This window comes from Capsicum annuum, chromosome 6 (assembly GCF_002878395.1).
Source record: "Capsicum annuum cultivar UCD-10X-F1 chromosome 6, UCD10Xv1.1, whole genome shotgun sequence".
Taxonomy (NCBI): Eukaryota; Viridiplantae; Streptophyta; class Magnoliopsida; order Solanales; family Solanaceae; genus Capsicum; species Capsicum annuum.
In genome coordinates this window covers 35,839,362-35,983,540 of record NC_061116.1, presented here as the reverse complement: position 1 = coordinate 35,983,540, position 144,179 = coordinate 35,839,362, and positions in this window count along the sequence as shown.

The following is a 144,179-nucleotide window of genomic DNA, read 5'->3' as shown; positions in this document are numbered from 1 at the left end:
AATATGGGCTGAGTATCTGGAAGAAGGTCTATTTCGTAGACAATTTTCTTTATGGAAGGAACTCCAAGAAGATCTTCAGGAAATAAATCTGGGAATTCATTTACTACTAAATCCGACTCAAGACTAGGAGTCTCTGAACTAGAATCTATGAATCATACAAGATGATAGATACATCACTTGATATCAGTTTTCTCGCTCTAAGGTATGAAATCCATTGACCCTTAAGCGCTGTAGTACTACTCCTCTATTCAAGGACTAGTTCATTTGGAAACATAAAATGAACAATTTTATTTCTATAATCAACTAAAGCATGTCTTGAATAGAGCTAATCAATGTCGAGAATGATGTCGAAATCAATCATCTCTAACTCTACTAAGTTTATAGAAGTGATTTCTAAGATATGATAACCGGACAGTTTCTATATACCCACCGGGCTATGATAGACTGACCCATTGGGGAAGAGACTGAGAAGAGTTCTATTAATATTTTTTGTTTGACCTTAAAGTTAAATGTTATGTTAGGAGTTACAAAAGATAGAGAAGTTCCTAGAACTAATAAGGTATAAACATGTAAATAGAAGATTTGTAACGTACTAGTGACCACATCAGGAGAACTTTCTTGATTTTTTTCGGACTTAAGTGTATAAAGACTATTTGGGCATTGCCTACTGGTGGCACTGGAGGTGGCACCCTGCTCATTCGAGCGATCGGACTGAGTTGGGGACAATTATATTGATCCTGAGAACCTGACTAAGGCTAATCTCTAATTCGATGGCCTGGCTTGCCATCACCAAAACAAATATCACTGCCAACCCTGTAGACACCCTGGTGGTTTCTGCCATACTTCTGGGAAAGAGAATTTTTTCGAGCACTGCTGACACTACCCTGAGATGTAGAGCCTGGCAGCCTATCTTTGTTACCATTTCTTAAATTAGGTACTGGAGCACTAGCTGAGGACGGAGCTGTAACTGAAGATTTTGGATAAAATTAGGAAAGGTTACCATCTTCTGACTTAGGTTGAGTGAAATTAATGCTACCTATTATAGCTCTCTTGCTTTTCCTCTCTCTCTTTATTCTCAGCCTTTTTTATCTCCTGAGCATTGACCACGATCCTGGATATGCCCATCTTCTTAATTAATATTGTAGTTCTACACTCTTTAACCATACTTTCTGACACCTCCAAATCAAACTTGCTCATCCCAAACCTATTGTTTTCTACTACATGGGGAGCATACCTGACTAACTGAGTAAACTTGAGGGAATACTCTTTTACTGTCATGTTTTCTTTCCTAAGATTGATGAACTCTAACACCTTGGCTTCTCTCAGCTCTAAGGGAAAGAATCTATCAAGAAAAGTAGTAGCAAACTCTTCCCATTCTATGGGCTCTACTTTTGTGCCCTATTCTACCTTCCACTGCTTAAACCATATAAGAGCTACATCTTGTAGCTGATAGGCAGCTAACTCATCACCCTCATTAAAAGTCACTCCCATAATATCTATGACTTTCTAAGCCTGATTGAGGAACTCTTCTGGATCCTCTTCAAACTTAGATCCTAAGAATGGGGAAGGATTCATTCGAGTACATTCCCAAATCCTTGCTGCAGTGGTATTGGCCACTGGGTTAGCCTGAATAGAAGCTGGCTGCTTATTCTGAGTAGCTACAGAATAGACTAGAGTTGTGAATGCAGCTTTGAATTCTGCATGGGAGACATGATCATCCAGGGGATCTGCCTGAATGGGCTGAGGTGCCGGCTGGTTTTTTATTCTTCTTCCATTGGTCTTTTTGGGTGGCATGTTCTGTAAATAGAAAGAATAAAAAGATTTGATTGAAAGTTTAAATTGAGCTCATTCTCACTTGCACGACATGAATACTAAAAGAAGGGAAACTTTCCTAAAAATATCTTATAGCCTCTTGCCCATAAGTATGGAACGCTACACACCTATGCACAACACTCTACTTGATGTGGCTTTCATACTCCCTAGGACTCTATAGAACCTTACGCTCTAATACCAAGTTTGTAATACCTCAATTCTGCACCCCGGATATCACATGGTGCTTAAGACCCAAAAGGACCACAAGCTAATACATGGCGGGTACCTTCTGTGAATATGAAATAATAATACTAAAATAATATGGAAAATAGGCTGAATTTCCATAAGGTTCATAATCTTAATACTGATAAATAGAAACTAATGATATCATCTAAAAACTGAATACTGCCTAAACTAGTCTAGTCTAAAAAGCCTCTATCTGAATATTCTAAAAGTGAAGTTGATCAGATAAGCCCCCCAACTAACTCTGACTAATAAGATACTGAATCTACTGTAGTACTGAACTAAAAGGATAGCCTCAATAGATGAGGACTCACTACTAAATTAGCTACTGATATCGAAATCAGTCTAAGCACGGCCAGGAACCCGAGATCCAAACCTATGATAGGAGATTTCATAGTACAAAGAAAAAGTATGCATTAGTACATGGAATGTACTGGTATACAAGATGAGGTAAGGCTGAATGCAAGGGTTCATATGCATGAATTTTAAGTGTATGAATTATATGAAGTAACTGAATAAGAGCACATAGATACCTAGAACTATTGGAAAATACTTAGTATGCAATACTATGCATATACATGTATATTATATCTGAGCTTTTTCTAAAGCTAAGTAATGATTTTTGGTACCGAGTAACTGATATCTGAGATTACTGATAACTGAATTACTGATATTGAGTGACTGTATCTGACAGTCCATACTCTGTTGAACTGAACTAAGTTCTATACTAAGACTGAAACTAAAACTGTGGAAGGTAATCATCTAACCAATATGCCCCAAATAAGATAACTGGGGTCAAACCTATAACCCAGTCGTGTGTCAGCACCTTGCCACTGGTAAGGACAAGCTGAAGAGTCACCCTACCAGACCTGAATGAGAATGGTGGTATCCTTAACTGGCAGGTAAAACACCTTGTCAACCCTCAACTGGAAGATTGATATCTCGACCCACGCTGGATATGTAGTTCTGGAATGCAAGGACTGCTTCTAAGGATCACACCCTCTATTGGAAGGTGAGCCTCCATCCTTGGGTTCACTCTGTGCTTCACCCTACTCCAGAGTTAATGGCACTGATGATTATACTAAACTGAATTAGACTGATACTGAGCTTAACTTAGTTTTGTAACTGACTGAGTACTATTGTTCATGACATTACTGAGACTATTCTATAACTACTTTAGCTTTAGGTAAACTGCTAGATTTTTGGGTATGGAATACCCCAGGACTCGATAGCATAGAAAGTAAAGCATGGCATGATCTTGAAAAGCATAATGTAACACATCGATTTTTTTGAACCAGAATGCTACACGATGCTTATGAACCCGAAGGACCACAAGCTAACCCATGACTGATATCTGTACCTGTGCTCTACAATATATAATGTAATAATATGGAAAATATGAACTTGTAGGCCATAAGTTTCAACTGAATAAAGAATCTGTAAAATAGTAACATCCGTGTGGGTGAAAGATACCCAAAATAACTAAAAACAGAATCAAATCTGAACTAAATCTAAAAGACTTTAAATACTGCCTAAATAAGGAGTTGAAGGAACATGTCTCCAATTAACTCCATCTAGCAAAAGTAAGCTCAAATAATAAATAAATAAAATAATATCGTATCATCCTCGAATGAAGAGGACTCACTGTAAATCTGTATACTAGAATGCAGCTGCTATTGTTGGTCTGGAACTCATGTCTCTGAACCTATTGTGTAACATGAAAACAAAGCACCATAGCGGAAATGCATCAGAACAATTGGAGTACTGAGTATACGAGTGAGGCAGGCTAATGAAAAGGGTTTACATGCATGAATAATTCTAACTGGCTGACTAATATAAACATAAGACTACAAACATACATACATAGTAACTAAGATCGTGAGTACATGATATCTAAATCTGTACGCTAATACATGGTTTACTGATAACTGACATGACTGAAACAGTAGTTCTGATAACATGGGCGACTGTGTCTGACAGTCTTGAATCTGATGGAAATTTCTGAGTGCCATGCTATAATGAATTTGACTGCATCTAATAGTCCTAGTATACTAATATTAGAAGAACTTTCTGAGTTCTTTTACTGAGACTGAATCTAAAACTGTGGGAGGTAGTTGTTTAATCGACATGCCCCATGTGTGCCATTATTGCTAAGCTAGGGTCCAATCTCTGCCCCAACTAGAGGGGTGTCAATACTGCACCACTGGTAAGGACTGTTGTGAGTGACCCTTAGCTGGAAGGTACTCGAAACGAGAGCAATGGGAACCCTGAACTGACTGGTTAATCCACCTCATCAACCCTAATCTGACAGGTTAAGATATCTCAACCTATGCTGGCTACATAGTTCTAGAATGCAAGGATGACTGCTAAGAATCACACCCTAAACTGGTAGGTGAGTTCCCATCCTTGGGTTCACTCGGTTCTAACTTCTACTCCCATCTAAAGAGACTGAACATGATTCAATTGACTAAACATGGATTGATTAACTAACTTCCGTTGACTAACAAAATAGTACTACTATCTGAGATTTAACTGAGATCATGAGATTTCTGAGGTTTCCTGAGTCACATAACTGACTGAGTTCTATAGATTATAGCTTCACTAATATTATCATGACAACATGACATGGCTCTAGGCAAATAACTATATTTTGTGGGTACGAATACCCCCAGGACTCGATAGAAAGAAACTGACACACATGACATGACTTGATCATGAGATTGGAGTCCATAATTCATAATATCATAAGTAGGGGATCTTATACTTCATGTAGTTATTCAACATCTTAAACATTGTAGGGATTGCATGGATATATTTTGTGTATATATTATACATATCCATTATCATACATGCTTCTTACCACAACAATAGCAACACATCAATAGCATGGAATTCATATTTAAGTAAATAGCTAACATAGACTTGTCATTTAGATATCATGGAACCATGTAAACATAAATTCCTAGCATCCCAAGCATTTTATCAAACACCTAGCATGCATTCTTTAAGGCATAAGTTTTTTTCATAACTTGTACCATTTTACACCACCTAAAGTTTACAGTTTTCAACTAACAACCATATATATTCCATGAAAACACCTTTAGATATCATCTTAAAACTTAAAAAACAATCATCAACATGTACATGCTCATATCACCATAAAAAGTTCACAAAATAGTATTTAAAACATGGTTCTTGAGCTCTATGAATGGATTGGATCCATAGATGAGCACTACGCATACCTTAGATTAAGAATCCGTGAAGATAGTAGAGAAATAAGCTTGGAATTTGAAACCCCCAATTGAACCCTAGACTTGTTCTTGGTTGTTTTTGAGAGAATTTTGATAAAAAGTAATGTAAAGACCTGATCTGGGGATTCAATCCCGAGTTTGGGACTTATATGGGGGGAATGATGACCCAAATACCCCTCTAGATGCGTCACTTAATTTTTATGAAAATTACCCGATTTGGGCCTTCGGCACGACGTGAAGACATCGAGTTTCCACCCGTTTATTACCTGGAAACTCACCGCGATGCACTGGATTCATGGGGAGACACTGGAAATTAACGAACATCATTTTGTCTTATATCGCGATGTGCCACTGACTGAAATGGTGCTGTTGAGACTTTAAATTTCCATAACTTCTTCATCGAGTGTCCTTTTTAGGCAAATTTTTTATTGACAGAAAGCTTATTGAATTCTATACAATTTGGAGGGTGTAAATCTTCCAAAATACTACCTATAAACCAAGTTATGCTAGTTCAAAGATGAGCTATGTGAAATCACACACAAAAACTTGGTGGATTCAAAAGTTCATAGCTTGACTTACTCTAAGTGACTCTTATAAACATGCTTAACACATCAAAAGATCTATTATCACTAGTATACTCATCCTAATTCATGTAGTCAAATATGAATCATAGGATATGAGGTTTCATGTGTAGGAATAACAGTTCATTTTCTAGCTTAAAAATATATGGGGTAATATAATATCTCCCCCTTGGAAATATTCGTGCTTGAATAAGACAGACTAAAATGACGAGAGACAATAAACTAGAGTACATAAAAGACATAAACTACTGGAACATGGTCTCATGATGGACATGAATGATAAGCTAAACATATCATGCTGGATATGCATATCTGATGCATGAGTAACTGATTCATGAATGCATATCTGAAACTTCTGATAACTGAGTTCTCCTAATGGGAATGCATATTTGATGCATGATTATACACTAGACTAATAAATGAATGCATGAATGAATATGCAATGGTAATAGATACCAAGTTTATGATGGGAACATAAATATGAAACTGAGTAAGCTTAGGAAGAGCTATTACCTTGAGCTTGATCTGAATTGGTGGAGAAGAGGTGAGGATACTTGGTATGCATATCTGCTTCTGCTTCCCAAGTAGCTCCCTCATGAGATTGATTTCACCAAAGAACCTTGACTAGAAGGACTTTTTTGTTCCTCAATCTAAGAGTCTGATGGTCTAAGATTTTGAATGGCATATCTTCATAAGAGAGACTATTCTGAATGTTAATGCTCTGAATAGGGACTACAACTGTAGGGTAACCTACGTATTTCTTGAGCAAAGAGACATGGAAGACTGGGTGAACTGAGGCTAGAACTAAAGGTAATTTGAGCTCATAAGCTACCTCACCGAAGTGACTAAGAATCTTGAATTGACTGACATATCGGGGACTGGCTTCTCTTTATTTCTGAACCTCTTCACTCCCTTCATGGGAGAGATAAGGAGGTAGACATAGTCGTTGAGCTAGAACTCAAGATCCTTTCTACGAACATCTACATAAGACTTTTGTCGGCTCTGAGCAGCCTGGAGTCTCTCTCAGATCAACTGAACTTTCTCTAAGAGATCGAATACTAAGTCAGGACCTATAAATGAGCCCTCACGAACTTTGAACCAACCGATTGGAGATCTACATCCCCTACCATAGAGATCTTCGAATGGAGCCATCTGAATACTAAATGATAGCTATTGTTGTATGCAAACTCAATCAAACGCAAGTGGTCATCCCAACTTCCCTTGAAATCAATTGCACACATCCTTACCATAACTTCAAGAGTCTGAATGGTCCTTTCTGCTCGACCATCTGTCTGAGGATGAAATAATATACTGAGATGAACTTGGGTACCAAGACCCTTTTGGAATGCTTTCCAGAAGTGAGATGTGAACTGGGTACCTCTGTCTGAAATAATAGATAGTCGAATACCATGTAATCTGAACAACTCCCTGATATAGAGTTTGGCATAATCCTCGGCTGAATAAGAAGTACGAATAGGAAGAAAATAAGCTAACTAGGTCATTCTATCTCTAATAATCCAAACTGAATCATGCTGATGATGTGTTTTCGACAAATCCATCACAAAGTACATGTTCACTTCTTCCCACTTCCAAGTAGGAATGGTGAAATATTGCATGAAACCACTAGGTTTCTGATTCTCTATCTTAACCTACTGGCATGTAGAGCACTTTGACATAAACTCTGCAATATCTCTCTTCATCCCATTCCACTAATAGATCTCCCGCAAGTTGTGGTACATCTTAGTGGCCCCTTAATGAATAGATTATCGCGCACCATGCGCTTCTACAAGAATTCGCTACCTCAAGCCATCTATACCTGAAATGGACAAACGACTCTAACAACGAAGAACAACATCTTCTCTTTGGGAGAAAACCTCAACTTTCTGATTCTGAACTAACTCTTTCAGGTTTACATGGCTAGGATCTTTGTATTGCTTTTATTTCTCCTTGGAAACTAGTGATGACTCTGAACTACTCTGAACACATACACCACCCTCGAAAGAGTGGACTAAGAGAACACTTATTCTGGCTAGCTGATGGTTTTCCTGAGCTATTTTTTTCTTGCTATCCTTAATGTGAGAAATACTACCCATAGAGAGCCTACTAAGAGTGTCGGCTACAACATTGGCCTTGCTCGGATGATAAAGAACACTCATTTCATAATCTTTCAAAAGCTCTACATGAACTCCATAAAGATAATGCCTCCAAATCTTCAAGGCAAATACTATGGCTGCTAACTCAAGATCATGAGTAGGATAATTCTTCTCATGGGGCTTTAGCTGTCTGTAGGCGTAGGCTATGATCTTACCATGATACATGAGGACACAACCAAAAATCACTCTGGATGCATCACAATAGACTACAAAACCGTCTGATCTATCTGGAAGAGCTAGAACTGGAGTTGAGGTGAGTCGAGTCTTTAACTTTTGAAAACTCTTCTCGCATGAATCTGACCATTGAAACTTAACCTTCTTCTGAGTCAATCTGGATATAGGAGATGTAATAGAAGAAAATTCCTCGACAAACCATCTGTAATAGCTGGCCAAACCCAAGAAACTCCTTATATCCGATGAAGATATGGGGAGAGGCCAGTTTTTTACTGCTTCAGTCTTTTGAGGATCTACTCTAGTGCTATCACCGAAAATAATATGGCCAAGGAATGCTACTGATCTTAGCCAAAATTTTCACTTACTGAACTTGGCGAATAACTGATGATCCTTGAGAGTCTGAAGAATAATTCTGAGATGGTTTGAATGATCATGCTCTGTAAGAGAATAGACCAGGACATCATCTATGAAGACTATGACAAACATATCCAAGTACTGCTTGAACACATGGTTCATCAAGTCTATGAAAGTTGCAGGGGTATTGGTAACACCAAAGGACATAACTAGAAATTCGAAGTGACCATACCATGTATGGAAAGTTATCTTCGGGATGTCACATTCTCTAACTCTGAGCTGATGATAGCCTGATCTGAGGTCTTTAGGAAAGTAACTGGCATTATGATGTTGGTGAAACAATTCATCTATTCTAGGAAGTGGATAATTGTTCTTGACTGTAACTTTGTTGAGCTGATGGTAATCGATACACATCCTGAGAAATCCATCTTTTATGCGCACGAATAAGATTGGTGCGCCCTACGGGGAAATGTTGGGTCTAATGAATCCCTTATCTAAGAGATCCTTCAGCTGATCCTTTAGTTCCTCGATTACTACTGGTGCTATTTTGTATGGCGAAATAGAAATAGGCTGAGTATCTGGGAGAAGGTCTATACCGAAGTCTATTCCCTTTCGGGAGGAATGCAAGATGATCTTCGGAAATGACATCTAAATATTTATTAACCAGCAGGACTAATTCGAGACTGGGATATTTGGAACTTGAATCCTTAACATGCACGAAATGATACATATACCCCTTAGAAATCATTTTCTTTGCCTGAAGGTAGGAAACAAGCTGACCCCAAATGTTGAGGTACTACCCTTCCACTCTAGAACGGGCTCATTCAGGAACTAAAGCTGAACTATCCTGTTTTTGTAGTCGACTATGGTGTAGAAGGAATAAAGCCAATCTATGCTTAGAATGACATCAAAGTCAGTCATCTCTAACTCGACTAAACCTGCTGACATGGATTTATAAAATATCATAACCAGGCAGTTCTTGCATACCCACTGAGCTATGATAGTTTTACCTACTGGGGTAGAGACTAAAAAGGGCTCTGCTAAAATTTCGATACTGATTTCGAAATCGCTTGCTATGTATGGAGTCACAAAAGACAAGGATGCACCTGGGTCTAGCAAAGAATAAACATGAACATGGAAAATCTATAATGTACCAGTAATGATATCAGGAGAATTTTCCTGATCCTATTAGGTTTGAAGAGCATAAAGTCTGTTTGGGCGTTGCCTACTAGTAGCACTGGAAGTGGCACTCTTCTGGTTCGAGCGACCAGACAGAGATGTGGAACAGTTCTGATGACCCTGAGGACCTGGCTGAGGACACTCTGTAATCCTTTGGCCTGGCTTGCCACAACTAAAATAGACATCACTACCGGCTCTGCAAATACACTTATGGTTCTTACCACAAGTCTGATATAGGGGATTTGTTTGGGCACTTCTAACATGGCTCTGAGATTTAGACCCTGGTTCTCTATCTCTATTTTTGTCTCTGAATTTCAAAACTGGGACACTGGCGGAGGAAGAAGATGGAACACTGGCAGAAGAATGAGCTGGAGCTGATGACTTAGGACAAAACTGTGAACTGTTTCCTCTTTCTGATTTGGGTTGAGCAAAATGGAAACTGCCTGACCTTACTCTCTTGTTCTATCTCTCCCTAGTCCAAACCTTCTACTTTTCTATTTGCTGAGCATGGGTCATGATCCTGGATAAACTCATATCATTGTTCAGCATCGCAGATCTACACTTATTTACCACGCTATCACTCACCCCTGACACGAACTTGCTCATCTTAGCCCTATTATCTACAACCACATGAGGGGTATATCTGGCTAGCTGAGTAAATCTAAGAGACTACTCTCTAACCTTATATTTCCCTAACTGAGGTTTATAAACTCAAGAACTTTGGCCTCTCTCAGCTTTTGGGAAAGAATCTATCTAAGAAAGCCGTGAAAATTTCTCCCACTCAATAGGACATGCATTGTCTACCCTCTCGGACTTCCACTATTTGTACCAAGTATGAGCGACATCCTGTAATTGGTATGTGGCTAACTCAGTACTCTGAACAGAAGTAACTCCCATGATATCAATGACCTTTTGGACTTGGTCAATGAATTCTTGAGTGTTTTCATCTGACATAGACTCAAAGAAAGATGGAGGGTTCATTCGGGGGAAATCCTAAATCCTACCTGCTGTGGAATTGGTCACTGGATTGGCCAGAATAACTGGTGGCTGTTCATTTTGGGTAGCCATAGACTGAGTAAGTGTGGTGAATGCAGCTGTAAATTCTGCATGAGAGACATGATCGCCCAAAGGTTCTTCGGACTAAGGGGCTAACTGATTTCTTCTCTTAGGAGATATGTTCTGAAATTAAGAGAAGAAGCAGATTAGAATGAGAGACTGACTTGTGATTATGCTCATTGGCAAGACATAAATACTGAAAGAAGGGAAACTGCTCCTAAAACATCTCATAGCCTCCTGTACATAAATGTGGCATGCAACACACCCATGCACAAGACTCTACTAGATGCGGCTTTCAGACTTCTTAGGACTCTATTGAACCTTAGGCTCTGATACCAAGTTTGTAACAATTTGATTTTTCTGAACTGGAATGGTACACGGTGCTTATAACCCCGAAGGACCAAAAGCTCACCCATGACTGATATATGTACCTGTGCACTACAATATATAATATAATAATGCGAAAAACATAAACATGTAGGCTATAAGGTTCAACTGAATAAAGAATCTATGAAATAGTAACATCCGGGCAGGTGAAAGATACCCAAAACAACTGAAAAATATATCAAATCTAAAATAAATCTGAAAGCCTCTAAATACTGTCTGAATAAGGAGTTGAAGGAACATGTCTCCAACTATGTCCGTCTAGCAAAACTGAGCTGAAATAACAAATAAAATAAAATAACATCATATCATCCTTGAATGAAGAGGACTCACTGTAACTCTGTACACTGGAATGCAGCTGCTACTACTGGTCTGGAACTCGTGTCTCTGCACCTATGGTGCAACATGAAAAAAAAGCACCATAGTGCAAATACGTCAGTACAACTAGAGTACTATTATACGAGTGAGGTAGGCTAATGCAAAGGGTTTACATGTATGAATAATGCTAACTGACTGATTGATATGAACGTAAGAGCACAAACATACATACATAGTAATTGAGATCGTGAGTACGTAATAGCTAAATCTGTATGCTAATATATGGTTTACTGATCACTGAAATGGCTAAAACTGTAGTTCTGATAACATGGGTGGTAGTGTCTAACAGTCTTTAATCTGATGGAAGTTTCTGAGTCCCGTGCAATAACTGAATTTGACTGTATCTAACTGTCCTAATATACTGATATCTAAATAATTGTCTGAGTTCTTTTACCGATACTGAGTCTAAAACTATGGGAGGTAGTTGTTTAACTGACATGCCCTAAGTGTACCACTATGGCTTAGCTGGGGTCCAATCTCTACCCCGACTAGAGGGGTGTCAAAACCGCGCCACTAGTAAGGACCGTTGTGAGTGACCCTTAGCTGGCAGGTAGTCAGAACGAGTGTGGTGGGAACCCTGAACTGACAGGTTAAGCCACCTTATCAACCCTAATCTGACAGGTTATGATGTCTTAACCTATTCTGGCTACATAGTTCTGGAACGCAAGGATGACTGCTACAAATCACACCCTAAATTGTTAGGTTAGTGCCCATCCTTGGGTTCACTCGGTGATAACTTCTACTCCTATCTGAAGAGACTGAACATGATTCAACTAACGGTACATAGACTGATTAACTGACTTTCATTGACTAACAGAATAGTACTACTAACTGAGATTTCACTGAGATCATGAGATTTCTGAGGTTTCCTGAGTCACATAACTATATTTTTCGGGTACGAATACCCCCAGGACTAGATAGAAGGAAACTGACACACATGACATAACTTGATCACAAGATTGGAGTGCACAATTCATAATATCATAAGTAGGGGATCTTATACTTTATGTAGTTATTCAATATCTTAAGCATTGTAGGAATTGCATGGATATATTTCATGTACATATTATACATATCCATTATCATCCATGCTTAATACCACAACAATAGCAACACATCAATAGCATGGAATTCATATTTATGTATATAGCCAACATAGACTTGTCATTTAGATATCATGGAACCATGTAAACATAAATTCCTAGCATCCCAAGCATTTTATCAAACACCTAGCATGCATTCTTTAAGGCATAAGTGTGTTTCACAATTTGCACCATATTACAAAACCTAAAGTTCATAGTTTTCAACTAACAACCATATATTTTCCATGAATACACCTACAGATATCATCTTAAACTTAATAAACAATCATCAACATGTACATGCTCATATCACCACAAAAAGTTCACAAAATAGTATTTAAAACATGGTTCTTGAGCTCTACGAACGGATTGGATCCATAGATGAACACTACGCATACCTTAGATTAATAATCCGTGGAGATAGTAGTGAAATAAGCTTGGAATTCGAAACCCCCAATTGAACCCTAAACTTGTTCTTGGTTGTTCTTGAGAGAATTTGATAAAAAGTAATGTAAAGAGCTAATTTGGGACCTCAATACCATATTTGGTACTTATATAGGGGGTGAAATATAACCCAAATACCCCTCTAGATGCGTCACTTAATTTCTGTGAAAATTATCCGATTTGGACCCTCGGCGCGATGCGGAGACATCGCGTTTCCACCGTTTGTTTCATAAAAACTCACCACGATGCGCTGGAATCACGGAGAGACACTAGAAATTGACGAGCGTCATTTTGGCTTATGTCGCGACGTGCCACTGACTGAAATGACGCTGCTAAGACTTTAAATTGCCATAAATTCTTCACCGGGTGTCCATTTTAGGCGAATTTCGTATCGATGGAAAGCTTATTAAATTCTATACTATTTGGAGGGTATAAATATTCCAAAATAACACCTATAAACCAAGTTATTCTCGTTCAAAGATGAGCTATGTTAAATCACTCACGAAAACTTGGTGGATTCTAAAGTTCTTAGCTTGGCTTACTCTAAGTGACTCTTATGAACATGCTTAACACATCATAAGCTCTATTACCACTAGAATACTCATCCTAATTCATGTACTAAAATATGAATCATAGGATAGGCGGATTCATGTGTAGGAATGACAGTTCCTTTTCTAGCTTAGAAATATATTAGGTATTTCACATAACAATACATACTTGTTAACAGTACGTTCACCTAGGCATTTTGTCAAAAACTTGAGATACATGAACTTGTACATGAATAGGAACACATAATAACATGTCATGATTTAACTATTCAATTAACATGAGCATTTTATCAAACACTTGGGGATTTCACATAACATTAGTAAACATATGGACATCATGGATATAATAATCAATTTGTAAATTCAAGGGTTTAACATACAAATCGTATAATTCATCATACATACTATTTTAACTTCATGGAACTTATAATTAATCATGGATTTAAACCCAAATAAAATCATGAACATGAATACAATCAAATTTAAGCATGTAAATTATGAATCAATAAGCTTGTACTTTTAAAAAGATATTCTTGGGCTCTATGGGTGAAAGGAACCCATAGATAGACACCTAAAACACCTGAGAAAATGAGTTCTTGAAGGTTCCTGAATGATTCCTTGAGATTTGTTCTTGACTCTTGAAGCTAGGGTTTTGTTATTTTGAGGGAGAATAATTTATCCTTGAGAGAAATTGAGTGAATAATTACATAATAGGTTATTTAGAGGTTAAATTCATCTTTCTTAATGATTATGGTCATGAAAAAAAATACCAAATTACCCTTGGAAAGAAGTTAAAATTCATCACTGATAGTCCTGATTTTGGCCTACACCATGATACGGTGGCATCGCGGTGAGCCACTAGAATTCAAGTGGGAATTGTGTAAAAAGGGTGAGCATAAAATTGACCCTTGTCACGATACCGAACCACCGCGAAGTCTCACTAGATTTTGACAATTAGGAAAATAGCCCTTGGCGCGATGCGGTGGGATCGCAGTCCCTCACTGGAAATTGATAATTGTGAACAAGAACAGTAGCACGATACACCATTATCACGGAGCTTCACTGGAAATAGATAAATTCCATTTGAACTAGCTCCGCGTCGCGGTGCTATACCAGGTGGTACACTATTTTACTAAAATTGCTCTAGCTCTTTGCTCGGGTATCGGATTTGGGAGAATTTTATATCGTTGGAAAGCTGACTGAATTTCCTACATAATGGAAGGTCATAAACTGGAAAATTCTAAGTATTTTAAAAATTTTATATAGGAATACTCATTTACTAAGAGTTAAACTGAGCTAGAGAAAAATGGGGTATTACAATAGTACTCCATAATTTAAGTCCAGCTGTTCAGACTATGTACAGATCAGTCTTACATGACTAGTATTTAGCTATCAGTCATTCAGTAAATTAGATAAGCTTAGTATATTTTATGTTTAGTTTTGTATGTTTATGCATTTGTTCTCAGAATAATTGTATATTCAGATCCTCGAGTTATGTCAGTTTTCATCACATAGTTTTAGACTCAGTATTCATATAGTATCCATGTTCTACCGTATCCCATCTTCTTTTCTACTTATTCTACAAAAGTAATGATTTTTAAGAAACTAAGTCTAGCGATTCACCATCTTATCATATTATGTTTGTTGCTCATGTTTTAAGATATTTCAGCTTTCAGTTTACTTCATCCTCTAGGCGAGTTTATTACATTTAGCATGCATGTTTTAAGATTACGTTAGAAATAAATTTTACTTATTGCATTCACCCCTGCATACTCAATTCATTCCCGAAGTACTGATCCATATATATGTTTGTGTGGCTACATTATTTCATCATGTAGGTACCATTTGAGGCCCACACATCATGATCAGACATTTGTAGTTTCCAGCCTTTAGGTGATGAGTTCTCTTCTTTTAGGAACTCCAGACAATTTTTAGTTCATGTATAATTCATTTATTTTTCATATATATCGATTAGTGGTAGTTGGAGGCATGTCCTAGCTATCTATATTCAGTATAGTAGAGGATTCATAGATGTTATTCAGAGTCAGTCATGTAATTTTAGTTTCTTCCTTCAAATTTATAGGATTGTAAAACTTTATTAGTAACATACTATTTTAGATTCTCAGTATGATTATCTTTCCACACAGAAGAACTTGTTATTTAATGTATTATAATTCAGTTGCTTAACAGTATACAGTTCATGGGTTATCTTGGGACCACTTGTGGTTCCTAGTAGGCATCTAGGGTTTACTCTTAGGGAGTTACAGTACTATGCAACTATTTCAATATATAAGTGAGAACATTATTGAGTTTAAGAAAAAAAATAGGACCCATCTTTGTACCTCAATTGCTAAACTCCTATTGTTCTATAGCTAATGTCACCCTTTTGAGATCATTCTATCGTTCTTATTAATATTAAAATTATCATCCTGGGGTGAGACTAAGTTTTACAGAAGTTTTCATCCAATCTAAGAAAATTTAGATGTTTTTCCAATTCTTAGTCTTTGTGAGTAAGATTGCTCCTATTTATTAAAAAATCTATGAAATAAATGAGTTTAAGCACTATACATTAATACATAAAAAGATGTATACAAAATCAAGTCATTTATTAATTCGAATATTGATGACAACTTTCTTTATTAGAAATATTTGAAAATCTAATCAAAATTAGAAATAAGTAATTTGTAGTGTTTGTTCCCGTAAAATTATTTTTCAATAGAACGACTAAAATAACTTACCCATTTACACTAACATAAATATTTAATACATAACCGCCAATAAAATAATGTCCAGTTCACTGGTATTATAAGAAATAATTAATTATGGAGCATGCATAATCCCTTCTTACATGTCCATGCAATTTCTAATAAGCTAATTTATGGTAAGTGTCAATTTGCAAATTCTTATGGTAGATACTACGGTCATGGTCTTTCTATATACTATATGATGGAAACTACAAGTAACATAAAGGCATTTACATATATTTGTATCTATGAGCAAGGTATATCATAAAATGTAGTCCCAAGAAGGAGTGGTAGCTTGAGCCCGGCCTCAACTTGTCACAAACCAAACCTATCACGAGTGTAACCCACATTATACCTTTGTACGAAGAACCAAATTTCCTCAATTACCTAGTACCAATACTTAACAACTTTTAAGAATGAAATTCCAACTTCATTAATCAACCAAATATCTCTAAAAGTCCTAATAAATGACAAATGCAGAAAATATCAAATGTCTAACACCCCTAAGAACTGAAAGTCATAGCACCAAATCATCTAACAATGCTAAAATACAGGCAAAACCTAAATAACTAATATTGTAAAGAGGTGTATGTCCGTAACATTTTTGACAAGAACTATGAGTGGATAGACTCATGGCTTCCTGAAAGATGTATCCCACCCTTGAATGAGAATGATAACTGGATAAATATAAGGCATAGTTGAAGCTGCTGGAATATGCTCCGCACTCCACAGGAAAACCAGTCCTTGAAATATTAATAGTTGCTAAAACTTTAAACTACATGTGTTTTCTTTTTCTTTTTAAATTTATTATATGCAATGACCCACCAGAACATTACCTGAACCTTCGTGCTTTCTCAATGTTCAGAGCTTTCCTATTGCTTCCCCAAGTAACTAATGACTTGGTGGGACTATGTAACACCCTGAGAGTACAACCTAGACACCACACAGTTCTTGGAGCGACAAGCAATCCAAAGCTAACCCGTGAACTAGCATACTATTAAGAAACTGAATTATAATAAAATAAATAACAATTTCTGCTGTGTGGAAATATAATTATGGCATACTCTGAATAAATACATTACTGATAAAGTTTACAATCTGATAAAACTAAAGAAAGAAACTAAAATTTACATGACTAATTCTAACTGACATCTATAAAGCCTCTACTGTACTGACTATAGATAGTTGGGACATGCCTCCGACTACCACTAATCAATACATATGAACATATATGAACTGTACATGAACTATAACTCTTTAAAGTTCCCGAAACAAGAGAACTCATTGCCTGTTGGCAGAAAATTGCAACTGTCTGGTCCTCTTTGCCGGGATGATAGTTCGGGCTCATGTCATAGTCTTTCAACAGTTCCAACCAATGCCTTTACCTAAGATTAAGCTCTTTCTACAAGAAAACATACCACAAACTTTTGTTGTCAGTAAATATATCAACATGTAAGTTATACAGATAATGCCACCATATTTTTAGTGTGAACACCACAGCCCCTAACTCCAATTCATGGGTGAGGTAGTGTAACTCCCCGAAATTAGATCCCAAGACATCACATGGTGCTTAAGGTCACCAGTGACCCCAAGCTAACCCTTTATCTAGCATAACCCAAAGCAACTGAATAAAATACATAAAATAGAAGGAATAATATGGAAACGACCCATAACTTAGTCTGACCAACATGAAAGTAAATTTACACGGTCACAATTCTGCTCAAATATATACAAATCTAAAACTGAATACACTGACTACTAATGAATGTCTATGAAGCCTCTACTAGCATTGACCAAAGATAGACGGATCATGACTCCCAACTACCCCTACTCAATACGACTGAATATAGAAAATACAATACACCTCAAATCTGAGCAACTCAAGTCCTTGTATCAAAAGGGCTAATCACCTCCCGATCGAGAGCTACGAGCCAGCTGAACATGATATGTGCGCTACAGCTTGTACCAATATTTTGGTAAGAATGTAGCCCATGGAAATATGTGGGTCAGCACTTTGAAATGTATTGAGTATATGGAAGTGCATGCAACAATTTAAATAGTATAATCAATTTCACGAAAACAAGCATACGGACAATGATGAATCACTTGGATTGAGTTATATCAAATCATACTTTTCGTAATTTTATAATAAATAGTTCATATGATAAAATCTTGTAATCCACGTAAATCATTATAAATCATAAATTATGACAAATCATCCTAAATCATCATAAATTTATCATATCGTAAAAAATCATCATAGGTAATTATAAATCATCACAAATAACCATAAAACATCATAAACATTTCAACTCTTTGACTCAAATCTCGGAGTGACTCGGTAATTCAAGAAACTTAATCTTATGGACACAGGAGTTTCCTATACCCGACAAATACACTTGAGCTACGTGGAATACCAACGTTTGAAACCCTCGTTGGCGGGAGCGTCATACTCTTTGCCGGGGAGTATGACCTTAAAACTGCAATAATCACAACCGGGCTCTCTGGCTAATAATATCATCATCAAACAACCCTATGGTGGCACATAAATTTGGGGAAATAAAAAATTTCCCTCTTGGTGCTAAGTACTACTCCCCGACAAGCTCAGAAAGCATTAGGAAATCCACCACAACATCACAAGGGTCTATCATAAAGACCAAATCAAATCTCTTTCTCATTTATCAAATCATATCAATTTGTAGATTCCTAACTCAACACATTTTAGCTTAAAACATTTTAATCTTTCTCAACATCAACAAGGTATCAATGCATTGAACCATAACTGATTCGTCATTTGGACAAGGATATGAAGACTCAATATATTTTCAACAATTTAACTCATCAAAACCATCCAATATATAACAAGACTCATTGCAATTTGATATCAATATACCCAATAACTCAAATCGTCATAAGGAAGCTCAAAATTTGACACATGAGTCGAAAACACTTGAAAATACCAATAATTCATTCTTGAACTTAAAACGTGGATACATGTTCAAAATATATCAATTCTTGATAGAAACACCAATAATCCCAATATTAAATCTCAGTTCATAGAACGAAAATAGTCAAATACTCATGTGATTCAAAACTTACAATTCAAATCATCATAAGTTCATAATCGAATTATTTAGACATAATACAACTTACAGAACCATATGAATCCATCAAATAATCATGATTGGCAAGCTTGAACAATTTACATAAATACATAATTAAAATCTCATGGTAGGATATCTTGGAAATAAATTCATTTGCCAAACTCATAGTAAAAATTAAAGATACGGGCACAAGAACAGAAGAATTATTCTTGTTCAAATCCCACATAACTTAAAATTAAAGATTGGAATGAATTCTTGCTTTGGAACACTATTCACAAAATTAATTGGTGCATCTCGAGAGCTCGGAACGGGGACTTCATTTATCGGATTAATTTGGAATTTCCATAGTGGAATTGGAAGATTTAGGAAGGGGAATTTAGAGGTTTAGGGTTTCTTTCTTGGATTTTTTTTTTAGAAAATAACAGACTTTGATGCCCAAAATCATTTTTATGCTTATTTCCACGAAATGGGGCAAGGGTGAAATTACTGGATTGCCCCTAAGGAAACTAAAAAATGGCAGAAAAATTCTGCGTACCTTGGCCACGAAAAACTGAATAAATCCTCTTTTGGGTATTGGATTTTTGCAAAATTTATGTCGTTGGAAAGCTAAATCAAAGATCTTTAATTTTATATATGGTAGGACACCTAGTTTGTCATATATAAGGAGTTATAATCGACCAAAGTTGACCCAAATCAAATCCGTCCCTCAGTTACTGATTTGACATGCTGAAATAAATTGATGGTAACTTATTACTTTGATGTTGGAATGGGGTAAAACCAATTGCATTGGAAAGAAGACTCAAAGAGATTTGTTTTGATATATAGCAGATCTCCTAGTTCCTTATATTCAGGAAGTGATGATCGTTTGAAGTTGGCCCTGAAATGCTGAAAATTTCTAGAGCATGCTAATCGCATGGTGCCACTGTTTTGGGCACCCAAACATGCCCTCATGCTTCTCCAAAAATTCCAAAACTCACTCGGGATGTATTATGACCTTTCCCCATTTCAACGCAACTTGAAAATCAGAAAACAGATGTCGGAAAGGTCATCAAATAAATACCTGAAGATCAGAGGTCTAAATGAGAAAGTTTCAACACTTAGCAATTTTTTTTTTGAGTGCTAAGCTTCTCTTGGCAAGATAAAAAGGCTTTAACGACTCGACACATTTGGGAGCAAAATATTTAACAGGAAAAACTCGGGGTATCACAGTTAGTTTCGCTCTTGCTCCTTCAACTTCCTAGATACATAAGCTACCACCTTACCATACTGTAAAAGTACACATCCAAGTCCCACTCGAGATGCATCACAGTACATAACAAAACCCTCTATACCCTTGAGAAGGGTCAAAATTAGCGCAGTAGTCAACCTGTCTTTCAACTTCTCAAAACTATTCTTATAAGAGTCAGACCGCACAAATTTCACCTTTTTTTGAGTCAACCTGGTAAGTTGAGCAGCTATCAAAGAAAAACTCTTTATGAACCTTCTATAATATCCCACCAAACCCAAGAAGCTCCGAATATCGATTGGAGTAGTGGGTCTGGGCCATTTTCTCACTGCCTCAATCTTTTGGGAATCAACTTTAATTCCCTCACTAGACAAAATATGCCCCAAGAAAGCAATGACATTTAGAAAAAATTCACACTTGAAAATTTTTCCATACAATCTATGATCTTTGAGGGTCTGAAGGATGATTTGGAGCTGACTACCTTGATCCTTCTCACTTTTAGAATAGACCAGAATGTCATCAATAAAGACTATGACAAACAAATTAAGAAACTGACCAAACACCCTATAATTATATCCATGAAGACTGCAGGGGTGTTAGTTAGTCTGAAGGACATGACTAAGAATTCATAATGACCGTATCAGGTTCGGAAAGCTGTTTTGGGAATATCAGCCTCCATAACCTTCAAATAATGATACCCCAAGCAAAAGTCTATCTTTGAAAAATACTTAACATTCGGAAGTTGGTCAAAGAGATCATCAATTCTAGGAAGGGGATATTTGTTTTTGACAGAGACTTTATTCAGCTGGTGGTAGTCTATACACATACCGAGGGAACCATCTTTCTTATGTACAAAAAGTACCGGTGCACCCCAAGGAGAAATACTAGGATGGATGAAGCGTTTATCAAGAAAGTCTGCTAGCTGCTCTTTCAACTCTTTCAATTCAGTAGGGGCCATTTTGTATGGCAGAATAGAAATAGGATGAGTGTCCGATAATAATTCAATACCAATATCTATCTCCCTATCAGGTGGTACCCCTGGAAGATCTTCGGGAAAGAATTCTGGAAATTTATTTAATATAGGGACGTACTGAAGAGAAAGACTTTTGGTGTTAGCATCTTTAACCCAAAAATAATAATACAAAAAACCCTAGGAAATAAGCTTATGGGCTCTGAGGTATGATATAAATTTACCTTTACGTGCTACAGAATACCCCTCCCACTCTATCACAGGTTCATTCAGTAAAAAGAAAGTAACATTTTGGGTTCTACAGTTTAGAATAGTGTAGCATGAGTGAAGCCAATCAATCCCTAGGATAGCATCAAAATCAATCATATTGAGTTCTACTGAATCAGCCATAGTATCACGATCAGAAACAGATATTACACAATTTTTTCACACTCTCCTAGCCATAAAAGAATCATCTCTAGGAGTGGAAATAGAGAAAGGTTCTACAATAACTTTGGGCTAAAAACCAAAATCAACGGCCACATATAGGGTCACATAAGACAAAGTAGACTCGGGATCAAGCAACACATACACATTATGAGAAATGATTTTTAACATACACATGACTATATCTGGTGAGGCCTTTACCTTCTGGCGATTGGACAAAGCATACCAATCAGTTCCGACCACTCTAGGTGGCTGAAGTAGCATTGTTTGGAGGTGGTGGCCGCACAGATGAATTTGCTTGAGACTTCGTACCCTCTATTTTCTCTCTCGCTATTGGGCAAACCCTTTTTTTATGGCCTAGCTGATCAGAGGAGTAGCAAACAAGATTATTAAGCTGACATGGCCCCAGATGATTCCTTCCATAGTTCCCACAGCATGGGTACAATCGAGGAGTATGAGCTACACTTCCCTGAGAATGAGTTATAGAATTTCCACTCTCGTCCTATGGCTAGACTGGAAATTCTGTAACTGTCAATCCACTAAAGGTTTGGGTGTGAGAGAGTTGGCTGCGGGCTAAACATTACTCCAGGACTTTTTCTTCGGCCACATGTTACCCTAATTACCATCTTGGTGCTGACTATAGTTCTAGTCTGCATGTTTAGCCCTCTTAGCCTACCTATCTTTCTCCCTTGCTTCAACAACCATCTTTTTCTGTTCCTCAACCTTTTGCATGTGAATAGATAATCTGGAGAAGCCCATATCTCATTTCAATATTGCCTTTTGCACTCTAACACCAAGTTATCTAAAATACTGGATGCAAACATCCTTATACGGGCCCTCATGTTTCCTTCTAATTTTGGAGCATAACGGGACAGTTGATTGAATCTCAGGGTGTACTCCTCGACTCTCATCTTTCATTGTTTTAAGTTTATGAAATCTCTAGCCTTGAACTCCATCAACTCCTGAGGGAACAATCGGTCCATAAAGGCTTCCACAAATTTTCCCTACGTAGAAGGCTCAGTATTCTTGCCCCTCGAATATTCCCACTCAACGTACCACTGATTTTCTACCTCCTTTAATTGGTAAGCCGCTAGTTCAACCCCTTTTACCTTATCCATATGCATCACTTGAAAGATTTTCTCCATCTCATCTACGAACTCTTGGGGATCCTCCTACACCTTTATACCAGTAAACTTAGACAGGTTCATCCTTATAAAATGACCCACCCATGTAGCCTCAGATGTGACATATGCAGACCCAACATCTTTCGACCGTCGATCCTCTGAAGCCACCAACTATGTAATCATATGCATTGACTGTCTGAACTCAGTATTTGATATCTCTCTATGGAGAGGTTAGGTGTGATTTATCCCAAATCGGGGAGCCCTAGGTACCTGGGGTGGGCTGGTCTTGATAGAAGGGACTGCCAGAGCAACAAAAAAATTAGGAGTGTAAGCCCTATTATATTTCCTTATCCCGTGGATAGGACAAACATCTTCAGTTTTGGCATTCTGATCATTGGATCAATGTGGAGGCATGATGACTTTCTGAAATATAAGAGACCATTGATTAGAGGGCATTTACACTCTACGACACGAACTAAACCATAAGGAATTGAAACATTCCTAAATGCCTAGTAGCCTCCTACATATAAGTGAGGCACGCTACACACCCATAAACAAGACTCTACCCAACGCGATTTCGCAGATATCCTAGAACCATGAACCATGCTTTGATACCAAGTTTGTCATGACCCATGTCAGGGCCCTAGCCATAATGAGCATTTTAAACTATGAAGGCCCAGGTTCCCTTCTACATCTGATTATCATGCACATTACTCGAATAACAAAGAAAAGGTGTAAAAATGAAACAAACCAAATCATGGTCAAAAATTTGAAATCTGTTTAATAAAATGGAAATAAATTTTCAATATCTAAACATCGTCTCTTTGAATCAGCAAAATCTCTACTTTATACGACATAGTTAAACTGTAGGAACTCTAGGACAACACCCCCAGTCGATCTAAACTAAAATAAATAACAATTAACTTAAAAGTATTAGGCTTTTCGGAATAGAAAAGGCTCACCAACTGCCTTCTTTACTTCTATTTGAAAACTCTACGGCTTAGCAGGACCTCTAGACTGAGCCTGAGACCCTGAAATATATGGGGTCAAACAATTGTACTGGTATGTAGAGCAATCCTGAATAATGAATTTATACATAAAACCATTAGTGAGAGCAATTCATAAAAATATCATGCATACATAGTTCAAAATCTAATGGTCCATCTCAAAAGATCTTAAAATAGTCTTGTCAATGCAACTCTATACTTTGTATTACTTATAAGCTAGGTGGTACACACTATATATTGGCAATCCCACGGGCAGTATGGGTCTACCTTTTACTCAGCGGCCAAGTCCCCAACCCAAGTTTGCCATAAGAGTTGGAGTATCTGAATCTACTATGCCACAGGGCCACCGTCGCCAGCGTACAAGAATAATATACCCATATAGGAAAAACACAATTTCAGGTAACGAGTTTTATGGCTCATGCCATCTTCAGGTAACCACCTAACATATCTTAAGCCCATTTTTATTATATTCTAAACATGCATATTTCTAAAATCAAATTCTGAAATGTTTAAGTGAAAATTTGTAGTTTTAATCTGTTCTAAATCTGGTATGGCATTATCTGAATCTGGTATCATCATACCTAGACTTGCAAGTCATGTTTCTAAGCCATAAAAATGATATCACAGTTTTCTCTTTCAAACATAAAGTTTAGACCACCATACTTCAAAAAATTCAAGAAGATTTGTTCTTCAATACATTTATCAAATTATGCAAAGATCATTCCTTTCAATCATTTCAACAATACTGGGGTGGTCATGTATTTTGGGGAAACCATGCAATTCTTTCATGATATATATTCAGCATTTATCAACATTCAAAACTCCCCTCTCATTAATTTAAATCAAATCTTGAATCATTCAACAATAGTCAAGAACACTTATACCATGTTTCTAAATAACATTCTAAAGTCAAGAGATGTTGCAACATGAGAGGGAGCGTAAAGAATAATGCTCTGAATTCAATTATTAACTTTAACCACATACATATATATATATATAAGATTTCAAATCAATTTGGGAAAAATTCCTAAAGACCAAAACAAAAATATCATTAAACAACTCATAATACAAAATTTCCATGTAAATTCCAAAACCCCTACAAGAATTCATGATTTCATAATCTTAAAATCTGTTGAACAATTTCCTTATGTCCAAGTAGTTTTAGGAAAACCCCACGTACTTTAGATCACAGATAAAGAATTGTGAAATCCAGATCATACTTAAGTTCTTTGAAATTCTTCAACTCAAAGATGAATCCTTTGATCTTATGGGAAGAAGCTAGGTTTTTTTTTCAAAGTAATAGGAGTAGTTTCTGATAATATCAAGCCTAATGTGATTAGATTATCATTAAATCTTATGTCTTGGGTGAATTAGGGTGAAGGAAAAGATTCATTTGCTCTTAAAAATCATGGATAAAATAATACAGAACTGGGCTACCATCGCATCGTGACCCCTACTTGGGTCAACTGGACCTCATGATGTACCCTTAACACCCCCGATCATGAATCAACTTATAAATTAACTTTTCGAGGTCAGGAAGGTCGAAAATAAAAACATCCCAAGTTTAGGAGTTCAAAAGAGTCTAAGTCCCTTTTTTCACTCTTAGAATATTTTAGGATCATTAACCCACTTAACATACTACGAAATGAGGTAGTTGGTTAAGGACATCATGACGTGTTACACTTTCCAAAATGACATAGAATTATATAAGGGCCAATATATCAGGGTCTAATCTTCCCCTTCTTACCAAACCTCTTCACCCCTCTTCATGGGAGAGATTTTAAAATAAACTAAGTCACCAATCTCAAACTCAAGGTCTCTCCTCCTTACATCAGCATAGGATTTCTATCAATTTTAGGGTATCTTAAGCCTTTCCCTAATTAATTGGACTTTTTCTAAAGTATCAAATACTAAATTGGGCCCTATCATCATAGTGTCCCCTACGTCAAACTAACCAATTTGAGATCTACACCTCCTTCTATAAAGAGCCTCTAATAGGGCCATCTGAATAGTAGAATAATAGTTGTTATTATATATGAACTCTATCAAAGGTAAGAGATCATCCCAACTACCTTTAAAATCAAGGACACATGCTCTCAATATGTCTTCTAGGATCTAAATGGTCATATCTTGTCGACCATCTATCTGAGGGTGAAAGGTTATATTAAGGTGAACTTGGGTACCAAGAACCTTCTGGAAGACTTTCCAAAAGTGAGAGGTAAATTGAGTACCTATACTAGAAATGATGGAAAACAAAACACCATGCATCCTAGCCAACTCTTTAAGGTAGATCTTGGCATAATCGTCAGTTGAATAGGAAGTATGGACTGTTAGGAAATAGGCTTCCTTTGTATCTTATCAATACAGACCCAAATCGAATCATGCTGACCTTGAGTATGAGTCAAATCCATCACAAAGTCTATGTTCACCCTTTCCATTTCAAAGTGGGGATACTAAACTCCTGTATAAAATCACTAGGCTTTTGGTGCTCAATCTTAACCTATTGACATATAGGGAACTTAGCTATAAACTCTGCAATGTCCCTCTTCATCCCACTCCACCAATAGATTTCCCTCAAATCACGGTATATCTTTATGGCGCTTGGATGAATAGAGTAACATGCACCATGCGCTTCAGCAAAAATCCACTGCCTCAAGTCATCTACATAAGACACACACAGTCTACCCTAGCAACGCAACACACCATCTCCCCCTTGGGATAAAACCTCTATTTTTTTTATCTCTGACAGACTTTTTCAACCTAACCAAACTAGAATCCATATCCTATTTTTATTTCACTTTGGCAACCAAAGATAATTTTGAACTGTTCTGCACCCACACACTATCCTCAGCTAAATCAATCAAACAGATGCCTAATCTTACGAGTTGATGAACTTTCAGAACTAGCTTTTTTTTTTCCTTAGCAGGAGTCAAACTACCCATAGACAATATACTGACGACATCTTCCACTATATTTAACTTCCTAGAATGATACAAAACACTAATTTCATAGTCTTTCAACAACTCCAATTACCTCCTCCGGTGCAAGTTCAAATCTTTCTGCAAGAATACATACTACAAGCTCTTGTGGTCTGTAAACACATCAACATGCACTCCAAAAAAATAATGCCTCCAAATTTTCAAGATAAACATAACAGTTGCTAACTTAAGATCATGGGTAGGATAATTCTATTTATGAGGAATAAGCTATCTAGAGGAATAAGTTATGACCTTACCTCTCTGCATCAAAACACAACCTAGACCAACCTAGAAGAATCACAATAAACAATAAATCCATTTGAACCATTTGGCAAGGTCAAAACTGGAGTGAGGTGAGTCGAGTATTCAACTCTTAAAACTCTTAACATAAGAATTTGACCACTGAACTTGACTTTTTTATGAGTTAATTTGGACATGGAGGATGCAATAGATGAAAACCTTTCAGTAAATTATTAGTAATAGCCATCCAAACCTAAGAAACTCCTGATATCTGATGGAGAATAAGGTTTAGGTCAGCTTCTTAATACTTTAGTCTTTTGAGGATCAACTCAAATTCTGTCATCGAAAATAATATGACCAACAAAAGATGTTGACCATAGCCAAAATTTGCACTTACTGAATTTGGTGAACAACCGATGGGCTCTAAAAGTCTGTAATACTACAATAAAGTGGTCTACATGATCATTTTTGGTATGGGAATAGACAAAAATGTCATCGATGAAGACTATGATGAACGTGTCTAAGTACTAATTGAACACTCAGTTCATCAAGTCTATAAAGGCTGCTGGGGCATTTTTGAGACCAAAGGACATAACTAGAAACTATAAATGACCATAACAAGTCCAGAAAGCTATATTTGGAATGTAATAATATCTTACTCTGAGCTGATGATAGCTGGATCTGAGGACTATCTTAGAAAAGTATCTGGCACCTTAAAGTTAGTCAAAAAAGTCATCGATTTTAGAAAGCAGGTATTTATTCTTAATTGTGACTTTGTTCAACTTATTGTAGTTAATACACATTCTAAGATAACCATCTTTCTTATGCACGAATAGGACTGGTACACTCCACGAGGAAATACTGGGCCAAATGAATCCCTTATCTAAAAGGTCTTTCAGCTGTTTTTCAACTCTTTGAGTTTGGTTGGAGCCATTCTGTATGGAGAAATAAAAATAGGCTGAGTATCTAGAAGAAGGTCTATTCAAAAGTCAATTTTCCTTTTGGGAGAAATTCCAGGAAGATCTTCAGGGAACACATATGAAAATCCACTTTCTACTAGAACTGACTCAAGATTTCGAGCTTTGGAACTAGAGTCTTTGACTCACATAAGATTATAGAAACATCCCTGGGATATTATTTTTCTCGCTCTAAGGTATAAAACATGTTGACCCCTAGGCATTGTGGCACTACCCCTTCACTCAAGGACTGGTTCATTTGGGAGCTGGCAGTAGATAATTCTATTTCTACAATCAACTAAAGCATAGCATGAATGGATCCAATCTATTTCGAGAATGATGTCAAAATCTGTCATCTCTAGTTCTATAAGGTTTGATGATATGACTTCTTGAGACACTGTAACCGGGTAATTTCTGTATACCCATCGGGCTACAATAAACTTACCACTGAAGTAGACAAGGGGAAAGGCTCTATTATGGTTTTGGGACTAAATCTAAAGTTGAATGTTATATAAGGGTTAATAATAGAAAGAGAAGCTCCAAGGTCGAGCAAAGCATAAACATGTAAATGAAAGACATACAATGTATCAGTAACCATGTTAGGGGAACTTTACTGATCCTATTGGGACTAAAGTACATAGATCCTATTTAGGCGCTGCCCACTGGTAGCTTTGGAAATAACACCCTACTAAGATGGACGACTAAAATAAGCTGGGGGTGATTGTTCTAACTCTTCAGACCGGTCTAAGGACATTCTTTGACTCTATGACCTAGATTTCCACACTTAAAACATACATTGCTTCCAGCTCTACAAATACCCTGATAGTTCCTACCACATTTCTAACAAAGAGGATTTGTTCGAGCACTATTCATGCTTCCTGAGACTTAGAGCCTAGCACCCTTTCCTTGTTGTTATTCCTGAATTTGGGAATTGGTGCACTACACAAAGACGGAGCTAGGACTGAAGATTTTTAGTAGAACTGAGGACGGTTACCTCCTTCTGACTTTAATTGGGTGAAATTAAAGCTACCTGTTCTACCCCTATTGTTCTCCCTCCCTCTCTCCTTAATATTTTGCTCCCCTATATGTTGTGTATAGACCATAAACATTAGCATGTTAATCTCTTTGATCAACATCGTGGTCCTACACTCCTCGACCACACTATCAGATGCCCCAGACACAAACTTTCTCATCCTGGACCAGTTATCAGCTACTACATGATGGGTATATCTATCTAGCTGAGCTAACTTGAGGGAATACTCTTTCACACTTATGTTTCCCTATTTTAGATTGATAAACTCTAACACCTTATCATCCCTCAACTCCAATGGGAAGAATCTATCTAAAAAGGAAGTAGAAAACTCCTCCAACTCTTAGGTCCAGCCTCTGTGCCCCCATCCCCTTTCCAATGCTTAAAACAAGTATGAGCTACATCATGTAACTAGTAAGCAACTAGTTCAACACTTTTACTGGAAGTCACCCCCATACTATTTTTTGCCTTCTGCATTATGTCAAGGAATTCCTATGGATCCTCTTTGCACTTAGATTCCAAAAATAGAGGATTCATTTGGGTAAAGTCCTGAATCCTATGTGCGATAGTATTGGCCACTTGGTAGGCCTAAATAGTAGCTGGACGCATATTTTGGGCTGCTATAGAGTGAGATAGAGTGGTGAATATAGGTCTAAACTCTACATGAGAAACATGCTCATTCAGGGGATATTTCTGAATGGGCAGTGGTGTTGGCTGGTTTCTATTTCTTCTTCCGTTAGTCTTTCTGGGAGGCATATTCTATAAATGGAAGGAAAAGTTAAATTAGATAGAGAGTTTTACTTAATCCCCTGCTCATTCTCATCATATTAACACTAAAAAGGGGGAAGTATTCACTAAAATGTCTTGTATCCTCTTGGCCATAAGTGTGGTACGTTACACACCTATGCACAAGATTCTACTCAATGAGGCTTTCGGACTCCCTAGGACACTTTAAAACTTTAGGCTCTGATACCAAATTTTTAATGACCCAATAGTACACCCTGCATGCTAGGCGATGCTTATGGTCCCATGAGACCATAAGCTAACCCATGAACTGGTACCTGCTGTGAGCACTGAATAAAACTAATAAACAACATACGCAGAATTTCAACTAAATTCCATAAGGGTTGAATAGCTGAAATAAATACTGAATAATGGTTTAAAATTTCAGGGAAACATACTAATAAAACAACTTAAAATCACAACTGAAAAACTATCTAACTGTCTATACTAGTCTAAAAGCCTTTAAACTGTCTGACTGTGGAGTTGATGGGACAAGCCCCCAAATAATTTTAACTGACTGAATAACTAAAATACTAACATTTTTGAACATAAGATATTTCATCCTAGAATGAAGAGGACTCACTAATGCTTTTGGTGCTATGGAATGGAAAATCTAAGTACGATTAAGAATCCAAGCGTCAGAACCTATGATATTGTAACGCGCCGCACATTAGAACTAGAAATAGAATAGTTGTTCATACATGTGGAATCTCTAATAGAAATTATTTTTAAGTGAGAATAAGTTTTATGATATTTATACTCGTGTTTGAAGTGCTCTCGAGGTGAAAAATCTTCATAGGAATCACTTAGATCAAAGTTGAGTTAAGAACCTTTATTTCTGCCAAATCTTTGTATTCAATTTTACAAGGGTATATTTTGAATGTGTATAAATTTTCATACAAGTAGAAATTTACAGCTCAAGACCCACCAAATTATAGATAATTGAGTTAGCTTTCCAATGAAACCAATTTTGCCATAATCTGATACCTGAGCGAAAAGTTATAGCCATTTTCGTGAGGGAGGAAGTAAGGTCGTGTGATTAGCATGCGGCGCATGGTCCAGTATACCCCTATTTTATAGATATTGGTTCTGCATTTTTAAGATCTTTTTAGTCTTTTCTTTCTTTATAACTCCCAGCCCACTCCTGATAACCCTCAAGGGGAGATATTTTCCTCATATTTGATAAATTAAAAATGTCAAATCCTCTCAAAACATAAACCTAGCTCCTCCCCAAAGATAAAGAATCAAGCTTCGAAGTCAAGAATTCCAAGAAACTAGTTAAGATTTGGGTTCTATTATTCGAACTATGTAATCTAAGGTTTGTAGGGTTGTGCTAAACTACATGGACATGATGAAATTGTTTTGATTAAACTTTAAGATTGAGGAAATCATGTACTTATGAAGGGTTTTGAATTTACATTAGTAATTATGCATTGTGAACCCTTTTTGATAATAAAGTTTTGCTCTTAAGGCCTTTCCCCTAAATTTGATTTTCGATAGTATATATGTATGCATGTTTTTAGAGTTTTGAAATATTAATTGAGAGCATGAATTAATAAATTTTCCCCTCTCTCATTGTGGAACTTCTTGATTTACAAGTTATGGTTTCCTAAATTACATAATTTAAAAAATGAGTCAAGGGCCTTGCTATCAAATGCAAAATTTATGTTGGTTGAGATTTGAAGAGTGGGATGGTATCTTGTTTTACATTCTAAATGTGATAATCGAAGGAATTGTAAGATTGTTTTGAGAAATTGACCACCATTTGTTGAAATGTTAAAAAGATGAGAATCCTTGCATGGTTTGACATATGTTTTGAAATATGAATCCTCTTGTACTGTTTGAATGTTTTGGTGGTCTGAATATTCTTTTGAATGAAAGAATTATACATGATATTTTATTGTTTAAAAGATATGACTTGCAAGTCTTGGTATGATGATATTAAGATAGATGATTCGATGATAAACTCTGAACAAAATATATATTTCATTCAGATTTTTAGATTTTGAAGTTTAGAATGATGCATATTTAGAAAGAGTTAAAAATTGGCCTAAAGAGAGTTACTTGGTTACTCAAAAAAGGTATGAGTCAGACACTCATTGCCTAAAATTGTGATTTGCTGATATGGGTTATTATGTCCCTAAAGAGGGATTATACGCTGGCCTAGTGCCCTGTGGTGTATAAGAAACTAAAACTCCAACCCTTGTAGAAAACTTGGGTTGTGGGCTTGGCTGCCAAGTCAAGGGAAAAATCCATATAGACCACGGGGTTGTAGACTTGTATGGTGCACCACCTAGTTCCGAAGGTAATAAAAGATAGAAGTTACATCCACAAAATTGTTTAAAGTCGTTTTAAACTGGCCATGTATTCTTAAATTATTTAATGTATAGTGTTTTATTAAAGTCTCTAACTTATTTTATATAAAAACAAATTATTTTGTATTGCTTTACGTACCAATATATGTATATTGGACCCCTATATTTCAGGATCCAAGGCACAGTCCTGGGATACCATTAAGACATAGAATAATTTGTCAAAGATTTTCCATTAGTGAGACTCCCTTATTCCAAAAGGTCTAACTTATAAGTCATTGTTATTTTATTTTTATTCATGGTCCAACTGGGGGCCTTGTCCCAGTCTTTAGACAGATGTTATTTTTAGTTAGTAGAGATTTTGCAAACTAGTGTTAAATATTTTTTATCTTTATGAACTCAATCCAGTATTGAGTAGTTTGAAACAAAAGTTGACCATGATTGCATTTTGTTATGTATTTTTGCATTTTCTCTTAGTATATGAATTATGTCTATGATTGGAAGTTAGAAAGAGGTGCTCGGGCCTACATGGTATGAGATACCTATCGTGGCTAGGGCCTTGATTTAGGTCATTATAAACTTGGTATCAGATAATAATTTATGGTCATAGGGTGTGTGCAAAGTCGTGTCCAGTAGATTTTTTCTTATGGGTGTGTTGTGCACCACACTTATAATCAGGAGGCTACTGGGCATTTAGTAGTTGTTTCTTATTCTTTCATACACTAGTTCATGCTATAGCGTCATCCATAAGAAAGTTATCCAAATCTCTTTATTCTCTAATTTCATGGCACATAACATTGTTGAGATGATACAAGTTTAAGAGTCTAGCTCCCCCAGCGATATGGTTCTCTCTGATTTAGTTATGCAGAAAATTATAAGATAGCACCAGGACTTGAGAAGATTACATTAGTGCTTCAAGGCGTATTAATTCAAATGTATACCTTTATCTTGATGAAATCGTGCTTTTCAGCCTAAGGTATGAAGTGTATAAAGTCCCCTTCAAAATTCTTATTGCAGATGTCATGCTAAAGGGTAATAATGTGTAGCAGAATGCTAGAACTATATTTCCACCCGAATAGTAGTATGTGTTAAGGTTACGTACCCTATTGGTAGTAAGATGATCCCAAAGTTTGTGATATGAATCACAAGGTTAGAAGTTAGGGTGATGGTGACTTTTGTATAAATAAATACTTAAATTGTATAACCCTTGACTGAGAGCTGGATTGACATTTTATAGTGATAGACTAATGTGGTAACAATGTTTGTAGATTGTATGGTAGTCTGTGGAGGGGGTTTTTGGCTATGAATATTTCATATTATAAATAAGAAAGAATCTTAGAATGGATAGTTATGGTGGCTATAGAAATCACGTATAGGTTGTGAATGGAAACAGGTAGATTAGTCAGTAAGTTATTAGTAGAGACTCATTGGTGGAGATGGAATTTGAAGTTAGTCTAATTGTATGCGTGGGTAAGTAAATATGATGTGAGAAGGTAGGATGTGTAATACCCCACATTTCCTTAGCGTAATATAATTCCTAGTACATGTGTATTTCTAAATAAAATTTTCAAAAAACTCATTATTTATTAGTTTAGATCTTTCTATTGCGTAGGAAATTGAATTAGCTTTCCAACGATTTAAAATTTGCCCAAATCTAATAACTAGGTAAGAAGTTATGGTGATTTTAAGTTTCAGTCATTAAACACCATCATTTTAACACTTAGCGCATTGTGGAGACAGTCTAAATGAAGATTTTCTATTTCCAGTAGAGGTGAATAATTTTGGCGCATCGCGCCAAAGGCCAAATTGGTATTTGGCAGTTTCTAGTGTCTCTCTATGATTCCATCGCATCGTGGTGTGCTTTCAGGTCATAAAGTGGCAATGCAATTATGCCGCATCACACCACCATGCATTTTCCTAATTGTCCCTTTTCCAGTGGCTTGGCGCGATAGTGGCACATCGCCCCAAGGCCAAAAATGGGATTTTCAATTTTCAACTTGCATTTTAAATTCATCTAAGGGTATTTGGGTCTTTTTCCTAAGCCATAAACTCATCCTAAACAGAAAATTTAACCCCTAATTGACCTAAATACTCATCATTTTTCAATCTCTCTCAACTCAAATATCATCTTTTCAAGAACCAAAACCTTAGTTTTCAAGAATCAAGGCTAAATCTCAAGAACTGACCATCAATCCTTCCAAATTCATTATCCATGGTATCTTAGATCTTCATCCATGGATTTCTTTCATCCATAGAGTCCAAGTAGCCTATTTAAATTATAAAATTTTTATCCATGTAAGTTAATTGATTTTAAATTGTGATTTCACCCATGAATCTCTATGTACTATTGATTTTATACCATGATTCAATGAAATTATTGTTGTTATTCAATCCTCTATGTTTTAATATTATTATTTATTGAATTAAACCATGGTTTAATTCTATTATGTTGAATTCTTGCTATTTCTTTAAGTTCCATAACATTCCTATGATTGTTTTAAACCATGAACTACAAGTGTTTGATAAAATGCCTACTAGCTAAGCGTGATTGATTTAATAAAAGCCTTCATGATTTGTCCCCCAAGCTGTAGTGTCATTTTACCATTGTTGTTTTCGTGTCCTGGGGGTATTGAATACCCTAAAACCATAGATGTTTATGTAGTTTAGTCTCAACATATTACAGAATAGTCTTCAGAACATACTATGAGCATTATCAAAATAGTCAGTTATCAGTTAGTTAAACTCAGAATAGTCAGTAACTCAGTGTCATTCAGTTGGGAGTAGGATTTAGCACCGAGCGAGTGTAGGAATGCAGACTTCCCTGTTAGATAGACAGAGTCGTTAATAACAGTCCCTAGACTCTAGAACTATGTAGCCAGCGTTGGATATGAAAATTCACCTATAAGATTGTGCTTGACTATCTCGTAGGGGTCACCTATCAGTTCAGGCTTGACACACTTAGTCTATTGGACATTATATCAATTTAGTGGATCCATACAGCCGTGTTAGTACTCGTGGCATGGTATTAGCACCCTTTCAACTAGCTTTATAAGTTGGACCCTGATTAGCTCTAATTGGGGAATGTCGGCTAAATGATACCTCCCACAGTCTAAGTTACAGTGCCAGTACAGTAATTCAGTCTTAGTGTTGTTTGAACAAAGCATACAAATTTTATTTATTTTAATATTTCAGTTTATAAATTTTACTCAGTTCATGTTATATGCTTGGTCATGCATCCTCAGTATCTACAGATTTTCACGTATCTTTAATATTTATAGATTTTCATGCATACTCAGTATTTATAGATTTCCACATATTCCCAGTACCTACAGATTTTATGCTCTCTATTCAGTACTCCATGCTTTACATGCATTTTTAGTTAATTATTTGTTTTGTTCATAAAACCATGCATATCAGCCGACCTCATTTAGCATACCAGTACATTCAAAGTAAGGATCACATACCTTTTCTTTTGCACTATGATGTATTATATCATAGGTTTTGATGATCAATTCTTGTTTTGCAATTAGACTTATCAGATCCTCAGCAGTAACAATGGTGAGTCCTCATACTTTGAGGATAGATTTACTTTATTTTATGTCTCCGTTTAGTAGATAGTTGGAGTTAGTTGGGGAATATCCCATCAAGTCATAGTCATTTAGTTTTAGAGGCTCATCATACGTTAGAGTAAATTTAGACATTGCAGTGAGTTATCTAGTTTATCAGTATTTTATCAGATTCAGTCCGTTATTTCTATAGACTTATATTTCAATCTTGAATTCAGTTATTAAAACCTTATGGCATGTCAGTATTCTTCTGTATTTATGATCATGTTATCTAGTGCTTATAACAAGTACTAGCTCATGGGTTAGCTTGTGGTCCCTTGGGACTGTAAGCACCGTATGACACCCAAGATGTGCACTCATGGAATTAAAAAGTAGGTATCGAAGCCTAAAGTTTTAAAGTGTCCTAGAAATTCTGAAATTCATGTCAAGTAGAGTCATGTGTATGGGTGTATAGCGCACCACACTTATGGATAAAAGGCTATAAGGCGTTTAGGAAAAAGTTTCCCCTCTTTTAGTATTTATGTCGTGCGAGTGAGCATGAGCTCAAGTTAAACTCCCTGTCTAATCAATTTCTTCCTTCCATTTATAGAACATGCCTCCCAAGAAGAATGGAAGATGAAGAGGAAACCAGCCAACCCCTCAGCCTGTCTAGGAAGATCCTCTGGATGAGCATGTCTCTCTCGCATTATTCAGAGTTGCGTTCACTACTCTAGCAAACTCCGTAGCAGCACAGAATAAATGACCAGTTATTTTTCTGACCAACCCAGTGGCCAATACTACAGTAACCAAAATTTGAGATTTTACCTAGATGAATCCTCCTTCTTTCACGGGATCCAAGTCTGAAAAAAATCCACAAGAATTCTTAGATATGGTTCAGAAGGTCATGGATGCTATTGGGGTGGCATCTAGTCAGAGTGATGAGTTAGCTGCATACTAGTTACAGGATGTAGCCCATACTTTGTTTAAGCAGTGAAAGGTTGATAGGGGTGTTAATTTAGGGCTTGTAGAATAGGAAGAGTTTGCCACAGCTTTCATAGACAGATTCTTCCCATTGGAGTTGAGGGAGGCCAAAGTGTTAGAGTTTATTAACTTGAGGCAGGGCAGCATGAGCGTGAGGGAGTAATCCCTCAAGTTAGCTTAGTTAGATAGATATAATCCTCATATGGTAGCTGATAATAGGTCAAAGATGAGTAAGTTTGTGTTTGGCATATATGATAGTGTGGTCAACGAGCGTAGGACTGCAATTCTGATTAGTGAGATAGACTTTTATAGGTTGATGGTCCATGCTCAACAGATAGAGGAGAAGAAGATTAAGGAGAGGAAGAGAGAAAGCAAGAGGGCTAGGATAGGTAGTTTTAACTTTAGTCAGCTAAAGTCAGAGGGTGGAACCTTTCCTCAGTTTCATCAGATGTCTTCATCCCCAGCACCCTCTTCGGCCACTGCTCCTGTACCCAAATTTAAAAACAATAATAGGGATAGAGCTCCAGGCTCTAAGTCCCAGGTCAGTACTAGTAGTCCTCGTACAAATCCTCTATGTCAGAAATATGGAAGACACTATTAGGGTGAGTATAGAGTGAGTACTAATGTGTGGTTTGAGTGTTGCAAGCCAGTACATCGGATTCGAGCATATCAGGTAGTTTCTTAGAAAGGTAGGGATTTGAACCAACAGGGCCAGTCCCATCAGTCGTCAGTTCTATCTGGTCACCTAACTCAGCAGGGTGCTACTTCAGTGATACCAGTGGTCAGCATCCGAACAAATTATATGCTCTTCTATCCTGCCAAGATCAGTAATATTCTTCTGATATGGTTAATGGTACGTTACTGGTCTTTCACTTACATGTTTATACCTTACTACAACCTGGATCTTCTCTTTCCATTGTAACTCCATATATAGACATCAATTTTGGAGTAAATCCCGAAACTCTAGTAGAGCCCTTTTTAATGTCTACCCCAGGAGGTGTTTCCATTGTAAACAAACAGGTATACAAGAACTATCCGGTTATGATATCTCAGATAGTTACTTTAATTGATCTCGTAGAGTTAGAGATGATGAATTTTGACGTCATTATTGGCATGGATTAGCTCCACTCATGCTATGCCTCGATGGATTGTAGAAATAGAATAGTTCATTTTTAGTTCCCAAATGAACCAGTCGTTGAATGGAGGGGTAGTACCATAACTCTTATGGTTCAATTGATTTCGTACCTTAGAGCGAGAAAGATGATATCGAAAGGGTGTATTTACCATCTTTTTTTGAGTCAAAGACTCGAATTCAGAAAATCTAAACCATGAGTCAATTTCAGCAGTCAGGTAATTTCCAAATATTTTCTCTGAATATCTTCTCGGAGTTCCTCCTAAAAGGGAAATCAACTTTGGAATAGACCTTCTCCCAGGCACTCAACCCATATTTATTTTGCCAAATAGAATGGCTTCAGCAGAACTTAAAGATTTAAAAGAACAGTTAAAGAATCTTCTAGATAAGCGATTCATCAGACCCAACATCTCCTCGTGAGGCGTACCTATTCTATTCATGCATAAGAAAGACAGTTCTCTCAGAATATGCATAGACTATCGTCAGTTGAACAAAGTCATAGTCAATAATAAATATCCACTGCCTAGAATCAATAACTTGTTTGATCAATTTTAGGGTGCCAAGTATTTTTCAAAGATAGACCTTAGATCAGGCTATCATCATGTTAGAGTCAGGGAATTTGACATCCTAAAAATAGCTTTCCAAAATTGGTATGGTCACTTAGAGTTTCTAGATATGTCCTTTGGTCCCACGAATACTGCAGTAGTATTCATGGACTTGATGAACCAAGTGTTCAAGTAGTACTTGGACATGTTCGTCATAATCTTCATTGATGACATTCATGTTTACTCCCATAGCGAAACTGATCATGCAGACCATCTCAACATAGTATTTCAAACTCTTAGAACTTACCAAATATTTGCTAAATTCAACAAGTGTGAATTCTAGATAAGATCAATAGATTTTCTTCGCCATATTATTTATAATAATGGTATTAGAGTTAATTCTCAAAAGACTGAGGCGGTAAGATAGTGGCCTAGACCTATCTCTCTATCAGACATCAAGAGTTTCTTGGGTTAAGCTAGCTATTACTATCAGTTTGTTGAAGGATTTTCTTGTATTGCATCCGGCATGTCCAGATTAACTCAGAAGAAAGTTAAGCTTCAGTGATTAGATACCTGTGAGAAGAGCTTTCAGGAGTTGAAGACTCGACTCACCTCAGCCCCAGTTCTTACCTTGCCAGATGGTTCAGATGGGTTTGTTGTATACTGTGATGTATCTAGATAGGTTTGGGTTCTTTTCTCATGCAAAGAGGTAAGTTAGCATCCAGAAAACTTAAACCCCATCAAAAGAATTATCCGACTCATGATCTTGAGTTAGCAACAGTACTATTCTCGTTACAGATTTATAGGCATTACTTATATGGAGTGCACGTTGATATGTTCACTGACCATAAGAGCTTGTAGTATATGTTCTCTCAGAAAGATTTAAATATGTATCAGAGCAGGTGGTTAGAGTTATTGAAGGATTATGACATGAGTGTTCTGTATCATCCAGGCAAGGCCAATGTAGTTGTTGATTCTCGTAGCAGAATGTCTATGGTTAGTGTTGCTCATGTTAAGGATGGTAAGAAGTTAGCTCAAGAATTTCATCAGCTTACCCGACTAGGTATCCACTTACTCGATACAACAAAAAGTATTGTATGGGTGCATAGTAGCTCAGAATCATCTCTAGTTTCTGAGGTGAAGGAAAAGCAGAATAGAGAACCTAATCTAGTTATGTTTAAAAAATTAGTCAGAGATCATAAATTGAAAGTTCTCATCAAGGGGGGATGGTGTATTGCGTTGTTAAGGTAGATTTTGTGTGCCTGGTGTAGAAGATTTGAGGCAACGAATTCTTGTAGAACAACATGGTGTGCGTTACTCTATTCAACCAGGGGCCACAAAGATGTACCATAATTTGTGGGAGATCTATTGGTGCAGTGTGATAAAGAGGGATATTGTAGAGTTTGTGTCTAAGTGCTCTACATGCTAGCAAGTTAAAATTGAGCACCAGAAGCATAGTGGGTCCATGTAGGAGTTCAATATTCCCACTTGGAAATAGGAGGAAGTTAACATGGACTTTGTGATAGGTTTTCCTCATTCTCGTCATCAGCATGATTCTATTTGGGTTATCATTGATAGGATGACCAAATCGGCTCATTTATTGCAAGTCCATACCTCTTATTCAGCCAGGGACTATGTCAAACACTATCTCATAAAGTTGGTCAGGTTGCACAGTATTCCCTTAACTATCATATCATATAGAGGTTCCTAGTTTATCTCTTTTTTCTGGAAAGCATTTCAAAAATGTCTTTGTACCCAAGTCCATCTCGGTACAGCTTTCCAGCCTCAGACAGATGGTCAAGCAGAATAGACCATTCAGACTCTAGATGATATAATGAAAGCCTGTGTGGTTAATTTTGAAGTTAGTTGGGAAGACCATTTTTCTTTGATTGAATTTTCATATTTTAACAACTATCATTCCAGTATCTGTATCGCTCTATTTGAGGCTCTCTAAAGTAGGAGATATAGATCTCTAATTTCTTAGTTTGAAGTAGGTGAGGCTGCAGTATTAGGGTCTGACTTGGTGTTTGATGTGTTAGAGAAGGTTCAGTTGATTAGAGAAAGGCTTAGGGCTGCCTAGAGCCGACAGAAATTGTATGCAGATGTAAGAAGAAAGGATCTTGAGTTTGAGGTCGGTGATTTTGTGTACTTGAAAATCTCTCCCATGAAGGGAGTAAAGAGATTCGGCAAGAAAGGGAAACTCAGTCCCCGATATGTCGGTCCCTTTAGAATTCTCAGTTATTTAAGAAAGGTAGCATACAAGTTTGAGTTGCCTTCAGATTTAGCTTCAGTACACCCAGTGTTCCATGTCTCATTGTTGAAAATGTGTATTGGTGATTCGGTTGTAGTTTTTCCCTTAGAAATTGTAGATATTCAAAAAGGTCTTTCCTTTGAGGAAGTTCTAATAGATATTCTTGATCATCAAGTTTGTAGACTAAGGAATAAAGAAGTTCCATTGGTCAAAGTTCTTTGGCGAAATCAGTACGTTGAGGGAGCTACTTGGGAAGCAGAGGTAGATATGCAAATCAAGTATTCTCATCTTTTCTTCGCTGATCTAGATTCCGTATAAGGTACTAATCTTTTTAAGATTTCTCTCTATCATCTATAGTTTTAGTTGCACATCATGTTCATGTCTGTCGTGCAATAATGAGTCAGTTCAATCATGCATTCCATGTATCAGATATGCATGTTTAGCGTGTAAGCTCAGTCCATCATTTTCTATCTGCTTAACCAGTCTCATTCGAGAATGAATGATCCAAAGGGGGAGATATTGTAATACCCTGCATTTCCTTAGCATAATCTAAGTCCCAATACATGAGTATTCATATATAAAATTTTTGAGAATTTCATTATTTGTCAGTTTAGAACCCGTCATTGCATAGGAAATTGAATTAGCTTTCCAACGATATAAAATTTACCTAAATTTGATGACCGGGTAAGAAGTTATGGCGATTTTAAGTTTCAGTCGTTAAACACCATCATTTTAACCCTTAGCGCTCACGGAGTCAGTCTTAATTAAGATTGGTAATTTTTAGTGAAGGTGTGTTATCTTGCTATGTCACGCTAAAGGTTAAATTGGCATTTGGCAGTTTTCAGTGTCTCTCAACAATTCCACCGCGTTACGGTGCACTTCCAGGTAACAAATAAGGTGGCAACGCGATTACACCATGTTGCTCCACCATGCATTTTCATAATTATCCCTTTTCTAGAGGCTTGGATTGATAGTGGTGCATCGTGCTAAGGCCAAAAATCGAGATCTTTAATTTTCAGCTTGCGTTTTAAATTCATCTAAGGGTATTTGGGTCTTTTTTATAAGCCCTAAACTCATCCTAAACACAAAATTTAAGCCCTAGTGGACCTAAATACTCATCATTATTCAATTTCTCTCAACTTAAAGATCCTCTTTTCAAGAACAAGAAACCTTAGCTCTCAAGAATTAAGGCTAAATCTCAAGAACTCACCATCAATCCTTCCAAATTTATTATCCATGGTATCTTAGATCTTCATCCATGGATTTCTTTTATCCATGGAGTCCAAGTAGCCTATTTAAATTATAAAATTTTTATCCTTGTAAGTTAATTGATTTTAAATTGTGATTGCACCCATGAATCTCCATGTACTATTGAATTTATACCATGATTCAATGAAATTATTGTTTTTATTCAATCCTCCATGATTTAATATTATTATTTATTGAATTAAATCGTGATTTAATACTATTATGTTGAATTCATACAATTTCTATAAGTTCCACGACATTCCTATGATTGTGTTAAACCATGAACTACAAGTTTTTGATAAAATGCCTACAAGAGTGATTGATTTAATAAAAGCCTTCATGCTTTGTCCCACAAGCTTTCGTGTCATTTTACCATTGCTATTTTTATGACTTGGGGTTATTGAATACTCAAAAACCATAGTTGTTTATGGTGTCTAGTCTTAGTACATTACAGAATAGTCTTCAGAACATATTATAAGTATTATTAGAATAGTAAGATATCTGTCAATTAAACTCAAAATAGTCAGTAACTTAATGTCATTTAGTTTGGAGTAGGATTTAGCACCAAGCGAGTGTAGGGATGGCGGGTTTCCCATCAGTAGTTAGAGTTGTTAGTAGCAGTCCCTATACTCCTGAATTACGTAGCTAGAGTAGGATATGAAAAGTCACCCGTCAGATAAGGCTTGACTATCTCGTAGGTTTCACTTATTAGTTCAGGCTTGAAACCTTTAGTCTTTGGATATTATATTAGTTTAGTGGATCCACACAGCCAATGTTAGTACCTGTGGCACGGTATTAACACCATTGCAACTGGGGTTACAGGCTGGACCCCAATTAGATCAAATTGGAGAATGTCAGTTAAATAATACCTCTTACAGTATCTGATATAGTATCAGTTACAGTCCCAATTCAATTATTCAGTCTTAGTGTTGTTTGACCAAAGCATACAGATTTCAGTTATTTAAGTATTTCAGTTTATAGATTTTACTTAGTTCATGTTATATACTTGGCCATGCATCCTCAGTATCTACAAATTTTCATGTATCTTCAGTACTTATAGATTTTTATGCATATTCAGTATTTACAAATTTTCATATATTCCCAGTGCCTACATATTTTATGCTCTGTATTCAGTACTCCATGCTTTAAATGCATATTCAGTTAATTATTTATTTTGTTCATGAAACCATGCATATCAACCTACCTTATTTAGCATACCAGTACATTCGAAGTGTTTATTGCATACCTTTTCTATTGTGCTATGATGTATTATATCATAGGTTTTGACATTCAGTTCCCGGTTTGCGATTAGACTTATCAGATCCTTAGCAGTAGCAATGGTGAGTCCTCATAATTCGAGGATAGGCTTACTTTATTTCATGTCTCAGTTTAGTAGATAGTTGGAGTTAGTTGGGACCTTTCCAATCAAATCACAGTCATTCAATTTTAGAGGCTTATCAGATATTAGAGTCAATTACTTAGTATTCAGACATTACTATTAGTTATCCAGTTTATGAGTATTTTATTAGATTTAGTTAGTTATTTCTATAAACTCATATTTCAGTCTTGAATTTAGTTATTAAAACCTTATGTCTTGTCAGTATTCTTCCTTATTTATGATCATGTTATCCAGTGGTCACAATAGGTACCAGCTCATGTGTTTACTTGTGGTCCCTCGAGACTGTAAACACTGTGTGACACCCAGGGTGTGCTCTCTTGGTGTTAAAATATATTAATGATGGTAATGGGTTATAATATAATATTAAGATTGACTATCCCTATTATGACTTTACCCCTCTTTGATTGTCTTTACTCTAGTAGTTGTAAACTAGTACTACTTGTGACAAGATATGTAATAGATTTTGGGGTATAGTACTAATATCACGAAGGGAGCGCAATTGTCGATAGTCATTAAATGAAATGAAGTATTTTGAGTTGATTCCCCAACTTGATTAACTAGTATAGTATGTGTCATGCTTTATCAACGGTACATAATTGATTGTAGACTATAGGCTTGAACTTTAGATGTGGATTATGGTGGTGGGAATAGTAGCTTAATACTAATGAGGTATATTTTATGGGACAAACTGAGTAGGATTGATGTGATTTATGAAAGATCCTAGGTTGATAATTTATGAAAAGTTTAAGTGGTAATTGTGAGGTATATATAACATGAGAACAAGAGTAAAAATGAGGAATTGTAGTTGATTCATTATGTGGATAAGGGCGTAGGTGTATAAGGATAAGTTGAACCTCGAGGTAGCATGTTGTTAGGTAAGGTTTTATGTGTACGAGTTTCACGTGTACCTGAATCATATTTTTCAAATTTTGTAGTATGGAGAAGCCTAGGAAGTTGTTGTACAGTGTTCATTAGAATTGAATTGAAGAGATATAGGTAGTCAACATACGCCTTTGGCATAGTTTTACAAATTCTATTATGTTGTAAGTTATGTGATTAGAGGTTTAATGTTAGAATGTTAAGTAGTTGAGAGTGGATTTTTATCTGATAAGGAGTGAAGATGTTTATACTCATGATACTCTGCGGAATGTAGGTTGATGGATATAGAGGATAGAAAAAATAAAGAGTAGCGTTCTTTGAAAGCAATGCCTTTAGAGTATAGTTAAAAAGGAGAGTTTAGCATTTAGGTGTATGGTGATACCTTATTATGTCAAATGTTGTGCCTATTGATTTAATGAGATGATATGTCCTTAAGTTCAGGATTGTGACTTTGATCTAAGGGGGAGATGATAAATTAAAGTAGTTCCCGAATTTTCTTATGGTGTCAAGTTACAAGTAAGAATCATGATAAAATAAATTCCAGTGCAAGCAAGCTCCTACTACTCAAATTTAAGAGGTCATTCTACCAAAGTATTATGTATTCAAGTCTTGCCTATATATGGTTTGAGATTTCTATGTAACTTATGTCATGTTCCAACCTTCAAACTAGAAATAATAATGTCTCCTAGTAATCCAATATTCCAGATATTAATGCTCTATGTCATGTTTCTCATGATCCACATAAATTCATGTCTCATGTAATTCTTGGTTTGAAGAAACTATGATCTCTATACATTACGGATTCATTTTATACTGGGATTAGCCAATATGATAAAGCTTATGCTAATTCATCAAAAAATTCAGTTCTTTAAATGAGGATCAATCACTTTAAGTGGAAATCCTTGTCTTAGTTGTAAACTACATAAATTTCATCTTCATGTTATACCACTCATGATGTATGCTCATATGTTTCTCATTGTCCCCGGTCCTAGGAACTCATGTTATGTAAATTTATGTCTGAACGACTCTCTACTTATGATCCAGATACTTGATATAGGAAGAACTTCGTAAGGGTATTATAACTTTACCTCATGTCGTACCTTGAGTAGATTAACAGATATGGGTTATAATTGAGTAGTGTTTCTCCCATTCATGATGCTTGTTCTCGGGTCCCTTAATGACCATCCGCATATTAGTATGATGGTGATTATGAAAGCATAGTAATGTTTTAGGCAGTGGAGTAGATGTTCTTTAATGTAAAAGTTTGTTGTGATTTCTTGAGTCTAAGGTCATAGGAGCAGGGGGGAAGAAGGAGATGAACTTGCATTACGTGAAATATTTAAGAAGGAGTTATGTGGCAAAAAATATTAGTGAAAGTGCTTGATTTTATTTGTACTAGTGGGAGATCCGCAAAGTGGGTGTAGTAATGATAGGCTTGAATGTTGTGATTGATGAAAACACAAACCTATGTGCTATGTGGTAGTAATCACTAAATTAAAACACGAGTGTTTTTTATGTTAGTGATAACGTGAAGAAATATTCTTAAAGGGATGTCGAGTGTGGAGTCCCATAGTTTTAGCTGGTATCTTTTTGTTTTGGGTTTGGCTTCAACATAAGAGTGCGATGCGGTTAGATTCAACCTATTGTAGTTATGAATTTAGTGGGGGAATTATAATATTTAGATGTTAAAAGGTGATAATCATGGCTGAAAATATAGCAGAGAGCGTATCAATTAAGGCAGAGAATGTTTCTATTCTATTCTTATATCCCGCGAGAATCTCATCTCATATCTCGTACCAATCTTAATTAGGCTTAGGATTCTTAGAAAATTTCATGCCTTACAATGGTTTGATCATGAGCCATAAAACACATGCCAAGATCATGTCGATATCAAGTTTCTTTACCTCATGTTTCGTGCTTATACGTTTCACTAGGGGATATCATGAATCTAGTTTGATAACTCTGTATATTTTTATTAACCAAAAATTTTCAATGCAAAATTATGTTCTTTGTTCTGAACGTTTAGAGCTTCAAAAGGTCCCTACACATCATTTCGGGATTAATGATCATTTAGGGATTAATGATCCAAGGATGAGATAATATAACACTTCACACTTTGTAACTAAAAATCAAACTGCTGTTCCTACATGTGGAATCTCTAATAGAAATTATTTCCAAGTGAGAATAAGTTCCATAATCTTTATCCTCTTGTTTGAAGTGATTTCCAGGTGAAACATCTTAATAGGAATCATATAGAGCGAAGTTAAGCTAACAACCTTTGATTAGGCCAAATCTTTGTATTTGATTACAAGGGTCTACTTTGAATGTGTATAACTTTTGATACAAGTAGAATTTTGCAACTCAAGACCCACAAAATTGTAGATAATTGAGTTATCTTTCCAACGATACCAATTTTGCCTTAATCAAATACCTGAGCGGAAAGTTATAGCCTTTTTGTGACGGAGGCAGTGAGGTCGCGTGATTAGCGTGCGGCGCATGCTCCAATCTACCCCTAGTTTACAGCTGTTGGTTCCTCGCTTTTATAGGATTTCTAGTCTTTTCCTCCCTTATAACTCCCAGCCCAAGCCTGATAACCTTCAAGGGGCGATATTTTCCTCCTATTTCATCAATTAAACAGCTCAAATCCTCTCAAAACATAACCCTAGCTCCTCCCCGAAGATAAAGAATCAAGCTCTTAAGTCAAGAATTCCAAGAAATAAGTCAAGACTCGGGTTCTATTATTCGAACTATGTAATCTAAGTTATATGGGATTGCCTTAAACTACATGGGCATTATGAAATTGTTTTGATTAATCTTTAAGATTGAGAAATCCTGTACTTATGAAGGGTTTTGAATTTACATTAACAATTATACATTGTGAACCCTTTTCATAATAATGTTTTGGTCTTGAGGCCTTTCCCTTAAATTTAATTTTTGATAGTATATATGTATGTATGTATTTGGAGGTTTGAAATATGAGTTGAGGGGATGAATTCATAAATTTTCCCCTCTCATTGTGCTATTTCTTGATTTACAAGTTATGGTTTCCTAAATTGCATGATTTAAAGAATGAGTCAAGGGCTTTGTTATCAAATACAAAATTTATGTTGGTTGAGAATTGAAAAGAGGGATAATATCTTGTTTTAAATTCTATGTGTGATAATTGAAGGAATTGTACGATTGTATTGAGAAATGGACAACCATTTGTTGAAATGTTGAAAAGATAAGAATCCTTGCATGGTTTGACATATGTTTTGAAATATGAATCCTCTTGTATTATTTGAAAGTTTTGGTGGTCTGAACATTGTTTTGAATGAAAGAATTCTACATGATATTTTATGGCTTAAAAAATATGACATGCATGTCCTAGTATAACGATACCAAAATAGATGATGCCATGATTAACTTTGAACATAATATAGATTTCATTCAGATTTTAAGATTTTGAAATTTAGAATGATTCATGTTTTTAAAGAATTAAAAATGAGCCTAAAGAGAGTTAGGTGGTTACCTGAAGAAGGTATGAGTCAGACACTCATTGCTTTAAAATTTATTTTGCCGATACGAGTTATTATGTCCCCAAAGAGGGATTATACACTGGCCTAGTGCTCTGTGGCTTATCAGAATCAGAAATTCCAACCCTTGCGGCAAACATGGGTTAGGATCATGGCCACTGAGTCAAATGCAAACTCCATATAGCCTGTTGGGTCTTAGACTTATAGGATGTACCAACTAGCTCAGAAAAGAAAAGACAGAAGTTACATCTATTGAATTATTTTAAAGTCGTTTGAAACTTTCCATATATTTTTAAATTATTTAATGTATAATGTTTTATGAAAGGCTCTCACTTATGTTATAGAAAAGAATATTATTTTGGATTGCTATGTATATCAGTGTATCTGTATTGACCCCATATATTTTAGGATCTGAGGCATAGTCCTAGCGTCCCGCTAAGCCGTAGATTGATTTGTCAGAGATTTGCAGTTGGTGAGCCTCCCTTATTCTGGAAGGCCTAACTTATAAGTCATTGTTATTTTATTTCGATTCATGGTCTAACTGGGGGCCTAGTGTTTAGACATATGTTATTTTCAGTTAGTAGAGATTTCACAGACCAGTGTTAAGTATTTTTGATCTTTATGAACTCATTTCAGTATTGAGTAGTTTGAATCAAAAGTTGACCATGATTCTATTTTGTTATGTATTTCTACATTTCCTCTTAGTATATGAATTATGTATATGATTTCTATTTAGAAAGGTCTGCTCGGACCTTCATAGTTCGTGACCTCCATCGTGGCCAGGGCCTTGGATTAGGTCGGATATAAGACATCATAATGTAAGAAAACGAGTTTTCGGTCAGTACTTATGAATATACTAGTATATTAAATGGGGTTAGGCTGATATGCATGGGTTCATGTTCATGAGTAATAACTAACAGAATGTATAGTATGAGATACTGAGTAATATAGCATAAAAACTATAAACACTGGGAATACATGACCATACAATAAACAATTACTAAAGTATTCTGTAAACTGAGATACTGAAAACTAATCATGAGATAACTGGTAACCCTTATGCTATGGTCAAGCAAGACTGAACTGAATTCTGAATTGAGTACTGATATAGAAATTATGAGAGCTTTCATCTAACCGACATGCCCCAAAATGGACTGATTGGGGTCCAACATATAACCACATATGGAAGGTTATTAGTACCGTGCCACGGGTTACTAACAATGGCTTGGTCAAACCTAATCTAGCAAGAAGACTGATGAGATGTATATATATGTATGTTAACCCTAGACTGGAAGGAAGACATATTAACCTACACTGGCTATAGAGTTCTGTAACTCAGGGATTGTTACTAAGGATCACACCCTAAGCTGGCAGGAATGCCCCCATCCCTGGGTTCGCTCGGTGTTGAATCCTACTCTTGGCTGAATCGACTCTGATCATTAAACTGGGCTAGGCTTGACTGAGTTCACATTGACCATGTTAACTGACTGGGTACTACTACTCATGATATGAATGGGACCTTTCAAAACTACTATAAACTAGGTAAATAACTAAATTTTGCATAACATAACCCCCAGGACTCGATATCATTAATAATAGGACCATACAACAACTTCAAAGCATAACAAACAGACACAATTTAACTTTCACTCATTTAGTCATTTTATCAAACATTTGGAGGGAATAACTTTCTACATGAGAATGATCAGCATGATAACATATCATGACTTCATCATTTAATTCACAATTTAGGGGATTCAACGTGGTACTTACATAAAGCAACATTCACATTATTTTATTTCGCATGAACTTTATATATTCAAAATTTGATACTCAAATTAAAACACATAAATGGACATAATATGATTTTAAATCAAGCAAACTCAAAACTCAAGCTTTGAAAAAGGTTCTTGGACTCCAAGGGGTGGAAGGGACCCAAGGATGAACACTTAACATACCTTGGTTTATGAAATCGTTTGAGTTGTTAGAAATTGTTTGAAGCTTGGACTTGAATTTGATGAACCTAGAGTTTTGTTCTTGAGAGAATTTGTGAAAGATGAGTGAGTTTTTTCCTTTCTAATCATTAATTTAGTGTTTTTGTCTGTATTAATACGGGGAAAAAATCTTAACTACCCCTAAAAACCCGTCACTTATCGGAAAAAAATGCGCCCAGTGATGCTATAATCGACGTGCCCATCAATCAAACCAACGCGATTGTTGACACACTCCATTGCTGGCCAATGCAGTAACTGATGTAACACGACCTAATTGCATTGGGTCACTTGTTTGGTCATCCAAACATGCTTCAAACGTCATTCAAAAAATTCAAAACTCACCCAAAATGAACTTTAGACAATCCTCATCATGAATTAACTTAGAAGCCAATTTTTTCGGGGTCGGAAAGGTCAAGATTAAAATCATCAAAGTTTAGAGGATAAAAAATAAGAATAAGTCTTGAACACTTAGCTAAATTTTTGAGGCCTTAGGCCTCTCATACACACTTTATGAGTTGATTTGGACTAAGAAGTATATCGGGTATTACACAAACACATATATATATAAATTAATATGAAATGCACATATTTTTAATAATGGTCATATGATATCATTCTCACAGAAATCAAGGATATAACTTAGTTTTCAATGAAGTGAGTCGAGAATCCTGATGTCTCGAGATCATATATCTAGTGAGTTTTAATATAGTAGATAATTTCGCTTCATATATTCAAGATTTGGTAGAAAAAATTACTAGCACATCAATCTGCGAGTGGTAGCCATTTCAAGTATTTAACTTTTAAAAAGTTTATTCATTTCCCACTCAGATTAGTAATTAATGTAATTAAATTTTTCACACACCATAATATCAAAATAATAATGTGTATTTTCTCCCTAATTTATAATAACTACTATTAAATTATTTACATTTAGTGTAAATACTCAGTGGGAATAAAGATTTACCTAGCAAATAGTGTATGTGATCTTGTTGAGGATAATGTCATGTCCCTTATAAACTTGTATTTTATTGGAGTTGATGATTTCTGCTGAAAAATGGGTTGCGAGGTCAACAGAGAGATGAGATTTTCCCACCCCTGTAGCTCCAATTATAAACACTACCTTGTTCTTGTGCAACTTGATGATATTGCTGATGGATGTATTCATTGTTCCTCATTTAAATAAAAATAAACCATTGATTAGATTAAAGTAGAAGACAATCTCATAAAATCTATCATTGCGCGAAGAATTTAGATGGTGTGAATATTAAGTTAATGAGTACAAACCTTGATGTGGAATTGTAATGGATAGGTTGTTCTTTTTTCTTTTTAAGAAGAAACCTTGCTTGAGATCGGCTAAGCGATGTAAAATATATTTTGGTTGAATGTGGTTAAAAAAGAAAGGATGTTGTGTGTTTATAGTAAAATATGATTATGGACTTGTTCATTGATATTCCTAATAAGGATAAAATGATATCTTTTAGGATAAGACTAATTTCTCATTCTAGTCATATTTTGATTCTTTCAAATGGATATAATCAAATACCATTAATGTTAAATCAATTATGATTAAAAAGGAAATAGAATAAATACATGATCGAAAAACAAATAACACTAAAAATTTAACTTAAACCTTATTAGATACCAGAGTCAATGGCAATAGATAAATTTAACTACTATTGTATTTGAACCAGTAACTCCCTCTGTATGAAAGAAGTACTCTAATCATTCCATTAAGTACATAACTTATAATCCCAAAGAAAACTAAATGAAACTCGTCATGTAGATGGATTGTAATTATCATATTATATAAAAGCACAACTAATCAAATGATTGACGATTGTGGATAAATCACTAATCCTTTGGCATAATTCCAGATAAGTGTTACTAATAATATATTTTCTATAAAAATAATTTTTACTATACGTTCTAAATTAATGGAAGACTATTCATGGAGAAATACCATTATTGTGTTAGCGCAATAACATGTGGAAGTTGGTGATTTAACATTTTTATTTTATTTCTAATAATGTGCAATACATTTAAATATTTTTTAAAACATAAAATGTATCTATAGATATCAATATAGTCGTGTTTCACTACTCGAATTCCTAAAAAGAAATAAAGATTATCACACCCCTATTATCGGTAAGCATATGCCTATCATATATCATAATAATAGTAATGAATAGAAGACCGAATACTTTAAGAATAATAAAATTCTAAAAGTGTGTCTTTTATTGAAACTCAAAGCAACAAACTTTGAATTTTCACTAAATGAAGTATGAGCACCGGACACCACACATACACCCGGAAAAGCAAATTTAGCAAGAGTAGTATCAGTCCGCCACAAGTATTTGAAGGCATCATCGACAACCTAAGATTAGTTCATGCAACACCGTATAGAGTCAAAGAAATAAACAAAAACTATTACGCAACAAATTTACATCATGAACATTTCATCGCCTATACTATGATTTCTCAATAATCTAAATATTCACTTAACTTTGTTATTTCGTTTAGACCCAGGTATTATTTTTTGACATATCGTTACATTTACAAGCAAGTCTGATAACTACTATAAGATTGGTGGGTCTCCATAAATGCATCCCCATAAGTCATAAAAAGCTTAAACAAGGAAGGAATAATCCAATCGAACCCCCACAAGCCCAATGGGTACAAACAAGGAAGAGACACTAATAATAATAAATATAAAGTGTGCTTCAATGTGATTACATACCTGGAATACCATCCAAACCATAAATGCCGGACTTGAATCAAAACTGAAGATTAGCACCACCATAAAAAGTGTCACGTATAGGTGACAAATGCCGAACATGGACCAAGTCCACTAAGTCATTAATGACATGGGGAAGCGATGGGAAATCTCTTAACAATGACAAAGAACGAAGGCGCAGGTAATATTTTAATGGGTCATTGCATATAATAAATTTTAAAATATAGGAAAAACATACAATTTAAAGTTTTAGCAACTATTAATATTTCATCGACTAGTTTTCTTATGGAGTGCGGATCATATTCCAGCGGATTCAACTATGCCTCATATAGTTTTCTTATGGAGTGCGGATCATATTCCAGCGGATTCAACTATGCCTCATATTTAGCCGGTTATCATTCTGACTCAAGGGCTAGCTACATTTTCTGGGAAACCATGAGTCAACCCACTCATAGTTTTTGTCCAAATATTACGAATATACACGTCATTACTATATTATTTTCTTGGGTTATTCACATAGTTTGGCATTGTTAGATGTTTTGGTGCTATGAGTTTCTGTTCTTACGGGTGTTTTAGACATTTGATATTTTCTGCACTTGTTATTTGTTAGGACTTTTAGAGATATTTTGTTGATTAATGAAGTTGGTATTTCATTCTTAAAATTTGTTTAGTATTGGTATTAGTTAATTGAATAAATTTGGTTCTCCGTGCAAAGGAATAATGTGGGATCCACTCATGATGGGTTTGGATTGTGAGACGTTGAGGTCAGGCTCGAGCTACCACACCTTCTTGGGACTATATTTTATGATATACCTTGCTTGCATAAAGAAATAAATATATGCCTTCATGTTACTTGTAGTTGCCATCATATAGTATATCCAAAGACCATGATCATAGTATCTACCATGAGAATCTGCAAACTAACACTTACCATAAATTAGCATATTAGAAACTGCATAGACAGGTAAGAAGGGATTGTGCATGCACCATAGTTAATTATTTCTTATATTACCAGAGATAGGACATTATTTTAATGAATTATGTATTAAATGTTTTTGTTAGTTTAAAGGGGTAAGTCATTCTACTCGTTTTGTTGAAAAATAATTTTAAAGGAACAAACACTAGAAATGAATTATTTACCTATTACCAATTTCGTTGGAGTTTTGATTATGTTTTCAAATATTGCTAATAAAGAGAGTTGTCTTTATTATTAGATTTAATAAATGACATGATTTTGTATACATCTTTTTATGTCATAAAGTATAGTGCTTAAACTCTTTTATTTCATAGTTGTTTTTTTATAAAAAAAAAAGAGCAATCTTACTCACAAAGACTAAGAAATGGAAAAACAACTAACTTTTCTTAGATCGGATGAAAACTTTCGTAAAACTCAGTCTCACCCCTAGGATGATAATTTTTATATTAACAAGAAAGATAGAATGATCTCAAAAGGGTGACGTTAGCTATAGAACAATAGGAGTTTAGCAATTGAGGTACAAAGACGAGTCCTATCTTTTTCTTTAACTCAAAAATGCCATCACTTATATATTGAAATACTTTCATAGTACTAAAACTTTTAATCAATTTCAGCTCACAACATCATAAAAGAAATATTAGTCATAATATTATTAGTTTCTAAAAATTCAATAATGATGTTGTTATCATCATTGTCTGAGAAACTCTTCCATGATATCGAGGTAGGGTTACAAAATGGCATGCTTCCATTTATCATCGGTGCCTTTTTATTCATGTTCCTTGAAAACATTGGTTGCATCAATACGATTCAATGACCACATTTGGTCATCGATGAATCATCGAATTTTTTTAAGTTGCCAACAAACTAAGTTGCAAGTATTAACTTTAATTTGTTCAACCACGGATTCAAGAAGCATCTTCTTTATTGATTTTTCACATGCGTCTAACATATTTTATTCTCTAAAGTATTTTTCCATCTCAGGGACACCAAAGGATCACAGATTTCTTTATTTTAATCTGCTTCAGACAAAAATATTCCACATATCTCATCTACTAGCCCTGCATGCGGCATAAATATTAAAAAGGTTCTTGAGTTATTTGAAGTCCATTTGAGTTATTTGAATAGAACTTTAATTTTAAAGAGAGAAATTAAAAAGTTATTGTAGAGAATATTTTAAAATATTACATGATTATTTTTAAACAACAAGTGTTAATTTTCTAGAAAAATATCTTGTAAAATAATCAAGGTTCATATAAGAGAACTTGTATATTATCGCTATAAATCATGTGTATATGAAAAAATGACATGCAAAATATAACATATGTGTTGAAACTGATAAATTAAACATACATGTAAACTAAAGAGAAATTAACTTGACCTGTTTGGACCATATGATCAACCATTTTTTGACGAAAAGGGTCAAATATAGATACGTCAATGTCAATCCAAATAAAACAACTGTCATAGTTAGATTTAAATGTGAATATAGGATCTTCCACAAGTTTTATAATGTATTAATTTGACCCACCAACAATGATTGGAACATATCCACGAATTATAATTTTCTCAATGGAGGAAATGGTTTGAGTATAGAAATTTTCAGCTGTGAAATCAGAATCAGGATCGATTTCACCTTACAAATATGAAAAATAATTATTGTCAGTGTTGTGATTTGAATGTATTGTTATATATACACACACACACACATATATATATATATAAAAATTAATATGAAATGTACATATTTGTAATAATGGTCAAATGATATTCATTCTCACATAAATGAAGAAATTGACATAGGTTTCAATGAAGTGGGTCGAGAATCCTTATGTCTCGGGTTCATATCTCTAGTGAGTTTTAAAATACTAGACAATTTCACTATATATATTTAAACTTTGGTAGAAAAATTATTGGCACACAAATCTGGGACGGGTAGCCATTTCAAGTATTTAACTTTTAAAAAAATTGTTCATTTCCCACTCAGATCAGTAATTAATGTAATTAAATCTGTCACACACCATAATATTAAAATAATAATATGTATTTTCTCCCTAATTCATAATAACTACTACTAAATTATTTCAATAGACGTTTAGTGTAAATACTCAGTGGGAATAAATATTTACCTAGAAAATTATAATATTCCGAAAATTGGTTCCGAGATGTCACACAGTACTCAAGACTATGTGTAGCCTTAAGCTAACCCTATAAGCCTTTTACTAAATCTGGATACTTATCATAAAGAAATATAGATATATTGACAAAGCTAAAATGCGGAATTCTGTGTGACGTAAGTTGAAACTGTCTGAATATAATATCTAAAAAAATTAAACTTAAGAGTACGATCATTAAACATTGAAAATATGAACCATATCTAGCAGTCTGACAAGCCTCTATTACTAATGCTAGAGAGTCACTGGGACAAACCCCAATTGACACGAACTATCTAATAATATAGAATCATCTGCACTAATAAGTGGAAAAATTGAAAGACTTTGTCCCCAAAACCATGAGGACTCACCAGCTATCAGGATGTAGATGGAGATGCTCAAAATCACTGACGCTGCTAAAACTGAGCACCTGAACCCATATTATGAGATAATGTAGAACATAGAAGCCTATGTGGATCAGTACTTCTGGTTTGTACTAAGTATATGGAGGTGAACGCACAATTAAATCAATATCTTAATATTTTTATTATTTTGTAGAATAATACATGCTAAATGTAGATGACTAACATAAATTGGAATGTCTAAAAACTAAAAATCATAATCATGAATAGTAAAACATGTTGCATAGATCTAGTGAATAATAATAATTAGTTTATAGAAACTATACTTGTATTCTATCTTTAAATCATGTTGTCTAAGTGTAGAAATGACTTACTTTTGTATTTAAAATTTGAAAGCTGCCATTTGTAACTAATGCCTCAAATTAAGCGATATTTGAATAAAATTTTTGAGCCTTTACACTTAGTTTCTAAAAGTTTTTCTGTAATTCTTTACTCTTTTCTGTAAGCTATGGAGAGCTTCTTCTAACCAACATACACTATGTGAGCTATGATAGTGTCCAACGTCTAATTTTCTTATGGGAGAACCTCATGTTCGGTGGAGGTGTCATACTCTTGCCAAGAAGTATAGCCTAATAAAAGTGATCACATCTGTATCTATCATCCATAAAAAAAGGGGAATAATCTGATAATCTAAACCTACATTGGCTCGTAGTTCTAAGGCATATGAGCATACCCAACTTGTTGCTAAATACTACTCCTTTTACTCTATATGCTCATTTTGTTGGAAATCCACTTTTAAAAACTAATATAAGGGTTTACAATGAAAACCTCTTACGAATTCGTTTATTGTAAACAATAGGAAAATCTGTAAAGTGGATTACATTTCGAAGCTGAGATCAAAATCTCAAATCTTTCTTCAAAATCTGAATATAACATGTCATAGGATGCTTAAAAGCATAATCTTCTTGAAATAACAACATTCAAACTAGGGATGATAACCCATGCGTAAAATTTATGTCAAATCATCATAAAGTTCATGAATGGTAATGAAAATGTTGATAATTCAATTCTAAATCTGGAAATTTCTACAATACGCATGAAAATATGAAAGTAGACATGCAGTTCAAAATCTAAATATCTCAAAATCTCATAATCTTGCAAATAACAATATTGGGTATGAACCCTAATTCAAAACTCATATAAAATCATCTTAAAAAACTAATTTTGGGCACAAGGATGAAAGGATTATCCCTATTGAAAACCCACATACCTTAATTGATGTTTAGATGAAGAAACTTGGACTTTGAGTTCCTAATTATGCTCTTGAAGATAGATTCTTGAAGTTCTTAGATTGAGAATCTTTAATTTTGAGTTATCTTAGGAAATGAATGGTGGAATTTGGATTTCTTGGAGATGAATATTTGAGTTCTAGGATATCCTTGGAGAGTAATCTTGATGAAAATATTCATATAATGGTTAGAATAGGATTAATTCTATGTTTTACATGATTTTGGGGATTGAGAAAAGACTAAATTACCCTTTTAAATTTTACTCAAAACTAGAAATCCCAGTTTTTCCTTCCACCACGATGCGCAGAGATCACGGTGGCTTACAAAAAAAGGGACAATTGCCATTTTGGCCTCTGGCGCGATGTGGTGAAACCACATTTCATCATTGGAAAATGACGAGTGCCATTTTGCATCCCTGTGCGACGAGGTGTCTGTCCAATTGGGAATTTTTGACACAATATGGGCTAATCGAGGTGAGCTACTGGAATGGGATGAATGGGAACTGGAGCTTCACCACGACGCATTCTAATCATAGTACTCCACTTGAAATTGAACAATTACAAAGTTATCCTCCATAGTGGCGCCGTGCTTGTTGCGATGCCCTACTGTTTTCACTAGAATCGCCATAACTTCGCAACTGAGTATCAGATCAAGGAGAAATTGGTATTTTTTGAAAGCTAATTCAATTATCTACATATTTATGGGTCAAGATCTTCAAAATTTAACTTGTATCAAGATTTATTTATTTTTAGAGGTGACCTTTTGCATTCAAAGAGCTTAACTGAGCTAGGAAAAAGCACGAGTTATTACAATATCTCCCCCTTGGGAAGATTCATCCTCAAATAAGACTAGTTAAACTGAAGATATTGAGGAACTGAGGCTATATGCTGGCATGCACAACTGAAACAACTGTATGAATTAATCTAAGGCATACTGAGCAACTAAAACAATCTGCAAGTGCATGAATTTAGAAGATAGCTATATATATGAATCTGACACTGGAAAAGAATTGAATTTAGGAAGATTATTACCTTTGTCTGAATCTAAGTTTTTGAAATTAAGATGAGGATACTTGGTTCGCATGTATTTTTCTGCTTCCCAAATAGCAGCCTCAAAAAACTGATTTCTTCACTGAACTTTGACAAAGGGAATTTCTTTGTTCATTAGTCTACGAATCTGATGATAAAGAATATCTACTGGAACTTCTTCTTATGAAAGGCTATTCGTAATATCTGTGATTTCTAGAGTGAATACAACAACTAAATCGTCCATGAACATCTTCAACACTGGGTGAACTGCTTACAAGTCTGCAGGTTGCTAAAGATTATACTCTACCTTTCCTACACGACTCAAAATCCTCTAAGGGCCTACATATCGGGGACTAAGCTTCCCATTTTTGCCAAATCTCTTTACTCCCATCATGGGTGAATCCTTCAAATACACAAGATCATCTACTTCAAACTCAATATCTCTCTTTCTTACGTCTGCATAAGGATTTTAACAACTCTGAGCTTCTTTGAATCTCTCTCGAATCAACTGAACTTTCTCCATGGCTTCAAACATGATATCGGGCTAAATTAAAGTGGCCTCCTCCACTTTGAACCAACAGGCTAGTAATCTACATCTTCGCCCATAAAGAACATCAAACGGGGCCATCTGAATACTTGAATGGTTACTATTATTGTAGGCAAACTCGATCAACGGCAAGTGGTCCTCCCAACTTCCTTTGAAATTAAGAACATATGCCCTCAACATATACTCTAAAGTCTGAATGGTTCTCTTTACCTAACCATCTATCTGCGAATGAAAAGCTTAGTTGTGATAAACTTGGGTAACAAGACCCTTCTGAAAGGAATTCCAAAATTGAGTGGTAAACTAAGTACCCCTATCTGAAATATTGGACAAGGAAACTCCATGCAATCTAACCAACTCCCCGATGTACAACTTAGCATAATCTTCAGCTATGTAGGACATGTGAACTACTAAGAAATGGGCTGATTTGGTCAATCTTTCTACAATAACCTATATCAAATCATGTTGACAACGCGAATGAAGTAATCCAATCACAAAGTCCATATTCACCTCTTCCCACTTCCAAGTGGGAATACCAAACTCCTGCAAAGTGCCAACAGGTCTTTGGTACTCTACCTTAACCCGTTGATAAGTTGTAAAGTTGGCTACCAATTAAGCTATATATTTCTTCATACCACTCCACCAATAGACTTCCCTCACATAGTGATATATCTTGGTGGCCCCCAGATGAATGGAATAACACACACCCTGTGCTTTTTTCATAATCCACTACCTCAAATAATCAACACATGGCACACACAATGTACTCTAGTATGTCAACACACCATCTCCCCTTTGGGAGAAAATATCTACCTTTTGGTCTTTAACTGAACCCTTTTGTTTGACCAAACTAGAATTCTTGTTCTGCTTTTCTTTCACTTAAAAAACTAGAGAAGATTCTAAACTATTCTGAACCCAAACATTTCCATCAGCTGAGTCAACCAACCTCACACCCAATCTAGCTAACCAGTGAACTTCTCGAACTAAGTCTCACTGATCATTCTCCAAATGAGCAACATTTTCCTTAGACAATCTACTAAGGGCATCTACCACTACATTGGCCTTGCCCAGATGATACAACACACTCATATCATAATATTTCAACAATTCTAACTTCTTTTTTTGAAGAAGATTTAACTCTCTCTGAGTAAACACATACTATAAACTTTTGTGACCAGTAAATATATTAACATGCACCCCATAAAGATAGTGCCTCTAAATTTTTAATGCAAACACAACAACAGCTAACTGAAGGTCATGGGTAAGGTTGTTCTTTTTATGAGGCTTAAGTTGTCTAGAGGCTTAGGCTATAACCTTACCCTCTATATCAAAACACAACATAGACTATTCTAGAAGCATCACAATATAAAACAAACACATCTATACTATCTGGTAGTGCTAAAAGTAGGGCTGAAGTGAGTCGAGTCATCAACTCCTAAAAACTCTTCCTACAAGAACCAGACCACTGAAACTTAACTTTCTTCTGAGTTAATCTAGTCATAGGGGATGCAATAGAACAAAAACCCTCAACAAAATGCCTACAATAGCCAGCTAAACCCAAGAAATTTCTGATATCTGAATTTATAAATAGGTCTAGGCTAGTTTCTTACTGCTTCTGTCTTTTGGGGATCAACTCTAATGCCATAAGTGAAAATAATATGACTAGGGAAAGCTATTGACCTTAGACAAAATTTAAATTTGCTAAATTTGGCGAACAACTAGTGATCTCTAAGAGCTTGTAACATAGTTCAAAGATGGTCTACATTATCCTCCTCACTACCAGAATAGACAAGAATATCATCCATAAAGACTATGACAAACATGTCCAAGTACTGTTTGAACGCTCTGTTCATTAAGTTCATGAAGGGTGCTAGGGAATTTGTATGACCAAATGACCTGACTAGAAAATCAAAATGACCATAATGGGTTCTAAAAGCTATCTTTGGAATATTATATTCCCTTACTCTAAGCTGATTCTAGCCAGATCTAAGGTCTATCTTTGATAAGAAACTTACACCTTTGAGTTTGTTGAATAAGTCATCAATCCTAGGAAGAGGATATTTGTTTTTGATAGTGACTTTTTTTAGCTGATGATAGTTAATGCACATTCACAAAGAACCATCTTTATTTCACATGAATAGGATGGGAGAGCCCCATAGAGAGACTATAGGCCTTATGAAACCCTTATCTAAGTGGTCTTTTAAGATGCTCTTTTAACTCTTTCAGCTCAGCCAGAGCCATACAATCTAGAGGAACAGAGATAGGCTAAGTATCTGGAAGAAGGTCAAAAATAAATTATTTTTCCCTATCAGGAGGTAACCCTGGTAAGTCTTTGGGAAAGATATAAGGAAACTCATTGACGACACAGACTGACTAAAATGTTGGCGCCTCAAACTTAGTGTCTTTGACTCAAACCAAATGATAGATACACCAATTTGAGATCAACTTTCTGGCATTAATATAGGATATGAAATGACTCTTGGGAGACACTGAATTACCTTTCTACTAAAAGATTAGCTCATCTAAAAACTAAAACTTTACCACTCGGGTGCGACAATGTATAAATGCATAACAAGAATGGAGCCAATCCATACCAAGAATAAGTTCAAAGCCAACCATATCTAACATTATTAAATTTGCTAATATGATCTTATGAAGGATAGTGATAGGACACTTTCTACAGATTTTTTTGGAAACAACTGACTCACCTACTTGGTTAAAGAAGGGCTCACGGATCTTTTTAGGAATAATTTTAAAATTTACTGTAACTAGTGGGGTCACATAAGATAAACTTGACCCAAGGTTTAACAACATATAAACATCAATATAAAAGACACGAAGCATACCAATAACAACATCTGGTGAATCCTCCTGCTCCTGATAGGATGGTAAAGCATAAAATCAATTCTGGTGTATCCTAAGAAGGGATTGGGTGACCTAGAGGAGCTGGTGTGCTAGTAGCCTAAGTCTGGGAACAAGTATTCCTATTTCCCTTTCTAGCATGTAAACACTCTTTGATTCCATGTCCTAACTTACCACAACCATAACACCTTTCTATCCTCAGAAACACTTACCTAGATGATTTTGACCACACTTAGCACACAGAGGATAACTGGGTTTCCACCCATACTATTTTGAGATTTGGACATAGAAGTATTACCCTACTACTCTTGTATAGCTCTGGGGGCGGGACACTGGATGAAGATAGCTCTGGCTTTAATGAACAATTCTAAAACTGCTAATGATTTACCATTCCATACTTTGTCTGGCCATACTCAAACTGTTTGGTTCTAGCCTTCTTATTTCCCGTCTCTCTTTCTTTTAACTTTTCCACCTTAATCTGCAGGGTGTAAATCATTAAACTAGCAAGATCTATATCCCAAATTAGCATGGCAGTCCTACACTTCTTGACTACCAAACTAGATACTCTGGTAACAAACTTACTCATAGTCGCCCTAGGGTCAGGCATCATATCAAGAGCATACTTAGAGAACTGGTTGAACTTAAGATGGTACTCTTTCACTATTATCAAGCCCTGCCTCAGGTTCACAAACTCATCTACCATAGCTTCTCTCATTTCACATAGAAAGAACCTATATAGAAATGCATCCTGAAGTACTTGCTAACTTGTAGAAGCTGCATTCTCACCTCTACCACCCAATCATATGCTACATCCTTTAATTTATAGGATGCCAACTTTATACTCTCTGTTTCATAAACATGTATAATCTAGGTGATCTTATTTACTTCATTTAAAAAAAGTTATGGGTCCTCACCCAACTTCAACCCAAAGAACTCTGCGGGTTTATTCTCATGAAGTCACGAATTTTGGTTACTGCTAAATCACATTCTACTAAAGTAGGACTACCGTATAATTGTTTCCCTGAACAATGGCAGTCACTACTTAGGCTAACACCTAAAAGGTAGCCCAAAATTCAGCATGTGATATATTCTCATTCAGAGGGTCAGCAGGATAGGGTAGTTGGTTATCATTTTTGTGGGTGTTAGCTTGACGAGGAGGCATATTCAATTTTCATGTAAGAGCATGAGTTAAAAGAATATAGAGAAATTGTAACCACAATAGATTATGATAAAAAGAGATGATTTCCTAGAAACATCTCGTAGACTTTTGCTCATAAATGTGGCATACTTTATACACATGATCAAAACTCTATGTAACGCGACTTGTCTTACTCCCTAGGACTTTTATAAACTTAGACTCTGATACAAAGTATATAACACCTCAAAAATAGGTCCAAAGATATGACACAATGCTTAAGACTATGAGTATCCTTAATCTAACCTTGTAAGCCTTCTACAAAATCTGGATACTCATCATAATGAAATATAGATATATAGTTAAAGCTAAAATGCGGAATTATGTATGAGCTAAGCTGAAATTCTCTTAATATGATATCTAAATATACTGAACTTATGAGTCTGATCAATCAATATTGAAAATTTGAACCATATCTAGCAGTCTAACAAGCCTCTACTACTAATACTAGAGAGTCACTAGGACAAACCCCGAACTGACTCGAACTTTCTAAAAATACTGAATTATCTGTACTAATAAGGTAAAAAATTAAAAGTCTAAGTCCCTCAACTATGAGGAATCACCAGCTATCGAGATGTAGATGGAGATGCTCGAAATCACTCATATTACTAAAATTGAGCACCTGAACCTACATTATAAGACAATGTAGCATATAGATGTATATGTGGATTAGTACTTCTAGATCGTACTGTTATTATAGGGGTGAATGCATAAGTAAATCATGCTAAATGTAGATGACTCACGTAAGCTAGAATATCTGAAAACTAAAAATCATAATCATGAATAGCAAAACATGTTGCATAGATCTAGTGAATCATAACATTTACTTTTAAAAAATTGTACTTGTATTATATCTATAAATTATATTGTCTATTGTAGAAAGGACTCAGATGAATATCTAAAATTTAAAATCTCACGTCTGTAACTAATGCCTCATATAAACAATATCTGAATAAAATTTTTGAGCATTTACTCTTAGTTTCTAAAATCTTTTATGTTATTCTTCACTCTATTTTGTAAACTGTAGGGAGGTTCTTCCAACTGACATACACTATGTGAGCTATCATAGTGTCCAACGTCAAGTTCCCTTATGGGACAGCCTCACGTTGGGAGAGGTTTCATACTCTTGCCAAGGAGTATAAACTAATCTAAGTGATCAAATCTATATCTGTCATCCATATAGAACAGAGAATAATCTGATAATATAAACCTATGTTGGATCATAGTTCTAGGGAATGTGAACATACCCAACTTGGTGCTAAATACTAATCCCTTTAATTTGAATGCTCCTTCTATTGGAAATCCACTTTTAAAAACTAATATTAGGGTTTACAATAAAAACCTCTTATAAATCTATTTTCTGTAAACTGTAGCTAAATCTGTAAAGCGGATTCCATATCTAAGCTTAGATCAAAAGATCAAATCTTTGTTCAAAATCTAAATATAACAAGTCATGGGATGCTTAAAAGCATAAAATTCTTGAAATAACAACATTCAAACTAGGGCTAATAACCCATGCATCAAATTCATTTCAAATCATCATAAAGTTCATGTTTGGCATGAAAATATTGATAACTCAATTCTAAATCTGGAAATTTCAGCAATATGCATGAAAATCAAAAGTAGACATGCAATTCATCATCTAAATCTCACGAAATCTTATAATCTTGCAAATAACTCATTTAAACTCATGTAAAATTATCTTCAAAAACTAATTTTGGGCACATAGATGAAATAATTATCCTTGTTGAAAAATCCCACATACCTTAATTGATGTTTAGATGAAGAAAATTGGACTTTGAGTTCCTATTTATGCTCTTGAAAATAGATTCTTGATGTTCTTGGATTGGGAATCTTTAATTGTATGTTATCTTGGGAGAAGAATGAAGGAATTTGGAATTCTTGGCGATGAAGATTTGAGTTTAGAGTTTCTTTGGAGAGTAATTTTGATGAAATATGCGTATAATGGTTAGAATAGGATTAAATCTACATTTTACATGATTTGGCGGCTTGAGAAAATACAAAATTGCACTTTTAAAATTTTACTCAGAACTAGAAGTCCCGATTTTCATCCCACTGTGACGCGCTGCTATCATGGTAGTTTACTAGAAAAGGGACAGTTATCATTGTCGCCTCTGGCGTGATGTGGTGAAATTGTGTTGCATCACTGGAAAAGGACGAGTGCCATTTTGCACTCCACCGCTACGCGATGTCTGTCCAATTAGGAATTTTTAATGCGATATGAGCTAATCGCTATGAGATAATGGAATGGGACGAATGGGAACTGGAGTTTCATTACATTGCAGGCTTATCGCGGGCTCCATTGGAAATTGGACAATTGCAAATTTGTCCTCCACCGTGATGGGGTGCTTATCAGGATGCTCTATTATTTTCAGTCAAATCGCCATAACTTCTCAACTAAGTATCAGATCAAGGCAAAATTGGTATCGTTGGAAAGATAATTCAATTATCTACATATTTATGGGTCTAGATATTGAAAATTCTACATATATCAAGAGTTATTCATTTTTATAGGTAACCCTTGGTATTTTAGGAGCTAAACTGAGGTAGGAAAAAGTACGAGGTATAACACAAATGGTGTGTTACACCGTGTTTTTCAGTATCTGTGATTTTGTTGGTGACAATGTCAAGTCCCTTATAAACCTGAATTTTGTCAGAGTTGATGAATTCTACTGAAAAATGGGTGTCGAGGTCAGTAGAAAGATGATATTTTTCTATCCCTGTAACTTCAACTATAAACACTACCTTATTCTTGTTCAACTTGATGATATTGTTGATGGATGTACTCATTGTTCTACATATAAATAAAAATAAACCATTGATTAGATTAAAGTAGAAGACAATCTCATAAAAATAATCAACGCATGAAGAATTTAGATAGTCTGAATATTAAGTTAATAACTACAAACCTTGAAGTGGAAATGTAATGGATATGTTGTTGTTTTTTCTTTGTAATAAGAAACCTTTCTTGATATAGGTTAAGCTATGTAAAATATTTTTAGATTGATTGTGATTAGGAAAGAAGGATGCTATGTTTTTATAGTAAAATATGATTATGGACTTGTTCATTGATATTCCTAATGAGGATAAATTGGTATCTTTTAGGATAAGACTAATTTCTCATTCTAATTATATCTTGATTCTATTAAGTGGATATAATCAAATACAACCAATGATAAATCAATTATGATTAAAAAAGCAAATAGAATAAATACATGATAAAATAATAAATATCACTAAAAGTTTACCTTAAACCTTATAAGATACCAGAGTCAATGGAAATTGATAAATTTAACTACTACTGTATTTGCACCAGTAACTCCCTCCGCATGAATAAAGTACTCTAATCTTTCTATTAAGTACATAGCTTTTAATCCCAAAGAGAACTAAATGAAAGTTGTCATGTAGATGGACTATAATTATCATATTTTATATAAGCACAACTAATAAAATGATTGACGATTCTGGATTAATCACTAATCCTTTAGCATAACTGTAAATAAGTGTTACTAATAATATATTTTATATAAAAATAATTTTGACTATATGTTCAAAATTAATGTAAGGCTATTCATGGAGAAATACCATGATTGTGTTAGCGTAGTAGCATATGAAAGTTGGTGATTAAAATATTTTATTTTATTTCTAATAATGTGCAATACATCTAAATAAAATTTCCAAAAAAAAAAATTCTATCCATATTTATCTATATAGTGGTGTTTCACTACTCGAATTCCTAAAAAATAATAAAACTTATTGTACCCCATGATCGGTAAGAAAATACATATCATATATCATAATAATAGGAATGAATAAGAAGAACAAATACTTTAAGAGCAATAAAACTAAAAAAGTATTTTTTTTATTGTAAAAAAAAAGCAACAAACTTTGAAGTGTCACAAAGTGAAGTATGAGAACCAAAGACCACACATACACTCGAAAAAGGAAATTTAGCAAGAGTAGTCTCAGTGTGCCACACGTATTGGTAGGCATCATCGACCAACTAATATTACTTCATGAAAAACCATATATAGTCAAAGAAATAAGAAAAACATATTATGCAACAAATTTACATCATGAATATTTAATCACCTATACTATAATTTTCTTAATAATCTGAACATTCACTTAACTTTCTTATTTCGTTAAGACCTAGGTATTATTTCTTGACATATTGTTACACTTACAAACAAGTCTGATAACTACTATAAGCTTAGTGGGTCCTAAAACTGTGTCCCCATAAGCCCTATAGAGCACAAATAAGGAAGGATTAATCCAACCGAACCCCGATAGGCCCGGTGGATACAAACAAGGAAAAGACATCAATAATAATAAATTTAAAGTGTGCTCCAATGTGATAACATACTTGGAATACCATCTGAACCATAAATGCTAGAGTTGAACCAAAACATGAGATTATTACCGCCATAAAAAAGTGTCACATATAGGTGACAAATATCAAACATGAACCAAACCTACTACATAAGTTTAAAGTTATAATAAATCTCAATGATGAACTCAAAACTACAAGCAAAGCGGGTTACTATCACTAGGTTTATAAAAAAGTCCTTAATGCTTGAATATTAGTCTCACATAAGTTACAAAACTAGGCGAAGTTTGATAACCAATATATATCACACTATGTTTCATGATTTAACCTAAGGTAACAAATAAATGCATCCTAAGTATAAAGGTACTAATTCAAGTATCTATCCTAAAGAAAAGTGGGTCGATGGGGTATGCTACTAATCTCATGAAATCCATACTGATTGTAACGCTCCAGATCTGGTACCTGGAATGGTACACGGTGCTCATGACCCTGAAGGACCACAAGCTAACTCATGACTGATATTTGTACCTGTATACTACATAATATACTGTATGATTGTGGAAACATAAACTGAAAGACCATAAGGTTCAAGATTGTAACATAACTAATAAAGATATAGCATCTGAATGGGGTATGAAATACCCAACATAAAATTGAAATAATAAGATAGTTTGAACATAAAAGTCTAGAAAGCCTCTAACTGACATAACTATTTGAATGAGGAGTTGATGGGACATGTCCCCAACTAACTCCAACTAATAAACTAATTAATAAGACAATAAATAAATAATCATGTCCTAGAGAGATAAGGACTCACTGCTAACTCTGGCTGTTGAGACTTGAATTCTACTGGTGCTCTAGATCTCGTTCTTCTGAACGTATGGTATAAGACACCAAAGGGCAAATGCATCAGTAATTTGAATGTACTGGTATGCATGGAAGGTAGGCTGAATGCGTGGGGTTCATATACATGAACAATACTGGCTAACTGACTAATATGAACGTGAGAATACACGCATGAATACGTAGTAACTATATCTGAGATCGTGATAACATGAATTTACTGATAACTAACATGACTAATAACTGAATCCTGATGACTGTATAACTGATGATATAAGTGACTGTATCTGATAGTCCCGAATCTGATGGTATTAACTAAGTTTGTACTGTATCTGGTTGACTCTATCTGACAGTCCTAAATTCTTTTGAACTATCTGAGTTCTATTACTGAGACTAAATGACTATATCTGATAGTCCTAATTCTGTAACTTAAACTATGGGAAATAGTTATCTAACAGGCATGGCCCTAATATGCCATTATGGTTGAGTTAGGGTCGAATCTGTACCCCCAATTAGAAGGGAGTCAATTTCGTGCCACTGGCAAGGACAAACTGTGAGTGACCCTTTTCTGATAGTGTCCCTTAAAGATAATGGTGGGGCCCTTATCTTACAGTACTTAACCACCTCATCAATTCTAATCTCACAGTGTTGATGTCTCAACCTATGATGGCTATATAGTTATGGATACAAGGAAGACTTCTAAGAATCACACCCTTATTCGGCAGTGTGTGTTCCCATCCTTGGGTTCACTCGGTGCTAATTTCTACTTCTATCTGACTAAACACTGAACATGGATTACTGAACTGAACTAGAATGAATTACTGAGTTTTGTTGACTGATGGAATAGTATTGAGTTACTGTATTATTGAGTTTTCCTAGGTCATATGACTAACTGAGTTCTATAGATCATGGCATGACTGAGGATATCGTGAAAACATGACACTAAAGCTAGGCACACCACTATATTTTCTTTGGGTACAAGTAACACCAGGACTCGATGAGAGAAAACTGACAAGGCATGACATTCTTGAATACATGACTAACATCAACAATATATAATCTATTGACTAACACATTTCATTAAAACACTTGACATACATAACTTATACATGAATGGGGATTTCATAATATCATACTAGTATGGCATTTTTCCCTCACATAGGCATTTAATCAAACGTGTGGGGAGCATGCTTTGGTTATATAATCCTCAACACAGGTAATAATCAAGGATACATCAATCAACTTGTAAATTAAAAGGGGGTTATCATAATTATTATGTAAATCATGACATACTAGGGCCAATAATTTGAATATGTAATTTGAAACATGAATTGAAACCACACAACATCATGAACATGAATTTCAATTCAATTCGAATCAAGAAGATTCACAAATAACGAAATCTTTGATTTTGAAAAGAGATTCTTGAGCTTCATGGGTGAGAGAAACCTATGAATCAACATACGACATACCATAGTTCTTGATTTAGCTAATATTGACAAAGAGACTTTCTTGAAATTGAATTCCTTCTTGAGCGAAAATTGAGAGAAACTAGTATATTTTGGGTTCCAAATAGTTGAATATTATGTTAAAGGACTTAAATAGGGATTGGAAATTGACCCTTTTAATCCTGGATGCACCTTTTAATTTCACTAAGATTTTTCCGAATTGGACCCTTGGCACGATGCGCCGCTCTCGCGCCATGTCGCTGGAATTTGTCAACTGGGAAATTCAGGGATGGTGCAACGTAGAGCGATCCCGTTGCTATTTCATTTGTGATCTAAAAGTTCGGTGCGATGTGATGAAATTGTGTTGAGACACTGGAAAAGTTAAAATTTTCATTTTAACTTGTGGCACGGTGTGCCACTGACCAATTTGGCACTGTTTTATGACAGGAACTTGAATTAGTCATAACTTCTTACAAAGTTATCAGATTTAGGGAGAATCTTATATCGATGGAAAGATTATTGAATTTTCCACTTGACAAAAAGTTAAAATATTGAAAATTCCTCATGGAATAAACATCATTCAATTTAGAAGCTAACTCTTGACATTTTTGGGACAAAAAAATTTAGTTAGAAAACTTTGGGGTATTACAATATCTCCCCCTTGGGAACAATCATCCTGTAATGAGACTGACTGAGAAAGGAGAAATGATAAGTCGAAGTACACACTGAACATGAACAATGAAACATGACTGACATAACTGACACTCTCGAGATTCATACTGAGCATGTATATCTGATGCATAATTTCATGACTGAGCTGAGACATGAATTCATAACTAAGAGTACTGATAAGATGATAAAACATATCTAATGCGTGAATACATGACGAAACTTATTACATGACTACGATTATTAATAACTGAGTCTTCTCACAAGGAGAATGCATGTGTGATGCATGAATACATGACTAATTTGATGCATAAACATATAATTGAATATGTAATGGTACTTAGTACCCAGTTTAAAAATGGAATCCTAAGAATGAGGCTAATATCAAGTTTTAACTGAAATCTGGACATGAAAACTGAAAAGCTTAAGGAGAACTGTTACCTTAAGCTAGATCTGAGTTAGCGAAGAATAGGTGAGGATACATGGTATGCATTTCTGGTTTTGCTTCCCAAGTAGTCTCCTCAACAGAATGATTTTGCCCAAGAACTTTGAATAGAGAGACTTCTTTGTTCCTCAGTCTACGAGTCTGATAGTCTATAAATTTGACTGAAATCTCTTTATAAGAGAGGCTGTTCTGAATATCTATGCTCTAAATAGGGACTATAACTACTGTGTCACCTATGCAGTTCTTGAGCAAAGATACATTGAAGACTGGATGAACTGAGGCTAGATCTGAAGGCAATTTAAGCTCATAAGCTACCTTGCTAAAGTGATTTAGAATGTTGAAGGGACCAATATATCGGGTACTGAGCTTTCCCTTCTTGCTGAACCTCTTTATTCCATTCATGGGAGAGATCTTTGTATAGATATTGTCACCAATCTCTAACTCGAGATCCTTTCTTCGCAAATCTACATAAGAATTCTGTTGACTCTAAGCAGCCCAAAGTCTTTCTCTGATCAACTGGACTTTTAATCAGGCATCGAATATAAAGGCAGAACCTATAATTGAGGCCTCACTAACTTCAAACCAACTGATTAGAGATCTTTACCTTCTAGCATAGAGATCTTAGAATGGAGCCATCCAAATACTGGAATGATAGATATTATTGTATGCAAACACAATCAAAGGCAAGTGGTCATCCCAACTACCTTTGAAATCAATTCCACACGCCCTTAGCATATCTTCTAGGGTCTGAATGGTCCTTTCTTCTTGACCATCTATCTGAGGATGAAAGGTTGTACTAAGAAGCACTTGGGTTCCAAGAAACTTTTGGAATGATTTCCAAAAAGAAGAGGTGAACTGGGTACCTCAGTCTGAGATGATAGATAATGGATCATCGTGCAATCTGACAAACTCTTTAATGTAGATTTTTTGTTTAATCCTTGGCTGAATAAGAGGTATGAACTTGGAGGAAATGAGCTAAATTGTTCATCTTGTCTACAAAGACCTAGACTGAATCTTGCTGATGATAAGTTTGAGGAAATCCCATCACAAATCCGTGTTCGCTTCTTCCCACTTCCAAGTAGGAATAAGGAACTCATGCATAGGTCTACTAGGATTCTGATGCTATATCTTAACCTATTGATATGTAGAGCACTTAGCCACAAACTCTGCAATATCCCTCTTTATCCCACTCCACCAATAGATCTCCCGTAAGTCATGGTACATCTTTGTGGCTCCTGGATGAATAGAGTAGCACGCACTACGCACTTCTGCGAGAATTCGCTGCCTTAAGTCATCTACAGATGGAAAACACAGATGACCCTGACAACACAAAAAACCATCTCCCCCTTGGGAGAAACCTTCACTTTCTGATCTTTAAATAACTCTTTTAACTAGACTAAACTGGGATCTCTATCTTGCTTTTATTTTACCTCTGAAACTAGAGATGATTCTAAACTACTCTGAACCCCTATATCATCCTGCTCTATTTTGACTAAGCAAACGCCTAGTCTGGCAAGCTGATGGACTTCCTGAACTAACTTCTTCTTACTATCCTTAACATGAGAAACGCTACCCATAGATAGTCTACTGAGAGTGTCGGCCACTACATTGGCCTTGCCTGAATGATAAAGGTTACTCATGTCATAATCTTTCAAGTGCTCTAACCACTTTCTCTGATAAAGATTGAGATCTTTCTAAGAAAAGACATACTGAAGGCTCTTATGATCTGTGAACATATCTACATGAACTCCATATAGATAATGCCTCCAAATTTTTAAGGCAAATACTATGAATGCTAACTCAAGATCATAAATAGGACAATTCTTCTCATGAGGTTTAAGCTGTCTGGCAGCATAGGCTATGACATTTCCATGCTGCATAAGAACACAACCCAAACCTACACTGGATGTATCAAAATACCCTACAAAGCCATTTGAACCATCTGGAAGAGCTAGAAATTAAGCTGAGCTGAGTCGAGTCTTCAACTCTTCAAAGCTCTTCTCGCAAGGATCTGACCATTGAAACTTGACTTTCTTTTGAGTTAATCTGGACATAGGGGATGCAATAGAAGAAAATATCTCAACAAACCATCTGTAATAGCTAGCCAAACCCAACAAACTCCTGATATCTGATAGAGAGACAGATCTAGCCCAATTTCTTACCTCTCCGGTCTTTTGAGGATCTACTCTAATGCCATAACCAGAAATGATATGGCAAAGGAATTCTTATAACCTTAGCTAAAATTTGCACTAGCTAAATTTGGCGAACAACTGATAATCTTTGAGAGTTTGAAGTATAATTCTAAGATAGTCTGCATGATCACACTTACTGTGGGAATAGACTAGAATATCATCTATAAAAACTATGACAAACATGACCAAGTACTACTTAAACAAATGGTTCATCAAGTCCATGAATGTTGTTGGGGCATTGGTAAGACCATAGGACATGACTAAGAATTAAAAGTGACCATACCTTGTATGGAAGGCTATTTTTGGAATGTCATATTCTCTAACTCTTATTTGATGATAGTCAGATCTGAGTTCTATCTTAGAGAACTAACTGGCACCCTAAAGTTGGACAAATAAGACATCAATTCTGGGAAGTGGATATTTGTTCTTGACCGTGACTTTATTGAGTTGATGGTAGTCTATGCACATTCTGAGAGAACCATCTTTCTTTTGCATGAATAAGACTGGTCCACCCCACGGGGATACACCGGGTATGATGAATCCCTTATCTAAGAGATCCTTCAATTTTTCTTTTAGTTCTCTGAGTTCTACTGGTTCTATTCTATATGGAAAAATAGATATACGCTGAGTATCTAGAAGAAGATTGATGTCGAAGTCTATTTCCCTTACTGGAGGAATCTCTGGAAGATTTTTGGGAAAGAAATCTGAATATTCATTCATGACTGCGACTAAATCAAGATCGTTGTTTCCAAGCTAGTGTCCTTAACTCAAACAAGATAATAAACACATCCTTTCTAAATCATTTTCCATGCCCAAAGGTAGGAAACAAGATGACCTCTGAAAGCGGATACATTACCCTTCCACTCTAGGACAGGTTCATTCGAAAACTAAAACTGGACTATTCTGTTTCTGCAGTCTACTTTGGCATAGTAGGAATAAAGCCAATCCATGTCGAGAATGACATCAAAATCAGTCATCTCTAATTCGACTAAGTCTGCTGAAGTAACTTTTTGAAATATCATAACCAGGAAGTTCCTGTATACCCACTGGGCTAAGATAGTTTTGCACACTGGGGTAGAGACTAAGAAGGCCTCTGCTAAAATTTTTGGACTGTCTCAAATATCAACTTCTATATATAAGGAGTAATAAAAGACAAAGAAGCTCCTGGATCTAGCAAAGCGTAAACATGTACATGAAAGATCTGTAATGTACCAGTGACCACATTAGGAGAATTTTTCTGATCTTTTCAAGACTGGAGATCATAGAGTATATTTGGGAGTTACCCACTAGTAGTATTGGAAGTGGCACCCTGCTGAGTTGGGCGACCGGACTGAGCTGAGGAATGGTTCTGCTGACCCTGATAACCTGGATGGGGACAATCTCTGACTTTGTGGCCTTTCTTACCACATTCGAAATAGACACCGCTACCAGCTTTACAAGAATCCTTGTGGTTCTTACCACAAGTCTGAGAAAGGGGATTAGTTCGGGCATTGCTGACACTGCCCCGAGACTTATAGCCTAGCACCCTATCTTTATTACCATCCCTAAATTTAGGAGCTGGAGCACTAGCTAATAAAGAATCTGGAAATGACGTCTTAGGACAAAACTAAGGATGGTTTCCTCCTTCTGATTTAGGCTGAGCAAAGTTGAAACTACCTATTTTTGCTCTCTTATTGTACATCTCCCTCATCTTAATCTTTTGATCTTCTATGTGCGTGGCATGAGTCATAAGACTGGCTAAATTCATGTCATTATTCATTATCAAAGACCTATACTTGTTGCCCACACTATCATTCAGCCCAGAAACAAATTTACTTATCTTGGCCCTGCTGTCTGCAACGACATGAGGGGCATATCTAGCCAATTGAGTAAACTTAAGAGAATAGTCTTTCACTATTTTGTTGCCCCCCCAAGGTTGATGAATTCTAACCTTGGCTTCTCTCAGCTCTAGATGAAAGAACTTCTCTGACAATGCAGTGACAAACTCCTCCCACTCTATGAGCCCTACATCAACTGACCTTTCTGACTTTCACTATTTGTACCAACTGTGAGCAATATCCTACAACTAATATGCAGCTAGCTTTGCACTCTCAATAGCTAACACCCTATAATGTTTGTAACCTTATTAACCTAATTGATGAATTCCTGAGGGTCCTTATCTTACTAATACTCGAGAAATAATGGAGGATTTATTTGGGTAAAGTCCCAAATCCTGGCTACAGCTAAATTAGCCACTGGGTTGGCCAAAACGATGACTGGTCATTCATTCTAAGTAGCAACTGACTAAGCAAGAGTAGTGAATGCAGCTCTGAACTCTGCATGACAAACATGTTCACCCAGAGGTTCATCGGGCTGGTAAGTTAACTGATTCCCATTTTTTCGTTTAGGAGGCATGTTCTATACAAGAAAGGGATAAACAGATTAGATTGAGAGATTGACTTGAGATTATGGTCACTGGCATGACATAAATAATGAAAGAAGGGAAATTATTCCTAAAACATTTTATAGCCTCCTGCATATAAATATGGCATGCAACACACCTATCCACAAGACTCTACTAGATGCGACTTTCAGACTTCCTAGGACTCTGTTGAACCTTATGCTCTGATACCAAGTTTTTAATGACTCAGATCTGGTAGCCGGAATGCTACACAGTGCTCATGACCCTAAAGGACCACAAGCTAATCCATGATTGATATCTGTACGTGTATACTGCATAATATACTGTATCATTACGGAAACATAAACTTAAAGGCCATAAAGTTCAAGACTGTAACATAACTAATAAAGATATGACATCTAAATGGGGTATGAAATACCCAAAATAAAACAAAAATAACATGATAGTCTGAAAACGATAGTCTGGAAAGCCTATAACTAACTGAACTGTCTGAATGAGGAGTTGAGGGGACATATCCCCAACTAACTCCAACTAATAAATTACTTAATATGATTATAAATAAATAATCATATCCTCAAGAGATGAGGACACACTTCTAACTTTGACTGCTGAGACTAGAATTCTACTGGTGCTTTGGAGATCGTGCTTCTGAACCTATGACATAAGACACCATACCGCAAATGTGTCAATACTTTAAATGTACTGATATGCATGGAAGGTAGGCTAAATGCATAGGGTTCATATGCATGAACAATACTGGCTAACTTTCTAATATGAACGTAAAAATACACGCATGAATACGTAGTAACTATATATGAGATCTTGATAACAAGAATTTACTGATAACAAACATGACTTATAACTAATTCTGATGATTGATAAAACTGATGACATGAGTGACTATATCTGATAATCTTGAATCTGATGGAACTAGCTTAGTTTTGTACTGTATCTAAGTTGACTATATCTAACATTCATGAATTCTGTAGAACTATCTAAGTTCTATTGCTGATACTGAATGACTGTATCTGACAGTCCTGATTCTATAATTGAAACTATGGGAAATAGTTATCTAACCAACTTGCCCCTAATACGCTATAATGGGTGAGCTGGGGTCCAATCTGTAACTCTAATTGGAAGGGTGTCAATACCACGCCACTGGTAAGGACAAGCTTTAAGTGACCCTCATCTGACAGTGTCCCCAAATGAGAATGGTGGGGACCTCATCTGACAGTGCTTATCCATATTATCAACCCTTATCTGACATTATAGATATCTCAACCAATACTGGCTACATAGTTTTGCAATGCAAGGATGACTTCTAAGAATCACACCCTCATCTGACAGTGTGTTTTCCCATGGTTGTGTTTATTCGGTGCTAATTTCTACTCCCATCTGAATAGACACTAAACATGGATTACTGAACTGAACTGGACTGAATTACTAAGTTTCGTTGAATGATGGAATAGTACTGAGATTATTGTATTACTGAGTTTCCTGAGTCACATGACTGACTGAGTTCTATGGATCATGGCTTGATTGAGGATATCTTGAAAACATGACACTAAAGGTAGGCACATAACTATATTTTTTTCGGGTACAAGTACCCCCAAGACTCAATGAAAGGAAACTAACAAGGCATGACATTCTTGAATACATGTCTAACGTTAACAATATATGATCCATTGACTAAGAAATTTCATCAAACACTTGATATACATAACTTATACATGAATGGGGATTTCATAATAACATACTAGTATGGCATTTGTCCTCCACATAGACATTTAATCAAACATATGGGGAGCATGCTTTGGTTATACAATCATCAACAAATGTAATGATCAAGGATACATCAATCAACTTGTAAATTGAAGGGGGTTTATCATGATTACTATGCAAATCATCACATACTAGGGTCAATCATTGGAATAGGTAATTTAAAACATGAATCAAAACCACACAACATCATGAACCTGAATTTCGATTTAATTTGAATCATGAACATTCACAAGTACCCAAATCTTGGATTTTGAAAAGAGATTCTTGAGCTTCATGGGTGAGAGAGACCCATGAATCAACACATAACATACCTTAGTTCTTGATTTATCAAGGATTGACGGAGGGACCTTATTGAAATTGAAACCCAAGCTTTTCTTTAGAGAAAATTGAGAGAAACTAGTATATTGTTAGGTCTAAATAGATGAATCTCATGTTGAATGGCTTAAATAGAGGTGGGAAATCGACCCTTTTAACCCTGGACGCGTCTTTTAATTTCAGTGAAATTTTCCCAAATTGGACCTTTGGCATGACGCAGCGCTATCGCATCGTGTCACTGGAATTTGATAATTGGGAAATTGAGGGATGGCACGATGCGGAGCCATTGTGTTGCCACTTTATTCACGACCTGGAAGTTTGGTGCGATGCGGAGAAATTACGCTGAGACACTAGAAAAAGGACAATTGCCATTTAACTTGTGGCACGGTGCACCACTGACCAATTTAGCACTATTTGACGATAGGAAACTTGAAATAGTCATGACTTATTAGTCGGTTCTCGGATTTAGGGTGAATCGTATCCCGATGGAAAGCTAATTGAATTTCCCATATGACAAAAAGTAAAAATCTTGAAAATTCCTCATGGAATAAACATCATTCAATTTAGAAGATAACACTTGACTTTCTTGGGACAAAAAAATTAGTTAGGAAACTTCAAGGTATTACACTTATGCAAGATCTTAAACCATACTAGACTAAGGCCTAAAAATTTTGTTTCGAGATCTTTAATAAGTCTAAACTAGTACTGAGGATCCAATCTAACCTAATATGAGGGAAGATGGGTAGAAATCTACCCAAAAGCTCATTAATCAGCTACATAAACTAATAATTTCTATAATTATCAACCAACTATTAAATACCTACCCAAATCTATCAAAATACAAGGTGATATCGCCTAGGCAATACTAGGGTCACAGGGCAACATCGCCTAGGCGGCCACATCATCTCACAGGCGATGGACTTTCCAAGGTAGCCTCTAGGCGACCCAAGTTACACTAAGGTGAAATCGCCTAGGCATCCTGGACATTGGAAAGTTTATGGCATGAGCAAACATGGCTAAGTGTTAAGTATCTGATCATTCCCTTGGGATTTAATCGGAACCCTTAGAACGCAAATGAACTATTCTACCCTACTAAATTCCGCATTTTGGAATCAATGGTGCATCAAAATTTCTATTTTAGGTTATTTCAATCTAAATTGGGCCCTAAACCCAAAGAACCGTTTAAACCGAAATTCACCAAATAGTTCAAAATGAGTTCGGTAGCCTCAGGACACTAAGCGAGGGTCACCCTAGCCTAAAATTGATATTACAGAGTTAATAAAGTTGTTAGAGTTGGCATCCAAGGACTTTTTATCATGTTTTGGTCCAATACCCTAGTAGCAAAATCTTAATAATAGAAAATTTTCTCTAAAGACATAAAGAGTTGCCTGATGGATGGATTCCCAGTCCAGCAAGTCATAAATGACTTGGGGAAGTGATGGGAAAGCTCTGAACATTGAGAAATCACGAAGGTGCTTTGGTGGGATATTGCATATAATAAATTCAAAAATAAATAGGAAAAACATCTAGTTTAAAGTTTTAGCAAATATAAATATTTCAGTAATTGGTTTTATTGTGGATTACAGATCATATTTCAGTGGCTTCAACTGTGCCTTATATTTTGCCGGTTATCATTCTGACTCAAGGATGAGCTATATTTGTCAGGTTTCCATGAGTCAATCCACTCAAAGTTCTTATCAAAATGTAACATACATACACCTTTTTACTATATTGGTTATTTTGTTTTTTCCCATAGTTTGGCATTGTTAGATGTTTTGTTGCTATGACTTTCAGTTCATAGGGGTTTTTAAGGCATTTTATATTTTTTGCACTTGTTATTTACTAGGAATTTTTAAGATATTTGGTCGATTAATGAGGTTGGTATTTCATTCTTAAAAGTTGTTCAATATTCGTTTTGGGTAATTGAGGAAATTTGGTTCTCTGTGCAGAGGAATAATATGGGATCCACTCGCGATGGGTTTTCAATGTGACAAGTCGAGGTCGGGCTCGAGCTACCACCACTTCTTGGTACTATATTTTGTGATATACCTTTCTCGCATATAGAAAGATAAGTAATTTCCTTCACGTTACTTGTAGTTGCCACCATATAGTATATCCAAAGACCATGACCATAGTATCTACCATGAGAATCTGCAAACTAACACTTACCATAAATTAGCTTATCAGAAAGTAAATAGACAGGTAAGAAGAGATTATGCAGGTTCCATAATTAATTATTTCTTATAATAGCAGAGAACTGGGAATTATTTTAATAACAATTATGTATTAAATGTTTATGTTAGTGTAAAGGGGTAAGTCATTTTACTCGTTTTGTTGAAAAATAATTTTAAGGGAAGAAACACTAGAAATGACTTATTTACCTATTACCAATTTCGTGGTAGTTTTGATTAGGTTTTCAAATGTTTCTAATAAAGAGAGGTGTCTTCTATATTCGCATTAGTAAATGACTTAATTTTTTATACATATTTTTATGTCTTAAATAGTGCTTAAACACTTTAATTTCATAGTTGTTTTTAACAAAAAAGGAGAAATCTTACTCACAAAGACTAAGAATTAGAAAAATATCTAAATTTTCTAACATCGGATAAAAACTTTCATAAAACTCAGTCTCACCCATGGGAGTATAATCGTAATATTAATAAGAAAGATAAAATGATCTCAAAAGGGTGACGTTAGCTATAGAATAATAGGAGTTTCGCAATTGAGGTACAAATACAGGTGCTATTTTTTTCTTAATCTCAAAAATGTTATCACTTATACATTGAAATACATGCATAGTACTAAATATTTTGATCAATTTCAACACACAACCTCATAAAGGAAATATTTGTGCTAATAATATTGATTTCTAAAAATTCAATAATGATGTTTTAATCGTCATTATTTGAGAAACTCTTCCATGTTATCGTGGCAGGGTTTTAACACGTCATTGTCTCACTTATTATCAACGCCTTCTTTTTCATGTTCCTTGAAAACATTGGTGGCATCAATATTGAATGACCACATTTTCTCGTCCATGAATCGTCGAATTTTCTCAAGTTGGCGACGAGCTAAGTTGCAAGTATTAACTATAATTTCTTCAACTGCGGATTCGAGAAGCATCTTCTTTATTGATTATTCACATGAGTCAAACTTATTTTAATCCGTTATTCTAATTCCGTAGAATAATTGTCTATCTCAGGGACATAGATTGATCGTCCAATTCCATTATTCTAATCCACTTTAGTTGAAAATATTCCCCGCACCTCATCCACTAGCCCTGCATGTGGCATAAATATTAAAGAATCATTTTAGTTATTTGAAGTCTATTTGAGTTATTTGAACAGAACTTTAATTTTTAAAGACAGAGATTAAAAAAATATTGTAGAAAATATTTTAGAATATTACATGATTGCGTTCAAACATCAAGTGTTAATTTTCTAAAAACACATCTGGTAAAATAATCTAGGTTCATATAAGCTAACTTGTCTATTATCATTATAAATCATGTGTATATAATAAAATGGTAGGATAAATATAACATATGTGTTGACACTGATAAATTAACCATAGATATAAACTAAAGAGAAATTAAGCTGACCTGTTTGGACCATATGATCAACCCTTTGGACAAGAAAAGGGTCAAGTGTAGATACATCAACGTCAATTCAAATAAAACAAGTGTCATAGTTAGATTTAAATGCATATGTACGATCTTCCATAAGTTTTTCAATGCTTGAATTTAACCCACCAACGATGATCGGAACGTATCCACGACTTATAATTTTCTCTATGTAGGAAATGGCTTGAGCACAGAAACTTTCAGCTGTGAAATTAGAATCTGGATTGATTTCACCTTAAAAATATGAAAAAAATTATAGTCAGTGTTGTAATTTAAATGTGTATATATATAATAGATAAACTAATATAAAATGCAAATATTTGTAATAATGGTATAATGATATTCATTTTCACAGAAATCAGGGATTTGACTTACTTATCAATGAAGTGGGTCGAGACTCCTGGTGTCTCTGGTTCATATATCTAGTGAGTTTTAAAATACTAGATAATTTCTCACCATATATTCAAGCATTGGTAGAAAAAAATAGTGCCACATAAATTTATGAGAGGTAGCCATTTCAACCATTTAATTTTTAAAAATATTATTCATTTCCTAGTTAAATTAGTATAGAAACACCTACTGGGGTAGACACTAAGAAGGGTTCTACTAAAGTCTCAGGACTTACACCAAAATCGATAGCTATGTAAGGGGTTACAAAAGAAAGAGAAGCTCTGAGATCTAACAAAGAGTAAACATGTAGTAAAAGACCTATAACGCATCAGTAATCACATCAGAAGAATTTTCCTGATCCTACCGAGACTGAAGTGCATACAATATACTTGGGCGCTGACCACTGGTGGCATTGTAAGTTGTACCCCACTGAGTCGGGCGATCGAATGGAACTAGAGGATGAATGGACTGATCTTGGTGACCACTATTTGGACAATGTAAAACTCGGTGGCCTGGCTTGCCACACCCAAAACATACTTCACTGCCAACTCTAAAACACCCTAATGGTTTCTACTATATTTTTGGAAAAGAGAATTTGTGCGACGACTGTTCACACTTCCCTATAGCTTAAGGCCTAGCACCCTATCCCAGTTATTATTTTTGAACTTCGATACTAGTGCACTAGTTTGAAGATTTTTGATAGAATTAAGGATGGATACCACCCTCCAACCTCAGTTGAGCAAAACTTAAACTACCTATTCTGGCTCACTTATTCTCCTTCTGTTTTTCCTAACACTTCTTCTCCTCAAACTGTTGAGCATGGACCATTGACCTACACAAGTACATAACCATAATCAACATAGCAGTCCTACACTCCTTAAAAATGCTATCTGCCATACCTGATAGGAACTTACTCATCCTAGACCTATCATCAGACACAACATTAGGAGCATACCTGGCTAGCTGAGTAAACATAAGAGAATACTCCTTCACACTTATGTTTCCCTGCCTCAGATTTATAAACTCCTACACCTTACTATAATACCTTGAGTTTGTACCCTGGACATTACACGATGCTCATAATCCTGAAGGACCACAAACTAACCTATGACTAGTACCTACTGCAATAACTGTGTAATAGATTCTGTAATGATTACAGAAATAGGCAAAAACATATGCCATGAGGTTCAAATCTGCAAATAAATCTGAATGCGGTATCACAATACTAAAACTAAATATAAGTACTAGAAAACCGAACAACTTTCTGGAAATACTCTAGTCTGAAAAAGCCTCTAACTATCTGAACTGTGGAGTTGATGGGATAATCCCTCATCTAATTCTATCTAATGAAATAAAACTAAAATGCTATAAAGAATATGTATGTCCTCGAACTATGAGGACTTACCACTACTCTAAAAGCTGAGAATCTAAAATGCTAAGGGTGCTTTGTAGCCCGTGCATCTGAACCTATGATATAAGACATCATAGCGCAAAGAAAAACATATGTTAGTACTTTGAATGTACTGGTATGCTCAGTGAGGTAGGCTGATATACATGGGTTCATATGCATACACAATAATAACTGAATAACATGAGTATGACTGAGTAAGAGTACATGCATTTATACATTAACTATAATAGAGATCTTGCTAATACTAAGTGCTGAAGTGGAATATTGATAACCAATATCTGAGTTTACGAATATTATATTACTGATTATATGAATGAGTGTATCTGATAGTTTTGAATACTATTAACCATACTAAGTTCAGTACTGAGCTGAGTGACTATGTCTGATAGTTCTGAATCTTTAAAAATAGATTGATTTATATTCTGAGACTAAGACTGGGATTGAGACTGTGAGAGGTAATCATCTAACTGACATACCCCTTCTTTAATATGATTTAGGGTCCAACCTATAACCCCAGTTTGAAAGGTGTCAATGTCATGCCACGAGTAAAGATAATCTGTGAGTTAACCCTCTCTAATAGAAAGATCTTTAGTCAACCCTCGATGCAGGATAACTGGGATGAGAAGTATCAACCCTCATAATGTCTGGCAGAAAGATACCTCAACCTACACTGGCTATGTAGTTCTGTAATGCAGGGATTGCTGCAAGGGTCAAACCATCTACTAACTGGAATGCCCCCAACCCAGGGTTAACTCGGTGTTGAATCCTACTCCTAACTAAATAGACATTGAAGTAATTTCTAGTTTGTACTAGGCTGGACTGACCGGTTACTAAGATTACTATTTAGCTAAACTAAACTGAGTTTCGTTGACTGACGGAATACTACTAAATATTGTGAGCTGACTGAGTCTACCGAGGTCTGAAATGAATACAAAATTAGACTGAACTAATATGAAATCTACTGAGCTTTCCTGAGTAATGTAACTGACTGAGAGTACCATTAATTTTGTTGTGACTAATATTGTTCTATGACTGACCATGGCTCTAGGTAATCAACTAAATTATCGGGTAGAAGTACCCCTAAGACACGATATCATAAATTAAGAGACATGGCATAACATGAAACGTATAAACTATGAACTTGATCATCATTCATTCATTAGGGCATTTTGACAAACACTTGCATAATTAACTTGAATATAAGATAACTTGACATGATTTCTTTCTCTTAATAGTTGACATGGACAATTTATCAAGCACTTGGTGAGCATAGTATATGCACATACTATTGAACAATAAGTGAGCATCATAATTCATCTCTAATTTCACAAGTCAAGGGTTTTTCATGGATTCACATGAATCTACACACATAATGGTCAATTTCACATGAGATATATATATAATCATGAATTAGGAACTTAATTCAAATAAAAATCATAGATACACTTTAATTCAAACCATGGAAATCATAACATCAATTTCTTGAAGTTCAAAAGAGATTATTGGACTCCAAGGGTGGAAGGAACCCTTGGATGAACACTTCACATACCTTTGTTGAAGAATTTCTGAAATTTTATGGTTGAATCTTGAGTTCTTGATTTGAAATTGGATTTTCTAAGGTTTTGTTCTTGAGAAAAATTGAGAAAGAATGACTATGTTTGCTCTATAGGGAGTTTAATTTTGTATTTTAGGAGATGAGAGTCGAGGTAAAAGCCTAAATACCCCCAAGAACACAGTCTTCTAATAACTAAAACCTGGGTTATCGAAGCATAGGTCGACGCGGTGCATCGATGCCATCGATGCGATAGCCAATGTGTTGCGCCATATTCATGTTGATTCACTAGAATTGGACGCTAGTAGATAGGAAAAAAGTAATCAATGTGATGGTCGATGTGGAGCGCCAAGATCGCATTGATTCACTATTTGGGATTCCAAATAAGCTTTAAATGAAATCTGAAAAATCCAAAACTTGTACAAAAATACCTACGAACATTCTTGATCATGAATCAACCTATACATCAAAATATATTGGACATAAAGGTCGCAAATTAAAACTGTCAACCTTCGTATGTTAAAATGACATTAAGTTTGAGTACTTAGATAAAATGTTCTAAGTCTTAGACCCCTTGACAAGCCTGAAAGACTAAATTAAGATTAGGATTTTAAGGGGTCTTACATTATCTCCCCCTTGGAAACATTCGTCCTCGAATAAGACTACTAAGACTGAGAATACTAAGAGACTAACTAACTTACTGGACATGAATATCTGGAACATAACTATATGATTGATATTACTGGCATTCTAAATTATACTGAGAGAGTCAGCCACTACATTGGCCTTGCCTGGATAATACAGAACACTCATGTCATAGTCTTTCAATAATTCCAACACCTTTTCTGATGGAGGTTGAGGCCTTTATAAGAGAACACATACTACAGGCTCTTATGATTATTGACCACATCAACGTGCACACCATACAAGTAATACCTCAAAATCTTTAAGGCAAAAACTATTGCTGCTAACTCAAGATCATGAGTAGGATAATTCTTCTTATGGGGCTTAAGCTATCTAGAGGCATAGGCTATGAACTTACCTCTCTGCATCCAAATACAACCCAATCTAACTTTAGAAGCATCACAGTACACAACAAAACCATCAAAACCATCTGGTAAGGTCAACACTTGAGTTGTAGGGAGTCGAGTCTTCAACTCCCAAAAACTCTACTAACAAAAATTTGACCATTGGAACTTGACTTTCTTCTAAGTCAGTATGGACATAAGGGATGCAATAAAAAAATTCCTCAACAAACCATCGGTAATAGCCAGCCAACCCTAAGAAAATCCTAATACCTAAATGAGAGATGAGCTTGGGTCAGTTTCTCACTGCTTCGGTCTTTTGAGGATCAACTCTAATGCCATCAACGAAAGTTATATGGCTAACAAATGTTACTGGCCTTAGCCAAAGTTTGTACTTACTGAATTTAGCAAATAGTTGTTGGTTTTTGTGAGTCAGCAATACAATTCTAAGATGGTCTGCATGATTGTGTTCACTATGGGTGTAAACAAGAATGGCATCTATGAAGACTATGATGAACATGTCCAAGTACTTCTTGAACGCACGATTCATCAATTCCATGAAGGCTGATGGGGCATTATAAGACCGAGGGACATGAATAAAAATTTAAAGTGATCGTACTGATTTTGAAAAGCTATTTTTAGGATGTTATTTCCTCTAACTCTAAGCTGATGATAGCCTGATCTGAGGTCTATCTTAGAGAAATAGCTGGCACCCTGAAGTTGGTCAAACAAGTCTTCAGTGGATACTTGTTCTTGACCATAAATTTGTTTAAATGATGGTAATCTATGCACATTCTGAGGGAACCATCTTTGTTACGCATGAATAAAATTGGTGTGCCCTAGGAGGACAAAATGGGTCTGATGAATCCCTTATCTAAGAGATCCTTTAACTATTCCTTTAATTCTCTGATTTCTGTTTGAGACATCCTATATGGTGGGATAGAGATGGGCTAAGTATCTGAGAGAAGATCAATTCCAAAATCAATTTCCCTTTTAGGAGGAACTTTAGAAAGATATTCGAGAAACACATTTGGGAATTCACATACTACGGATACTAATTCAAGAGTAGGGGTTTTGGAGATAGAATCCTAGAATCAAATGAGATGGTAGATACATCCCTTAGATATCATCTTTCTAGCCCCAAGGTAAGAAATAAGTTGAACCCTAAGTGCTGAAGTACTACCCTTCCACTCTAGAATGGGTACATTCAGAAACTTAAACAAAACAATTTTGTTTCTACATTCGACTGAGGTGTAGTAGGAAAAAATCTAATACATGCTGAGAATGACATCAAAATCAGTCGTCTCTGATTCGACTAAATCTATTGAAGTGACTTTTTCAGATATCATAACTGGAGATTTCCTGTATGCCCGCCAGGCTATGATAGATTTACCCACTAGTGTAGAGTTTGAGAAGGGCTCTACTAGAATTTTGGGGCTGACTCCAAAATCAATTGTTATATATGGAGTAACAAAAGACAAAGAAGCTCCTAGATCTAGCAAGGCGTTAACATTCAAATAGAAAACTCGTAACGTACCAATGACTACATCAGGAGAACATTCCTGATCCTATCAGGACTGAAGCACATAGAGTTTATTTGGGCGTTTCCCACTAGTGTCACTGGAAGAGACACCCTGTTGATTCGGGCGATCAGACTAAGCTGGGGTAAAGTTATTTTGACTTTCCAAACCCACCTAAGGACACTGTCTGACTCTGTGTCCTAGCTTGCCACAACCAAAACACACGTCACTGCTAGCTCTACAGATATCTTGGTCATTCCTGTCATACTTCTTGCAAAAGGGATTGGTTCGGGCACCGCTAACAATGCCCTGGGGTTTAGGGCCTGATGAATTATCTTAGTTGCCATCTCAGAATTTTAGCACTAGAGCACTAGATGAGGAAGGAGCTGGAACTGAGGATTTTAGGTGGAACTAAGAATGATTCCCACCTTCTGACTTAGGCTTAGCGAAATTGAAACTACCTATTCTTGCCGTATTATTCTCCCTCTTCTTCTCTTTATTCTTGGCCTACTCTATATGCTGAGCACGAATCATGAGCCTGGCGATGTCTATCTTTATAATAAGCAATGCTGTCCTACACTCCTTGACCATGCTGCTAGACACTATTGACACAAACTTACTCATCTTCACTTTTCTATCTACTACAATATGTGGGGCACATTTGGTTAACTGAGTAAACTTTAGAGAATACTCCTGCACTGCCATATTGAACTGCTTTAGGCCTAAAAACTCTAAAACTTTCCCTTCCTTCAACTCTAACGGGAAGAACCTATCCAAAAAACAACAACAAACTCCTCCTATTATATGGACCTTGTATTTATGGCCCTCTCTGTATTCCACTGATTGAACCTTGAGTGAACCAGATCCTGTAAATGATATGTGGCCAACTTAGTGCTCTCAACAGAATTCACCCCCATGATATCGATAAGCTTATGCAACTGATCAAGAAATTCCTAAGGGTCCTTATCTGACTTAGACTCGGTAAACAATGGAAGGTTCATTCGGGTGAAGTCCTGAATCTTGGAAGCAGCAGTATTGGCCACTGATTTTCTCAGAACCACAGCTAGACATTCATTTTGGGCTGCCATAGAATGAACTAAGGTGGTGAAGACTTCTCTAAACTTTCTGTAGGAAACATGCTCGCCCAAAGAATCTGAATGGATGGGCTGAGGGGCTAACTAATCTCCTATTCCTCTTCCCTGAGACCTCTTTGAAGGAATATTCTATAAACGAAAGAGAAGATAGGTTTAGAAAGTGAGTGTAAATGGAGCTCATGCTCACTCGCACGAAGTGAATACGGAAAGAAGGGAAACTTTTCCTAAAATATCTCATAGCCTCTTGTCCATAAGTGTGGTGCGTGACACACCCATGCACAAGACTCTACTAGATATGGATTTTAGTCATCCTAGGACTCTATTGAACCTTAGGCTCTGATACCAAGTTTTATAATACCCTGATTTTATACCCTGGACGCTACACGATGCTTATAATCCCAAAAGGCCACAATCTAACCCATGACTGGTACTTGCTGTAATTACTATGTAATAAATATTGTAATGATTGAGGAAATAGGAAAAAACATATCCCATAAGGTTCAAATCTATAAAAAATTTAAATTTGGTATCATAATTCAAAAACTGATTATAAGTTCTAAAAAACTGAACAACTGTCTGAAAATACTCTAGTCTGAAAAAGCCTCTAACTATCTGAACTATGGAGTTGATGGGACAAGCCCCCAAATAAATCCATATAATGAAATAAAATTGAAGTACTGTAAATGATAAGCATGCCCTCAAACTATGAGGACTCACCACTACTCTGAAATATGAGAATCTGAACTGCTAAGGATGCTCTGGAGCCTGTGCGTCTGAAGCTATGATATAAGACATCATAGCATAAAGAAAAGCACACATCAGTACTTTGAATATACTGGTATGCTCAGTGAGGTAGGCTGATATGCATAGGTTCATATGCATGCACAATAATAACTTCATAACATGAGTACGACTGAGTAAGGGTACATGCATAAATACATAGACTGTAACTGAGATTATGCTAATACTGAATACTGAAGTGGAATACTGATAATCGATATCTAAGTTTATGAATACTATATTAATGATTATCTGAATGATTGTATCTGATAGTTTTTAATACTGTTGAACCATACTGAGTTCTGTACTTAGCTAAGTTACTATGTCTGATAGTTCTAAATCTGTAGAACTGAATTGAGTTCTATTCTGATACTGAGATTAGGACTGAGACTGTGGGAGGTAGTTATCTAACTAACATGCCTCTTCTCTAACAGGATTTGGGGTCCAACTTGTAACCCCAGTTGGAAGGGTGTTAATACCGTGTCACGGATAAGGACAAGTTGTGAGTTAACCCTCTCTAACCTAAAGATCTTTCATCAACCCTCGCTGGGATGATAACTCGGATGAGAAGTATCAACCCTAATAATGTCTGGAAGAATGATACCTCAACCTACGCTAGCTACGTAGTTCTGTAACACAGGGATTGCTCCTAAGGGTCAAACTCTCTACTACCAGGAATGCCTTCATCCCTGGGTTAACTCGGGGCTGAATCCTACTCCCGATTGAATATACACTGATCTAATTTCTAGTCTATACTAGGCTGGACTGAATGGTTACTAAGAATACTGTTTAACTCAACTAAACCGAGTTCACTGAGTTTTAATAACTGATGGAATACTACTGAATTCCTTTAGCTGACTGAGTTTACCGAGATTTGAACCGAATACTAAATTAGACTAGACTAACATGGATTCTATTAAGTTTTTCTATGTTCTGAAACTAATTGAGAGTACCACTGATCATGTCGTAATTTATATTCTTCTACGACTGGCCATGGCTCATGGTAATAAGCTAAATTATCGGGTATAAGTACCCTAGGACTCGATAGCATATATTAATAGACATGGCATAACATGAAACATGTAAACTATGAACTTGATCATCATTCATTCATTAGAGCAATTTGACAAACACTTGCATGATATAACTTGCACATCAGCTAACTTGACATGATTTCATTTTCTTAATAGTTCACATGGACAGTAAATCAAGGACTTGGTGAGCATATTATATGCACATAGTATTAAACAACAAGTGAGCATCATAATTCATCTTTAATTTTACAAGTCAAGGGTTAATCATGGACTCACATGAATCTACACACATAATGATCAATTTCACATGAAATATATATATATATATATATATATATATATAAAATCATGAATTAGGAACTTAATCCAAATAACAATCATGGGTACACGTTAATACAAATCATGGAAATCATAACATCAATTTCTTGAAGTTCAAAAGAGATTGTTGGACTTAAAGAGTGGAAGAAATCCTTGGATGCACACTTCATATACCTATGTTGAAGAATTTCTAAAATCTTATGGTTGAATCTTAAGTTCTTGATTTGAAATTGGATCTTCTAGGGTTTTATTCTTGAGAAAATTTGAGAAAGAATGACTATATTTTCTCTATAGGGACTATAATTTCGTGTTTTGGGGGCTGAGATTCGAGTGAAAATACCTAAATACCCCAACAATGCGGTCTTTTAATAACTGAAAACTAGGTTACCGATGCACAGGTCAACACGGTGCATTGATGGCATCAAAGCGATAGCCAATGCATCATGCCATGTTCATATCAACTCACTGGAATTAGACGTTGGTAGCTCATGAAAATAGTAATCAATGCAATAGTTGACGTAGTGCACCAAGATCACGTTGATTCACTATTTTGGGATTCTAAATGAGCTTTAAACGAAGTCCAAAAGATCCAAAACTTGTCCGAAAACACCTACAGACATTCCTGATTATAAATCAACCTAAACATCAACATTTAATGGATGTAAAGGTCGTGAAATAAGACTGCCAATCTTCGTAGGTTAAAACGACACTAAGTTTGAATACTTAGGTAAAGGACTAAATTAAGCTTAGGATTTTGTGGGGTCTTACACTTAGCTTCTCCTAACTCCAAGGGAAAGAACCTATGTAGAAAAGCTATAGAAAACTCCTCCCCCATTCAATAGGCCTTGTATCTATCCCTCTATCTCTCTTTCACTACTTATACCAAGTGTGAGCAATATCCTGCAACTGGTAAGTACCCAACTCTACACTCTCACTAGAAGTCACACCCATATTATCAGTTACCTTCTTAACCATGTTGAGAAATTCCTGTGGATCTTCTTTGGATTTAGATCCCAAAAATTAAGGAGGATTCATTCGAGTGAAATCCCAAATCCTGGTTGTGGTAGTATTGGCCACTGGGTTGGCCTTTAATACAGCTGGCTACATATTTTAGGCTACTATGGAGTGATCTAGAGTTGTAAATATAGCTCTGAACTCTGCATGAGAACATACTCATACAGGGGATCTTTCTGAACGGGCGGAGGTGTTGGCTGGTTTTTGATTCTTCTTCTGTTAGTCTTTCTTAGAGGCATATTATAAAAATATAAGAAAAAGTTGAATTATATAGAGATTTTAACTTGAGCTCCTGTTCATTCGCACAATATGAACACTGAAAGAATGGAAATATTTCATAAAACATCTTGTAGCCTCTTGCCCATAAGTATGGCACACTTCACAACCATGCACAAGACTATACTCAACGCGGCTTTCTAACTTACTAAGATACTTTAAAACCTTAGGATCTGATAACAAGTTCTATAATGCCCTAGGATACAACATAGATGCCACACGTGCTTACGATCCCATGAAACCACAAGCTAACACATGATGTTGGTACTTCCTGTGAGCACAAAATAAAACTAATAAACAATATATGGGGAATTTCAACTAAAATTCCATAAGGTTTTAATAACTCAAATCAATACTGAATCATGGTTTAAAACATTTTTAAACACTCTAATCAAACAACTGATAATCACTAGTGAAAACTAACCAACTATCTATACTAGTCTAAAGCTTCTAAACTATCTTACTATGGAGTTAATAGGACAAGGCCCCAACTAACTCCGACTGACTACTGAACTGAACTAAAATAAACATAAATAGTTCGTGAAACATGAGGACTCACTACTGCTATTGTTGCAAAAATGCTGGAGTGTCTAAGTACGGTCGGGAACATGAGCATCCTAACCTATGTTATGAGACATTATAGCGTAAGAAATGAGTATGCATTCAGTACTTTGAATGTACTGGTATGTTAAATTAGCTTAGCCTTATATACAAATCTCATAAGTATGAATAATAACTGATTAAATAAAAACCAAGAGATGACCGATGTGTAGTATACAAGGAATCTATAAAATCTCAGAATGCATGACCATGTATGTGACATAACACTGGGTAGTCTATAAACTGAAATATTGAAATACTAAAATTGATAAATTAATAAATGTATGCCATCATCAAGTAAATCATGAAAACTAAACTCCAAAATGAATACTTGACTGAAACTTTAGGAGCTATCATCTAACCGACATGCCCAAATATGAACTAATTAGGGTCAACCCTGTAACCCCAGTTAGAAGGATATCAGTACCTTGCCACGGGTACTAAAACTAGCTGTGTGGATCCACTACAGTTTTATCCTGAAGGACTAAAGGTCACCCTCAACTGACAGAACCCAAATGATATATGTGTCAACCCTCAACTGGTAGGTTAACATCTCATCCTATGCTGGCTACGTAGTTCTAGAATACATGGATTGCTACTAAAGGTCACACATTTGAGATGACCTATAAGTAACCCTGATAATGAATCAACTTGGAAATCAGCATTTTAAGGCCGGGAAGGTTAAATTAAAATTCATCAAAGTTAGATGGCCAGTATAAGACTAAGCCTATAGCACTTAGCAAAATTTTCTAAGTCTTGAAACCCTTTAATATGTAGTACAAGGATTAAATTGACAAAAATATTATGGAGTCTTACAATATCTCCCCTTGGGGATATTCATTCTCAAATAAGACTAATTATTGTGAGAGTTACTGAGTTATTGGGATTACATGCATAAAATGCTTGACTGAAACGTGACTGCATGACTGAGCCTAAATCATGGTGACTGATCGAACTGATTCGTGAGTGCATGAATGACATGAGAATGATATGCAGCTGGAACTGAGTATGAAGCATAATAATACAAAGAAAGATTTCTACCTTAGGCTAAGTCTAAGTTTTCAGAGAAAATATGAGGGTACTTGGTTCGCAAGTCTACTTCTGCTTCCCAAGTGGCTCCCTCAACAAACTGGTTTTACCAGAGAACCTTCTCAAAGGGAACTTATTTGTTCATTAGTCTGCCAATCTCATGATTAAGGATTTCGAATGGAACTTCTTCGTAAGAGAGATTGTTCTGAACATCTATGCTTTCTAAAGGAATAACTACAGATGGATCACCAATACACTTCTTTAATAAGGAAACATGGAACATTGGATGCACAGATTCCAAATCCATAGGCAACTCAAACTCATATGCTACTTTCCTAAAATGACTCAAGTTCCTGAAAGGGCCTACATATTAGGGACTGAGCTTCCCCTTTTTGTCAAGTCTCTTCACTCCCTTCATGGGAGAGATTTTCAAATATACAAAATCACCAATCTCAAATTCGAGATCCTTTCTCTTCATATCTGCATAATTTTTTTGTCGGCTCTTGGTCGTCTTAAGACTCTCTCTGATCAACTGAACTTTCTACAAAGCATCGAACACTAAATCTGGTCCTATCAATGTAGTCTCACCTACCTCAAACAATCCAATAGGAAATTTGCATCTCCTACCATATAGAGCCTCAAATGGAGCCATTTGGATACTGAAATAGTATATGTTGTTGTAGGAAACCTCAATCAGCAGCAAGTGATCATCCTAACTTTCCTTAAAGTCAATAACACAAGATCTCAACATGTCCTCTAAGGTTTGAATGGTCCCCTTTGCCTAACCAACTATCTAAGGGGTAAAGGCTATTATGAAATAAACTTGGGTACCAACACTCTTCTAAATAGCTTTTAGAACTGAGATGTGAACTGAGTACCCATATCTGAAATGATGTACAATGAGACTCCATTCAATCTAACCAACTCTCTAATATATAGCTTAGCATAGCACTCGATTGAATAAGAGGTATGGATTAGGAAGAAATACGCTGATTTTATCATTCTGTCCATAATAACCCAAATTAAATAATGTTGGCAACATGAACGAGGCAACCCTATAACAAAATCCAAGTTCACCACTTCCAACTTTCAAGTAGGGATGATGAACTCCTACACGGTGCCACTAGGATTTTGGTGCTCAACCATGACTTGCTGATAATTTGAGCTCTTACCTATTAACTCAGAACTATCTCTCTTCATACCACTCCACCAATAGATCTCCCACAAATCACGGTACATCTTAGTGGCCCCTAAATGAATAGAGTAATGTGCACTATGTTCTTCTACAAGAATCTGTTGCCTCAGGTCATCTACATATGGCACACATTGTTTACCCTAGAAATGCAACACACTATCTCCCCATCGGGAGAAAAATTCTATTTTCTAATCTTTGACTGACTCTTTCAACTTAACTAGAGTGGTATCCCTATCTTGCTATTCTTTAATTTCAGCAACCAAAGAAGATCCCAAACTATTTTGTACCCATACACTAGCCTCAGTTGAGTCAACCAAATGAACGCCTAATCTGGACAAGTGATGAACTTCCTGAACAAACTTTATCTTATCATCCTCAACATTCACAACACTATCCATAGACAACCTACTGAGGGCATTTGGCACTATATTGGCCTTGCCCATATAATATAGAAAACTCAAATAATAATATTTCAATAATTCTAACAATCTTCTCTAACATAGATTCAAATCCTTCTGCAAAAACTCATACTGCAAGATTTTGTAATTCGTGAACACATCAACATGAACCCATGCAAATAGGTCCTCCAAATCTTTAAGGCAAACACAATAGCAGCTAACTCAAAATCATGGGCCGGGTAATTCTTTTCATGGGGCTTAAGCTGTCTGGAAGCATAGGTAATGACGTTACCCTTCTTCATAAAAAAACAACCCAAGAAACCTCTAGAAGTATCACAGCACACAATAAACCCTTCTGAACCATCTAGTATCATCAAAGTTTGGGTTAACATGAGTTGAGTCTTCAACTCCTAAAAAATCTTCTCACAAGAATCTTACGACCTAAACTTGACTTTTTTCTGAGTCAATCTGGACATAGGGATTTCAATAGATGAAAACTCTTCCACAAACCATTTGTAATATCTATCCAAACCCAAGAATCTCCTAATTTTTTATAGAGAAATAGGTCTGGGACAATTTCTCACTACTTTGATCTTTCGAGGATCAAATCTAATGCCCTCATCGGAGACAATATGGCAAAACAAAGCTATGATCTTTGCTAAAATTTGCACTTACTAAATTGGGCAAACAATTGATGGGCTCTAAGAGTCTATAATCCTACTCTAAGGTTGTCTGCATTATCATTTTCATTACGCGAATAGATAAGAATATTGTCAATGAAGACTATGATGAATATGTCCAAGTACTATTTGAACACTCTGTTCATCAACTCCGTAAAAGCTACCGGGGAATTTCTAAGACAGAACTACATGACTAGGAATTCAAAGTGACCTTACTGAGTTCCAAAAGATGTTTTTGGGATGTCACATTCTTTGACTTTAAGCTGATTATAGTCGGATCTGAGGTCTATCTTAGAGATGTAACTATTATCATAAAGTTGGTCAAACAAGTCATTGATTCTGGGAAGCGGGTATTTATTAGTTATTATGACTTTGTTAACTTAAGGTAATTGATACACATATTAAGAGAACCATCTTTCTTTCACACAAAAAGGAATAGAATGCCCCATGGGAAAATACTAGGCCTGATGAACCCCTTATCTAGAAGGTCTTCTAATTGTTCTTTCAACTCTTTGAGTTCTGCTGGAGCCATTCTATATAGTAGAATAGAGAGAGGATGCGTATCTAGAAGTAGGTCTATTCTGAAGTCAATTTTCTTTTTGGGAGGAACTCCAGGAAGATCTTCATGGAACACATATGGAAATTCCCTTTCTACTAAAACTTATTCAAGATTTGGAGTATATGAATTAGAGTCTTTCACTCGTAAAAGATGGTTGACATACACCCTGGATATCACTTTTCTCATTCTAAGGTACGAAATAAGTTGACCCCTAAATACTGAAGCACTACCCTTCCAGTCAAGAACTAGTTCATTCAGAAACTATAAATGAACAACTCTATTTCTACAATAAATTGAAATATAACATGACTGGAGCAAATCCATTTTGAGAATGACATCAAAATAAATCATCTCTAATCCTACAAGATCAATTGAAGTGACTTTTTGGGATATTATGATCGGACAGTTCTTGTATACCTATCTATCTACAATAGAAACACCTACTGGGGCAGACACTGAGGAGGGCTTTGTTAAGGTCTTAGGATGGACACCAAAATCAATAGTTATGTAAAGGGTTACAAAAGAAATAGAATCTTTAGGATCTAATAAAGCCTAAACATGTAAGTGAATGAACTTTAACATACCAGTAACCATATCAGGATAATATTACCGATCTTGCCGAGACTAAAGCATATACAATCTGTTTGGGCACTGAACACTGGTGGCACTAGAAGTGGCAACCCACTGAGTTAGGCGATCGAATGGAACTGGAGGATGACTGGACTGGCCCTGGTGACCACTCTTTGGACAATCTCAAACTAGGTGGCCTAAATTTACATACCTAAAACATACGTCACTACCGGCTCTATAACACCCTGATGGTTTCTACCATATTTTTGGCATAGAGGATTTGTATGACCGTTGTTCACACTTCCATGGTGATTAGGGTGTGGTTCCCTATCTTGGTTATAATTTATGAGCTTTAGTACTGGCATACTAGCTTAATATGGAGCTAGGGCTGAAGATTTCTAACAAAATTAAGGACGGTTACCACATTTCGACCTTGGCTGAGCAAAACTGAAGCTACATATTTTGTCCTTCTTATTCTCCCTCTCTTTTTCCCTACACTCCTGGTTGTCAATCTTTTTAGCATAGACCATTAACCTAAAAAGGTCCATCTCCTTAATCAACATAATGATCCTACACTCCTTGACCACGCTATGGCCACTCTCGGGATGGAATTACTCATCCTAGACCTGTCATCAAACACAATATTAAGAGCATACCTGGCTAGATGAGTAAACTTAAGAGAATAATCCTCCACACTTATATTTGATTGCCTTAGATTAATAAACTCATGCACCTTAGCTTCCCTTAATAACTAAGGAAAAAACCTATCTAGCAAAGCTATAGAAAACTCATCTCATTCAATAGGCCTTACATCTACCCCTCTATCTCCCCTCCACTACTTATACTAGGTCTGAGAAATATCCTGTAACTGGTAAGCATCTAATTCTGCACTCTCTCTAGCAGTCATAACCATAATATCAGTTACCTTCTAAGACCTGTCAAGAAATTCCTATACATTTTCTTTGGATTCAGATGTCAAAAATGAAGGAGAATTTATTTGGGTGAAATCTCAAATCCTGGCTACGACAGTATTGGCTACTGGGTTAGGCTGAAAAATAGCTGGCTACATATTTTGGGCTACTACGGAGTGATCTACAGTGGTAAATGTAGATCTGGACTCTGCATGAGAAACGTGCTTATTTAGGGGATCTTTATGAATAGGCGAAGGTGCTGGATGGTTTCCAGTTCTTCTTCCATTAGTCTTTCTGGGAGGAATATTCTATAAATGGAAGGAAAAGTTGAATTAGATAGTGATTTTAACTTGACCTCCTGCTTATTAGAATAATATGAACACTGAAAGAAGGGAAACATTTCCTAAATTGTCTTATGGCCCCTTGCCCATAAGTGTGGCCCGCTTAACACCCATGCACAAGAATCTACTCAATGCCGCTTTTCGACCCCCTAAGACACTTTAAAAATATTGGCTTTGATAACAAGTTTTATAATGCCCTAGGAGTACACCTTGGACTCCACACGGTGGTTACGGCCCTATGAGACCACAAGCTAACTCATGATGTTGGTACCTGCTGTGAGCACAGAATAAAATAGATAAACAACAAATCCAGAATTTCAACTGAAATACCATAAGGTTTTAATAACTCAAATCAATATCGAATCATGGTTTAAAATATTTGGAAACATAAGGATAAGAAAATTGATAACTTTCCAATTGTCTATACTAGTTTGAAAGCCTCTAAACTATCTGACTATGGAGTCAATGGGATAAGCCCCCAACTAACTTTGACAAACAATTAAATTGAACTGAAATTAAAATTAACTGTCCTTGGAACATGAGGAGTCACCACTGCTATTGCTGCTGAACCGGTGTAGTGTCTAAGTATGATCGGGAACCTTAGCGTCCGAACCTATGGTATGAGACATCATTGCACAACAAATAAGTATGTGGTCAGTATTTTAAATAAACTGTATGCTAAATGAGATTAGACTTATATTTATGGCTCATAATCATGAATAATAACTGACTAAATAAAAAGCAAGAGATAACAAATGTGTAGTATGCGACAAGCTGTAAGATCTGAGAATGTATGACCATGCATATGACAGATACTGGGGTAGTCTGTGAACTGATATATTAAAATACTGATACTGAGAAACTAATAACTTTATGCCATGTTCATAGTAAATCCTAAAAATAGAAATCTAAACTGAATACTGGACTAAGACTATTGGATTTATTATCTAACCGAAATGCCTCAAAATGAATGAATCCTCAAACTGTAACCCCAATTGGAAGGGTGTTAGTACCCTTCCACGGGTACTAACACTGGCTATGTGGATCCACTAAAGTGTTATCCCAAAAGACTAAGGGTCATCCTCAACTGACGTGGCCCAAATGATATCTGTGTCAACCGTCAACTGGCTGGTTAACATCTCAACCTTCATTGGATACATAGTTCTGGAATGCCGGAATTACTACTAAAGTTCACACCCTCAATCGTCCAGTGAACCCCCATCCCTGGGATCAAACGGTGCTAAATCCTACTCACAACTGAACTCACTATAATTACAGAACAAAACTAGGCTTACTGACATGATGCACTGGCTGAACTGATAATGTAATATCTGAAACCACAGTGACAATACTAATACTAAATAATAAACTAAGTTATTTTAGGTATCAAAATGCTAGGACTCGATATAAATATCATTAAGAACACATGAGAACATTTGAAACCATGATTCAAATTAGAGAACATTATAAATAGTCATTGTTCAAAATTAAACTATAAAGCAGTCCATCAAACACATGGGCGTCATGAGTTAAAGCATAAAGATAGTTTTAAACATGTTATTGTAACATAAATTCAATACTAGAATGATAGGTTAAGGATTTAGAAGGAAAATATCATCCTCCAAATAGATCAAAGTCTAATTCCAACAGGAGCACAGGTGGACATAATATAAAATTGTTAATTCATGGAAGATCATGGATAAGATTCATAAATGCATGTAAACATCATATTTTAAACTTAAAATTGGGTTTTAGGGCTCCATGGATGAAAAGGATCCATGAATAAACATCTAATATACCTCAATTGGCAAATTTATTGGAGTTATTAAGGGATTTCATAAGAATTGAACTTGGACCTTGAAGGGTGTAGGGTTTGTTCTTGAGAGGTAATGTTTTCAAATGAGAGAAAATATGAATTAAGAGGAAACTATTACTCTTTTGAGACCCTAATCCTGTGTTATGGACTACTTGGTAAAGGAAAAATACCCAAATTACTCTAATGACACATATTTAAAATGCTGAACGGGGCCACCTATTGCTGAACGAACCCTAGATAGGTCAAGTGGCCAGCGCAATGCGACCCCTGGTTGCGTCAAGCAGCCATCGTGGCGCAAGACTGAGCCTGGGTCATCTAACCCTTAATCTGTGGCCTTATCATGACCCTTACTATTTTAGATATCTAAACTCACCTTTACACAGGTCCAAAAAATCCGAAACTCACCCGAGTTGACCTAAAAGTAACTTGATCATAAATCAACATGGAAATCGGCATTATAAGGTCGGGAAGGTCGAATTAAAATTCATCAAAGTTAAGAGGCCAATATAAGACTAAGCCTCTAGCACTTTAATATGAAATACAAGGCTGAAATTGAATGATACTGATTAAGCTAAGAGGTACTGAGGTATTGGGATTACATGCTTAAAATGCATGAACAAAATGTGACTACACGACTGAGCCTGAATCATGGTGACTGACTGAATTGATTCATAAATGTATGAGTGACATGAGAATGATATGCAACAAGAACTGAGTATGAAACAGAGTAAATCTAAGGAAAATTTTTACCTTAGGCTGATTCTAAGTCCACGGAGAAAAGATGGTGGTACTTGGTTTACATTTTTACTTCTGCTTCCCAAGTGGCTCCCTCAACGGACTGGTTTTGCTAGAGAACCTTGACTAAGGGAACTTCTTTCTTCGTTAGTCTATGAATCAGACGGTTAAGGATTTAGAATGTAACTTCTTTATAAGAGAGACTATTATGAACATCTATGATTTCTAAAGGACCAACTACAGCTGGATCACCAATACACTTCTTTAATAAGAAAACATTGAACATTGGACACACTAATGCCAAATCTGTAGGAAAGTTAAGCTCATATTCTACTTTTCCAAAATAACTCAAGATAATGAAAGGGCCTACATATCGAGGACTGAGCTTTCCCTTTTTGCCAAATCTCTTCACTCCCTTTATGGGAGAGATTTTCAAATAAACAAAATCACTAATTTTAAATTTGAGATCCTTTCTCCTCACAGCTGCATAAGATTCTATCGGCTATGGGCTGTCTTAAGCCTCTCCCTAATCAACTGAACTTTCTCCAAAGGATTGAAAACTAAATCTGGTCCTTTTAAAGTAGTCTTAGCTACCTCAAACCAACCATCAGGATATTTCCATCTCCTACTATATAGATCCTTAAATAGAGCCATCTGGATACTAGAATAGTATATGTTGTTGTAGACGAACTGAACAAATAGCAAGTGATCATCCTAATTGCCCTTAAAGTCGATAACACAAGCTCTTAATATGTCCTCTAAGATTAGAATGGTCCTCTTTGCCTGACCATCTATCTGAGGGTGAAGGGTTGTACTCAGATAAACTTAGCTACCAAGACCCTTCTGAAAATCCTTTTAGAACTGAGAGGTAAACTGAGTACCCCTATATGAAATAATAGACAACACGACTCTATGCAATCTAACAAACTCTCTAATATAGAGCTTAGCATAGTCCTCTAATGAATAGGAGGTATAGACTAGAAAGAAATAGGCTGATTTGATCATTTTTTCCATAGTAATCCAAATCAAATCATGTTGGTGATATGAACGAGGCAACATTGTAAAAAATTCCATGTTCATCACTTTGCACTCCAAAGTGGGGATGCTGAACTCTTGCATGGTTTCACTAGGCTTTTAGAGCTCAACCTTGACCTACTGACAATTAGAGCACTTAGCTACAAACTTTGAAACATCCCTCTTCATACCGCTCCATCTCCCGCTAATCACGGTACATCTTAGTAGCACTTAGATGAATAGAGTAAATCGCACCATATGCTTCTGCAAGAATCTGCCCTCAGGTCATCTACACCAGGCACACATATTCTACTTTGGCAATGCAACACATAATCTCTCCCTTGGGAGAAAACCTCTACTTTCTAATATCTGACTGACTTTTTCAACATAACTAGACAGGGATTCCTATCTTACCTTACTAGAAACTCCTAATATCTGATAGAGAAGTGGGTTTAGGCCAGTTTCTCACTACTTCAGACTTCAGAGAATTAACTTTAATTCCATCACTGAAGACAATGTGTCCAAGGAAAGCTACTGATCTTAGCTAAAATTCGCACTTATTGAATTCGGAAAACAATTGATGGGCTCTAAGAGTCTGCAATTCTACTTTGAGAAGGTCTGCATTATCTATTTTATTATGAGAATATACAAAAATATTGTCAATGAAGACTATGACAAATATGTCCAAGTACTATTTGATCACTCTATTTATCAAGTCCATGAAAGCTGCTGGCATATTTCTAAGGCCAAAAAACATGACTAGGAATTCATAGTGACCATACCAAGTTCTAAAAGCTCATTTTGGAATGTCATATTCTCTGACTTGAAGATGATGATAGCTGAATCTGAGGTCTATTTTAGAGAAGTAACTGGTACCCCGAAGTTGGTCGAACATGACATCGATTCTTGGAAGCGGTTACTTATTATTGATTGTGACTTTGTTAAACTGACGGTAATCAATACACATATGAAGAGAACTATCTTTATTTCGCACGAAAAAGACTGGAGCACCCTATAGGGAAATATTGGCCTGATGAACCCCTTAACAAGAAGGTCTCTTAATTGTTTCTTTCAACTCGTTGAGCTCTATTATAGCCATTCTGTATGGCAGAATAGAGATAGGCTGCGTATCTAGAAGTAGGTCTATTCTGAAGTCAATTTTCCTTTTGGGAGGAACTCTAGTAAGATCTCTAGGGAACAAATAGGGAAATTCCCTTACTACTGAAACTAACTCAATATTTGACATCAAAATCAATCATCTCTAACTCCACAATATCAAATGAAGTGAATTTCTAGGATATTGTGACTGGAAAGTTCCTATATACCTGCGTTGCTCCAATAGAAACACCTACTAGGGTAGACACTGAGAAAGGCTCTGGTAAAGTCTCAAGATGGACACCAAAATCAATAGCTATGTAAGGGGTTACAAAATAATGAGAATATCTGAGATCTAAGAAAATGTAAACATGTAAGTGAAAGACTTGTAACGTACCAGAAACCACATTAGGAGAATTTTCATGATCCTTCCAAGACTGAAGAACATACAATCAGTTTAGGAGCTTACCACTAGTGTCACTGAAAGTGGCACCCTATTGATTCGGCAATCGAATAGAACTAGGGGATGACTGGAATGACCTAGCTACAACTCTTTGGAAAATCTCAGACTCGGTGGCCTAGATTGCTATACCCAAAATGTACATCACTGCCAAGTCTAAAACACCCTGATGGTTCTACCGTATTTCTGGCAAAGAGGATTTGTACAACCATTGTTCACATTTCCCTCAGGCTTAGGGCCTTGCGCCCTATCCGGATTGTTATTTCTAAACTTTGGTACTGGTGCACTAGCTGAAGATAGAGTTGGGGATGAAGATATCTAATGGAATTGAGGACTGTTACCACACTCTGACCTCGGCTGCGCAAACTAAATCTACCTGTTTTAGGCCTTTTATTCCCCCTCTCTTTTACCCTACACTTCTACTCCTTAATCTATTGAGCATGGACCATCAACCTAGACATATCCATCTCCTTAATCAACATAGCGGTCCTACACTCCTTAACCACGCTATTATCCATACCCGAGATGAAATTAGTCATCCTAAACCCTTCATCAGACACAACATTAGGAGCATACTTGGCTAGCTAAGAAAACTTAAGAGAATACTTCTTCACACTCATGTTTCCCTGACATTGATTAATAAAATTGTGTACCTTAGCTTCTCTTAACTCCAAGGGAAAGAACCTATCTAGAAATGTTGTAGCATACTTTTTCTATTCAACAAGCCCTGCATCTGCCCCGCTATCTCTCTTCCACTGCTTATACAAGGTGTGAGCAACATCCTACAACTAGTAAGCACGCAAATCTGCACTCTCACTAGAAGTCATACCTATAATATCAGTTACCTTCTAAACCATGTCAAGAAATTCCTATGGATATTCTTTGGACTTAGATCTAGAAAATAAAGAAGGATTCATTCGGGTGAAATCCTGAATCCTGGCTTTGGCAGTATTGGCCACTGGGTTGGATTGAATAATAGCTGAATACATATTTTGGGCGGCTACAGAGTGATCTAGAGTAGTGAATACAACTATGAACTCTGCATAAGAAATATGATCAATTAGGGGATCTTCCTAAATAGCCGGAGGTACTGGCTGGTTTTTAGTTCTTCTTCCATTTGTACAGAAGGAAAATTTGAATTACATAAAGAATTTAAATTGAGCTCCTGATCATTCGCATGATATGCACATGGAAAGGACAAAACTATTTCCTAAAACCTCCTATAGCCTTTTTCTAATAAGTGTGGTCCGATTCACACCTACGAACAAGACTATACTCAATGCGACTTTTTGATTCCCTAGGACACTTTAAAACCTTACACTCTGATATTAAGTTTTTTAATGCCCTGGGAGTATACCTTGGATACCCCATGGTTCTTACGGTCTAATGAGACTATAAGCTTACCCATGATGATGGTACTTGCTGTGAGCACTGAATAAAATGGATAAACAACATATCTGGAATTTCAACTAAAATTCCATAAGTGTTTAATAACTCAGATCAATACTAAATCATAGTTTAAAATGTTTGGGAAAAAACTGATAAAACAACTGATAATCACAATTGAAAATTGACTGACTGTCTGTACTAGTCTGAAGGCATCTAAACTATTTGACTGTGGAGTCGATGGGACAATCCCCCAACTAACACTGATTGACTACTAAACTAAACTAAAACAAGCATAAACAATCCTCAAAACATGAAGAATCACCATTGCTTCTGTTACTGGAGTGTTTAACTATGGTCGGGAGCCTGAGCGTTCGAACCTATGATATAAGACATCATAGAGAAACAAATGAGTATGCGGTCAGTACTTTGAATGTACTAGTTTTCTAAATACGGTTTGGCTTATATGCATGGCTTATAAGCGTGAATAATATTTGACTAAATAAAAAGCATGAGATGACCAATATGTAGTATGAGAGGAAGCTGTAAAATTTGAATATGCATGAACACACATATTACATTATACTAGGGTAGTTTTTAAACTAAAATACTAATATTGAGCAACTGTAATACCCTAGGAAATTTTTCATTGAAATTTTGTGCGTAAATATGTTGGGTTCTATCTTCTAGAATGAATTAAAAATTTCCTATGCGGGATGTCTTAGATTATGATCCACCATTATGTAGAGTATCGAATAAGGTTTCTAACGATATGTGGATCATCCAAAACGGACACCCGAGGGACGAGTTATGAACATTCCAATCGAACCGTGAATAGTAGTGAACAACAAAACGTGTAGGAAAAAGTACTGAGGCCTGGCGTATTTTTGCTCTATCTTTAAATGATCATAACTACTTATACATAATGATCTGGGTGATCTACTATATATCAATAAAAAGCTCTGCGAGTCCTCTTTCAAATGAAATAGGTTTCATCCAATTTGTCTATCGAAGTAAAAAATTATGATCAATCTACTTCAGCCTAACAAAAGTGAATTTTTGGATCAACTTAAAATGATCATAACTCCTCGTACACGATGATCTAGGTGAGATACTATATATCAATGGGAAGATATGACAGTCCTATTTCTAATGAAATTGGTTTCATCCAATTTGGATGTCGGAGTAAAACGTTATGGTTCATCTACTTCAAACTATCAAAACAGTCAACCAAAGGACAAATTCGAGAATTATTTGATTTTTAGGGGCGTTTTGGTCATTCCCCCTCACCCAAAATCCATCCAAACCCTATATTAAAGCCTATTAGAAGAATTATATGTTATATTTTATCAAATTCCCTCAAAAAAAATGCTAAACTCCTACATCCAACTTGAAGAACCTCTAAAGTTCACCATTAATTCTGCAAATTTATTCAAGATTCCAAGTTCCTAGTTCAAGAACTCCAAGAACCATCATTCTAAGGCACGATTAACATCTCAAAAATGAGTATCGATCTAAAGTTCATCATTCAAGGTATGTGGGGTTTTTCAACAAGAACTCTCTTTCGCTCTTGTGCGCAAAAGTAATTTTCTTTACAAAGGCATGATCTTTATTTGATTTTTATAAATTTGAAGTGTAAACCCATATCTTATGATAATTATTATGAAATCTTGATGTTTATGATTTTGAAAGATGAATTTACATGCGTGTAGATATAAAGCATGAATCTTGAATGATATTTATCATGATTTTAATATTTGGGTCATGAATCCCCATTGGAAATTGTGTTTTTTTTAAAAGTGTGTGTTATAAGCACGTTGATGTTGAATATTTGAGATATTTTTAATGATTTGACCTTTTGGTCTTAATGGAGTTGTTTTGAACTCGAGTGTGAAAGAAATCCACAATGTAGTTGATTTTGATAGATGGGGAGGAAGATGGCTCCCGATGTATATTTATATATTACTAAAATTTTTTTGTTGTGGATGGTCTTTGAAATGATCTGAGCTAAGTCCGGAAGAAATCTTTAGCACCAAGAGGGAGGTATAAAGTGACCTTACTTCCTTAGAACTATGTGTCCCCGTTAGAGTGAGCCTGAGGCTGATTTATATAGTGATTACTAGTTTGTGTGGATTTGATATCGATAGTCTTACTCTAATGGCAAAGATAGGACGTCTCTCCCCAACGTGGGTTATAGGTTGGACTCCATGTAGTTCACATGGTTTATGTCGGTTATAGGATCTCCCAGTGTGTGTGTGTGTTTCCTTGTGTCTATGGTGAATGGTGGAGTGATTTGAAAGTGGAATTGTGAAAGTTATTCTTTCGAAAGATTTAAATAATATTTATATTATGAGAATTGATATTCTTGATGAATTGAAAGTGATTGACAAATTATATGATGACTCACATGTGTTATTGTACTTATTTCATACTCTCATATTATGATGATTTTCTTCAGGCTATGTGAGTCTTTCATACATCCTACATATTTCTTATCAATATTTATGATGATGATGATGTTTATATAGCTGAATACACCCTCATATACTCGGTTCCTTTCCATGGTACTGACCCACATCTTCGGATGTGGGCTATATTTTCTCGGAATGTAGGTTCAGGTGCTCAATTCTAGGTTCAACAATGATTCTTCGAGCACATTTTTCTACATCCTCTATTGTGGTGAGTCCTCATGTTCTAAGGATTTGATGTCTGAGGTTGGTTTCACGGAATCATTTACATTTGATAACTGAATATGAGTCAGTTAGGACATATCTCAATGGCTCACTGGTTTTATTAATTTTCTTAGAGGCTTGTTAGACTAGTATAGATGTTGGGAGTTGACTAATAATTCATATTATGTTATCTTTCTGAAATTCTTTTACTCTTGGATGATGATTACTCTATTGATATTTGAGGTTTATTTATGGAAACCTTGTTGATTTGTGTTGAACTGAATGAAAATGGCTCAAAGGGTTAGCTTAGGGCTACTCATAGCCTCAAGCACTATGTCACGCTTCAAGACTAGTTTTTGGGGCATTACAAACTTGGTATCACAACCTAAGGTTTTAAGGTGTCCTAGGGAGTCTGACAAGCTACGTTAAGTAGAGTTTTGATCATTGGTGTGTAGCGCACCACATCTATGAGCAGGCGGCTACAAGACGATTTACGAAAAAATGTGATTCTTTTTTTCAGATGTCTATCGTTCTTAAAGTGTCTCTCTTTGCTATTGATTCATGCTCTTCTCTTTCAGAAATATGCCTCTACGTCAAGCGAGAAAAAATAATGATGGTCAGCAACCTCAACCCGCTGACCCATTGAATGAAACCGTGTCTCATACTGAATTTCGGGCAGCCTTTCAGGCGCTGGCCCAAGCTATTACTGCAAATGTTCAAGCCAACCCGGCCCCGACTCCACAGTAGTAGAGAAGTGATTCAGCTGCTGCCAGGATCCGTGACATCATACGGATGAATCCTTCAGAATTCTATGGGTCCAAGTATGATGAGGATCCACGATTGTTTTTCTAGGAGGTGTGGAAGATTACTCAGGTGATACATGTATCTGAGGAACATAGTGTGGAGTTGGCTACGTATAGGTTGAAAGACCTTGCTTATGACTGGGTTGTTTCCTGGAGAAAAGGTAGAGGTGAGGGAGCTGTCCCTACAACTTGGCAAGAGTTCCAGGATGCATTCTTGGATAAGTTTTTCCCTTTGGACATGAGGGAGGTGAAGGTGGAAGAGTTTATGAACTTGCGACAGGTCTGTATGACTGTTAGGGAGTACTGTCTAAATTTCAATCAGATGGCCAAGTATTCTCCTGACTTAGTAGCTGATAATCGGGCTAATATGAGTAAGTTTGTGACTGGAGTGTCTAGTTATGTGGTTAAGGAGTGTAGGTCTGCTATGCTAAATAGTGAGATAAATCTTTCTAGGCTGATGACTCATGCCCAACAGATTGAGACAGATAAGATTAAGGAGAGAGATAGAATGAGAGGGAATAAGAGAGCTAGGTTTGAGCAGCATGGACAGGTTCAGTCTAGATCGCAGGAAGGGAGTCGCCCTCAGTATCAAGATCCTTCATCTATGCAAGCACCGTCATCTGCTAGTGCTCCCGTGCCTAGAGGTAGGCAGGAGCAAGGTAGTAGGTCATATGCATCCAGGTCCAAGTATAGTATGAGCAGTAAGCCAAATTATCCCCTGTGTCCTAAGTGTGGTAGGGCTCATTTGGGTGACTGTTGGGGTGAGAAGAGGGGTTGTTTCTGGTGTGGTGACATAGGTCACAGAGTTAGAGATTGTCCACAGGAAGGATAAAGGCGTCATGACTATCTCCCTCAGACCCAGACTCAGACTGTTAGTGCTCCAATCCCACTGACTCGCCCAGCCCCAGCTCAGGGCACATCTTCTAGCAATGCTGGCGGGTAGCGCCAGAATAGATTCTATGCTTTATCGTCCCGCCAGGAATAGGAGGACTCTCCTGATGTTGTTACTGGTATGCTTCGTATATTTCAGTTTGATGTGTATGCTTTGTTGGATCCTGGATCCAGTTTCTCATATATTATACCTTAGATTGCTATGAAATTTAAAATGAGTCCTGAGATTATTCCTAAGACTATCCTTGTTTCTACCCCAGTGGGTGATTCGATTGTTTCCTAGAAAGTGTATAAAATGTGTCCGGTTACTATTCTTCATAGATTCTTGTTGGCTGATATGATTGAGTTAGACATGGTAGATTTTGATGTGATGCTGGGTATGGACTGGCTATATTATTCTTATGCCTCTATTGATTGTCGGACCCGAGTGGTCAAGTTTCAATTTCTGGGTGCATCCGTGTTTGAGTGGTCTGGGAATTCTGTGACACCCAAAAGTCTTTTTATCTCTTACCTCAAAGCTAGAAAGCTTATTTTCAAGGGGTGTATTTACCATTTGGTTAGAGTCAAAGACACTAAGTCTGAGACTCCAACTCTCCAGTCTATTAACGTCGTCAATGAGTTTTTTGATGTCTTTCCAAATGATCTCCCAGGGGTACCTCTTGATAGAGAGATAAAGTTCGGGATTGATCTTTTTCCGGATACTTAACCTATTTCTATTCCTCCTTATTATATGGCCCCTACAGAACTTAAGGTGTTGAAAGAGAAACTGAAAGATATACTAGATAAGGGTTTCATAAGGCACAATGTTTCTCCTTGGGGTGCTCTTGTGTTGTTTGTGAGAAAGAAAGATGGCTCTTTGCGTATGTGCATTGATTAACGCCAACTGAATAAAGTCACCATCAAAAATAAGTACCCCCTTTTGAGAATAGATGATTTGTTTGACCAATTGCAAGGTGCAAGTTATTTCTCAAAGATAGACCTTCGTTACGACTATCATCAACTCAAAGTTAGGGAGTGTGACATCCTGAAAACCATTTTCTGAACACGTTATGGCCATTTCGAGTTTCTTGTTATGTCTTTTGGGTTAACTAATACCCAGCAGCTTTCATGGACCTCATAAACCGAGTGTTCAGACCATATCTGGATATATTTGTCATAGTGTTAATCAATGATATACTGGTGTACTACCTTAGTGAGGATGAACATTCTGATCATCTCCGAACTGTCTTGCAAACCTTTAGAGATCACAAGTTTTTTTCCAAGTTCAGTAAGTGTGTGGTTTGGCTAAGGTCAGTTGTTTTTCTGGGTTATATCATTTTTTTTAGGGTATTAGAGTTGATCCCCAAAATACCGAAGCTGTTAGAAATTGGCCTAGACCTATTTCTCTGACTGATATCTGAAGTTTCTTGGGTTTAGCTAGCTATTACCACCATTTTGTTGAGGGTTTATTCTCTATAGCGTCTCCTATGACTTGGTTGACCCAAAAGAAAGTGATGTTCTTGTGGTCCGAATCTTGTGAGAAAAGTTTTCAGGAGGTAAAGACTCAAATCACTTCAGCCCCTGTTTTGACTTTGCCTGATGGTGTTGATGGTTTTGTGGAGTACTGTCATGCTGTGAGAGTTGGGTTGGGTTGTGCATTGATGCAAAAGGGTAAGGTGATAGCTTACGCATCTAGACAGTTGAAACGCCATGAGAAAAATTACCCCACCCATGACCTTGAGTTAGCTGCTGTTGTGTTTTCTTTGAAAATCGGGAGACACTATTTGTATGGTGTCCATGTTGATGTTTTCACTGATCATAAGAGTCTGCTGTATGTGTTTACCCAGAGAGAATTGAATCTTAGGCAGAGACAATTATTAGAATTGTTAAAGGACTATGATATGAGTATGCTGTACCATCCGGGAAAGGCCAATGTTATGGTGGAGACCTTAAGTAGAGTGTCCATGGGTAGTGTTTTGCATGTGGTAGAAGGTAAGAAAGAGTTGGCTCATGATGTAAATCATTTGGCTAGATTGGGGGCTAGGTAGTTTGACTCTGTTGAAAGTAGTATAGGGGTTCAGAGTAGTTCCTAATCCTCCTTGGTTTTGGAAGTGAAGGAAAAGCAATAATTAGATGCTAGTTTGGTCAGACTGAAGGAGTCAGTCAAGGACCAAAAAGTAGAGGTTTTCTCCCAAGGGAGAGATGGTGTGTTAAGATTGCTGGGTAGATTGTGTGTCTCGAATGTTGATGATCTTAGATAGAGGATTATGGCTGAAGTGCACGGGGCGCGATATTCTATTCATCTTGGTGCCACCAAGATATACCGAGACTTGCGAGAAATTTATTGGTGGAGTGGCATGAAGAAAGATATAGCAGCGTTTGTAGCTAAGTGTGCAACATGCCAATAGGTTAAAGTTGAACACCAAAGACCTAGTGGTATGATGCAAGAGTTTTGTATTCCCACCTGGAAGTGGGAAGAGATAAATATGGACTTTGTGATTGATTTACCTCCTTCCCGACACCATCATGATTCCATTTTGGTTGTGGTTGATAGGTTGACTAAGTCTGCTCATTTTTTGCCTATTCATACTTCATATACTGCTGAGGATTATGCTAGATTTTATATCCAAGAGCTAGTCAGACTACCAGGATTTCCCTTGTGTATCATTTCGGATAGGGGTACTCAGTTCACTTTGCAATTTTGGAAAGCTTTTCAGAATGGTCTTGGTACCTAAGTGCTTTTGAGTTCTGCTTTTTATCTGCAGACCGATGGTCAGGCTGAGCGGACCATCCAGACCATAGAGGATATGTTGAGAGCTTTTCCACTTGACTTTAAGGGAAGTTGGGATAATTACTTCCCGTTGATAGAGTTTGCTTACAATAACAGTTTCCACTCTAGTATTGGCATGGCTCTGTTTGAAGCCTTATATGAGAGGAAGTGTAGATCACCCATAGGTTGGTTCGAGGTGGGTGAAGGGGTTGTGAGTGGTCTTGATTTGGTATTTGAGGTTATCGAAAAAGTTAAGTTGATTAGGGAAAGGTTGAAAACTGTGCAGAGTCGTCAGAAGTCATATGCGGATGTTCGAAGAAGAGACCTTGAGTTTGAAGTTGGTGACCTAGTGTATCTGAAAATTTCAGCCATAAGGGGTGAAGAGATTCAAAAAGAAAGGGAAGCTTAGTCCCCATGATGTTGGTCCTTATAAAATTTATAGTCGTGTTGGTAAGGTAGCTTATGAGGTCGAGTTACCTTCCGAGTTGTCCTCTATTCATCCAATATTCCATGTCTCCATGCTTAGAAAGCATATTAGCGATGCTGTGGTGATGGATTCCTCTATGAGTGCAGACATTCAAGAAAATCTTTCGTTTGATGAGATTCCTATTGAGATTCTTGATTTAAGTGTCCGAAGACTAAGGAATAAAGAAGTTCCCTTGGTCAAGGTGTTGTGGCGAAACCAATCTGTTGAGGGTGCAACTTGGGAAGTTGATGCAGATATGCGATCCAAGTACCCGCACCTATTTTCTGCAAACTATGATCAAGAAGAAGGTACCATTCTTTCCTAAATCATGCACCATTGACAAAAGTTGCAGCAATTCAGCTGTCATTTATTATGTGTTCAGTTGTAGTTTCTGGAATTTATGCATTCTATGTTGCATTTGGAGTGACAAACGATGTGGTCATGAGTCTAGGGAATGGTTTCAGCTTTATGCTCTATTCCCTATCTAATCTTGGCATCTAGCGTCATTCGAGGATGAATGTTTCCAAGGGAGGGATGATGTAATACCCCGAGAAATTTTTCGTTGAAATTTTATGCGTAAACGTGTTGGGTTCTATCTTCTAGAATGAATTATAAATTTTCCGTGTGAAATGTCTTAGATTATGACACACCATTGCGTATAGTATCGAATAATCTTTCCAACTATATGTGGATCATCCTAAATGGACACCCGAGCGACGAATTATGAACATTCCGATCGAACCATGAACAGTACTGAACAGCAAAACGTGCAGGAAAAAGTACGGAGGCCTCGCATATTTTTTCCCCAACTTTAAATGATCATAACTCCTTGTACATAATGATCTGGGTAATCTACTATATATCAACGGAAAGATCTGTGAGTCCTCTTTCTAATGAAATTAGTTTCATCCAATTTTTCTATTGCAGTAAAGAGTTATGGTTGATCTACTTCAGCCTATCAAAAGCAAATATTTGGGTCAACTTCAAACGATCAGAACTCCTCGTACACAATGATCTGGGTGAGACACTATATATCAATGGAAATATATGAGAGTATTCTCTTTAATTAAATTGGTTTCATCCAATTTGTATATTAGAGTAAAACATTATGATTAATCTACTTCAAACTATCAAAATAGTCCACCAAAGGACAGATTCGAGAATTATTTGATTTTTAGGGGCATTTTGGTCATTTCCCCCTCACCCAAAATCCATCCAAACCCTATATTAAATCCTATTAGAAGCATTATATGTTATATTTCATCAAATTCCCTCAAAAAGAAAATCCTAAGCTCCTACATCCAACTTCAAGAACCTCCAAAGTTCACCATTAATTCTGTAAATTTTTTCAAGATTCCAAGTTCCTAGTTCAAGAACTACAAGAACCATCATTTAAAGGCACGATTAACATAAATGAGTATCAATCTAAGGGTCATCATTCAAGGTATGTGGGGTTTTTCAACAAGAACTCTCTTTCTTTCTTGTGCCCAAAAGTAATTTTCTTTACAAAGGCATGATTTTTATTTGACTTTTACGAATTTGATGCATGAACCCATATCTTATGATGATTATTATGAAATCTTGATGTTTATGATTTTGAAATATGAATTTACATGTGTGGAGATATAAAACATGAATCTTGAATGATATTTATCATGATTTTAATATTTGGACCGTGAATCCCCATTGGAAATTGTGTTTTTTTGAGAAAGTGTGTGTTATAAGCACGTTGATGTTGAATATTTGAGATATTTTTAATGATTTGACCTTTTGGTATTAATGGAGTTGTTTTGAACCCGAGTATGAAAGAAATCCACAACGTGATTGATTTTGATAGATGGGGAGAATGATGGCTCCCAGTGTATATTTATATATTACTGAAATTGTTTTGTGGTAGATTGTCTTTGAAATGATCTGAGCTAAGTCTGGAAGAAATATTTAGCATAGAGTGGGAGGTATAAAGCGACCTTACTTCCCTAGAATTATGTGCCCCCATAGGAGTGAACTGAGGCTGATTTATATAGTGATCACTAGTTTGTGTGGATTTGATATTGATAGTGCTACTCCGATGGCAAGGATAGGATGACTCTCCCTAACGTGGGTTGTATTTTGGACTCCATGTATCTCACATGGTTTAAGTCGGTTATAGGATCTCCCAATGTGTGTGTGTTTCCTTGTGTCTGTGGTGAATGGTGAAGTGATTTGAAAGTTGAATTGTGAAAGTTATTCTTTCGAAAGATTTAAATGATATTTACATTATGAGAATTGATATTCTTGATGAACTCAAAGTGATTGACAAATTATATGATGACTCACATGTGTTATTGTACTTATTTCATCCTCTCATGATTATGATGATTTTCTTCGGGCTATGTGAGTCTTTTATACATCCTGCATATTTCTTATAAATATTTATGATGATGATGTTTATACAACAGCATACACCGCCATATACTCGGTTCATTCTATGGTACAGACCCACATCTTCGGATGTGGGCTGCATTTTCTCAAAATGTAGGTTCAGGTGCTCAGTTTCAGGTTTGACAGTGATTCTTCGGGAATGCTGTTCTACATCCTCTGTTGTGGTGAGTCCTCATATTCCGAGGATGTGATGTCTGATGTTGGTTTCACGGAATCGTTTACATTTGTTAACTGTGTATGAGTCAGTTGGGGCATGTCTCAATTGCTCGTTGGTTTTATTGATTTTCTTAGAGGCTTGTCAGACTAGTATAGATGTTGGGAGTTGACTAATAAGTCGTATTTTGTTATCTTTCTGAAATTCTTTTATTCTTGGATGATGATTACTTTGTTGATATTTAAGGGTTATTTATGAAAACCCCGTTGATTTGTGTTGAACTGAATGAACATGGCTCAAAGGGTTAGCTTGGGGCTACTCGTAGCCTCAAGCACTATGTAACGCTCTGGGACCATTTTCTGGGGCGTTAAAGCAACTAATAACTGTATGCCATGGTCAAGCAAAGCCTAAAAACTAAACTCTAAACTGAATACTACACTAAAACTATAGGAGCTATCATCTAACCGACATACCCCAATATGAACTAATTAGGGTCCAACTTGTAACCCCAGTTAGAAAGGTGTCAGTACTGTGACACGGGTATTAACATTGGTTTTTTGGATCCACTAAAGTGTTATCTCAAAGGACTAGGGGTCACCGTCAACTGATAGGTCCTAAATGAGAGATGTGTTAACCCTCAACTGGCAGGTTAACATCACAACCTACTCTGGCTACTTAGTACTATTTTGTAAGGATTACTATTAAAGGTGACACCTTCAACTGGCAGGTAAGATCCCATCCTTTGATTTACTCGGTGGTAAATCCTATTCCTAAAAAACTGACTCAAATTACTGAACCAAACTAGGCTTAATGACGTGATGTACTAACTGAACTAATAATTCTATATCTGAAACCATACTGACTATACTAATACTAAATAAGCAGCTAAGTTTTTAGTGTATCAAAACCCCCAGGACTCTATAGCAATATCAATAAGAGCATATGAGTACATTTGAAATCATAATGCAATTTAGAGGACATCATAAATAGTCATTGTTCAATTTGAAGAAGTTCATCAAACACATGGGGGTCTTGAGTTACAGAATGGAAATTGTTGTAAGCATGTGATTGTAACATAATTTCAATACTAGAATCATAGGTTAAGTATTTAACATGCAACTATCATGCTCCAAATGGATCAAAGGCTAATTCCAACAAGAACACAGGTAGACATAATATAAAATTCATAATTTATGGAAGTTCATGGATAAGATTCATAAATATATGTAAATATCATAATTTAAACTTGAAATTGAGTTCTTGGGCTCCATGGATAAGAAGATCCATGAATGAACATCTAACATACCTCAATTAGCGAATTCCTTGGAGTTATTAAGGGATTTATTTAGAATTAAACTTGGAGCTTCAAGGGGCTAGGGTTTGTTCTTGGGAGGTAATGTTTCAAATTGAGAGAAAATATGAATTAAGAGGCAACTATTTCTCTTTTGAGACCTTAAATTCATGTTATGGACCACTTGGATGAGGTGAAAAGATCCAAATACCCTTAATGACTTAGATTTTGAATGTTGAACAGGGTAACCCATCATGGCGCGACCCTTGGTTATGTCAAGCAGCCAACACAGTGCGACCCCTAGCTAGGTCAAGAAGTTGTCATGGCGCGACCTGAGCCTAGGTCAACTAACACTTATGGCGCGGCCCTATCGGGACCCCCTACTATTGTGGACATCGAAACTCACCCTTATGCTGGTCCAAAAATCTGAAACTCACCTGAGATGACCTATAAGTAACCCAAATATTGAATCAACTTGGAAATTTACATTTTAATGTCGGGAAGGTTGAATTAAAATTCATCAAAGTTGAGAGGCCAAAATAATACTAAGCCTTTAGCATTTAGCTAAATTTTCTAAATCTTGGAACCCTTTAACATGTAATACAAGGGTGAAATGGACTAGTAACTTACTGGGTCTTACAACATCATATTTAGCTGGTTATTATTCTGACTCAAGGGTGAGCTACATCTTTAGGGAAGCCATGAGTCAACCCACTCATAGTTCTTGTCCAAATGTTACGGACATACACATCTATCCTATATTGATTTTTTGGGTTTTGGCTGTAGTTTGACATTGTTAGATATTTTGGTGCTATGACTTTCAGTTCTTATGGGTGTTTTAGACATTTGATATTTTTTGCACTTGTTATTTATTAGGACTTTTAAAGATATTTGGTTGATTAATGAAGTTGGTATTTCATTCTTAAAAGTTGTTAAGTATTCATATTAGGTAATTTAGGAAATTTGGTTCACCGTGCAGAGGAATAATATAGGATCCACTCTCATTGGATTTGGGTCTTAGCAAGTAGAGGCCGGGATGTAGCTACCACAACTTCTTGGGACTACATTTTGTGATTTACCTTTCTAGAATATAGAAAGATATGTAAATGCCTTCACGTTACTTGTAGTTGACATCATATAGTATATCCAAAGATCATAACCATAGTATCTACCATAAGAATCTGCAAACTAACACTTACCATAAATTAGCTTATTAGAAAATACATAGATAGGTAAGAAGGGATTATGCATGCGCCATAATTAATTATTTCTTATAATACTTGCGAACTAGATATTATTTTAATGATAATTATGAATTAAATGTTTAAGGGGTAAGTCATTTTACTAGTTTTTTTGAATTTTGTTTGAAGGGAACAAACACTAGAAATGGCTTATTTACCTATTACCAATTTCGTTGTAGTTTTGATTAGGTTTTCAAATACTGCTAATAAAGAGAGTTGTCTTTTATATTTGAATTAATAAATGGCTTGATTTTGTATACATATTTTTATGACTTAATGTATAGTGCTTAAAATCTTTTATTTCATAGTTGTTTTTAATAACAAGGGAGCAATCTTACTCACAAAGACTAAAAATCGGAAAAAAATCTAAATTTTATTAGATTGGATGAAAACTTTCGTAAAACTCAGTCTCACCCCTAGGATGATAATTTAAATATTAATAAGAAAGATAGAATGATCTCGAAAGGGTGATGTTAGATAAAGAACAATAGGAGTTTAGATTTTGAGGTACAAAGACGAGTCCTATTTTTTTCTTAAACTCAAAAATGTAATCACTTATTTATTGAAATACTTGCATAGCACTAAAACTTTTAGTCAATTTCAACTCACAACATCATAAAAGAAATAGTAGTTCTAATAGTATTACTTTCTAAAAATTAGATAATGATGTTGTAATCATCATTGTTTAAGATACTCTTCCATGACGTGGAGGCATGATTTCAACACGTCATGCTTCCATTTATCATCAGCGCCTTATTTTTCATATTCTTTTAAAACATTTTTCCATTAATACAATTCAATGACCACATTTTCTCATCCATAAATCATCGAATTTTCTCAAGTTGGCGACAAACTAAGTTGCCAGTATTAACAATAATTTCTTCAACCGCAGAATCAAGAAGCATCGTCTTTGTTGATTCTTCACCTGTGTCAAACTTATTTTCTTCTTTAAATTATTTATCCATATCAGGGACACCAATGGATTATTAATTCCTTTATTGTAATCTGGTTTAGGTGAAAATATTCCCCGCACCTCATCCACTAGCCCTGCATGCGGCATAAATATTAAAGAACCATTTGAGTTATTTGAAATCCATTTGGGTTATTTGAACAATACTTTATTTTTAAAGAGAGATATTAAAAAGATATTGTAGAAAATATTTTAAAATATTACATGATTATTTTCAAACATCAAGTGTTAATTTTCTAAGAAAAAAACATCTATTAAAATAATCATGGATCATATAAGCTAACTTGTATGTTAACATTATAAATCAGGTGGATATGAAAAAAAAGACAGGTCAAATATCACATATGTGTTGACACTGACAAATTAACCATAAATATAAAATAAAGAGAAATTAAACTAATTATTTGGACCATATGATCAACCCTTTTATGAAGAAAAGGGTCAACTGTAGATACGTCAAAGTCAATACAAATAAAACAACTGTTGTAGTTAGATTTAAACATGAATGTAGGATCTTCCACAAGTTTTTCATTGTATGAATTTGACCCACCAACGACGATTGGAACATATCCATGACTTATAATTTTTTCCATGTATAAAATGGCTTGAGCACAGAAATTTTCAGTGGTGAAATCAGAATCTGGATCGATTTCACCTTACAAATATAACAAAAAATTATTGTCAGTGTTGCTATTTAAATATGTGTGTGTATATATATATATATATATATATATATAAATATTAATATGAAATGCACATATTTGTAACAATGATCAAATGATATTCATTCTCACAGAAATCAAGGATTTGGCTTAGTTATCAATGAAGTGAGTCAAGAATCCCCATGTCTCGGGTTCGTATCTCTTGTTTGTTTTAAAATACTAGATAATTTTGCTCAAAATTTTCAAGCTTTGATAGAAAATCTTATAGGCACATACATCTAATAGAGGTAGCCATTTCAAGTATTTAACTTTTAAAAATATTAGTCATCTCCCACTCAGATCAGTAATTAATGTAATTAAATTTTTCACACACCACAGTATTAAAATAATAATAAGTATTTTCTCCCTAATTCATAATAACTACTATTAAATTATTTCAATAGACGTTTAGTGTAAATACTCTATGAAAATAAATATTTACCTAGCAAATAGTGCGGTACACCATGTTCTTCACTATCTCTGATCTTGTTTGTGGCAATGTCAAGTCCCTTATCAACTTGCATTTTATCGGAGTTGATGACTTCTGTTAGAAAATGATTTGCGAGGTCAACAAAGAGACAAGATTTTTCAGTCCCTGTAGCTCCAATTCTAAACACTACCTTGTTCATGTTCAACATAATAATATTATTTACGGAAGTATTCATTGTTCTGCATATAAATAGAAACAAATCATTGTTTAGATTAAAGTAGAAGACAATATCATAAAACTTTCAATGCACAAAGAATTTAGATAGTGTGAATATTAATTTAATAAGTACAAACCCTGAAATACTATGATAAAACTATGTCAATTCATGGAATTGTAATGGATATGTTGTTGTTTTTTAATTTTTAAAAAGAAACCTTGCTTGAGATAGGTTAAGCTATGTAAAATGTATTTTACTTGAATGTGGTTATCAAAGAAAGATTGTTGTGTTTTTATAGTAAAATATGATTATGCACTTGTTCATTGATATTCCTAATAAGGATAAATTGATATCTTTTAGGATAAGACTAATTTTTCATTCTAGTCATATTTTTATGCTATCAAGTGGATATAATCAAATACATTCAATGATAAATCAATTATATCTAAATAAGAAAATAGAATAAGTACATGATCAAAAAATAAATATCACTAAAAGTTTACCTTAAACCTTATTAGATACCAGAGTGAATGGCAATTGATAAATTTAACTATTATTGTATCTGAACCAGTAACTTTCTCCATAAGAAGGAAGTACTCTAATCATTCCGTTAAGTACGTAACTTATAATTCCAAAGAGAACTAAATGAAACTCGTCATGTAGATGGACCATAATTATCATATTATATATAAGCACACCTAATCAAATGATTAACGATTGCGGATAAATCACTAATGCTTTAGCATAATTGCACATGAGTATTACTAATAATTTATTTTCTATATAAATAATTTTGACTAGATCTTCTATATTAATGTAAAGTTATTCATGGAGAAATATCATGATTGTGTTAGCGTAGTAGCATATGGAAGTTGGTGATTTAAAATTTTAATTTTATTTCTAATGATGTGTAATACATCTCAAAAGTTTTTAAAAAAATAAAATTCTATCGATATATATTTATAGTCTTGTTTCACTACTCGAATTCTTAAAAAAAAATAAACTTATCACACCCCAATGATTGGTAAGCAAATACATATCATATATCATAATAATAGGAATGAATAAGGGTCACGAATACTTTAAGAACAATGAAATTAAAAAACTATGTATTTTATTGAAACTCAAAGCAACGAACTTTGAATTGTCAAAAAGTGAAGTATGAACACCAAAGACCATAGATACACCCCCAAATGAAATTTAGAAAGAGTAGTTTAATACCCCGCATGTTTCTAAGCTAGGAAGTGAATAAGTATTTCCACGTATGAAATCTCCTATCCTGTAATTAATACTTGAGTACATGACTTACAATGAATATACTAGTGATAGGATTGCTTATGATGCATTAAGCATGTTCATATGAGTCACTTAAGGTAATACAAGCTAAGAGTTTTTGAATCCATCAAGTTTTAGTGTTTGATTTTGCAAGGGTCATCTTTGAATAAGTATAACTCAATTTTAATGTGGTAATTTTGATGATTTATACCCATGAAAGTGTATAGAATCGAATTAGCTTGCCAACGATACCAATTTCGCCTTAATCCAATACCAGAGCAAAAAGTTATGCCCATTTTCATGAGAGACGGTAAGCATAGGTGATTGGTTAGGAGCCACCCAACCCAAGCATAGGAGATAGGTTAGGCGCTGCCAAACCTAGCTTAGGCAATCACTTGGGCGCTTCCTAAGTCAGTTTTAGGTGCTAGAAACACTCCGTTTTGAGTTATTTTATGGTTGATTAAGTCTTTTAACACTCCTTACACGTCCCTGAACTTAACCCTACGAAATATATAGCTTCTAAACATATTAAAACCCTATTATCATTTCAAAGCTCATCATCTAAGAGCACTAAAAGAGAAAAGCAACAAGGGTTGCATAACTAAGCTTGAAGATCCAATTTCAAGGAAATTCCTCCGTCAATCATCAAGAATGTTACTTCTAAGGTATGTGTGAGTTGATTTATGGATCCCTTTCATCCATAAAGCTCAAAAACCCTATTTTTCATTATAAAGTATGATTTTTATATTGTTGGGTGTTGATATCATGTTATGGATATTGGGTGATTCCCAAGATGGAATCTTTATATGTTTTTTTTAGAATTTCTTGGTATCATATGAGTTGGAAACATGTAAATTTGGTTGTTCATGATGTATAATTTGATTATTTCACCTATGCTTAATATGTGCATGTAAGGTATTTCGTAAAATGCCTAAGAAACTAGAAATCATACAATATAGCTAAATTGTTACTAAGTAAAGGATTCATGATATGCCCTTACGTTCCAATGACTTCTATTTTGATAATGTGCCTTGTAAATGTTGTTGGAATACTTATTAACTATTCTTATAAGATTATGCTATGTTTACTTGCAAATCCTACTTATGAACAAGATGTATGCTAACCATGCAATCCACATGAACTTCCATGCTATTGGTATGTGATGCCAATATGATTATTCAATGAACATGATATTAAGATTGTGCAAGTACTTCTATGTGATATAAAATACTTTCCATGCAGTACACTGCAGATAACCATGATTAGTATGAGATCCCTACTTACGATATTATAAATTATGGACTCTTACTCTTATGATCAAGTCATTCATGTGTGTCACTTTCCTTCCATTGAGTTCTGGGGGTACTTATACCTAAAAACTACAGTTGTGTGCCTAGATCCATGTCATGTTTCACGGTATCCTAACTCAAGCTATGATTCCATTGACTTCAGTCAGTCATGTGACTCAGGAAAACCTCATGATCTTAGTCAGTTGTCAGATATCAGTAACATTTCGCCAGTCAACGGAATTCAGTAAGATTAAGTCATTCACAGTTAGTTATTCATGTCCAGTCCCTCTAGATGGGAGTAGAGGTTAGCACTGAGTGAACCCAAGGATGGGAACTCACCTGCCAGTTCAGGGTATGATTCTTAGTAGTCATGCTTGTGTTCCAGGACTACGTAGCCAGCGTAGGTTGAGACATCTTAACCCATCAGATTACGGTTGATAAGGTGGCTTAACTCGTCAGTTTAGGGTTCCCACCATTCTCATTGAGTACCCACCAGATAAGGGTTACTTACAGGCTGTCCTTACCCATGGTACGGTATTGGCACCCCTCCAGTCGGGGTAGAGATTGGGCCCCAGCTTAGTCATAACTGCATACATGGGGTATGTCGGTTAAACACTACTTCCAATAGTTTTAGTATCAGTCTCAGTAAAAGAACTTAGGGCGTTCTTCAGATTTCAGTATATACAGGACTGTCAGATACAGTCATCAATGTTATCAGTTTCTGTATCAATCATGAAAGTTATCAGTAAACTATGTATTAGCTTACTGGTCATGCTATCACGTATTTACGGTCCCAATTTCTATATGTGTGTGTTTGCACTCCCACGTTCATATTAGTCAGTCAGTGTTGTTCATTCATGAAATCCTTTATGTTCAGCGTACCTTTCTCGTATACTCAGTACTCTAGTTGCACTGATACATTTGTGCTATGGTGCTTTCTTTTCATATTACACCATAGCTTCTGAGACACGAGCTCCAACCCAGCAGTTGCGTTTGCATTCCAGTCGCAAAGACATAGTGAGTCCTCATTGATTTGAGGACAATATGATTTGATTCATTTATTTATTTCTTCAGTTTATTTTTACAGAGTTAGTTGGAGACATGTTCCTTCAACTTCTTATTTAGATAGTTTAGAGGCTTTCAGATTTATGTTGAAATTTATGGTCAGATTGAGTTGTTTTGGGTATTTTCACCCACATGATTTTATTCATTTGAACCTTATGGCCTTACAGTTCTATGTATTTCGTATTGTTATATCATGATTTGTAGTATACAGGTACAGATATCAGACGTGGGTTATCTTGTGGTCCCTTGGGGTCATGAGCACCGTGTAGCATTATGGTTCAGCGAATCGAGGTGTTACAAACTTGGTATCAGAGCCAGGTTCAATAGAGTCCTAGGAAGTCTGAAAGCCACATCTAGTAGAGTCTTGTACATGGGTGTGTTGCGTGCCACATTTATGTGTGGGAGGCTATAAGATGTTTTAGGAACAGTCCCCTTTCTTCAATATTCATGTCATGCTAGTGAGCATAATCACAAGTTAAACTCTCAGTCTAATCCATTCTTCTCTTATTCCAGACCATGGCCCCAAAAAGAAGAAACGAGCCAGCTCCTCAGCCTGAAGATCCTTTGGGCGAACATGTTTCCCATGCAAAGTTTAGAGCCGCATTTACCATACTTGCTCAGTCCATAGCTGTGCAAAATGAACAGCCACCAGTCATTCCATCCAATCCAGTGGCCAAACCCAAAGCATCTAGAGTTTTGGACCTCACCCGGATGAACCCTCCATCTTTCCATGGGTCTAAGTCTAATGAGGACCCTCAGGAGTTTATTGACCAAGTCCAAAAGGTCATTGACATCATGGGTGTTACTTCTATTGAGAGTGCTGAGTTAGACACCTACCAGTTACAAGATGTTGCTCATTATTGGTTCAAATAGTAGATGTCTAAGAGGTTAGATGATACAAGCCCTATCGAGTGGGAGGAATTTGTCAAATCCTTCTTAGACAGATTCTTTCCCCAAGAGCTGAGAGAAGCCAAAGTTCTTGAGTTCATTAACCTTAGGCTTGGGAATATGACGGTTAGGGAGTATTCTCTCAGATTTACTCAGCTATCCAGGTATGCTCCTCATGTGGTTGCAGACAATAGAGCTAAGATGAGCAAGTTCGTGTCAGGGGTCAATGATAGCATGGTAAATGAGTGTAGATCTGCGATGTTAATCTGTGATATGACCTTAGCCAGACTCATGACCCATGCCCAGCTAGTAGAAGAGCAGAAGTTTAAGACTAGGGAGAGGCAGAACAAGAGAGCAAGGTCAGGTAATTTTAACTTTGCTTACCCCAAGTCAGATAGAGGAAACCGTTCATAGTTTCACTCTAAGTCAGCCATTCCAGCTCTTTCCTCTGCCAGCCCTCAAGTGCCGAAGTTCAGAGACGGTAATAGAGACAAAGAGCTAGGCTCTAAATCTCAGGATAGTGTTAGCAGTGCCCGAACGAATTCTCTTTGTCAAACTTGTGGTAAGAACTACTAGGGCATTTGCAGAGCTGATAGTGATGTCTGTTTTGGTTGTGGCAAGCCAAGCCACAGGATTAGGGAGTGTCTGCAGTCAAGTCTTCAGGGTTAGCAAAATTATTCTACAGCTCAGTCCAGTCGCCCAAACCAGCAGTGTGCCATTTTTAGTGCTACCAGTAGGCAACGCCCAAATAGACTCTATGCTCTTCAGTCCCGGTAGGATCAGGAAAATTCTCTTGATGTCATTACTGGTATGTTACAGATTTTCCATGTTCATGTTTATGCTTTGAAAGAACCAGGTGCATCTTTGTCTTTTGTTACTCCATACACATCAGGCGATTTCAGAATCTGTCCCGAAGTCCTAGCAAAACCCTTCTCAGTCTCTACCCCAGTAAGTAAAACCATCATAGCCCGACGGGTATACAAGAACTGCCCGATTATGATATCTCAGAAATCCACGTCAGCAGATTTAGTAGAGTTAGAGATGACTGATTTCGATGTCATTCTCGGCATAGATTAGCTTCATTCCTACTATTCCACAATTGACTGTAGAAACAAAATAGTTCAGTTTTAGCTCTCGGATGAGCCCGTCGTAGAGTGAAAGGGTAGAATTTCAGCGTTCAGGGGTCAACTTATTTCCTACCTTCGAGCAAGGAAAATGATTTCTAAGAGGTGTATGTATCATCTCGTGCATGTTAAAGATTTCAGTTCTGAATTTCCCAGCCTCAAAATAGTCCCTGTTGTTAATGAATACTCAGATGTCTTTCCCAAAGATCTTCCAAGCATTCCTCCCGAAAGGGAAATAGACTTCGGCATAGACCTTCTTCTGGATAGTCAACCTATTTCTATTTTGCCATACAGAATGGCACCAAAACAACTCAAGGAACTGAAAGATCAGTTGAAAGATATCTTAGATAAGGGATTCATCAGACCCAACATTTCCCCATGGGGTGCACCAGTATTATTCATGAGTAAAAAAAATGGTTCTCTCAGGATGTGTATTGATTACCATCAACTCAACAAGGTGACAGTCAAGAACAGATAACGTCTTCCTAGGATTTATGATTTATTCTACAAAATTTAGGGTGCCAGTTACTTCTCCAAGATAGACCTCAGATCAGGCTATCATCAACTCAGAGTTAGAGAATATGACATTTCGAAGACAGCTTTCCGTACTCGGTATAGTCACTTTGAATTTTTATCATGTCATTTGGTCCAACTAATGCCCCTGAAGCTTTTATGGATTTTATGAACCATGTGTTCAAGCAGTACATGGACATGTTTGTCATATTCTTTATGGATGATATTCTGGTCTATTCACGCACAAAGCGTGATCATGCAGACCATCTCAGGATTGTTGTTCAAACTCTCAGGGATCACCAGTTATTTATTAAGTTTAGCAAGTGTGAATTTTGGCTAAGATTAATATCATTCCGTGGCCATATTGTTTGCGGTGATGGCATTAGAGTAGATCCTCAGAAAACCAAGGCTGTAAGAAACTGGCCCATACCCGTATCTCCATCAGATATTAGGATTTTCTTGGGTTTGGCTGGCTATTACAAATGGTTTGTCGCGGTATTTTCTTCTATTGCATCTCCCATGTCCAGATTGACTCAGAAGAAGATTAAGTTTTAGTGGTCAGATTTATGCGAGAAGAGCTTTCAAGAGTTGAAGTCTCGACTCACCTCAGCACCAGTTCTAGCTATTCCAGATGGTTCAGACAGTGTTTTAGTCTATTGTGATGCATCCAGAGTGGGTTTAGGTTGTGTCCTCATGCAGCATGGTAAGGTCATAGCCTACGACTCCAGACAGTTAAAGCCACATGAGAAGAATTATCCTACTCATGATCTTGAGTTAGCAGCTGTAGTTTTTGCCTTAAAGAATTGGAGGCATTATTTCTATGGAGTTCATGTAGATGTCTTCACGGACCATAAAAGCCGCTAGTATGTCTTTTCCTAGAAAGATCTCAATCTTCAACAGAGAAGGTGGTTACAGCTCTTAAAAGATTACGACATGAGTATTGTTTATCATCTGGTCAAGGCCAATGTTGTGGCCAACGCTCTCAGTCGACTCTCCATGGGTAGTATTTCTCACATTGAGGATAGTAAGAAAAAGATGGCTCAGGAGATCCATCATCTTGCCAGACTAGGCATTCGCTTAGTTGATTCTTCAGAGGGTGGTATATGTGTTCACAGTAGTTCTGAGTCATCTCTAGTTTTTGAGGTAAAAGAGAAACAAGACAGGGATCCTAGCCTTGTCAAGCTCAAAGAGTCAGTTCAGAATCAGAAAGTCAAGGTTTTCCCCCAAGGAGGAGATGGTGTTCTTCCTTGTCAGGGTTGTCTATGTGTTCCAAGTGTAGATGAATTGAGGCAGCAAATTTTTGCAGAAGCATATGGTGCGCGATACTCTATTCATCCAAGGGACACTAAGATATACCGCGACATGCGGGAGATCTATTGGTGGAGTGGAATGAAGAGAGATATTGTAGATTTTATGGCTAAGTGCTCTACATGTCAGTAGGTTAACATAGAGCATCAGAAACCTAGTGGTTCATTGCAAGAGTTTACCATTCCTACTTGGAAGTTGGAAGAAGTTAACACGGACTTCGTGATGGGTTTTCCTAGACCTCATCATCAGCATGATTCAGTCTGGGTCATTATAGATAGAATGACCAATTTAGCTCATTTCCTTCCTTTTTGTACTTCTTATTCTACCGAGGGTTATGCCAAACTCTATATCAGGGAGTTATTCAAGTTACATAGTGTTCCACTATCTATCATCTCAGACAGAGGTACCCAGTTCACTTCTTACTTTTGGAAAGCATTCTAAAAGGGTCTCCGTACCCAAGTCCATCTCAGCATAGCATTTCATCCTCAGACAGATGGTCAAGTAGAGAGGACTATTCAGACTCTTGAAGATATGCTAAGGGCGTGTGAAATTGACTTCAAGGGAAGTTGGGACGACCACTTGCCTTTGATTGAGTTTGCATACAACAATAGCTATCATTCTAGTATTTAGATGGCTCCATTCGAAGTTCTCTATGGTAGGAGATATAGATCTCCAATTGTTTGGTTCAAAGTTAGTGAGGCCTCAATCATAGGTCCTGATTAGTATTCAATGCCTTAGAGAAAGTTCAGTTGATCAAAGAGAAACTCCAGGCTGCTCATAGCTAACAAAAGTCCTATGCAGATGTTCGTAGAAAAGATCTCGAGTTTGAGGTCACTGACTATGTCTATCTTAAGATCTCTCCCATGAAGGGAGTGAAGAGGTTCGGCAAGAAAGGGAAACTTAGTCCCCGGTATGTTTGTCCCTTCAGAATTCTTTGTTGCTTTGGCAAGGTGTCTTATGAGTTTGAGTTGCCTTCAGATCTAGCCTCAATCCATCCATTCTTCCATGTCTCTTTGTTAAAGAAGTGCATAGGTGAACCAGCAGTTGTTGTCCCTATTTAGAGCAATGACATTCGGAATAGCCTCCCCTACGAAGAGATTCCAGTCAAAATCTTAGATTATCAGACTCATAGATTGAGGAACAAAGAAGTCCCTCTAGCCAAGGTTCTTTGGCAAAATCAGTCTCATGAGGGAGCTATTTGGGAAGCAGAAGTACACATGCGTACCAAGTATCCTAACCTCTTCCCCGCCAATTTAGATCAAGCTCAAGGTAACAGTTCTCCTTAATGTTATTCAGTTTCACGTTCATGTTTCCAGTATAAATTTGGTACCTATTAACCGTTTTATACTCAATCATTCATTTATGTGTCAATTGTCCGTGCATAAGATATGCACGAGTTCAGTATGTTTAGCATGTCAGTCATGAGATCAAGTTTTAGTTCTTCATGTTCAGTTCAGGCTCTATTGTCGTGTATCTTTTCTCAGTAAATTCTCATTCGAGGACGAATGTTCCTAAGGGGGAGATATTGTAATACCCCCCATGTTTCTAAGCTAGGAAGTGAATAAGTATTCCTACGTATGAAATTTCCTGTCTTGTGATTCCTAATTGAGTACATGACTTACAATGAATATCCTAGTGATAGGATAGCTTATGATGCATTAAGCATGTTCATATAAGTCACTTAAGGTAATACAAGCTAAGAGTTTTTGAATCCATCAAGTTTTAGTGTTCGATTTTGTAAGGGTCATCTTTGAACGAGTATAACTCTATGTTAATGTGGTATTTTAGCTGATTTGGACCTACCAAATTGTAGAGAATCGAATTAGCTTTCCAACGATACCAATTTTGCCTTAATACAATACTCGAGCAAAAAGTTATGCCCATTTTCGTGAGAGATAGTAAGCATAGGCGATTGGTTAGGCGCAGCCCAACCCAAGCATAGGCGATTGGTTAGGTGCTGCCCAAGCTTGCTTAGGCAATCACTTGGGCGCAGCCTAAGTCAGTTCCAGGCGCCAAAAATACTCCGTTTTGAGTTATTTTAAGGGTAATTAAGTCTTTTAACACTCCTTTCAAGGAAATTCCTCCGTCAATAATCAAGAATTTTCCTTCTAAGGTATGCGTGAGTTGATTTATGGATCCCTTTCATTGATAAAGCTCAAAAACCCTCTTTTTCATTATAAAGTATGATTTCTATATTGTCTGGTGTTGATGATCATGTTGTTGATATTGGGTGATTCCCAAGATGGAATCTTTATATGTTTTTTTTTGAGTTTCATGATATCATATGAGTTGGAAACATGTAAATTTGATTGTTCATGATGTATAATTTTATGATTTCACCTATGATTAAGATGTGCATGTAAGGTTTTTGATAAAATGCCTAATAAACTAGAATTCATGCAATATAGCTAAATTGTGACTAAGTGTAGGATTCATGATATGTCCTTACATTCCAATGACTTCTATGTTGATAATGTGCCTTGTAATACTTATGAACTATTCTTATGAGATTATACTATGTTTACTTGCAAATCCTACTTATGAACAAGATGTATGATAACTATGCAATCCACATGAACTTCGATGCTATTGGTATGTGTTGCCAATATGATTATGCAATGAACATGATATAAAGATTGTGCAAGTACTTCCATGTGATATGAAATCATTTCCATGCAATACATTGTTGATAACCATGCTTAGTATGACATCCCTACTTATGATATTATAAATTATGGACTCTACTCTTATTGTCAAGTCAGTCATGTGTGTCAGTTTCCTTCCATCGAGTCCCGGGGGTACTTGTACCCAAAAACTATAGATGTGTGCCTAGATCTATGTCATGTTTCACGATATCCCAACTCAAGCTATGATTCCATATACTTCAGTCAGTCATGTGACTCAGGAAAACCTCATGATCTTAGTCAGTTGTCAGATATCAGTAACATTCCGCCAGTCAACGGAATTCAGTAAGATTAAGTCATGAACAGTCAGTTATTCATGTCCAGTCCCTCCAGATGGGAGTAGAGGTTAGCATCGAGTGAACCCAAGGATGGGAACTCACCCGCCAGTTCAGGGTATGATTCTTAGTAGTCATGCTTGTGTTCCAGAACTACGTAGCTAGAGTAGGTTGAGACATTTTAACTCGTCATATTAGGGTTTATGAGGTGGCTTAACCCGTCAGTTTAAGGTTCACACCATTCTCATTGAGTACCCGACAGATAAGTTCACTTACAGGCTGTCCTTACCTGTGGCACGGTATTGACACCCTTCTAGTCGGGGCAGAGATTGGACCCCAGCTTAGCCATAACGGCATACATGGGGTATGTCGGTGAAACACTACTTCCCACAGGGCGTTCTTCAGATTTTAGTATATACAGGACTGTCAGATACAGTCGTCCATGTTATCAGTTTCAGTATCAGTCATGACAGTTATCAGTAAACTATGTATTAGCTTACAGGTAATGCTATCACGTATTCACTGTCCCAGTTTCTATATATGTGTGTTTGCACTCCCACGTTCATATTAGTCAGTCAGTTTTGTTGATGTATGAAACCCTTTATATTCCGCCTACCTTCCTTGTATACTCAGTACTCCAGTTGTATTAACACATTTGCACTATGGTGCTTTCTTTTCATATTACACCATAAGTTCCGAGACACGAGCTCCACCCCAGCAGTAGCGGTAGTATTCCAGTCGTAGAGACACAGTGAGTCCTCATTGTTTTAAGGACAATATGATTTGATTCATTTATTTATTTCTTCAGTTCAATTTTACAGAGTTAGTTGGAGACATGTTTCTTCAACTCCTTATTCAGATAGTTTATAGGCTTTCAGATTTATGTTCAGATTTATGTTCAAATTGAGATGTTTTGGGTATTTTCACCCACATAATTGTATTCAGTTGAACCTTATGGCCTTACAGTTTTATGTATTCTGCATTATTATATCATGATTTGCAGTATCTAGGTACAGATATCAGACAAGGGTTAGCTTGTGGTCCCTCGGGGTCATGAGCACCGTGTAGCATTCTGGTTCAGCGAATCGCGGTGTTACAAGTAGTATCAGTGCACCACATGTATTTTTAGGCATTATTGACCAACTAAGATTATTTGATGCAACCCGATATATAGTCAAAGAAATAAAAAAAATAAATTACCAACAAATTAACATCATGAATATTTCATCGCCTATACTATGATTTCTCAATAATTTTAATATTCAGTTCACTTTCTTATTTCATCTAGTCCCAGGTATTATTTATTGACATATTATTACTTACAAACAAGTCTGATAACTACTATAAGCTTGGTGGGTCTCTATAACTGCATCCCCATAAGCCCTACAAAGCATAAATAAAGAAGGAATAATCCAATAGAACCCCCACAAGCTTGATGGATACAAAAAAGGAAGAGACATCAATAATAATAAATTTAAAGTGTGCTCATATGTGATAACATACTTGGAATACCATCCAAACCATAAATGCCGGACTTGAACCAAAACTGGTGATTAGTACCTCCATAAAAAATTGTCACATATGGGTGACAAATGCCAAACTTGAACTAAAACTACTACATAAGATTGAAGTAACGATAATTCAGGATAATAACTATCCTAAAGGTTAAGTAAAAGTAAATCCCCATGAAGAAAGGTCAAATCTATAAATGAAGAGGGTCACAATCACTAGGTCCATAAACAAAGTACTTAACGGTTAAATATTAGTCTCACACATGTTACAAGGCTAGTAGAAGTTTGATAACATATCCAAATATAGTGCCCCGAGATCACCCCTTGGGCATCACACAGTGCTCATAGTCCCGAGGGACCACAAGCTAACCCATGAGTTGGTACCTATTGTGAGCACTAGATAACATGATCATAAATGAAGAAGAATACTGACATACCATAAGGTTTTAATAACTGAATTCAAAATTGAAATATGAGTCTATAGAAATGTCTGACTGAATCTGATAAAATACCGATAAACTGGACAACTAACAGTAATGTCTAAATATTGAATAACTAACTCTAATATCTGATAAGCCTCTAAAACTAAATTACTTTGAGTTGATGGGACAAGCTCCAACTAACTCAAACTAACTACTAAACTGAGACATTAAATAAAGTAAGCCCATCCTTGAAGTATGAGGACTCACCACTTCTACTGCTGAGGATCTGATAAGACTAATCGCAAGTCAGGAACTGAGTGTTAGAACCTATGATATAATAAATCATAGCACAAAATAAAAGATATGCGATCAGTACTTTGAATGTACTAGCATCCTAAATGAGGTAGGCTGATATGCATGGTTCCATGAAAAAAACTAATAATTAAATGAATATGCATGTAAAGCATGGAGTACTGAATAGAGAGCAAGAAATCTGTAAGTACTGGAAATATGTGGAAATCTGTAAATACTGAGTATGCATGAAAATCTATAAGTACTAAAGATACATAAAAATCTGTGGATACTGAGGACGCATGATCAAGCATATAACATAAATTGAGTAAAATCTATAAACAAAATACTAAAATACCTGATATTTATATGCTTTGGTCAAACAACACTAAGACTGAATAACTGAAGTGCGATTGTAACTGAGACTGTATCTGAGACTTTGAGAGTTATCATCTAACCGACATTCCCCAATTTGAGCTAATCGGGGTCCAGCCTATAACGCCAGTTGGAAGGGTGTTAATATCGTGCCACGGGTACTAATGTTGGCTATGTGGATCCACTAAACTGATTTAATGTCCAAAGGACTAAGGGTGTCAAGCCTAAACTGATGGGTGACCCCTGTGAGATAGTCAAGCCTAATCTGATGGGTGACTTCTCATATCCTATGATGGCTACGTAGTTCTAGAGTTTAGGGACTACTAGTAGCGACTCTTCCTATCTGATGGGGAAGCCACAATCTCTACACTTGCTCAGTGCTAAATCCTACTACAAACTGAAACACACTGAAATACAATACTATTTTGAGTTTAACTGACTGATATTTGACTATTCTGATAAGGCTCATAGTATGTTCTGAAGACTATTCTGTAATCTACTAAGACTAGACTACATAAACAATTATGGTTTTTGGGATATTAAAACATCACCAAAGCTTAAGGGACATAGCATGAAAGTTTTCATAAAACATTTATTCTTGTAGGCATTTTATCAAACACTTGTAGTTCGTAGCTTATTCAAATCATGGGAATACTATGGAACTTGTATAAATAACATGAATTTAATATGAAAAGCACTAAGTCATGGTTAATTCAATAAATGATAACATTTAAACTTTGAGAATCGAATAACAACAATAATTTCATTGAAACATGGTATAAAATCATAGTTCATGGAGATTCATGCTTGAAATCATAATTTAAAATATAATAACTTGGAAAGATTATAACATGGTAATTAAAATGGGATACTTGGACTCCATGGATCAAAGGGACCCGTGGACGAACATTTAACATACCTTAACTGATGAATTTCTTATGTTCTTGGTGAATTCTTGAGAGTTGTCCTTGAATTTGAGAGCTAGGGTTTGTATTTTAGAGATAAAGCTCTTGAATTTTGGGGGAAAATTGAGTGAATAATGAACTTAAAAAATTTTTATGGCTTAAATATCACACCTGGACAGATCAAATAATGGGAAAGGATTGTTTTAACCCTAGGTGACACTTTTAATTTTCGTCAAATTTTTCAGAAAAATAATTCTAGCGTGAGCGCCGTGTCACTGGAATTAGACAACTGGGAAAATGTACAGTGGTGCAACGTAGCGTAATCGCGTTGCCGCCTTATTTGCAACCTGGAATCTCACCCAACATGGTGGTATAGTGTGGGATCACTGGAAATTAACAATTCTGAAATGAGCCTATGGCACGATGCAGCAACATTGCGGAGGCCCACTGATTTTTGGCAATTGTTATTTAGACTAGCTCCGCGACGCGCTTAGCGTAAAAATGATGGTGTTTAATGACTGAAACTTAAAATTGCCATAACTTTTTATCCGATTATCGGATTTAGGTGAATTTTCTATCGTTAGAAAGCTAACTCAATTTCCATGCAATGGCAGGCTATAAAATGACAATTAATGAGTTTTTCAAAAATTTAATATATGAATACTCATGTATTGGAACTTAGATTACTGTAAGGAAATGTAGGGTATTTCAATATTTCCCCTTAGGATAATTCATCCTCGAATAAGACTGGTTAAGCTAAGGGAAATCTGATGGACTGAGCTTACATACTGAACATGTATATCTAATGCATGGAATGCATGAGTGAACTGACTCGTGAATGCACGACTGACTTGAACATAATGTGCAATTGAAATTGAGCATAATTAGAGAGATATCTTAAGAAGATTAGTACCTTATACTGTATCTAGATTCACAGAGAAAATTTGAGAGTACTTGGTCCACATATCTTCTTTTTCTTCTCAAGTGGCTCCCTCAATAGACTGATTCTGCCAAATAACTTTGACCAATAGAAATTCTTTATTCCTTAGTCAATGAACTTGATGATCAAGGATTTTGATGGGAACATCCTCAAAGGAAAGACTGTTCTGAATATCTATACTTTCTAAGGGAAAAACTACGGCTGGATCACCAATACACTTCTAAAATGACTGAGAATTCTGAAGGGACCGACATAGTGGGGATTGAGTTTCCCTTTCTTTCTGAATCTCTTCACTCCCTTTATGGGGAATATTTTCAAGTACATAAAATCACTGACCTCAAACTTAATCATCTTAGACCTGTTATCAGCTACCACATGAGAAGAATGTCTAGCTAATATAGTAAACTTGAGGGAATACCCCCCACGCTCATGTTGTGTTGCCTCAAGTAAATAAACTCCAACACCTTGGCCTCCCTCAACTCCAATGGGAAAAACCTGTCTAAGAAAGTTGTGCAAACTTTTCCCATTATACAAACTTTGCATTTATACCCCTATCAACCTTCCATTGCTTAAACCAAGTATGGGCTACATCCTGCAATTGGTATGCAGCCAACTCAGAACTTTGATAAGATGTAACCGGCATAGCATCCGTGACCTTCTAAACCATATCTAAGAATTCTTGTGGATCCTCATCAGACTTGGATCCCGTAAAAGAAGGAGGATTTATCCAAGTAAAATCTTGAATTCTGGTTGCAGAAGCATTAGCCACTAGTTTGTCCAGAACAATAGCTGGACGTTTATTCAGTACTGCTATGGAGTTCGCTAGAGTAGTGAACAAAGCTATAAATTTTGCGTGAGAGACATGCTCGTCTAGAGGATCTTCCTGGATGGGCTGAGGGGTAGGTTTGTTTCTTGTTCTTTTTCTGTTCTTCTTTGGAGGGTTCTGTAAACTAAAGGAAGAAACAGATTAGACTGATGGTGTAACTTAAGATCATGCTTGCTCACATAACATGAATACCAAAAGAAGGGAAAATTTTTCCTAAATACTTTGTAGCGTCTCATCCATAAGTGTGGCGTGCTACACACCCATATACAAGACTCTACTTGATGTAGCTTTCAGGCTTCCTAGGACATTTTAAAACTTTAGGCTTTGATACCAAGCTTATAACACCACGAGAGAACCCCTTGGATGTCACACGGTGCTCACTGTCCTGAGGGACCATAAGCTAACTCATGAGCTGGTACCTACTGTGAGAACTAGATAACATAATCATAAATGAAGAAGAATACTAACATGCCATAAGGTTTTAATAATTGAATTCAAAACGAAAATATGAGTATATAGAAATAACTGACTGAATCTGCTAAAATATAGATAAAATGGATAACTAACTATAATGTCTGAATACTAAATAACAGACTAATTATTGATAAGACTCTAAAATTGAATTACTATAGTTGAGGGTATAGGCCCCAACTAACACCAACTAACTACTAAACTAAGACATGAAATAAAAAAGCCTATCCTAGAAGTATGAGACTCACCACTGCAACTGTCGAGGATCTGATAAGTCTAATAATGAGCTGAGAAATGAGCATCAGAACCTGTGATATAATACATCATAGCGCAAAAGAAAAGGTATACGATCAGTACTTTGAATGTACTTGTATGCTAAATTAGGTAGGCTGATATGAATGGTTTCATGAATAGAACTAAGAATTTCCTGAATATGCGTGTAAAGAATAGAGTATAGAATAGAAAAGATAAAATCTATAGGTACTAGGAATATGTATAAATTTGTAAATATTGAGTATGCATAAAAATCCGTAACTATTAAAGATACATGAAAATCCATGGATACTGAGGATGTATGACCAAGCATATAACATAAACAGAGTAAAATCTGCCAAATGAAATACTGAAATAACTGAAATAAGTATGCTTTGGTCAAACAACACTAAGACTGAATAACTGAACTGGAACTGTAATTGAGACTATATCTGAGACCGAGGGAGGTATTATCTAATCGACATTCCCCATTTTTAGCTAATCAGAGTCAAACCTATAACTCCAGTTGGAAGGGTGTTAATACTATACCACGAGCATCAATGCTAGCTGTATGGATCCACTAAACTGATATAATGTCCAAAGGAATAAAGGTGTCAAGCCTGAACTGATGGGTGGCCCTTGTGAGATAGTCAAGCCTAATCTGATGGGTGACTTCTCATATCCTATGCTAGCTACGTAGTTCTAGATTATAGGAACTGATGGGTGGACTATGGATGAACATTTAACATACCTTAACTAATGAATTTCTTGAAGTTCTTTGTGAATTCTTAAGGGTTGGCCTTGAATTTGAGAGCTAGGGTTTGTATTTTAGAGAGAAAGTCTTGACTTTTGGTGGAAAATTGAGTGAATAATGAACTTAAAATATTTTTAGGGCTTAAATATCATACCTGGGCGGATTAAAATAATGGGAAAGGGCTGTTTTAGCCCTGGGCGACACTTTTAATTTTTGTTGAATTTTGCTGAAAAACACTATTGGAGCGATACGGCACTATCGCACCGTGTCACTGAATTAGACAATAGGGAAAATACACAATGGAGCGACATGGTGCAATTGTGTTGCCACCTTGTTTACGACCTGGAATCTCATCGCGATGAGGTGGTATCACGAAGGATCACTGGAAATAGACAATTTTGAACTGAGCCAATGGCGCAACACGCCAACATCGTGAAGACCCACTGCTTTTTGACAGTTTTCATTTAGACTGGATCCACAATGCGCTAAGGGTCAAAATAACGGTGTTTAATGACTAAAAATTAAAATTACCATAACTTTTTATCTGGTTATCTAATTTGGGTGAATTTTATATCGTTGGAAAGCTAATTCACTTTCCTACGCAATGTCAAGCTCCAAACTGATAATTACTGAGTGTTTCAAAAATTTTATATTCGAATACACATTTATTGGGACTTAGATTATGCTAAGGAAATGCGGAGTATTACACCAAATTATTTTATGTTTCATGATTTAACCTAAGGTAAAAAATGAATGCCTCCTAAGCGTATAGGGACTAATTTAGGTATCTAACCTAAAGAAAAAAAGGTCGATGGGGTCTGCTACTAATCTCAAGAAATACATACTGATTCAAGATCTTAAACCAAACTAGACTAACGCCTTCAAATTTTTTTCTGAGGTCATTAATAAGTCAAAACTAAGCCCAAGGTACCAATCTAACCTACTATGAAGGATGATAGGTACAAATCTACCCAAAAGCTCATTAATCGGCTGCATAAACTAATAATTGATAAAATTATCAACCAACTATTAAATACCTACCCAAATCTATCATAATAAAATATGGTATCACCTAGGCGACACTAGGAGAACCCAGGAGATATCGGTTAGGAAACCACATCACCGTACATGCAATGGACTTTCCAAGGTATCCTGTTGGTGACCCATGGCACACTAAGGCGACATCACCTATGCGTCTAGGGCATCACAAAGTTGATGAAACCTATAAACTTGGCCAAGTGTCAAGTTTTAGATCGTCCCCTAGGGATTCGATCGAAATACTGAGAACACAAAGACAACTATGCTACCTTATCAAATTCCATATTCTAGACTCAACGACAAATCAAAATTTCTATTTTAGGTCATTTTGATCTAAATTGGACCTCACGCCCAAAGGGCCATTTAAAGTAAAATCCACCCAATAGCTCCAAAGGTGTTCAAAAGCCTCGGGACCCTAAGCGAGAGTCTCCCTAGCCTAAAACCAATATTACAAAGCTAACAAAGCTGTTAGAGTTGGCATCCCGGGCAATTTTCTTCATGTTTAGTCCCTCCACCCTTATCTTAGTAGCAAAACCTCCAAAATAGGGAACTTGTTCAAAAAACATAACGAGCTATCCGATGACCGAATTGTCAGTCCCATAAATTCATAAATGAATTGGGAAAGCAATGGGAAATCTCTGAACATTAAGAAAGAATGAAGGTGCAGGTAATTTTCTAGTGTGTCATTACATACAATTAATTTAAAAATAAATAGGAAAATCATGACGTTTAAAGTTTTAGCAACTATTAATATTTCATCAAATGGTTTTCTTGTGGAGTGTGGAACATATTCCATTGGCTACAAATATTCCTCCTATTTAGCCGGTTATCATTCCGATTCAAGGGTGAGCTACATCTTCCGAGAAGCCATGAGTCAACCCACTCATAGTTCTTGTCCAAATGTTATGGACAGACACCTCTTTACTATATTGGTTTTTGGGGTTTTGCCCAAAGTTTGGCATTGTTAGATGTTTTGGTGCTATGACTTTTAGTTCTTAGAGGTGTTTTAAACATTTGATATTTTTCATATTTGTTATTTATTAGGACTTTTAGAGATATTTGGTTGATTAATGAAGTTTGTATTTCATTCATAAAATATTTTAAGTATTGGTATTGGGTAGTTGAGGAAATTTGGTTCTTCGTGTAGAGGAATAATATGGGATCTATTCGCCATAGGTTTGGGTCATGACAAGTCGAGGCCGGGCTCGAGCTACCACACCTTCTTGGGACTATATTTTGTGATATACCTTGCTCACATATAGAAAGATATGTAAAGGTATTCACATTACTTGTAGTTTCCATCATATAATATATCCAAAGATCATGACTATAGTATCCACTATGAGAATCTACAAACTGACACTTACCATAAATTAGCATATTAGAAACTGCATAAACAGGTAAGAAGGGATTATGCATGATCCATAATTAATTATTATTTATAATACTAGCGACCTTGACATTATTTAATAGAAAATTATGTATTAAATGTTTATGTTTGTGTAAAGAGGTAAGTCATTTTACTCATTTTATTGAGAAATAATTTTAAGGGAACAAACACTAGAAATGACTTATTTACCTATTACTAAATTCTTGTGGTTTTACTTAGGTTTTCAAATATTGCTAATAAAGAGAATTGTCTTCTATATTCGAATTAATAAATGAATTGATTTTGTATACATATTTTTATGTCCTAATGTATATTGCTTAAACACTTTTATTTCATAGTTATTTTTAATAAAAAGGGGTCAAACTTACTCACAGAGAGTAAGAATCGAAAAAACATCTAAATTTTCTTAGATAGGATGAAAACATCCGTAAAACTCAGTCGAACCCTGGGATGATAATTTTAATTTTTATAAGAAAGATAGAATGATCTCAAAAGGGTGATGTTAGCTATATAATGATAGGAGTTTAACAATTGAGGTACAAAGATGGGTCCTATTTTTTCTTAAACTCAAAAATGTTATCACTTATATATTGAAATACTTGCATAATACTAAAACTTTTAATCAATTTCAACTCATAACATCACAAAAGAGATAGTACTGCTAATAGTATTGGTTTCTAAAAATTCAATAATGATGTTGTAATCGTCATTGTTGGAGAAACTCTTCCATGATATCGAGGTAGGGTTTCAACACGTCATGCTTTCCTTTATCATCACGCCATATTTTTCATGTTCCCTGAAAACATTGGTGGCATTAATACGATTCAATTACCATATTTTCTCTTCCTTGACTTGTCAAATTTTCTCAAGTTGGAGACGAACTAAGTTGCAAGTATTAACTTTAATTTCTTCAACCGCGGATTCAAGAAGCATCTTCTTTGTTGATTCTTCACATGTGTCAAACTTATTTTCTTCTCTAAAGTATTTGTCCATCTCAGGGACACCAATAGATCATCAAACTCCTTTATTGTAATTTGTTTTAGACAAAAATATTCCTTGCACCTCATCCACTAGCCCTGCATACGACATAAATATTAAATAACCATTTGAGTTATTTGAAGTTCATTTGTGTTATTTAAACATAAATTTAATATTTAAAGAGAGAGATTAAAAAGATATTGTAGAAAATATTTTATAATATTACATGATTATTTTCAAATATCAAGTGTTAATTTTCTAAAAAATATCTAGTGAAATAATCAAGGTTCATATAAGATAGCATGTATATTATCAATATAAATCATGTGTATATGAAAAAATAACAGGTCAAATATCACATGTGTTGTCACTGATAAATTAACCATACATATTAACTAAACAGAAATTAAACTGACCTGTTTGGACCGTATGTCAACCCTTTTTTGAAGAAAAGGGTCAAGTGTAGATAAGTCAACGTCAATACAAATAAAACAACTGGTGTAGTTAGATTTAAACATGAATGTAGGACCTTCCACAAGTTTTTCAATGTATTGAAACATATCCATGCCTTATAATTTTCTCTATGTAGCAAATAGCTTGAGCACAAAAATCTTTAGCTGTGAAATCAGAATGTAGATTGATTTCACCCCACAAATATGAAAAATAAATTATAGTCAATGTTGTAATATAAATTTTTTGATATATATATATATATATATATATATATATATATATATATAAACTAATATGAAATGCATATATTTGTAACTGGTCAAATGATATTCATTCTTACAGAATCAATGATTTGACTTAGTTATCAATGAAGTAGGTCAAAAATCATGATGTCTCGGGTTCATATCTCTAGTGAATTTTGGAATACTAGATAATTTTACCCCATATATTCAATCTTTGGTCGAAAAAATTACAAGCACATAAATCGCGAGAGGTAGCCATTCCAAGTACTTACCTATTAAAAATATTATTCATTTCCCACTCAGATAAATAATTAATGTAATTAAATTTGTCACACACCACAATATCAAAATAATAATATGTATTTTCTCTCTATTTCATAACAACTACTATTAAATTATTTCAATAGACTTTTAGTGTAAATACTCAGTGGGAATAAATATTTACCGAGCAAATAGTGTCTTACCCCATGTTTTTCAGTGTCTGTGATCTTGTTGGTAACATTGTTAGGTCCCTTATAAACTTGCATTTTGTCAAAGTTGATGATTTCTGCTGAAAAATGGGTTGCGAGGTCAACAACGAGAAAAGATTTTTCTATCCCTGTAGCTCCAATTATAAACACTACCTGGTTCTTGTTCAACTTGATGATATTTTTGATGGATGTATTCATTGTTCTGCATATAAATAAAAATAAACCATTGATTAGATTAAAGTAGAAGATAATCTCAATAAAACTGTCAATGTACAAAGAATTTAGATAGTGTGAATATTAAGATAATAAGTACAAACCTTGAAGTGGAATCGTAATGGATATGTTGTTGTTTTTTATTTTTAAGAAGAAACCTTGCTTGAGATAGGATAATCTATAAAAATATATTTTTCTTGAATGTGGTTAAGAAAGAAAGGATGTTGTATTTTTATATTAAAATACGATTGCAGACTTGTTCATTGATATTCCTAATAAGGATAAATTGTTATCTTTTAGGATAAGACTAATTTTTTATTCTAGTCATATTTTGATTCTATCAAGCGGATATAATCAAATACTGTCAAAAATAGATAAATTAAGAATAAAAAAGGAAGTAGAATAAATACATGATCAAAAAATAAATATCACTAAAAGTTTACCGTAAACCTTATAAGATACCAGAGTGAATGGTAATTGATAAATTTAACTACTATTGTATTTGAACCAGTAACTCCCTCCATATGAAAGAAATACTATAATCATCCTGTTAAGTATGTAACTTATAATACCAAAGAGAACTAAATGAAACTCGTCATGTAGATGGATTGTAATTATCATATTATATATAAGGACAACTAATCAAATGATTGACGGTTAAGGATAAACCACTAATCTTTTAGCATAATTGTAGATAAGTGTTACTAATAATATATTTTCTATAAAAATAATTTTTACTATATGTTCTAAATTAACGTAAGGCTATTCATGGAGAAATACCATGATTGTGTTAGCGTAGTAGAATATGAAAGTTGGTGATTTAAAATTTTTATTTTATTTCAAATAATGTGCAATACATCTAAAAAGTTTTTTAAAAAATAAAATTGTATCTATATTGTAACACCCCGCACTTTCGGACTAAAGTTTGAACCATCTTTTCTAGGCGTATAGACTCAAACCCAATGATTTTTTGTTAATAAATGTGCGATGATCAATGTTATAGTGTGTTAATACCTTTGCATATGAATTAAGGTCACAAAAATCCCCTAACTTAAAGACAAGTTGAAAAATCCTCTATCGATTATGTTTTGATGAATGTCTCAACTTGGGTATACTTCCATTAACCATAACATCTTGTATATAACGAGCTAGAGGTTCAACTATATATCAAATTAAATCCCTTCGAATCTTCTTTCCAACACCACTGATTGTTCATTAATCCAAGTCCAGAGTCAAACGTTATGAGTGTTTAAATGAGACTTTCTCCAGACTATCTGATGGAACATGCGATGCCCACTTAAGGCTATGCCATGGGCTGCGCATCACCCAGCTTGGCTTGTTCCATGAGCTGTGCGTTGGACACCATTGGAAGAACAGTGTAAAAGCTTCATTTTAATGTTATTTAAGGGCAATATAGTCCTTTCACGTCCTATAACAGTCCTTAAACATCTATAGATGAATTTCAACCCTAATGTACGTTATTTCCTCCTCAAAACCCCTAATTCATCTTCTAAAACACAAGAGGAGAAAAACTAACTAGGGTTTGCATATTCAAGCTTAAAGGTTTGATCTTTCGCAAATTCTTCATTAATTAAGGTACGTAGGGTTTTCCTAAACTACATGGGCATGGGGAAATCGTTTTGATAATGTTCAAATGTTGAGAAATCATGAATTTGCATTGGGTTTTGAATTTATATTTACAATTGTCCATTGTGAAATCCCTTTTATGATAATATTTTAGTCTTGAGGCCTTCCCCTAAACTAGATTTGTACTAGTATATAAGTATGTATACATTTTTGAGTTCTAGTGTTTAATCGAGAGCATGAAAAATTAAAATCCCCCTCTTATTGTAAAGCCTCTTATTTTCATATGTTATGAATTATTCAATTGCATATTAAGAAGCACGAATCAAATGTCTTTACTATTCTTTAAGCCTTGATTTTTGGATATGAATTGAAGAGAGGTTAATTCATGTTAATATAAATGAAAAGTGGTGATTCAAAGTAATTGCATGTTTTGTTACAAAATACTAGACCAGCACTCTATAGTTTGAAATATGTATTAAAAATAAGAACTCTCTGGCATTGTTAAATATTTTTGGTGGTCAACTGAATTAATTGGATTGAAGGAACTAATGCATATTATTATATGGCTTACACATACAACTTGAAAGTCTTGGTATGATGATACCTAAATAGATGAATATCACAACAGACTTAGAATAGAATAGAAGTTAGATTTCAATTAGATTGTTAGACTTTGAGTTTTGAAAAATGTATGTTCAGAAAAGGTTAAAAATGGGCTTAAGAGATGTGAGGTGGTTACCCAAAGAAGGCACGATTTTAGAAAACTCATTGCTCAAAACTGTGTTTTGCCGATACGGGTTATTATTTCCCCATAGGGATTAAACATTGGCCTAATAGCGTATGGCATATCAGAATCAAAAATTTCAACTGTAAAAAACTTGGATTAGGGGCTTACCTTACAAGTCAACGACGGATTTGACATAGCTTATGGAATATCAAACTTATAGGGTATACCACCTATCTCAAAAGTAAGACAAAGAGTGAGTCATGGTTTCAAAGAAATTTTTCTATGTCTTTGATGTGTGCCCATGTATTTTCATATATTATATCTAAAATGTTTGATGAATTGCTCCACTTATGTTAAATAGAAATATGTTATTTTATATTTCTATGTGTACCAGTACATCTGTATTGACCCTCTATATTTAAAGATCTTACGCTCAACCCCGGGGGCCTGCTAAGCGATAGATTGATTG